Below are 144,179 nucleotides of genomic sequence, written 5' to 3' on the forward strand. Positions count from 1 at the left end.
CCATCTGGAAGCTGGATTGGCAGAGTCAGATAGTCAAATGAATGGGGTCCTGCCAATTTTCAGGGAACAGAACAGAAAGAAACAGAAATTTTCCTTGTCCAAAACGAAGTTTTATTCTTTAAATGAAAGCTGGTGTGTCATTTCATAAATTAAAATGCATGTGTATTAAACAATGTTTTAAAAGATCAAAATAGTGCTCCAGGTGGGGTGATGTATCCATGGGTCCAACCCTACTATTTCCCTAAGCATTACTATCATCACCTGACCATGCCAGGTTTTATTTCAGATGGAGTTTCAGCACCCTGGGACACACCAGAAATAAGATGACCTGCTTTGTCCTAGCTGGAACCATTATCCCAATCTGACACAATTCTGACTCATAATCCTAGGAAAAAAAAAACCAAGCCAGCATACAGGCCTGAGATCCTGTTAAGCCACGGACTATATTATCTATGTGGGTAAAACCAGCTTTGTTTCTTCCAATCACTCTGGAAAAAGCTCCAGGTTTACTGACTGGGAAAATTTTATGTTCTCATTTTCTTTATGACCTTTCCTTCTACTTCCTTTAAAAAAGTGACAATAACAAAAACACAGTTCTCACATGGTTTGTTTTAATGATATTTGAAGTTTTGTGTGTGTATGTGGGGGGGAGGGTAGCATTGTTTCCAGCTCAGCAGAGCAAATCATCGCTCTTCCTTTCTGAACTTTCTAAGAGCAGCACGAGATGGCACTTATGGCAAGTCAGTGCACTACAGAACTGAAGATCGAAGGAGGTAGGAGGGGGATGAACCTGTGATTTATATGAGGGTATAAATGTTTTATCATCCATCACATTGCAATGGTGCATTAACCCTGTTACATTTCACATCTCAAGAATGATCTAATAATTAGCTAGAGGTTTCTAATTTAGACATTCAATATATGACCAGGCTGCATCTGGAGGCAGAATTTCGCAGATAATCATCCTTAATATAAGCAACTCCCAAGATATTTTTTTTTCAAACAGAGTCATCATGAATGCATATTCAGAAAGTAATTTCTGAGCAATAAGGGTTTAACTTTTCTTTACAGGCACATAATTGGTACCTTTAAATTACATTATAGCAATTGAGTATAATTATTATAGTGGTGTGATATTTTTCATGGCTTTTCTTTCCTAAACTAGAGGGCACTGATAGGGCATTTATAAGACATCTTCGTTTACAACAAGAGGACACCTGAAAGACATTAAAAGGACAATTTAATGATACTGTTTAGCTTTAGCTATCTATTGTTTTCATCCCAAACAGAATTTTGGATGTAATTCTAATCAGGATTTGTAATTGGTGTTACATGCCAGGTTACTGTAAGGCACGATTTAATATAAAATTGGGACAAGAATGTTACAAACTTTTTTGAAAGTAGAAAAATAATTTGATTTTGATTTGAACATAATTATACATGCAACCTTGACTGTGAAAATAGTAGTGCAAAATAGCAGTTCATAGAAAGAGATACATCATCTTCATCAAATATTCTCATGAATATTCAATCTAATGTGGATTGCAGTTCAACTTTCTGATTCAAGAATGATTTTATTCTGGATTATATGAATATGCAATAAAACTTTTTTTTAGTTCAAAAAACCCCATCACCAGCAGTGCCTATTCTTTTCCAAGCATGGATGACAGCATCATTCCATTATCTGATATTTATCTGTGCAGAGCAGCATGCATGCTATGGGTATAATGCAGTCAAAGTACATTTAAGTATCACTGACTTAAAAGGGAGAAACTAACTCACATATTTAAATTTCCCATTAAAAATGCTTAACTTTGGCTTGCTGGCGCTCAGCTGTTTGTGTCTTCCATCATTATGCACACGAGCGACCCAATCCTATGGGTGGGGGGGATTGTATCATGGAGGTGGCACAGGCCCACACCAGTAAATTTGTCCTCCCCATGACACTTTCCATGGTAGAGGGGCAAACACTCCAGGAGGCAGTTGCTGTGACCCTCTGAACAACTTCCACCATGGGTTTGTGACCAGTTACGCTGTGGTCCAGGGGTTGGACTTATGCCACCCCTTTTGGTAGTATAAGGAATAAGAGGGAAAGTCCTCCTATGGATTAAAAACTGGTTGAGAAACAGAAAGAAAAGGGTAGGTGTAAATGGGAAGTTCTCAGAATGGAGAGATGTAGGGAGTCATGTCCCCCAAGGATCCGTTTTGGCACCAGTGCTCTTTAAACTATTCATAAATGACCTGGAAGTAGGGATAAGTAGCATGGTGATCAAGGTTGCAGATGATACCAAATTATGTAGGGTGGTGAGAACCACAAAGGATTGCAAAGAGCTCCATGCGGATCTTTATAAATTAGGTGAGTGGGCTAAGAAATGGCCATTGCTTTCACATCCTGCATGTGAGCTCCCAAAGGCATCTGGTGGGCCACTGTGAATAGCAGAGTGCTGGACTAGATGGACTCTGTTCTGATCCAGCAGGCTTTTTCTTATGTTCTTAGTATAAGTCCATTAAGTCCTATGGAGGGCTTTTTGATGCGGGGTGGTGTTTGATTTTCTGCCTTCCCGTGCTGCCAGAAAATTTGGTGAGGTTGTGAATTAGGCTGTATGTTACCAACAGTGTGCCAATTGAATGTAAACACTGTTTCCATATTGTAACTAGAAAACCATAGTAACTATATTCCAGTTCTTATTGATTCTAACGAAACTGACAGCTTAAAATGGTAAAGATACTTAAATGAAAGAATTTACTTAAAGCATTTTTCTCTGGCTTATCCATTCCTTTAATGAAAGAACAGCAATTATCACTTGGAAGTTCTGCTTATCAGATGGTTATTCAAAGAGAGATGTTTTGTACCTTGCAAATTCAAGACTGATTCTATGATAGTACACTGATTAAAGTTTTCATTTTTTGTGTTATGCCTTATGGTTTACACTGTAATCTGTAAACAAGTGTAGAAATGAATTGGAGAGAAATGTCTACCATTCTGGAAAACATCCTTTCTACTTTGCTTGCTTTTGTGAAGTTTATCCATCTGATTCCAAGACAGCAGATTGTATACTTTCTTTTGTCAGCTGTGCAGAGTATCAGTGTGGAGGCTCGGGTTATATATTCTCCACTTTCCTGTTGTTGTGGCTTATTTTTAGATGCTTCATATCACTCCATACCACACTGTTGCCTCATCATAGCATCTGACTTGTCTGCAGCTCTGAGTAAAATCCTTGTTAACCTTTATAAACACCTAAAGTGAGTAATTCTATCTCATCACTGCACACATTAGTGGGAGGAAGCATAATTTCAAATGACAACCTGATTTTACAGAGCCAGTTTTTAAAACACTACATTAAATGCTGAAGACTCAAGGGGGGTGGGGAGTGGGGTCTTCTGCTGTGCTCAGAAATAATATTGAAAATAAAATGAAAAAGAGAATACCTTCTAAGGTCTGTGAACAAACAGAATCCAAGGATATACATTTTGGATTCTGAAATTGTGTATTTTATAAATATTTCTGAATCCAGATTTTATAATCCCAGATATGCAGAGTAGTTCTGGATATCTGGAATCTCATTGGTTCTTAAAAAGAGCAGCGTGAAGTGCCCGGGAGATGAAAGTGAAACATCTTTTCCAGGCAGCCTATGACAAAGAGTGCCAGGGCAAGTAACTGAGTGTCACCTCTGATATTGCTTGCTTTGGCTATGGAAGGGGAAAATGAGGTGAGAGCAAAGTCTGAAATTGATGCATGTCTGCTCTTAAGTTATCTCATAACAAACACAGATATCAGAAAGCACTTTTATATTGGTCCATTCAAACTGAAAAGCTTTGTGACCCCCTGCTGTCCCTTGATCATTTGCAGGCAATCAATGGTATGTATGTATGTGTATGGGTGGACGGTATGGAACAATCCTCCATGTGCTCCTTTCCAAGTCCCTCCTACATTTGATCTCCACACCATCCTTTAGTGTACAGTTTTACTAAATATTTCAAAATAAGACTTATGATCTTACTAATCCTAGATGAATTATATTTTAGAGGAAATTTATCTTTAGTTTAGGTCCCTTTGGCAGAAGGATAAGGTTTACTAGATAGATGGACAACTCTTGATGTGCCCTTGACAAATCTGTTGGCTTTTTGGGGTTGCCTCAGGCACTGAGAAAAGGTCAGGGGATGTGGGAAACCTTTTAATGTAACTTGCCTTGTATTTACTATAAAACTGGTGTTTTGTATGTACTCTAATGGAATGCCTAATGTTTGGTAAATCTAATGTTTGGTAAATCTAACTTTTTAGAATACCTAAACAGTGTGGTCTAGTGTTTAAGATGTCTGACTAGGACCTGCTAAACCCAGGTTCAAATCCCCACTCACACCATGGATGACCTTGGGTGGGTGACCTTGGGACAGTCACACACTGTCTAGCCCTGGCTAGTATTTAGATGTAAGACCTTCAAGTATTTAGATGTAAGACACCTCTTGCCATTGTCGCCATTCCCAAGGGGAAGGCCTAGCTCCCTAGCTCCCTTTACCTTGCCCTTCCAGATCAATACCCATATGCCAAACTGCCAATGAATCAGGCTATGACAAAAGAAGCATGCATTAACACATAAGAAAAAATTAGGGAGGGTGGACGGGCAAATCCTCAGCTGGTGAGCAGATGGCTGAGACAAAAGAGGACGAGCTCTTTTAAAACCTTGCTTCGCCCCTCCTTTCCTCCGGTGATGCTAGCCCTCGCCAGGCATGGCTCCCCTTGGGTGGCATCTGCTGGTTTTGCCTTCCCCCACCCCGAGCAGCAACCGCGGCCCAGGTTAATTCCCAGCCGTCTTTCAGTACCACAAACATTTCATTGTTGCTGAGTTAAGAAACATGGTCATGTAGAACCTTATTGCAAAGTATAGCAGTATTGTTTGAGTCCATTTACATTTATCTGTCTAAGGGTGGAATGTATTTAGTGGACTGGGAACTTAATGGGGCTGACTTAATTTCACTAATATATATTTTTGTCAGATTTCTCATTAAAGAATCACTTATCAATGAGCAAAAATAAAAGCCAGTGTATTCAAAATTAACAAACCAGTGCCTGAAACTGTTCATCTACCTGAAGGATTAATCAATGAGTGATTTAATTTTAGTTAGACAGAAGATCAATATTTTAGAATTCTCACGAGAAAGTCCTAGTATTATCTTTGCAATATAGAAATTTAATCTGAAGGAGTGAGAAACTTCCTAATAATAAAGGGAGATAAGGATGATTTAATACTTGAAATGGCAATGTGGTTCTGTTGTCGTTTAGTTATATGGTCATATGGCAGGTAGGATAGAAGAACCTGTTCCAACTAGTCGTTTGAATCTATCAGAATTTTGGATCTACCAGCAGTAAGCACTAGGGTCTTTGTGCAAGGTGAAATGTGAAAAACGTATATTAGTACCTTACACTAAGTTAAACAGTATATCTTGAAGAGATTTTTCACATATGTAACATGCTGTGCAAGCAATTTCTGGGCAGTGTGAAATATAGGGAGGAAAGCACTAGGTATTGCAAAACAATGTATCCAAATGGAACTGAACTGATTATATTTGTATTTCTGCATGTGCATTGTTTATTCCAAGCCACCATGTTTAATAAGATCAAAATCAAAATTTTGCTCAAACATTTAAATGGACAAACATGCCCACAGGATTGACTTCAAAGCAGCATACCCTGCTCCCTCCTTCCCTTTTTGCCCTTCCTTTCCCTGTTCCCCAATTTCCCCCCTTTCCCCTCTCTTTTCTATTTGTTTTTGACTCCTCTGCTAAAGTACTGCCCAATCTAAACATTAAATACATTGTCAAAAGCTTTCACAGCTGGAACCACTAGGATGTTGTGGGTTTTCCAGGTATTATGATCGTGTTCCAGTAGCATTTTCTCCTGACATTTCACCTGCATCTGTGGCTGGCATCTTCAGAGGATCCCATTCTGGGTATTTCACAGGTATATATACTCCACTTGTTTTACCACCACCAGATTCTCTGACGATGCCAGCCACAGATGCAGGCATACAACTCAGATAACTCACAACATCCTAGTAAATACTAAATGTTACAATGGAAAGAGGGACTTATGTATGAATTGATTGATGGTCTGCAGAAATCTCATGCTGTTATATTTTTGATTTTTAAATTGTATTTTTAAAGTGTAAGTTTTAGATTATTTATAATATTGTATACATTGTTGTATTGGAAGTATAGGCTGTCCTGAGCTTGGTAGGGAAGGACTGTATAAAAATCAATCGATCGATCAATCGATCAATCAATCAATAGTGGTAAAACACATAGGCAACTCAGTTTTTGTATATGTTCACACTGCAAATACTCCCCAAGGTATCTATTCCTTAGGAAATATCTAAAGGATTCCACACTTAGTGCTTTGAACATCAAACAGAAGCAGCAAAAACCAACCTTAACGTTCATATATGCTGTAAAACAAAGATGAGGAAAAGAATGGCATCAGCAGAGGCATGGAAGTGATATAGTTATAACATTAAAAGTGCTCTAATTTCTGCTTACAAATAAACTCATGCAAAAGTCAGTGTTTATTTGGGAAAATTTCAGCATGACAAAACAGAACAGTACCTCACCATGCATGCTCATCTGACCTGGTTCTTAGTCTTTCAGCACAGAAGATAAATAGTAAAAGGAAGAGACAAGATTTTGCATGGAAAGCTAAAAGTTATCCCAGGCTTGTCCCATTAAGATTCTTCTGAGAATCTAAACAGGCATCAATTTGTCCTCCTTGCTTAATCTTCAGTTACCGTTCTCCTTAACCAAACTGATGGAAAATATACCATGCCCAAAGGCTGCATTTTCTAAGTCAGTGATTTAGAATTCATCTCCCTGCAGTCTTTCAGAGGAACTTTAGCTTTATTATCTGTCCCACAAAAAGGATCAAGGAATCCATTCAAGAAATTAAAGAGGCGATTTCAGACCCGATCCAGCATTTGCTGGGTTCATTGGGTGTAGTGTTGAAATCTAGCCCATATAATTCAGTGGTATATAAACAGTTAAAATAGCTTTCAGTATTTTCTAGTAGCTACTTATCAGAGCCAACATTCAAACTGGCTGTTGCAGATTTCAAAATCCCTATCCATTTTAAATTCAAGATGCTGTTCTGACATTAAGAACTCTTACAACATCTGTGCTTAACCATGGCCCTTGAAGTAAAGGCCAAAGCTGCTATTACATTTTTTTACCACACATACTTTGTATACATGCAGACTCATTTACACTGTGTGTTAGTACAGAGAAAAGTCCTTCTGAGTCTGCTGTCTCTTCAGTCTTTAATTTTTTTCACAATGTAAATAGTACTACAAAGGTTTTAAATGCAACATGATTACTTTCAAAAGTTAGAAAAAATTATTGAAACAGTGCGCCACTGCACCAGCGGATTCACCCTTCCTTGGGTATTTACCCTAGCAAAGGGGCAGTTCTGCTGTTACACAGTTGCTGCGGCCACCCCAGGACTGGAACATGGTGTTGGATGTCGCACCAGCATCCCAGGGCCCCTGCCTCCACTGGCATAGTGGGGGTGGGCAGGGGGCATGGCCAGGGGAGGAGCCAACTTTTGCCAGCGTCATGCCAGTGGCCCATACTTTGGATTTAAGAGTCTATTGAGCCCCATAGAAACTTCTTGGCAGTGGGGAGGCTGTTTGATTTTTCTAGCTAGCCTTTCCACACTGCTGGAAAGTCTCTTTTGGGGTGGTGACTGGGCGCAGTGGCACTGAGGTGTGATGCCTGGGTCTTGAATGGGGCTGCCTGAACATTCAAAGTCTAAGGAAATATTTCAATATCTAAATCATGTTCTGGGTATATTTCAGTTCAGAAATATCGAGCTGATACTTTGTACCATAACAAACCAAATTAAGAATATTATTTATGTTTGGAAACTATTCATATATGCCAGTATTGGTCACATGGATATACTTTGTATTTTTGCATCTAGTTTGTACCTGCCCATATCATTTGTGTCCTGAACTAAAATACATTTAAAAAAAATACGAAATGGCAATTAAGAGTGCATTACCAATTCCTATCACTGACAAGCTTTTTTCCCCTAAGAGGAATAAAGCATAAGTAACATACAAATGTGGTGGGAAAAAATAAAAAAATAAGACCAGAACAATTGATATAAAAATGCAAGGAATAAACAAACAAACAAACAAACAAACAAACACACACACACACACACACACATACATACATACATACATACATACATACATACATACATACATACTTCACTAGTCCTTCCAATGAGCAGCAGTGGCGTAGGAGGTTAAGAGCTCGTGTATCTAATCTGGAGGGTTTGATTCTCCACTCTGCCGCCTGAGCTGTAGAGGCTTATCTGGAGAATTCAGATTAGCCTGTACACTCCCACACACACCAGCTGGGTGACCTTGGGCTAGTCACAGCTTCTCGGAGCTCTCTCAGCCCCACCTACCTCACAGGGTGTTTGTTGTGAGGGGGGAAGGGCAAGGAGGTTGTCAGCCCCTTTGAGTCTCCTACAGGAAAAGGGGGATATAAATCCAAACTCTTCTTCTTCTTCTCAAGTATTCCTTAGTTCTGACATGCAAGACTCTTACTCCGTATATCATAATGTTCTGCCACTGAAGTGTCAAGATAAAAAAATTATAAAATTATAATACATTAAATACAAATCAAAATTACCTAAAACTGGAAGCCTCAGTTTCAGTTTTCAGTTGGACAAGGAAGATTCTTTAAACTCAGGCCTTAGGGTTAGTTCAGGAACTCTTCAAAGCTCACTATCTCTTCAAAGACTGAGGCTTATCTCCAGTGTTTCCCTTTAGGATTTACTAGGGACACACAGGTACTATTTTTTTCAGGAATTGGTATTCGTTTCTCTGAAAGGGTGAGATTAGGCCTCAGAGGGATACTATACTGAAAAGCACTTTCAGTTCAAACTATGGCATTTCCATCCTTGCCCTGATGGAACACTTCTGCAGTATTTACCTCTAAAAGAAGACCTTGTATGTGGAATCAGGTTCAGGAACAGCAGGTCCTCTCTGAAACTAACCAAACATTTTGCATTATGGTCTTATCTGTATTACATTAATGCTACTTTATTCTAATGTGAAATGTAAGGAACTTAGAAGTGTTCAAAGAGTAATTTAAGTCTTCTTGAAAGCCACTTCATAGTGCCAGAGCAACTTCACTAAAATGAAAATTAAACCCTTGGAATAAACAAAGACAAATGTATTCTGGCTACACGAACAGAGGCAGAGGCTATCTGCTCTGGAACATATTTACTTATAAGCTTGTCCCACTGACCCTCTACTGTTTCTGTAATTTCTGTGGTAAGAAACTGAATTCTCTGAAGCCATTTGTCTGCTTTATTCCAAATCCTTAGTTCCACTTCAGAAATGTTTTGGTAACAATTTCTTCTAAGTGTCCTGTCACCATGAACTCATTTTGTATTCACAGCAAAAAAGCACACTAATCTGGCTGAATTAATTTTGCATTTGTGTTGTTCCCACAAGCATTTGTTTAGATGTTCTGCTTTAATCAGGCATTAATTAAGATTTCATAAGTGGCCATTACAATTTTTAATGACACATTATTTCAGGACTTTCAAACATCACTGGGCCAAAATTTATCCTTAAAATCAATGTGCAAAATTCATAGTTATGTAGAACTAACATTTATAAGTGAAGACAAGACTATTTGTAAATAAAGGGATTTTCCATTGCAGGGACTTCGGTGATGGGCGGGTAATAAATATTGTTTGATAAACAAACAAATAAGTGGGTATCACATTCTCAAGTTAATTGAAAAAAATGTAGGTATAGAGTAGTGATGGCGAACCTTTTAGAGACTGAGTGCCAGGGAGGGAGCAAGGGGAAACTCTGTCCGGGGCACGCGTGCACCCTGCGCCCCTGCCACGCCCCTGCCTGTCCCTGCCCTGCCCTGGAACGTCCCCAGAATGCTCCGAAACACCCCGTCACACCCCTGGAATGCCCTTGCCATGCCCCACAGGGGTGCGTGCCCAGTGCATCATGCACCCTTCACCCCTTTGCCACTATGCCACTGCTGAGTGGCCAAACTGAGGCAACGGCGGGCGTGCCCACAAAGAGGATTCTGAGTGCCACCTCTGGCATGCGTGCCATAGGTTCACCACCACTGGTATAGAGTGTATGGAGCTCCACGTATGCATCACTGCTGCAAGATCGAGGCCATAAGTAACAGCATGCACACAGGGAAGCATACATAGAGGTCCCTTGCATACAATGAATTATTTGATTTGTAAAACACTGAGAACTCCTTGCATGCATTTTGCACATGGAATCGAAGCCAACTTCTGAGAAATCAAAAAACATACAAGGTGTTCAAATAGACTGGACATGTTTTTATTGACCAGCTAAACAAAACTTTTCAGGAAATGGAAAACTAACATGTCACAAAGAAGACTAGAATAGCACATTTCCTTTTTCTTTTGCTGATTTTCCACATACAGTGAATTTTTGACCTATAGGATGAGGAAATCATGTATTAATTTTATCCCATCTACATTCTGAAACCCCAAGAGAACGTTTTCAAAATGCTTGACTTGTATCTGGCATTGCATGTCTGTGTATGTGAGAACCCCAGTGTATATATGAAAATATCCATAGCTCCATGAGTTGGACTAATTGTATTTGAAGGGGAGGGAGGGGTGGGCCATGTCCAGATGCCAGGGCCCCTCCCCTCCCCTCCCCTTTCCTTGCATGCCACCCCTCCCTCTCTCCCTCCCCTTCAAATACAGTGAATAAAGTTTTCTTTTTACAGTGTCTCATCATCACCTCTCACAAATTGAAGTACAATGAGATGGAGAAGATTAAACACAAAGTGTCTTGTAAAACTTTTGTGTAAACAACAGTGTATGTATTTTTAAACTATTTACATGTTATTTTATCCATACAGCTGGTCACTTTCAAAAGCAACAGCTTTCTCCATTCAAACCATCCTCAGAATCCAAATATAAAATATTGAAATATTGAATCATCTGGCTAGTTGTTGTAGTTGTTACTAACAGTCCAACATGGGAAATTAGTCAAGGCTCAATTATGTAATGTGAAGGTAGCAGGTAGCTCACTGTTAACTGATGGATGATTTTATTTTTACATTTATTATATTTGTAACCTTTTTAATTTTTAATTTGATTTTTCATTAGAAGTTAATACAATATAAAAACAGATATAAAGAAAAACATATCCTATCACTGAATTCTAAATATTAAATACTAAGGCCCCTTCCATACATGCAAAATAATGCAGTTTCAATCCACTTTCAATGCACTTTGCAAAATTCACTTGCAGTCATTTATCTTGGAATTCTTTAATTGGTATTTTATTCACATAGTTGGTTAAATATGCCACTGTCACATATTCCATAAGTTTATTTTCGGCGTTTCCTTTTTCCCCTGCATGATCATCTTTTTGAATTTTGTCAGTCCCCTTATTAAGCCTCTTGCTGACAATTTCCTTTCTTAATCTAGAGGCAAGTTGAAAATATAATCGTTACTGTATTTTTTTACCTTCATCTTTTATTTTTTCCAGGACTTAGTTTCCCTTGGGTATCTATTTAATCACCTTATGTTATAAAATATAGGTTTTTTCACATTCTTGTCACAATAAGCTATAGGAGGCATTAGTGCATCCTGTTCTCCATTTGAGGAGACTTGCGGCCCCACACAAAGAGGGGGAGTGGAATCCACCTGTGGGAGCAGTGCATGGCTATTCTGGTGGATTTGCCCTCTCCAGATCACTTACCCCAATGGAGCGGTGAAACCACTAGCACGTGGCTGCTGCTGTCCTCCCTGGTGGTGGGACATGGCACAGGATGCAGCAACAGCATCCCTGCACCTCTGTCGCCACCACTGGTACAGTAGGGACAGTCTCGGGACATGGCTGGGGGAGGAATTGACTTTAGTCAGTTCCCTCCTGGCTGCTGCCTTATGCTGGCAGTGGTTTGTTTTGACTTAAGCCACCAAAAAGGCAATGTAAGTCTATCCAGCCCCATAGAGGCTTCTTAGCACTAGAGAGGCTTTTTGTCTTTGCAAACCTCTGGGAGCAACAAGAAGGGAGTGACAAGAAGGTGGAGCCATGGTGGCGAGGCCAGCCACCAGGCTATTTGGATGGGGCTGTGAGACATTATACTTCAGTGTCCATCTTTACCCATGGCTATTAGCCATGGTGACTATGGAGAGCCTACAGGTAGAGAGGCAGAAAACCTCTGAAATCCAGCGCCAGAAGGCAACACTGGGTGGAGGCCCTGGTCTGTTGTTGGACAACTACAGTAAATGACTGGCTACTGGGTGAGACAGGATCCTGGATTAGATGAAACACTGGTCCAATCTAGCAGAGCTCTTCTTATGTTCATACAATGTTCTGCTTGTATCCCCAGACCACACAGGAATCAAAGACTAGATGTAGGTCTCCCAGTCTAGCATTCCATCTACTACCACTACAAGTTCTAGAAGGGACTTTGACAGGCAAGACAGTCACCCACAGTAGCCTACATAGCAGATGCACATGCACTCATTTCCAAGAAGCAGAGGGAGATGGAAAATGTCTAATTTAAAAGATACATCCCCTTGTTACATAAAATGTTTTAAAAGCAGGTCAGGTTTCCTTTTTAAAATTTCTGTAAAGCTTTTTTGTGGCATACAGGTAAGACAAGATATGAAACAACTGACTAAAGAAAACATTTTTTTAAAAAAATAAAAGAGTCACATAGCAACAATTAACTAACTATTCCTGACTTATATGATCAAAAATCAGATTACTAGTCCAGCATATTCTAATTTTGACCTCTAATAGCACACTACCATTCATGACAGACTATATAGGTCTATATTAGCACACAAAGAAAAATACAAAGAAAAAAGCTTATTCCTGTTTGTTCATTTGGATTTATAGCCTGCCCTATACCACAGGCCGGTCAGACTGGGCTCCATCTATAGTACACAAACAAGACAGATCACTGTCCTCTAAGGGCTTACAGCCAGACCACATCAAACTGTGGAGACTGCTGCAGTGACAGACTTATCTAAGTTGTTCTGTTTATCCCAGTGTTTTTAATCTGCCTCCAAAATACAAATGATAAATACAGACCTGGAAAATGTTGCACCAAGCCTGCATTTTCAAACAGCGTAGAAGCCCAGCCCTCCACACATTTGGGGTGAATGCTGTTTCTGTTTGTATACAATTCTGGCAAACTTCAAAAGCTACTTCACTGCCCAAGTGTTTAGCTGTAAATGGCCAGTGAACTTTTTTTTTCCAAAAGGAACTGGCACACATTATTTTATTATTTATTTATTTATTTGGTTTTATATACCGCCCTATCCCCAAAGGGCTCTGGACATTAGAGACACTCTAGAGAGAATGCTATTTCTCACAAGTAATAAATATTTGTCTTTCTGAGTCTATTTATGCATGCATACATAAAACACACCTGAGGAACATTTATACTAAACAAAAGGAAAGGCTAACTGCAAACAAACAAACAAACAAAAAAGCTAAAGCCACAACACAAGAAAAATATTTGCTGGCGTGAATATACATTGAGTGCTTCTTTAAAAAAAGAAAAGAAAGAATTTGACTCTTCCCTCTGAGCATTCACAGGGATCAAAACTTGTCCTTAGGGGAAGGATATGAATGAGTGCCCTAGAATATTCTAAAGATGCTTTTGCACAGGTATAGAAGCCATTGCCCACAGAACGTTAAGGAAGGAACAGAAAGATTTTAATAGCTCCTAATTTTCTGGTAAGATGTCAACTAGTGAGCTAATTAGAAAAAAGGAAAGGGAAATCACACCAGTTAATGAAATTATCATTGTGATGCACTGCAGAAAAAAGTGGGAATTTTGCCTGTCAGGAGTCATTGTTTATACTCAGAATGAGGCACAGAGACCTAGGAACAGGGAAACCAGATGATTGGCTAAGACAATCCTGCACTCTAATTGGGAAAAAGATCTGATGACACTGAGATGGAAGGGGATTTCTCCCTGTGGAGAACAATCTAAAAGGCTGGTTGTGGTGGGTTTTCCGGGCTGTGTGGCTGTGGCTGTGTCAGTCACAGTGACACAGCATGTAACAGACTTCCCTCTGTGATACACCTCTGAAGATGCCAGCCACAGATGCAGGTGAAATGTTAGGAACAAGATCCACAAGACAATGGCCACACAGCCTGGAAAACCCATCACAACCAGTTGAATCCGGCCCTGAAAGTCTTCGACAAATCTGAAAGGTTTTTGGAGTTTGAAGTTCCTGAAGTAAAGAGCTATCTACCCTTGCTGTGACAAAACAAAACAATTCATAGGAAAGTAGTGGCAGTCAGCATGTGATTCTGCATTGCCTACTGTGGTGGCAGCTCTGGGTGCTGTGGCTGAAATTAGCCTGTACACTCCCACACACGCCAGCTGGGTGACCTTGGGCTAGTCACAGCTTCTCAGAGCTCTCTCAGCCCCACCCACCTCACAGGGTGTTTGTTGTGAGGGGGGAAGGGCAAGGAGATTGTAAGCCCCTTTGAGTCTCCTGCAGGAGAGAAAGGGGGGATATAAATCCAAACTCTTCTTCTTCTTCTACCAGATCATGTTCAAAGTTTTGGTTCTGACCTTCAAGGCTGTGAATGGTCTTGGACCTTCATACCTATAGGACTGCCTCTCCCAGTATTGCCCCTTAAGATCCCTCCACTCATTGGAGGGAAATCGGCTTGTGGTCCCTGGCCCAAAAGATGTCTGACTGACCACTTCGAGGGCCAGGACCTTTATGGTCTTGACCCCTACCTGGTGGAACAAGCTCCTCAGTGAGATCAGGGCCCTGCAAAGTTTGAATAGTTTCTGCAGGGCCTGCAAAAAAAGGCTTTTACATCTGGCCTGCAAAAAAAGGCTTTTACATCTGAATCAACTTGTTCTTTGTGGCCTCCCAGGGAAGTATTAAGGATATGGGATAGCAACATCTATTATTATTGGTTTTTTAAACTGTTCTATGTTTTTATGATTATTCTGTTTTGTATTGCTTTATTATTATTGTTGTTGACTGCCTTAAGCCCTGCGGGGAAGGGTGGGTTTATAAATATCGTAATATAAAATAAAATAAAGCAGGGATATATCTTCCAGGCAGAGGGAAGAAGAATCCTAAAGATCTGTTTATATCCTGTATGGGAGTTTGCTTTATTTTCCTCTAAAGAGAGTGCTTTTTGCTTATTTTGGGGTTTTCTATCTGTAACAGAGGCATATCTGGGCCAAACTGCACCTGGTGCGCATTCCACATTTTCTGCCCCCCATGCCCCCTGTGGCACCCCGCCCCCGGGGCATCCCTCCTTCCCCCTTCCCCCCTTCCCACACTTACCTTAGCTCTTTTTCAGAACTTTTTCAGGCCTCAAAAGGCCTTGTTCTCAGTAAAAAAAGGCTTGATGGGAGCTATACTTCCCAGGAGACCTTGTGAGCCCCAATGTCACCTGGGAACTGTAGTTCCTCAGGCCGTTTTACTGAGAACAAGGCCTTTTGAAGCCTGAAAAAGTTCTGAAAAAGGAACTAAGGTAGTGTGGGAAGGGGGATGGGGGGTTCCACGGGGGGCGCGGGGGGCATAGGGGGTGCTGTGGGGGGAAGGGGTAGGGGCCTGGGGTGATTTTTGCACTCCCTAGGCATGCGCTCGGTGCACGACGCACCCCACCCCCCCATCCCCTTGTGGCTTCGCCACTGATCTGTAAGGGCTGAGTGAGAGTACTGAAGTGAATGTACCCAGCATGATAGAACCCAGGGTGGAGATCCATTAGTCAGAGTATCATCTCAAGTATAAAGTAACTGTACCATTTTAGGAAACAACTTATCACCATTTAAGCTTACTGAAACTGAGCAAATGTATTTAAGCTTGTTCCTGGGAACAAATACTACTTATCTGCTAAAGATATTTGTTGTAAATATACATTTCTGTTTTCTCCTTCATTCCTTCCATCAAGTTATTGATCTCCCATTTCCATCTATTTTCTGTTAACATGTCTTGTATTCGGTTTAAGTTATTTCTGCCACAGTATTATTATTATTATTTGTGCTTTGAAAAGGGGCTTGCCAAAAACAGTTTTAATATAACAGTCATCCTTCACCTTCTGGGAGTATAGCAGGGCTGAAGGGAAGCACTTCTTATCATCAAATGCTACCATATTAGAATCAGCTCAGTCCCTGAAGCGAAAAAGGTGGGAAAATCTGACAAGCCTGGTCAGTGAGAGGTTTCCCTGCCTTGGTGTGTGGAGTCTGTTGAAACCATCCATGCTTCTTGGGGCAAAATAGCTCTTGCATTTTTGGAGTATACATTTTTCAATACCTGATCAATGCAGGGTTTTATTCTTTGCTTTTAGTCATAGACCTTAGCAACTGCTGGACACAGATAGAAATACTTGTTTACTAAAATAGTTCTTTACTAATCATAAAGCAACAGATTTATTATAACAAGTGTAATTGCTGAAGTTATAATCTGATTTGCACTGCACACGTTCTTCAAGTAGCTCAAAGAGGTGAACGTAGGATTATTATGTTTTTTCTGCATCAGAAATTAGGTTGAGATGAAGGAATTTAGTAGAGGTAATTTAAGGAGATCTGTGCTTGAGTGGGGATTACAAATCCAGATCTTCCTGTTCAAAGTACAACATTATATTAACTGCTACATCTTCTATCACTAAATTGTTTGTGCCTTTTCAGCATCCAGATCTCCTAATAAGTGAACGATTCCCCCTCCCCTTGAATAGATTTAAAATATTCTTTTAAGAGCATTGGTTGAACACACATTTTATTTATTTACTTAAAATGTTTACTAGCTGTTTTCTTCCTTGAGAGAGCTCAAGGTGGCGTAAAGATAAAATAAATAAAATAAAATACATTAAAACATAAAAAACAAAATTTAAAATCATAACGTAGGACTGTTAGTAAACTTCACCAAATGTTAGGACTGTTAGTAAACTTAGTGCTGGTTCCATAATTAATACTGAAAAAGCCATCCCTTGCATATCCACCAGACAATCTTCTTTGATTGATGGCACAGTCAGGAGAGCTTCTCCTGTGATCTTAATTCCCAGGCAGCCGGGCTGAGTCTAGGGTGATGAGGGAGAGAGGTGTCTGGCAGAGAGGGGATGGCAGCAAAATGTGTGTGTGTGTGTATAGAGTTAGCTGTCCTGAAGACATGATTGTTCTGCAGTGTGCATGCTTCAATCTCCCAGTTAGGCTGCTGCTAAAAGGTGGGCGTGCTCAGCTGCATGGAAGAAATGGTTCGGTCCTTGTGTGTGTGGCTGGTTCCCCTGATTAGGCTGCTGCTAGAAGGTGGGGAGGCTCAGCTGCATGGAAGAGATGGCTCATTCTGCAACATGTGCAACCCCTTCCCAAATTACGCTGCTGCTTGGAGGTGGGGAAGGATCAATTGAGCACCAGAAATAGCTCGTTCTGCAGTCCGCACAACCCATTCCCCCAATTAGCCAGTTGCTAGGATTTGAGGAAGGCTCAATTGCACAGAAGAGATGGCTTCTTCTGTGCATGCCCCGTTCCCCTGTTAGGTTGCTGGTAGGAGATGGGTGAGACTGACTTGCCCAACAGATGTGGCTCATTCTGCAGTGTGTGGGCTGCAGCATGTGGGGCCCATTTGCCCAATTAGGCTGCTGCAATGAGGTAGAGGGAAAGGGAAACCCCAGGGCTCAGAGGGGAGTCATGCCCTTGGTAAGACAAAAACTGCAGCTGTTAGTCAGGTGAGAATATGGCAAGGGAAGAGGAGGGGGAGTTAATGGTTCCTGAGGAGATGTTCAAAAATGTCAAGTTTATTGCAGTAGGAGACAGAGAATCCCAGGTAGCCTTCCTTGACCTTGCTAATCTCCCCCGACCCTGCTTCTGCTGGCCAAGGCACTCTCCACTCTTCCATCTGAAGGACCTTCCAATTCCTTGCCTTCCTGTCTTCTCTCTTTCAAGAACCACATGTTGACAGTGGCCATTGGAGGCTTTGAGCATGTGAGACTTCTGGGAGGGGGGCTTACGGCTCATTCTAAACACTAACGGAGTGGGGAAAGAATTCTGGGTACTGGTAAATGTCAACAGTTGGTAAAAGCAAGTTGGCAGGAGCTTTGCTGCAGCATGTTCAAATGTTAACAGTTTAGAACACCTGATGACCCTCCTTTTTTGCCCCCTGCTTTGGGGGAATGGGGCATGCATGCTACAGAATAAGCCATATCTTCTGTACCTCCCTCACCTCCTATCAGCTGCCAAATTGGCGGAATAGGGCCTTCACACTACAGATTGATCCTTCCCCACCCCCTAGCAGCAATCTAATTGTGGGAGGTGGTCCATGCAACTGTGCCTACCCACTTTCTGGCAGTAGCCTAAACAGGAAAACCAGCCAAACACGCTGTGGAATGAGTCATCTCTTCCATGCAATTCAGCACCTCCACCTTCCAGGAGCCTAATTGGGGTATCAGAGAATGCACACTGCAAGCCCTGGAGCAGCCTGGAGTTGCATGGGATGGAAGGGAAGAGACCAGGCTGTTTTCTCCTCCCACAAACACTTTAAAATGGGGAGCTGTATTATTCTTGGCTTTGCCAAAGGTAACAAGTAGACCTGACTTCATTTGATAGGCTTGGCTTTCCCCGTAGAACCTAATTTTACACCTTGGAAAAAGGCGAGGGACAAGAATGGACCTGTTCACATGCATTATATGCCACCAAATCACTTGTGACTTATTAATCAATAATCTTCAAAATGCCCTCCTGTTAACAGCCTTGCTCATGTCACACAAACTGAGGGCTATGCTTTCCTTTATTGAGTCAATCCATCTTGGGGGGGGGGTGTCTTCCTCTTTTCCATTCTTCAACATATCCTGGCATTATTGTCTTTTCCGCATGGTCTTTTCCAGTGATTAAAGTACAGTAGTTTCTGTGGAAATCTGAAAAACCAATTGAAAATAAATATTTAGAAATTTATTCTGTATGGAATTTAGCCATTTGAATATATAACTTTTAATTATGGTTGAAGTGTATTTGGTTTTCCATGACCTAAATCTATTGGTGCAGAGTGGCTATTGGCAGCATCTTCTGGTGCTCCTGCCCCCTTTCTTATTAATATGGTAACCTCCACCTGGATAGCAAGTGTAACACTATTATGGTTGTCTCCCGCTGAAGCTTGTTCTATGAAAGAAATTAATGTGCAGGAAAAATGGCTTATGTATAGAGAACTGCTGAACGTTAGGAATAATAAATAGAAACTTAACCCTGTGGATGAGATAAAGGATATCATTAAAAATTGGTTCCACTATTATCAACTATTGGGCCATTTCATGCAGGTGGACGAATGAGACCATTCGCACGGTCTCGTGCGGGCAGCGCCAAGGCTGCTGCGACCCACAGAGGTGGCTCAACACAGAGCCGCTCTGGGTCATCCTGCGCAACTCTGGACGGCTGGAGGGATACTCCCATGCTGCCTTTCAACCTCCGTGGGTCAGAGGGCAGTGTGGGCGTGTCCCTCCAGCCATCCAGAGCTGTGTAGGGAGAAGAGGTAGGTGAACAGGAAACCAGAGGGGCCAAAAGTGGCGCCCTCACACTAGTGCACTTCGCACCATGCCGACGCAAAAACACTGCTTTTGGAAAAACTTGCTCAGGGTTTTTTTTACCATCCCTAGGGTCCTGTTTTTCAGCTGTGCTGAAACAGCCTGGGAGAACTGACCAAAATAATACAGGTTTTGATACACAAATGGCAGAGTTTGAAAGTAAGGTATGTACAAATGATGAGAAGCTGATTACTAAAATGAATAAGATGTTATTGAAATGGGAAACAGTAAATAAAGTTGTAAAGTCTGTAATGATTAAATTGGCCAGAAATGTTGGCAGGATTATATGAATAGACCAGTGAGGCAGACTATAGAAGAATGATTTGAAGTTCCAGCATGCTATAATCTGAAAGAAAATGATTATAAAATGATGTATATATGGTATCTGACACTAAAAAAAAACCTGGCAAAAATGTATAAAGGTACATCAAATAGTTGGAAATGTCAAAAACATCAGGAATCTTTCTTCATATGTGGTGGTTGAGTACAGAGGTGAAATCCTTTTGGGATATGATACTTAAATACAAAAGATTTTGAACATAACAATTGTAAAAAAAACCTGAGGTTTTTTACTGGGACTATTGGGAGATGATATCCCAAATCAATTCAAACTGCTTTTCATGTATCTGTCTACTGCTGCAAGGACATTGTATGAGCAGAAATGGAGATATAAAATACCAAAATTGCAGAATACTCAGAAATAGCAAAATTAACAACTTTATTAAGAGACAATAATACAAAGAAGTTCTCAGAAAACTGGAAATCTTTTACAGACTATCTATTGAAAACATAAAGTAGTAGAGAAATAATGACAGGATTTGTGATCTAAAGAAAACAGTGGAATGAATTGGAATATTAGCAATGATATAGTGCCGTGATGGCGAACCTATGGCACAGGTGCTCAAGGCGGCACTCAAAGCCCTCTCTGTGGGCACGCGTGCCATCATCTCCCCCTTCCCCTTCGCCCAGCCAGAGGTGGCTGCCAGCAAACGCATTGAGAGTCACGCTGCACAGGCTGGCTGTGCACAAGGCACCCTGCCAGCTGGGGCTGAGCTTCAGGGAGGTCCTCTTGAGTCGACCTGATTTGCTGTAAGTACTATCTACCACCCCACAACTACCCCCCTCCCCCACAAAGCTTGGGAGACTGGAGGATGGTTCGCTTTTCTTGGCGTGTAACTTTTGGGACCAAACTAAAACTTTGGGGGTAGGATTAAAAAGCAGCAGTCTGGATGAGGGGCTTCCATTGGGAGGAGTGTGTATGCGAAGAGCAGGGCATGTGTAGTGGTGGGATTCAGGCGCTCACCCCCGATTGGAGAGAGTAATGGGGCTTTTAGTGCCTGGGAGCCCAGGGCAGGGAGGAGAGATCTTGCAAGGTCCCTAGGATCGCGATGCCAATCCCGTTCCCACAGGATCAAAGCAAAAGTACAAAAGACAAAAGGCATTTCACACCGATAAACCACTGACCAACTGACAGGAAAGGGAGAGGAGCATCCCTTATCGCCCTGAGCATCCCTTCCCCACCCCCCTTGTCAGAATTAGGGCCATTCTGACAGAGGCAAATGTGGGACAGAGAGGTCCATTTCAAAATATTCTCCATGCTTTTATTTTTCTGTTCCTGTTGCATTTTTGTGGGAAGTCAAGTGCTGTGATGACATGTGAAGGAAAAACCACTGATCAGATGACTGCTCCACAAATTTAGCTTTCCTGAAGTTATCCCACCCCTCGCACAGCACTCTTGCTTAGGATTGCCTTCCTTGACTGCCTTTTTACTTCTATTTTGTGGTGGTGGGGTTATTGAGTTGCAGAAAGTGAAAGTTTTATTTCCCTCTCCCCTTGCACCCCTCCCCCTCCCCCTGCCAGGCCCCCAGTGTGATAATAGTGTAATTATTTCAGGGAGATTATTAGCATTAAACTTCAGACCTACTTTTGGGGAAACAGTGTAGGTAACTCTGTTAAGTGCTGTTAAACCCCACTGATTTTCATGGGAAGAACTAAAGCGCGATCCTTTACCTGGGAGTAAGCTCGGTTGCTGGCAACGGGGCTTGCTTCTGAGTAAACCCTCCTAGGGTCGTGATTCACCCATTCGAAGCATTGCATGGTTGCTTCAAAGCAAAGCCACCGACTACCACCAAGCTTACTCCCAAGTAACGCATGCCTCGGATCCAACCGTTTTTTCTAAACTAAAACCTCAGTATTCAAGTTAAATTGCCGTGTTGGCACTTTGCGATAAATAAGTGAGTTTTGGGTTGCAATTTGGGCACTCGGTCTCGAAAAGGTTCGCCATCACTGATATAGTGTTTATTTAGTAAAAGTCCTAAATGAGAATGCTGGGAATATACAACACCCCCCCCCTCCCACACAAACACATACAAAAAGGTCTGATCTACCACTTCAGTTCAGAGCTTGATTCAAGGTACTAGTTATAACCTTTAAAGCATTTAATGTACTGGTGCCTGCATGTCCGTACAATTGCCTCTCCCTGTGTGTATCGCACAGCCTCACCTTGCCACTTGTTATCAGCATCAGGTACTTCACTATTTTTATCACTGCATGAGGTCAAGTCATATCCAGCAAGCCTTTTTCTGTGGCAATCTCTGGGTTGTGGAAAGATCTCCTGGAGGTCTGACAAAGCAAAACCCCAACAGCTTCAGAAAGGCTTTCAAATTGTTATCATTTCCCTGGAACAAACAAGACTATTATCTTTCTCCAGCCATATTCACCATCAAATTGACTCCATTCATTTAAGTCAGTGGCCTAAGAAAACAAATACACATGACTGATGTATTGGTTTCAGTTGTTGTCTATCTTAGACTTCTACATGGTTTAAAATCTAAGTATATGGTTCTTAGCAACCAAGGTCAAATCAGATAAGTAACTAATTTGTAAGAACTTTTTACAGAACATTTAAGGTGAGATGAGGGAGCAGCCTCTAAGTACTGCTGTGAAGTATTCCTTGCATGCTGCACACAATCAGATCTTGGCAATAAACAACGCTCTGTGTATCAGATCCAACTATGAAATCTGATTTGTTGAAATTAGAGTACTATCCTTGACTCTCTGTAAAGATTAAGTAGTCTAGATATAGTTCTAAGTGTTCAAACACAAACTACCACAATGATAAAATCAAGGAATCTTTTAATGGTGACACAATGCATTTATGAAAGGGTGAAGCCTGGAGTCTGATGTTGGATGGGTAGGGAAGAACACATGGAAACAGATTCCAGACATAACAGAGATGCAGGGGTGGGGGCAGTTGGGGGGTGGGGGCGGGGTGCTGATGTTCTGAGAGGCCAAACCTACCTATAGTTGTCAGAGTATGTTACCCTATCTAATTCAGTTACGATCTCAGTATACCCCTAGAGCAAAGTCTACATTTTGAGAAGCAGGTTGCTACAGCCAAGAGTAATCATCGAGTGGAGAATGTAACCATCCACCTTTTGTCAGTTGTGTCATGACTGTCTACCTTTTGCTTCTGAGTTTAATTCAAGGAGATACCAATAATTTTTAAAGGTCATCGTAGTTTATGACCCTTATATGTGGACTGTTTCTGTGTCTACAAGCCCACGTTTCTGCATGATCTGAACTAGCAGACCTACTGTGCATCAAAAAAGACTTATGGCTGCTAAGTGAAGGACTTTAGCAGTTATGGTCTTCAGCACTCTAGAATCCAGTTCCAGTTCCTTGCCCCTAATTGCTAAAACTATAAAAATATTTCTATGTCCCCAGAGCAGTTATGTGTTTAAATGGAACTATCAGCTCTAATCTAACCCTTAGTTAACATATTTCATCAACACATCTCTTAATTGTCAAATTTAAAGCAGAAGTCAATACTCTAAACGGTAGTCTTAGCAACTGATGGCAAATGGTTGCTAGATGCTGGCTATGGTACAAGCAGGTTTCTATAATCTGCTAAGCACACATTTCAAGATGAGTGCTCTGCACACAGATTGCAACAGAAATTAACCAGATGTACGAGCCTAATTTTTCTTAAATAGTTGCTTTCAGTACCACAATCACCACACAATTGTAATCCCCTACCATCTCAGGGCTAGGCTAGAATGATCTCAGAAGCTAAGCAGGGTGGGTCCTGGTTAGTACTTGGATGGGAGACCACACAGTAATACCAGGGTTAATATTAAAAGGAAGGCACTAGCAAGCCATATCTTGTAATCTCTTGCCTTGAAAAGTCCATCACGTAAACATAGACTTAGCAGCAAGCCCCCCCCCCCCCCGCCACCATATGACATACTGGGGCATGGCTGTCCCAACTGAATATCTACATACATCTAAACTTTGGTCGAAATTTTCTTAATGTGCATCTTGTTTGTATAATCACATTTTTAGAATTCTGTAATCTTTGAGAAAGGTGGATTATAAAGTACCATATATACTCGTATATAAGTCGAGTTTTTCAGCACATTTTTGTGCTGAAAAAGCCCCCCTCGACTTATACACGAGTCAGCTGTATTTTAAAAAAATATTTTAGGGTTTTTACTTTGTCTGCCACTAGTTTTTAGGCTAGTGGCACCAAAATTTCAGGATATCATCAGGTGACACTCCTGATGATGCCACCCAAGTTTGGTAAAGATTGGTTCAAGGGGTCCAAAGTTATGGACCCCCAAAGAGGGTGCCCCCATCCCCCATTGTTTCCAAAGATAAAGAGCCATCTAGAGGGAAAGTGTTCTTACCGTACATCAAGGGAACCACTGACCGCATAGGAAAACTGATGAAGAAGCACAACCTACAAACAATCTATAGACCCACCAAGAAAATTCAACAAATGCTACATTCAGCAAAGGATAAGAGGGATCCTCTAGCTCAGGGGTAGGGAACCTACGGCTCTCCAGATGTTCAGGAACTACAATTCCCATCAGCCCCTACCAGCATGGCCAATTGGCCATGCTGATAGAGGCTGATGGGAATTGTAGTGAGCCTCCTGGAGATTTATCTGAGCGCAAATTCTCTCTAACTGCAGGACTCTACCTCAAACCATGTAGCTGTGGACAAGTCTACATAGGGACCACCAAACGCAGCGCTCAGACACGAATCAAAGAACACGAAAGGCACTGCAGACTATTTCAGCCAGAAAAATCAGCAATAGCAGAACACATGATAAACCAACCTGGACACAAAATATTATTTGAAAACACAGAAATTCTGGACCTTTCTGACAACCACTACGTCAGACTACACAAAGAAGCCATTGAAATTCACAAGCACATGGATAATTTCAACAGGAAGGAAGGAATCATGAAAATGAACAAAATTTGGCTGCCAGTGTTGAAAAACTATAGAATCAAGACAGTGACTAATCAGCTCCACACAAACACAGGACAACTATAGACAATAGCAATCAAAGGGAACAAAGAGCAGGATACTTCTATTCAGATGCACTCACCTATTGACCTTGCTACCTTCATTGTTACTCACATGCTACAGACTTCTTTGTGACTCACATGCCAGGCTACTCTATTCAGATGGCCTCACCTTTTGACCTCACAGTATATATATTCTACTTGCTTTCCATTCCTACTATTAGATCCTCTGAAGATGCCAGCCACAGATGCAGGTGAAACGTCAGGAGAGAATGCTGCTAGAACACGGCCATACAGCCCGGAAACCACACAGCACCCCAGTGATTCCGGCCGTGAAAGCCTTCGACAATACAATAAACATTCCTCCCCTGACCCAAAATCCAGTTTTGAAGGATTTTAAGTCTTGTGTTTTAGCTTGGTTGCTGGTTGAGCTAAGGTTTTTGTACTTTTAAAATGTTATTGTTGAGACCATATTGTTTTTGTTGACTCCCCTTTCCACTTACAGAGCTAGTTTACTGTTTTTCTTTGAAATAAATATTCAAAAACATTTAACCTACTGATGCCTCAATTAATGTAATTTTATTGATATCTATTTTTATTTTTGAAATTTACCAGTAGCTGCTGCATTTCCCACCCTTGACTTATATGTGAGTCAATAAGTTTTTCCAGTTTTTTTGTGGTAAAATTAGGTGCTTCGACTTATATGTGGGTCAACTTATACACGAGTATATACGGTAAATATATTTTAAAAACCTTTGAAGATCTATCATTGTTCCATTTATTTGTCTTAGCATATCTATCTAATAACCATCAGGTTTCCTTCGGGACCAATTCTAAGCAAGTTTAGTTGGAACAAAGCCCCATTTTATTCAGTGGATGTTACATCCAGGAAAGTGTCCTCAGGATTGCAATCACTAATCTGTTTAGCTGCAGCCTCACTGCATGTACAAAGAAATAAATATTATTACAGTCAGTGGACTTATTCCTGATTAAACATGCAAGCAATTGGGCAGCTGGATTACTATTCTGACAAATGTCTTCACATTTTCATCAGCACAATGGCTTTCAATTCCCTCCATCTTTAAAGTTGACAGAACAATGGGCCATTGGCAGAATGCCCACGGGGTTTGCACAGTTATCATTTTCTGTTACCTGTAGCAGCAAACAGCTGCTTAAAAATATTTTACTCATCCCTCAAAAACAACTGGAAATTTACATCTCAAAATTACACAGGATGCTCCTCTTCTTTGCTCTAGAATGAGTTACTGTCCAATATTGTAATTATTATTTCAGCATTTTCTCGAAACTTCTAAAGAAGTCAAATTAATAGCATGAGCAAATGAAATTATTTCTGCAATTCATCACATCTGCAAAATGTAACATTAAAGAATAATGGATGTCACTGAACACACTCCATTCCCGACACTATTAAATATAGATTCAGGTAAAAGACTCCTGCTTTTTTTTTTCACTTGTTGACCACAGGGGCATGAGGAATCTGACATACGTTCGTTGCGGTAACTCTAACACTTCTATGTTTATTTATTTATATGATTATAAAATGTCTTCTCTCTATTAGAAGTTACCGAAGCAATAACTTTTTGGTGTTCTCCTTATTATTTGGTTCCAGAATAACTTGTTGAGCCAGAGGCAAAGGTGATGGGAGTTGTTCCCAATCACAACCCCAAATTTGAACTTATGGATGCTGGAGGCACTTTGCACCCAGTCTCCTTTCTTGAAAGAAAAATAACTTTATTCACTATGGCACAGCTTTACAATTTAGAGCACAGCACACACAGAAAATGGATTTCATAATGCAGAGGACTTTTGCAGAACTAAGAAAAGAAAGAAAAACACTTTCGTTAGTCTAACTTCGTCCCAGCTGCTACTTCAGCATCCAAAAATTTTAGTAACAGTTTCCCATGGTGGTGGGATTCAAACTGTGGCATAGCGCCAATGGGGATGGACCAGGCATTCTCGGGGCGGGGCATTCCTGGGTGGGACTGTGGCAAGGATGCAGCTGCTGCGCTGGTCCTTGGGCGGGAAACAAATGCACGCAGGCGCAGGCTGCCACGCACGCCGGTGCACCTCCTGCTAGACTGCTTCAAGTTCTGCGCACTACTGCTGAGAGGAGGGGCGTAACTAAGGCAAAAATCAGGTGGCAAAATCACCAATTAGTAACCCCCTCTTGGCACACACAAATAATTAGTAACCTACTCTCGGGAACCTGTGAGAACCTGCTGGATCCCACCTCTGTCAAGGGTAAGGGCTATAGGCTGCTGGAACTTTGGAACTAAAGGTTGATATCCCTCTATTCCCTCCCTCACTCCTGGTGCAACTTAAATGCCTAGCTGAAACCACATAGTTTGAACTTTGTTAGCTAAATGTTCAGATCTTTTCACCCTTCCTGCCCCAATTGTCTGGAGGTCCCTTACCTACTCCTGAAGTTGGGGAACTGATGTCCTCATGAGCAACTCATGACTCTCCTGCTTGGGAAAGAACATTGTTTTTAAAGATTCTGGGACTCCTGGTGAGGGTCAAAGCATCTTACATCTCTTGACTGTGACATACATGCACGCACCCCTGCCCCATGCAAATCCTTGCAGGTTCCCACTTGCTTATCTTTAAAATGGAATCCGAGCCCACCAGCACCCTCCCCATTGCTTCACCACCCTCCCCAACTCCCCATCCCCCTGCCCACCATCTTCCACCCCCAAAGATGAAGCTGAGCCCTGTGGGGCATCAGCAGTAAGCCTGGCAGAAGCCCCCCATTCCTCCACCCACTGCTCCCTACACCCAGAGATGAAGCCTCCCCCACCTGCCCTCTCCCAACTTCCAAAGACCCACACTAACTGCCAGCCAGCTAATCAGCTGGCTGGGCCACTGTGCAGCACCTGCAGCTGCCCCAAACCTCCCCTGTTCACTCTCTCCCAACCCCTGAAGATCCACACTCACCGCTAGCCAGCTAATCAGCTGACTGGATTACTCTGATATGCCTGCAGCTGCCCCAGGCCTCTCTCACCCACCCCAAAGATTCACACCCACCTTGCCGCATTTGCAGCTGCTCTAAGCTTCACCTGACTGCCCTCTCCCACTCCCAAAGATCCTTGTAGTTGCCCCAAACTATCCCCACCTACCCTCCCAGCTCCCAAAGACCCAATGTCACTGTCCTGCCATGCCTCCAGCTCCTCCAAGCCTCCCCTTCCCACTCCAAAGAGCCAAACTCACTGCCAGCCAGCTGATTAGATGGCTGGGTTGCCCCAATACTCCCCAGCCTGCCATCTCCAAACCCTCAAAGACCCACACTCACTATGGCTTTGGGGAGCTATGGGGAGCTGCCTGCAGCTGCCCCACTGCAGTGGCAGGAACCGGTGACAGAGGAGGTGGTGGAGAGGAGCATGGGGTGGGGGTGGTAGTGATGCTCGCCCAGAAGAAGACACCAACTGCTCCAGCTAGGAAGCAAGCTGGCGGGTGGGGGGGGGGGAGGCAGGGAGTGGGTAAAACATCAATAGAGCCCACTGCAGGGGAAAATGCTTGCTCTGCCCTTCTAGTATTTAATTATATGTATATATATAATTAGACATATCATTATAAGTGACGTATAGTATTGCTTTAATGATGCACAAATAAGTTTGTACACATCACAGATAAACTTGTACACATCAACAACTGAATTGGGATGGGGTGTTGTGTGGTTTCCGGGCTGTATGGCCATGTTCTAGTAGCATTTTCTCCTGACGTTTTGCTTTCATCTGAGGCTGGCATCTTCAGAGGGTCTGAAGATTCAGTTCCCAGAATTGGGATGCTTAACCAGTAAGCTAGCAAAATTTCATTGCTTTCCTACAGATAGTATAGAATGCACGTGCTACCTTTTAGTGACCTGCTTGAGACACAACACAAGTAAATCAATATAATCAAATCATCAAAAACATAAAACATCAATGTTCAGAACAAGCCAGGTGGAGCATAAAAACAGCATGAAACTTCTGAGCTACATTACAAGCAGACCATAGAGCAGCTAACAGAAAGGGTAAGATCCTTAGTTAAGAGCCTTGGTAACAAGAAATATTTTGGCCTGGTGTCTACAAGGGAGTAAGACTGGAACCAGAAAAGCCTCAAGAGGAAGAGCATTTCAAAGACAAGCTAACTCCACTTTAGTAACATCTGCTTCACTTCTGTAGGAGGGGCTCAGAGTGCAGGCCTTGAGATATAGGCCTTAACTGGTAGACAGGGCTGTAAGAAGCAGCTTTTCAGGCACCAAGGCATCAAGCCATTGATGGCTTCACAGGTAAAAACCAGTACTTTGATTGGCACTGACATGTAGACAAGGAAGATCTTTCAGTTCCAAGGTGAAACAATCCCCATATTCAGCTCCCAACAATAACTTGGCAGCAGCATTTTGAACCAAACAAAATTTCTGGGCAATTTTCAAAGGCAACTCCACATATTTTCATTTGAATCTATACAAATTTCAGAGCAAAGTCCATCTTTGCCCATGCTTTTCAAAACAAATCTCACCTTTCCTGCAGAGTCCAGTATCCTCAGTTCCTCTCTATTCAATGCCAATACAACGATGATGGCAATTTTATTAACAACAATATGCACAAAAAGCTGCTACAGCAGCTAAAATGAAATATAATTTGGCATCTTCCCTGATGCACATTTGCCAAGAAAACAAAGGTGTTGAGGTACAGGATAGGTAGCTTAATCCTTTCTGTGCCCTCTTATTTACCCTGCATATGCCTGCCATAGCCTTTTCCTTGCACTTATATCAAATCCCAGTTTTTAAGCCCAGCTGAAGGAAAAGGGTTGACAATGCAACATGACACACAACATTTGGAAGATTGTCTGAGCAAGAGCCTTTTTGCTCTGGAATGCATACTTTTGATCATTATTGAACTTATGAATGAACTCATTTATGAATGAACTTATGTGAATTAATTTATGGCTTCTGGCCATTATGCTCCAGGGACGGAGTAATTTTTTATGTTATACCAGCTATTCAAGCTGCTATTGGTATTATTTGATTGTGTATTTCTCATTACCATTGCATATTAATGCCTTATAAGTGCTTTTGCACTAAACTTTATGGAGTGATTATTTCATTTACATGTTTATAAATATTGAGTTGCCAGAGCCCAGTGTGTGTCACGTTGCATTGTCCTCCTGGTCTTTGCCGAAACACACCATCTTTTTGTTCTTGGGAAAAGGGTTAACACCAGCTGGAGAGGGGGCATTCTGCTGATTCTTCCTTGCAAAATTGCATACAGTGATGATTAAACAAAGAGCACACAATATTAATTTTATAGCGTGTTTACCTTGGAAGTTACCTTGATAATGTGGGACCCACTGAAATGCTACCCCTTCTCACACTGCTGAGTATTGTGAGATGCCCCAGACAACACTTAAACCAGGTAACGTCTTTTCTTTTTGTATTCCTGAGTTCATGACATGATGTTTGAATGCTTTGGTTTTTTAAAAAAAAATCGCTGAAGAAAGAAGGGGGAGGAGAAGAAGCCTGTCCATTTAGTTGTAGCTTTCTCAGGAGAAATCTGAAATGAAGTCATCATTTTCCTTCTGAATACAGGCAAAGTTTTGCTGCCCTAGGAGGAGAGGAAGCTGGCTGAGGGTACAGAGACACAGGAAAACCACTGGCCACAGCCATTCTATTGGAGTGCTGGCAAAAGGAAGCAGAGGCGCAGTGTACTGGACAGATCCAGCACTGGGCAGCATGTCTGCTGTCCCCCAGTGACCACTGGGCAGCACCACTGGGCAGCACCCATGGAGGGGCATGAGGAAACACGCCAACCTGCCCCATGGGGTGCAGAGGTGGCTCCTGCTGCAAGGCCCTCGCCAGGATAGGTGTGAGGGTTTGAACCCTTCCTGGCTGCTTGTCCCCTTCCAGTTGGCATGCAAGCTATGGTGTGCCAAGCATGGGCTGGCCCAGGCACGCTGACTCATCAATCTGTCCCATGTTACCAGGGGGCCCAAAGCCCATCCCCAGTGGGTGCTTGGGGTGGGGCCTGTTGCTCCCGTTCCCTCCAGATGCTACTGGAAAGGTCCCCAACTGCTAGTTTGGTTGCTGGGGGCTGCCCCTATAACTGGATACCAGGCACCTGGGGCCCAAGCATCTTGAAACAGACTGATGGTTGCCGACTGATCCCATCCCCCAAGATCTCTGACCCAGGTGCACATGTCCCTGGGTGCATGCCATCCTGTTATCTGGGGGGCGCAAAATCACCCCTCACAACCCTTCTCCCCTGCGCTGACTCGGCTCCTGGGGCAGCATGGGGCTGGAGGGGTGTGCTGTGTGGGGGGTGATTTTGTGGGGTTCCCCATGCATCCCCCAGGCTGACTCAGCTCATCTGAGTTGGTGCAGGAGAGGAGGGGATTGTGCCCATGGGGGTGCAAAATCACCCCACACTCCTCCCCCTTCTCCCCTCAGCTGAATCCAGCACCACCAGGCCACTCCTTCAGCCAGTGGAGCCGCCGCAGAGTGCCCCTTGGCTTGGCCTCCCCCTGCCAAGCCCGGCGGAGGCCGCAGATGAGCGCCTGTCAGCCCTGCCCACCAGGCTGCCCAGGACTGCTGCCAGCCTAGGTAAGTGGGGTGCAGGGAACGTAGCTACCATGGGGCCTGGTGGGCATGAGGACCTAGCTACACAGGGTGCAGGGGTTGTGGGGGTGCCATTTTACCCCAGGCACAATTTCACCCTGCTACGCTCTGCTCTGAGCGGTAGCCACTTGCAGGGGTGCTCTGGGGCCTGGACACCCTGGAAACCTTGGTTGGTGCCCCCCTCCACCTTACCTGGTGAGGCCCTCTTCTTCCCGCCAGCAAAGCCCTTGCTGGGTTAGTTGTGCTTCTGCCGTCCTTGGTGCCACTGCTTGCCCCTGCTCTCAAGACGCCTGGAGCTGCCTGCAGCTTGGAGGGGCACTCTATCACCCATGCTATTCCCTCCTGCCATTGATGCTCCTTCCCCACGCTGAGGCTTCTTTGCTCTTTTCCATGGCATCTCCTGCCTGAGCTCCAAAAAGAAAAAAAGTCTGTTACTGCTGGGCCTACTACAGCAGGCCCCTTGTTGTCCTACCTCATGTGCTGCTCGAGGTTGCACCGTGATCCACCAAGCACAATTCACCATTTCCAAGTCATCCGTTGCTACAAGTCTGCTGCTGCTATCTTGGCCCCTGCTGCTGCTATCTTGGCCCCTTCCATTGCCAAGAGGCACTAAGCTAAGAAGCTGTATTCCCGCTGCTCCACGTGGCCTGATAAACAGCTGCCAGGTGACACAAGGGAGAGAGAAGAGAGGCCATCGGTGCTCGAGTAAGAAGAAGCACAGGATGGCCTAGCCTGCCCATATTAGGTTGAGGCCTCCCCTCCTTCAGGCACGTCACTCCCTTGCACCAGCAGCTGGATGATGGCACTGAGCCTGCCCCTCTCTCTTCCCCACCCCCAGGTCAGCAACGGAGGCCAAGGTAAATCTCAGCTATTCTTTCCCAGTGGTGGAAAGACTCATTTCCCTCACCGTAGAAACCTAGTTTCCATGACTTTGCCCTCTCGTGCATCCTAATGATGAGCTCTGACAGGATGAGAGTTTTTATTTGCATCTCTCAACACATCTGCAGCACTCTTGCCACAGGAGGAATTGGAAACCTGAACTAATATTAATGAAATAATTTAGGACCTCAGCTGCTTGTAAGTGAGCTAACTTTCTGCTGCCTGGGCAATAATATTACTTCTCATTAAAACACTGTGGAGGTTCATCTCACATTCAATTACATATGCCTAACAACTGTTTTCCAGGCAACATACACATCTGAGACAAGGCAGAGAGATGTGGGAAAAATGAATTTTCCCTCTAGTATTCACTTTTGCCCTCTCTGCGTATAATAGTGCCAACTAGCTGAGAGACTGTTTTAAGTAATTCGTTGGTCAGCGGGATGTCATAGCACTGCTTTGAGAAGATGATGAATGATTTGGAGCTCTTGATGCAAGATGTAGCTGAAATAAAGGACACAGCTCCCTATGGCATATTGGAAGAAGTATCTGTGAAAGCTTTGAAACAGCAGCAGAGGTTTCTGTAATAAACTCAGTATCAATAAAGATCTCTGGATCTTCTGAGGGTGTTGCATTAATCTTACTCATAGCCAGTCTGGAATACAAAATTAAAGTTGCCTTTCTTCGCTATCCTTCCCCAGCTATTGGGGGAAAATATGGTTTTTACAGGAAGAGGGCAGCAGCCAGATGGTTTGTTGCTTGTTATTCTGGCTACCGTTTCACATGTTCTCATTCTTCTCATGTGTTTTATCACTAAGTTTTTTCAAGTCAATAAAATAAATAGCTAATGCATGTAGGGACTTTACATAACACCGCACGATGAGACAGTCTGCATGAGGCACATAAAAAACACAAACGTAGACACTCAAGCTTTGTTTTAAGCCACATATTTATGCCTGGAGGATGGAGCAGAGTTGTTTTTTTTTGTTGCCTCAGAAGGTCAGAACAAAACCAACAAGTTAATTTATTTTATTTTATTTTATTACATTTATATCCTGACCTTCCCAACCAAGTTGATTTAAATCAAAAGAGTTTGGGCTAATCAAAAGAGTTTATCCTTTTGGCAGAACTTCCTGACAGATCAGTTCCACAGTGGAGCAGGCTTCCTCAGCAGGTGGTGGGCTCTTCTTCTTTGGAGATTTTTAAGCAAAGGCTACATGACCATCCAGCAACCATACCGATTCTGTGGACTTAGGTCGATCATGAGAGGGAGGGCAGGAAGAGAGGGGTCATTGTAGCTGTTTATTAAATGCATAGGGAAATGTTGATTGCCACTTTGGGGTCAGGAAGGAATTTTTCTCCAGGCCAGATTGGCCAGGGATCCTGGATATTTTTTGTTTTCTTCTGGGCATACAGTGCTTTTTTTCCTGGGCAATTAGTGGCTAGGAGGGTGGGGAAGTAGTTGCAAATGTATTGTGTTCTATAGGAGTTGGACTAGATTGTCCTTGAAGTCCCTTCCAGCTCCATGTTTGATTGTTTCTATGCCTAGTGGAGTCTAGAAGAACAGCGTTTAAATGAAGAATTGGATGAAGTAGGTGATGAAGAATTAAAAATGGGGCAAGTACGTTTTTGCATCAGCTTTGTTTGAATATGACAGATTAGCCTACAACAAAAACATTAAAGTGTGTCATTTTATGCTCTGGGCAATATCAGTGAACAAGATACAATCTTTCAAATGCTTCTAAAATTCTCAGCCTTAGGAACTCACAGGATCATAGGTAAATTACACAATTCTCCCACTGTCATTGATTTTATGAGCAGAATGGCCATTTCATGTGTGACTCAAGGCCTGCAAGCTACACTCACATAACAATATGAATGAGACACAATTTAAATGACATAGCCAGGCAGTTGTTTCACAATCATCAAGAGGAAGTGAGGGTCATATGTGTACTGGTGTGTGTTAGGGAATCAGATTGACAGCACAGACCCCTCCATCTTATTCCTGTACTGTATCCTCAGAAGGCCAACACAGGGCAGTGATGCCATTGGTTCATGCCTCAACTGGTCTTTGCTGCCACCTATTGCTCTTTGTTGACCAATCTAGTGTCCAATATGCCAACAGAATCTAGGTGCCCAATATCAGGAGAATGTTCTTGTATTGTGAAAGGCTTGCAAGGCTAGAATCAACTGGCTTTTGTGGGGTTTCTGGACTATGTGGCTGTGGCCTGATAGTTTTTGCTTCTAATGTTTCACCTAACGTTTCACCCATATCTATGGCTGACGTCCTCAGAGGCATGTCATGGTGAGATGTGTCTCTCTCCATGACACACTGTAGATTGATTGTGTGGCATGCCATACACAGAAACACATCTCACCATGACATGCCTCTGAAGATACCAGCCACAAATATGGGTGATTAGGAGCAAAAGCTACCATGCAACAGCCACACAACCTGGAAAAACCACAATAGCCAGCATGTATCTGATTGGGTAAGTTTCATATGGTATATTTTTGTTGTATAGTAGTGCCTCTATGGATTATAGGTGGTGAGCTCTTTCTGCTTTAGATCCCAGGTTGAGTATGCAGCATATGCTCCATTCTCAGTATTTTAGCAATTTTCAAGTGAGATGTTTCATGCAGCTTGTCAGTGGTTATGCACTAAAGTTATATGCCATAAAGTGGATTAGGTTAGGTAGATTATATTTTTATTTCACTAACACTCTTGTTCTCAACATACCAGCCTCCAGAACACAGGAGAAGCACCAGAGACGGACAGATAGCTCATCATTCATGGACGTGTTTCCTTTTTCCTCTGCTTTCATTCCGTTGCCCGTACAATCTCTATAATCTTTCCATTTCTCATAGGGTCAGTCATAATGTTTGTCAGTGTGGTGTGCAAAAAGAATGGACTGACAGCCATATTCAAAGTATGGTATAGAAATATTCATGTAAAGGAAGTCATCAAGAAGCAAACCATTCTTATCTAACATTATGGCGTTCTCCTTATGCTCTGGCTCTTCAGAAATGTCATGAATGCCCTCTAAGTCTTCCAGTTCATTCACATCCCATCATCCCTCTTTCCCAGTGTTCTTACTCTTCTAATGTCCTCATTCTCATCCACTAGTAGCTTTTCCTGTCCTCTTATCAATTTTATTTATTTATTTAGCAAAAAATGTATGCCACCTCTCCCGGAAACCTACCCAAGTTTGTTCATCTGCTTTCCATAAAATATTGGACCTCACTTATTGTCACACAAATGACCAAGTCATGTTCTTTTTGTGTGAGAAAAGACAAACATGAGATTGAACTTTAACAACAATATGCCAAATACATGCAACTAGCAATTTCCTTACAGTCAGGATTTTAAACACACAGGCTTAGCACAGTTTCAGTAGCTGGACTGAAATTACAAACTATAATAGTTCCAGAGGAACCGTTACAATCTAACTAGTCAATGATCCATAAACTAAGAAGGCTTTGCTCATTCCAGAGCTGGTTGTTTTTGACATTTTTTTTCAAAAAATATCTGTCCGTTTTCTCAACTGCTACTTCGTTCATATGACAAGTTTGTTTCTCATATGCAGATTATTTTTTCAACTCATGGGGAATCGGCATGATTGACAGCCTTACAATTTCATTTGGAAAGAAATGCACTCTCTCGCGCATGCATATGCCTACATTTTGCCCCATATTATGTTTTTATAGTGATGGTTTCAATTTTAATCAGTACCTATGCATATCTATAAATATTTTAATACAAAAAATAAATATGGTTATACACTGACTTGGATTAGTTGATTAGTTAACCTAATGCAACATATACTGATGGAATAGTTTTGGTATATATTCTGTATTATCTGTAGTGATAGTTAAACTTTTCTCAGTAACTGCATAGCTAATTGCAAGTATTCTAAAATTTCTAGTGTGAGCCAGATCACATAAAGCCACAAATGTGGCCTCATTATGTGTGATGTACAGTAACTATTTCATAAATCTCACTTGCATTGAATAATCAGTGGGTTTTCTCATCTATGTGTTTACATAAATCCCACTTCATACCTACCTTAATAAACATTTGGATGTAATACATATATTTCTCTGATATATTGTACAGGTATATGCAGGGACAAGAAACACACCAAAATGAGTTATGTGAAAAATAAAATCAATGATACTTCAGTTGTGAAGCTGAACAGAGCTTTAAAAATCCTTCTAAGCACTCAACAGATGTTACTAAGTGTTAAGAAAGAGACTTGTAAACATTATAACAGCATGAAGTACAGTCTGTTCCTCAGTATCACAAAGCAAACCAAGTCCTTGGAATTTAAATGACTTTGCCATTCTGACTTCCTTCTTGTTTTAGGTAAAATTTATGTAATATGAAACTATAAAGACCTCCATTTAGAATGTAAATTGTTGTACAGTGTTCACAATGCAGGGAAATCTACCACTTTTGCTTGTCAATGAATCAAGGACACAGAGTGTATGTACTCCTGTATTATGAAGAGAAACCAACCAAGATTAATAGGAGTGAGGAAAAATAATTGATGTTACTGCTGAAAAATGTTGACCAGGCTAGTATCAGGATAACATTCCTAATGCAGAACTTCCTAATGGTTCACCATTGTAACTTCCACTGAAATGTTCAAACAGGACATAGCTGCCCTGTTTTCTATGTGGTTACACATTAAAGCAGCTGGGCTTGTAAAGGAAAATTTTTGACCCATGTGATCAGATGTTTCAGTCATGGCATAAGATAATGGTTACACAGACACAAAATCAGCTCATTTCTCTTTCTTTTCTAACAAGAATACATTCAGTATGCATTCAGTAGTTTTATCCATGAATGACCATGATTTAATAATTGAAACCCAAATGTATGTTACTTTAAGATATTAAAAACAACAGTTAAGCCATTTTTACTAAAACATTATGTTAAAATATCCCAAAGTATGCATAGAAAACACATAAATTCTAATGTGATAGCTATGATAGTATGTTGCTACCAACGTACTTGTGGCAATTTAAAGATGAAAATTAGACTTTAATTAAACTTCAGATTTATTGTAGCATAAGTTTTCATGGACTAGAGCCCATTTGATCTGATATTTACCCTTGGGAAAGAATTCTTGGGATTGAAGCCATAGTTGCTAAAGTGTCATTTCTGTTTACACTTTAGTTGATATAATTGAATCTAATTGATAAATTATAATGGAACAAATACATGTCGAGGTTTTTGAAGTTCCTTTGTTGAAGAAGGGGGACCTCCTAGTTAACAATAGAATGAACTGGTGGGTTGACACATTTTTCCACAGGTTTCTAAATATTTTTATTTTTATATTAAATTCGTTTTCATTTTTGCTTTGGTATACGAATTGATTTGTTTGTCCTGTGCATTTAATTCATTTACCTACCTTGCTTTTCTCCCTAGTGAGAACCCAAAGCAACTTAAAATAGCATCCCTGACTTAGGGAGTCTGGAATTGAGCAAGAGACTTCCGTGGGGTGCAGGAGAGACCAGCAGGTATTGTGGTGATGTCACTTCTGGTGCAATCCAGGGATTATGCTGTACCAATAGGTGATTCATTTGTTGCTGGTGAATGACTGTTATGGATTAAGAATTTGCATAGGAATCTCATTTTCCCCTTCCCCAAAAGTTCTTCTCTCCCTTCCCTGAAAATGATCAAAGCACCCCCTCTCTTTTTGCTTCTTTCTCTCTCCAGCAAATCTATCTTTGTCTCAAGCTTTCCCTTCTTCCCTTCCCCTGGAGCCTCTATGCGGGAAAATTATGGCCCAGTTGTGTAGTGCTAACCACTGGGCCAATCCCAGTTGTGCAAATGGAGGCATGCCACCCAAGGCCTGCATGACAGAAGTGTAGTCATATAACTGATGGTACAAGAACAACAACCTTTATTAGGCATTAAGAGGAAAAGGAAGGAAACAAGAAAAAACCAAATGAAAACATTAGCAAACCAAAGTAAATTATTCCAATATATCAAGGAAAAATTTAGCTTCAGCAGTTACAATCAGAGGGGAAGAATTATTTAATAAAAATATAACCTTCCCAGCTAATGAATATTCATTCAACTTTACAGGAAGTAAAGAAAAAAGAATGAACCTAGACACTTTGTATTTAGGGCAGTGAAGCAGAATATGTTCCATAGTTTGAACCTCAGAAATGCAGTGGGGACATTTTTGCTCTTGTTGGATAATCTTAGTGAACCTCCCTCGTAATATTGAAGAGAGGAAAGAATTGCAACGTGCCCTGATAATAATCCACCTCTGGTTAGGGTCAGAAAGTTGGATCAAATAATCTGCCATCTGATTAATTGTAAAGTTAATATTATAATGGAGGGGGGAGCAGTTGCTTTTGGCTTTGCAAAATTTGGAACTCTTGATCTAAAAGCTGTCTTTTCAGTTGAAAACAGATTTAAGACGCAGATAGTATTTGGAGGTAATCCCAGGAAAATTCCAAAGAAAGGATCTTTGTTTCAACTAGGGACCACCACCTAGAGGCCTCTAGCTGTGGAAGAATACTATAAATTAAGCTAGTAGCGTCAGGATTGAAACACAGGTGAACCCAAAATTTAAGAATAACTAGCCATGCCCTAGTAACTAGTAAGCACTATCCCACCTCTAGACAAAGTACTGCATAGGGTACACAATGACAGAGGTGTAGTGCCCCTGGGGACTTGTGGGGTCACATTACCCAGGCATAAGACACAGGGGGTGGAAAATCAAAGCATAAGCCAGGTGGTGGTGGTGGTGGTGGAAAATCAAGGCAAGGTGGGCCAGGTGAAGCAGGAGTGTGGTGGGGGCTGGTGGGCAGAGCCATGTGTGAGGAGGGAAGGCAGTGTGCCAGACCTCTAGCTGTCTCCCTCATCTCCCTCATGGACAGACTGGAGGAGGCCAACTCCTGCCACTCAGACAAGCCACTTGGGCGCATGGGCAAGGGTGTGGAGATGGTGGAGAGGGCCGAGTCGGGCAGCAGGAGTTGGCCTCCATCAGCCTGCCTTTACACTGGCCAGTCTTCCACGCTCCTGCTGTACCAAGGCCTCGGTGCTTCTGAGGCGCTACAGCCACTGCCATGCCAGCCACTTCCCACTGCTGGGTCTTTCTGGCTGAGGGCAGGAGGTTGGCAACAGAGGGGTGTCACTCTTCCTGCTGCTGGGATGGAAAATGAGACCAGCAATAACTGGGCTGACTGCGGTAAGTGGGGTGTGGCGAGGTGTGGGGCATGGGGGGCATGGTATGCCAGGCGGGGAGGGGGTGTTTGGGCAGGTATCGCCCTGGCACGACTTCCAATCCCTGCATCTCTTCATAATGAGGCACTCCAAATATTTTATACAAAAAGGAGGATTGTATCGTCTCCACTTGAGAGTTTCAGGCATTGATCCACAACGGGATCCCATACAAAAGTTGGCAAATAGCTTTCATATTGAAAACTTTCAGGATGGCAGGTGGAAATCTATTGCCTTTTGTAAAGAAGAATTTCTCAACACCAGCCACTGTGAAACTACAGGCTTTTTACAGCAAGATCTCTGTTTAGACCAATGTGCCCTATGATGGAAAACGATTTTCAGATATTTACAAAATTTAACCTGTTCAACAAGTGCACTATCAAGTATCCATCTAGTGGGCTTGAAGTTGTTAGAAAACACAATCACTTTAATTAATGGATAACAGGTTCCAAGTGCAGTACTCACTACACTTAAACAGGAGGCGATTTAGACCGACCCATATTCTGGAGAGTAGCACTGCGTCATCTGCAAATAGAAGGAGTGGGAAAGGCTAATTTCTGCAGCTATGCAAGTTGACAGATCTCAAATCCAGGGAAAGGTCATTAGTGAAAAGATTAAATAAAAGAGGGACCAAAACACAGCCTTGTTTGACAGTGTTGGTAGATGGAATTTTTGGTGTTAATTTTCCCAATGGTGCACATCTGATTTGGCAAGTGGTGTTAGTATACAAGGCTTTGACAGGGGCAAGAAGTCTTATCATCTACACCTAACTTCAAAAGCTTCTCCCAAAGAAGCTCCCTATTCACAGAATCAAGTGCCCCCCTGAGGTCCAAGAAGGCAACATATAGAGTAGATTTGCCAATTATGACATATTTAGACATAGTGGCATTTAGAAGGATGGTGTGGTGTAAGGTAGAGTTCCCTTTTATAAACACAATTTGTTCAAGGCCAGTAATCTTGTTTTCTTTGGCCCAGGAAACTAATTTATTCAAAAGAAATGTAGCATAGAGTTTCCTGGATATTGAGTAATAGGCCTGTAATTAGTAGGGTCACCCTTTTCATAAATGGGAACAAGAATAGCATTGTTCCAGGAAGCAGTGATATTAATTAAGTTGTTTACTGTTGTGAATAGGAAAGCCAAGAGTGGTGCCCACCAGTCAATAAAGCATTTATATATCTTGGGTGGGAGAGCATCTGGACCTGGGGCCTTTCTTAGTTTGAGCTGTTCTATTAAGGATCTGACCTTTGTTTCAGAGACAGGGGCCCAACTGGGAGCATTTATCAAGGACTAGCGGGGCCTGGCCATGCGTTGCTGTGGCTTATTGTGGTGAAATGGAAAAGGAACAGTAGCAGCAAATCAAATGCAGAGGCCAGCAGTACGTACTCATGCAAACACGCAGCCTGATACTGTGCGATGTCATTGATGTGTGTGCCCGCATTCCTTGGGAGGGGGGAATGGAAAGGCACCCCTCGCACGCATCTAGGCTGGCTGGTCATGATCCTTTACCTGGGAGTAAGTTTGGTTGGTGGCAATGAGTGTCGATTCTGAGGAAACCTTCTGAGGGGCGCGATGCAGCCATTCAAAGTATGTCATGGTTGCTGTACTGAGCTTACTCCTGAGTAATGCTTTTCTTAACTGTAACCACAGTGTTCAGGGAATCTAGGGTGCCTGGCCCCTCCCTCCTTCCCCTTGCATGTCGCCCCTCACTCTCTTCCCTCCCTCACTTCTCTTCCCTTGCATGCCACCCTCCCCCTCCCTCCCTTCCCTTTCCCTCTGCTAGGGTGGGTGGGTCATATCAAGATGCTGGGCCCCCTGCCTCCCCTCCCTTGCATGCCACCCCTCACTCTCTCCCCTCTCTCACTTTTCTTCCCTTGCATGCCTCCCCCTCCATCCCTTTCCTCTCCCTCCCTCTCTTCCCTTGCATGCCACCCCTCCCCCTCCCTCCCCTCCCTCTCCCTCGTGTGTATGTGTGTGTGTATATGTTTCACTTCCACTCGAGTTGCTGCTTATGTACTGTTTTCACTGCTCATATCTGGCCATCTGAGTGAACATTCTAAGCAGCATGAACATTCTAAGGGTGACAGTTACACACAGGCAGCTGCATGTCCTTCACCATGGAGTGCCAGGAAAAAGGCGTTTTACCTCGGCCAGGTGTGAAATTTCAGGTATGTGAACATCTCTCACCTGGCTGACTATAGTGGCTGGGAATTTTCAGAAGAATTGGCCCAGCAGTTACTGAGTTATACTATTTATGTATTTTTATTTTATTTATTATCATATTTATATACCACCCTATTCCCTAAGGGCTCTGGGCGGTAAACAACAGGATAATGTTACATAGCAACAATAGCAAAGCAATAATAAATAGTATATCATTAAATAACATCAAACATAAAAACATAAAATCACAGCGTTCTACATAAACTACTTGGCGTCAAACATTAAAACTATCAATAAAACTCTACCAGAGAGGGGGACGGTAAATCTGGATGACATAAGCTCCCAGAATGTTAAAAAGGGAGAGACAAAGGGCGCACACCATCAGCGGCTGGCTTCCCCAAAGGCCCGGTGGAACAACTCGGTCTTACAGGCCCTGCAGAACTCTCCAAGATCCCGCCGGGCCCGGACAGGTGGAGGAAGAGTGTTCCACCAGGCTGGGGCCAGGGCAGTAAAAGCCCTGGCCTGGGTGGAGGCCAGCCGGGTCATTGAGGGGCCAGGAACCACCAGTAAATTGGCCTCTGCCGAACGCAGCCTTGTTTGACAGTACTACCACTAACAAAAACGCTGTTAGCTTTATATATATATAGATGTATGGGAAGGTGTAATGATGGGACCCACATCAGAGGCAAACAGCTCTTTAAAGTAGTTATACCAAGATTGGGGGTCTATGGTTACGGTTGGAGCAACCACACATGAGTGGCCTGCAACTATAGACCAAAAGCCCCAAGTATCATTCATTATGATAGAATGAAGAAGGTCCCAATTAGATTTAACACTAGCCACCCATTTTTCCTGGAGGAGCTGAGCGAGGTTTGTTTTAAGAGCAAAGTAGATATCAGGGAAAGAGTCAATTTCCCCACTTTTGGATTTGTTATAGAGTTGTTGAAGTCATCGCTTTAAGGCACAACACTGATGATACATTTAGGGCAGTTTTGACTGGCAATCATGGAATAAAAAGTGGTGACTTTATTGACTTGAAATATTTATAAGTCCACCATTATCTCAGAAACTTGGGCTTTATCAGCCATTTTTTTCTTTCTGGGTGTGTATTGTAGATTTTAAAATTGATTTTATATTGTAACCTGCCTTGAGCCCTGCAGGGATAGGGCAGGATATAAATCCAATAAAATAAAAATGCCTTCTATAACCGTATATACTGTAGTATAAGCCGACTTTTTCAGCACATTTTTTATGCTGAAAAAGCCCCCCTCGGCTTATACTCGAGTATATACGATAATTCCAAGATGGCAGCCGGAGCTGAGGCTGCTGTGGGGATCTGGTAAGCATGTTGCTGCTTTTTTTCTAACTCATCAGAGAGCCATAAAAACAAGCTGTAAGGACAGCCTGCGTAGCATTACAACCTGCGTAGCATTACAGGTTGTGTGTGTGTGTGTTAAAAGAAACCGAGGCACTTCTCTCCTAAGGGTTAATGGTGCGTTGCATTCTAGATCATTATAATTCTTCATACAGTAGTTTACTGCCAAATACTGATGTTGCTGAAGACAAAGACTTTCTTTGGAGCAAAGTTTAGGCTGGCATGGCTATGAATCCCAGAATTATTCTACATTTGGAGGAAAACAGTGGTTCATTTGTGTTCCTAGAGTGCTGAAAAGCTGCTCATCCCTAATGCAAACTCTGTTAAGCAACTCTATCTCATCTTGCTCCCAAATCTTCTGTTTTTAGCTGCTACTGGGTCAAGTTCAAAGGCTTATACTTGAGTCCATAAGTTTCCCAGTTTTTTTGTGGTAAAATTAGGTGCCTCGGCTTATATTTGGGTTGGCTTATACTCAAGTATATATGGTAATGCATTATCCGCGAGTCCATGTTTGAGAAAAAAGAACAGATATGGTTGTATCACAGGACTTGGCTGAAGACAGCAGATCATATGGTGTTGTCTGGATGGTAACAGGGCAACCGCTGGGAGGAAGCCAACTAGTATCAGCTCCTCCCCCAGCCATACCTCCAGACCACACCTGCTACATCAGTGGTGGCACAAGGATGCTGGCACAGCTTTCAGTGCCATGTCCCATCACTATAGAGGACCATGGTAGCTGCCCCCTTTCACTTTTTCTTCACTTAAACTTTCCTTCACTTCTTTCATTCTTGTTCTGCACTTCTTTTGTAAAATGAAGGAGGTAGTGCATTTGGCACACCTCCTGCAGCAGACAGTTTGGGTCTGGGTCCACTTCCTGTAGCAGCCATTTTGGAATGGTCCTCACCACTCTTCACAAAATTCCAAAAGTGTCCACCGGCTTAAAAAAGGCTGGAGATCCTTGCTCTAGCCTTTTGTAATTTTACAGGAGACTGCTAACCAGTTTCTCCTAGTCTCTATGGTATACAATAAAAAATGGAAGTTCCAGAGCATCTAATCTTGGTACCCCCTCTATAATTTAAATTTCATTCAGTCTGTATGTTTCCTACAGGAGACCTGATTTCTCTAGTCAGGAAATCAGCTCTAATTTGAGGAGCATTGTACATTCCAACTGGAAGTTAGCAGTCCTAGTTGAGTGGAAGTTATTCAAGTCCCAGTGAAAGCTCTTAAAGACTTCTTCCTAAGCCTTTTGATAATAAAAATGTTGTCAACATATCTCTAATGGAGAAGAACAAAAGCTGAGGAACTGCTTCCTACATTAGTCATTAATATATGACCAATGGAGAAAACCCTACTTAAGTTCAAAGTATACACTTAGGATGTTTCTTCATTTGATTACCGAGATTGTGTAAAATATTAACATACAGTAGTTTTGATGAAAATTGTGGTTGGAGCTAAAGCAAGACTCATGCAAAAATTTTCATTATTATTATCATTCCTTTTCATGTTCAGCATGGATCTTGCTCACATAGTGGCAGAGGCTTTGAAAACAGTCTGTACACTGCAGTCTTGCAACACTTCCAGTACTTATCTGTATTAAATGGGGTTTCTATAACCATGTGCTTTCCCTATCTACTAATAGGCCATAGAATGGCAAGCAGACTTGAAATCATTCATCTTTTACCCTTTCAGCTCTACTATTCTCTTGTGCTCTTTCCTTATTCTCTAGATTTTCTTTGTGGCATTTGGTAGAAAAGCAGAACATTTCAAATGAAGAAAGATCAGTCTTTACCCTTTCATAGAAAATCAATATTCTTTGTGGTTTCTTCAGCTTACTTAGACTTTGTCAAATGCAGAATATGCCCCAGAAAGCCCTTCTGGTGTTCATCAATTATTGTTTTACTCCAAGTGCAATGCGAACTAAAATATACTTTTTACTTGACAAATGAAAAAAGAAAACTTAGGCACTTTATTATGGTGCACTTAAGATGAGAATGCTTCAGGGGGTGGGGAGAGAGGGAGGTTTGTCAGCATTTTTGTAAAACATCACATGGGTGCAGATTCAATGTCCATTTGGAAGCAAGCAAGAAAAAAAAGGAGTATTGATTTCACAGCTATGCAATACTGTTTCTAGTGTAAAAGCTTCCACAGTGAGGTGACATTTCATTTAGAGCACCACTTAGTTGGTAAATAATTTCCCATCAGTCTATGGCTGCAGTGCTATATACACATACTAGGAAGTAAGTCACGTTAAATTCTGGAGGATTTAATGTGCAGAGTGATCCTATTAATACAAGATGTTAGTAAAAACGGAGAGGCAAATTAGATGTTATTCAGATTTGTGCAATAGCCTCTCAGTCTTTGTTTGTTTGTTTTAGATTAAAGAGGCCACTGGAGGTTACAATGAGGAAGAATGAGTTAACCCTTTCCTCCCAAGAAATTTCTCAGAAATTTCTCCTCCTCCCTCGCGTCCGCTAGCTCTCGCCCAGCTCAATTGTTTCGTATAGTTCGGTCATTGACCTCCCTGTCGGGGAGTTCATCAAATTCTCAATTGGATATTAGCTGTGAGGCATTCATGAGCTTCTTTGCGGATAAGGTGGCGTCGCTCCGCCATGACCTTCCACCCACGTTGGCTACAATTAGTGAACTGGAGACTCCCTTGCCGTCTTCGGGCCCTTGTTTGGCCCGGTTCTCCCTGCTCTCTGAAGCCGCTGTCGACAGTGCCTTAGCTGCTGTTAGACCTACTACCTGTCCTCTGGATCCGTGCCCGTCCTGGCTTGTTAAAGCTTGCCAGGCGGAGCTACGACCCCATCTGTTGAGTATAATCAATGGCTCCCTCGAGCAAGGAGCCTTCCTGGATGGGTTGAAGGAGGCAGTGGTCCACCCACTCTTAAAAAGACCATCGTTAGATCCGAGAGATCTGGCCAATTACCGCCCCGTCTCGAATCTTTCGTTTCTGGGGAAGGTAATTGAGAGAGTGGTGTTGGAGCAGCTTCAAGGTTTTCTGGATGACGCATCAGCTTTTGACCCCTTCCAGTCTGGCTTCTGTGCTGGGCATGGGACGGAGACTGTTCTCGTCGCCGTCACAGATACGCTTCGCATCCAGCTTGACCGAGGTGGATCGGCACTGCTGGTGTTGTTAGATCTTACCGCAGCGTTTGATATGGTCGACCATGACCTTTTGACCCACAGCCTGGCTGTCTCCGGAGTACGGGGCACTGTCCTTCAGTGGATAGTCTCATTTCTCCGGGGCCGGACTCAGCAAGTGAGGTGCGGAGATCAGGCCTCCCGAAGTGCCCGCTTCAATGCGGTGTACCCCAGGGGGCGCTACTATCCCCACTGTTGTTTAACATCTATATGCGACCCCTTGCTCAGCTGGTGCGGAGTTTTGGGCTGATTTGTCATCAGTATGCAGATGACACTCAGCTCATTCTGTTGATGGAGGGGGGAGCAGCCGCCACCCCTGCGGCTCTACAGCACTGTTTGGAGGCGGTAGCTGGTTGGTTGCGACAGAGCAGGTTACAACTGAACCCATCGAAGACGGAGATCCTCTGGCTTGGCCGTGAGGGAGAGGGGGGACTTTCCAGCCACCGGTGTGGGAGGGGGCCACATTGGCGCCGACCCCCTCCGTCCGCAGCCTGGGGGTCCACCTGGATTTGTCTCTCTCAATGGAGACCCAGGTGGCCCATACAACCCGGGCTGCTTTTTTCCACCTTCGCCAAGCCCGGCGGCTGGCTCCTTTCCTCTCCCAAGCAGACCTAGCCACTGTGATCCACGCAACGGTCACCTCCAGATTGGACTATTGTAACTCGCTCTACGCGGGCCTTCCCTTGCGCTTGATCCGGAGATTAAAACTGGTCCAGCATGCAGCGGCGCGCCTGCTCACAGGTAGCGCCACCTGGGAACACATCCAGCCGGTATTGCGCCAGCTGCACTGGCTTCCAGTAGAGTTCCAGATCATTTTCAAGGTGTTGGTGCTGACCTTTAAGGCCTTACGTGGCCTGGGACCATCGTATCTTCAAGACCGCATCACCCCATATGTCCCTGCACGGCCCCTCCGGTCAGCTGAGGCCAACTTATTGGCGGTCCCTGGCCCCTCAATGATGCGGCTGACCTCCACACGGGCCAGGGCCTTTACGGCTCTGGCCCCGGCCTGGTGGAACGCTCTCCCTCCAGCTATCCGGACCCTGCGGGACCTTGGCGAGTTCCGCAGCGCCTGCAAGGCGGAGCTGTTCCGCCGGGCCTTTGGAGGTACTGGCCGCTGATGTGGTGCTCCCTTCCCTGTTTGGCCCTCGCCCGACCCGGACAATTGGGTCACTGTCATCTAGCGAGACCACCATGCCTCCCCTGGGGGTGGGGGGTGGGGAGGGAATTTTAAAATTAAGATGTTGGGCCCATTTATATTTTTACTCTTCTGATAATTGTGGTTAACTGTTGCTGCTTTTAATGTTTTATTTACCTATACTATTGTTTTTACCTGTTGTACACAGCCCAGAGCCCTTCGGGGATGGGGCGGTATAAAAGTTCCAAAAATAAATAAAAAATAAAATAAATCAATTAATCCTGAAATCAGTGACCGCTCCATGGTTTAAATTATTAAAAATAACTAGCGGGCCCGGCCACACGTTGCTGTGGCTAAGTCTGGTGAAGTGGAAAAGAAAGAAAAGGGGAAGCGAACTGTTCAAACATGTGTCATTGCACAATGCTTACAAGGGCGGGGAGGGGCAAGGGGCCCCTCGTTCCCCTCCCTCTCTCCCGTTCCCTTGCATGGCACCCCGGCCCATCCCTCCCTAATGTTCCCCTTCCTCTGCTAGGGTGGGTGGGCCTGTCCCTTTCACTCCCTTCCCTTGCAGACGAATTACCTAGCTGAAAACACGCTGGGAAGCATGAGCTACATTGTGTTCAAATTTCAGAGTGTTTGGTCCAGCAAACCACCGGACCCTCCCTCACCTTCCCCTTCCTCCGCTAGGGTGGGTGGGCCAACTCCAGATGGCGGGGCCCATGCCTTTCACTGCAGATAGTAGTGGTTTTCAAGGAAGGCATGGGTGTTTCCTTTGTATCAGAGGGTGTTGCTTTAACGGCCAGCAGATGGTGCAGTTGCAGAACAGAACTGTGGTTCCAACTGTGACAGGTATGGCATGTACACAATAACTGGCACAGTTGTTACATATACACAACAGGAGGTGTGGAAACAGTATGGAAACCTGGCTGCACGCGAATGCAATGTTGTGTGAAAATTTCAAAGCAATCGGTCCAGTAGTTTGGGAGATTACCTGTCAGCAGAAAAACGCACTGATAGATTTTTATATATATGGATAATTTAAGTCTCTTTCACACATGCAGAATAATGCACTTTCAATCCACTTTCAATGTACTTTGCAGCTGGATTTTACTGTGCAGAATAGCAAAATCCACTTTCAAACAATTGTGAAAGTGGATTTAAAGTGCATTATTCTGCATGTGTGGAAGGGCCTTAGTGCTTCCTACCTAGTCAATATCTCAAACTGAAATCTTAGAGCATCTTTATGCTTTCAAACAATGGCAGTGGCTGTATTGGCTGGCCACTATTGTCAAGTGCCAAAAGGTCAATGCTTTTGTATCTGTGGATCTCTAATTCTGGAAGACTTGTCCCATTATATATTTGAGTCCACTGTATGCAGAACCTAGGGCTAAATTTCTGGCCAGGATGGTTTCTGGTTTAAAAATCCATTTTTGCAGATTTACTTGGATATCACTCCTATTGCACTCAGTGAACAATTAAATTAGGCTGTTAATGTGTATTCATGAGTGGGTGGGGCTCTAATAGAAGAAGGGATGCCCATTCATTCACTGGCTGAGTTTATTTCTTACTTGCAAGCAGAGATCATAGGAGCTGAATGTTTGATGCTGTTCAGTTGCATCTGAATAGATAGAAAAATGCCTGAATAGGAAGATGACTTGAATAGACAATAATATATTGTTTTGCCACAGCAGTCGCTATATCTGTGACTGAGTCTGCTGTCTCCACTTCTTGTCACAAGAGAGGAGGGGATAGTTTGACATTTTCAGATGAGACTTAATACTAAGATATACCTGTGTGCTTTATGGCAGAATCACTCATTGTTTGACAGTGATACAAAGCTATTCAAACCTGTATCAATTAACACACTATGCATGTTTTCACTGGCCTCCTGGAAATTGTAGTCCCCTTCACTCACAAAAATATAAACAAACCCTTTGATGCTACTGAAAAATCATGCCTCATGGCTCACTGCAGGTCACTATTCCTGGCATGCATTACCTCCATTCTGAAAACTAGAAATAAAGGGATAATAGTGTCATGATCAGGGATAAATTAATGCATAAGAATTCTCACACTGCTTTGCAGAAGCAGGTAATATCTTTACAGCAAGTAATTTACAGGATGTATCAGACTGTGCAGGCATAAAGAAGGAGTGAACCACAAGTAATTCTGTGCTCAATAAGTATGTCACTTTAACAACCCAACCAGGAATTCATGCCTTGTTTTCCAGTGATTGTGAAATTTTAGTTTACAGACTGCAGCTTGCACAAGCTGCAACAGAGAGGATACAAATGACACTTCTTCACCAAAGCATGACCTGGAGTATAAACAGCTGCTGAACAGGTGCTGCTTAGCATTGTGTTCCAAGGCATGACAGCCGAGGGGAACAATATCATTGCAATTCAGCAAGGAATCTTCATTAACCTGTAAGTACAATGTTTGACCAAGTTAAGTTTTCAGCATTCCTGAATGGAAGGTTACCAGGACAAGACTTGGATGTAATGTTGAAGACTTTCACTACTGAAATCAACTTGCTGTTGTGGGTTTTCCAGGCTGTGTGGCCATGGAGAGAAACACATCTTACTATAACATGCCTCTGAAGATGCCAGCCATAGATGCTGGCAAAACATTAGGAACAAAAACTATACTCTGTCCCAACTTAAGATAAAAGGATATTTGGGAATTAATCTGTCATTTCCTGGATTGTCTTTGTTTTAGAATGCTCCGCTTGGGTCCTAGTGCCCTGGGGACAGAACAAGCTAGGCACCCAAGGGGAGCTTTCTAAAACAAAGACAATCCAGGAAATGGCAGATTAATTCTCAAATCTTCTTTTAATTTAAACTAGCGGGGCCCGGCCACGCGTTGCTGTGGCAATTGTCCATCTCATCACAGTCTGCAACCCACACAGATGTCCATGCAGGTCCAATGATCCACAGCATAGCCTTTTGGGGTGGTCAAATGGAATCCCTCTTTCCCTTTTCAATTCACATTGTTATATGGTGGTGTCTTTTTTTTTAGTATAAAGTAACCCTTTCCATTCCACAACGGAACTGTCCAGAGTGCGAATCCCGCTGTCCATGAGACTGGTTGACACGCACAGTCCTGGCTTGGGTAAGGCAGAACTGGGGCAAGAAGGCTATCCCAGTCAGGCAGCAGAGGCAGGGTGGTGAGGCGCTCAGATCGAGGCCAGCTCCCTGGGTTCTTAAAGGGCCATGTGCAAAAGAAGTGGAGCCAGTAGTGTTGGTTCGCCCCCACCCCGCGGATTTTCTTAGAAGAAAAAAGCAAACTCCAGCTCGCTTTTAGTAAAAGAGAGCTGTGGCGAAGGTGAGGAAGTGGGTAAGTGGTGGTTGGATGTGAGGGAAGGCAGAGTGAGGTGTGTGAGGATGAGTTGGATGTGTATGAAAGTATGTGTGTTATGTGGTAGCAGTGGGTGAGGCACAGAGAGTGAAAGTTACCTGTGTGTGAGGGAGGGGGGAACCCCACCTGGTGTCTCACACAGCAAAGTGTGTATGTGTTTCACTTCCAGTCGTATTACCTAACAGTGTTACCTATTTACTGTTTTCACTGCTCATCTCTGCGCATCTGTGCGAACTTTGTAAGCCTTGTAATACCAAGCCCTCAGGCCACAGACAGGCAGGCTGCATGAACATTCTAAGGGTGACAGTTAAACACAAACAGCTTCATGGCCTGGTGCGCCAGGAAAAGACGTTTTACCTGGCTCAGGTATGGACTTTCGGCGATTTGAAGGTCCCATTACCTGCCCGCAACAGGGAGGAATGTCATGTGAAAATTTGGGGGCAATCCGTCCAGCCGTTTCGATGTTAGGGAGTGACTAACAAAGTCACTGTTAACTTTATATATATATATATTGGGATGGATTATTCCAGCCTAGATTAGTATTAGCCAATCCTAATACTTTTCTTGGATAATATGGAACTTACTTCAAAATAGATTTAAGATTATACCTAAACTTTCCTTGAGTGCTAAAACCAAGTTTCTAAATAAACTGCACCTTTTCATGGATGTTTCAACATCCTCACTGCAGCATGCTTCCAGTGAAGACATCTAGTCCTGCCTTGGTTTCCAGAAATGTCACAATCCCCACTACCATGCAATCGGATTGGTGGGTCTATTCTGATTGGCTGTCGTGCCGTGTTGGAGCAGGACCCTTTTTTTCTTCCATGAAAAAATGCGCTCTGTTTGGTTATCGTGCTGTCATGAGAACTGTACTGCAGAGTCTCGCTAGCACGCTGTTTCCTGAATTTGCAAAATAAATAGTGGCCATGCAAAAGTTGCGTTGATGCTACAATTTCTCTCTCTGCCCCCCGGCAACGTACACACAAACGCACAAGGTTCTCTGCTGCCTGTTCTGTTCCTGATATTTTTGAACCTGAAGAAAAGCAGTTCAGAGCTTATTATGTTTGTGGAAGGAAGGAATGATCCAGCACCCGCTGGCTTTGCAAGGCTGCCCGCCAGCTTCTGAAACATTCATGGGACCCCCTCTGCTGCCACCTCTTGGAGGAGGAGGAGGAGAGCAGGGGATGCCAGCAGTTAGGGGTGCCTTCCTCACAGGCAGCCCCTGCTTGCAGGCTGGTTGCTATTCACTACTAGGGGCTAAGGGGCAGTTCTATGGCAGCTGAAGCCCTGGGGTTCCCTGTGGGGCGGCGAGCGGTGGTTGTGGGCCATCTGGGCATGTCCTCCTCCTCCAGCTGCAGATGCTGCAGGCAGAGTGGCATGAGTTTGGTGCAGCTGTGGCGTTGTGGCACGGGCTGGTGGGGGAAGGGTCAGGGCCTCAGCTGGGGGAACGGGGTCTCTGCCAGGCACTGGATCCAGCTGCCTGATATTTTAGAACCTTGAGAAAAGCACTTCAGAGCTTAGTATGTTTGTGGAAGGGCGGAATGAAGGGAGGATTCTCTTTGACCATAAACATGCGGGAATGGGGGGTGGGATTTGTCTGCCACTGGCAAACAAGTTGGTGAATACTCGAGTGCATGCTGAAGCATTCCCTCGTTCCCCATTCTGCAACCAGGGCCATTCTCATCTCCTCGATCACACGTTCATCTAAGCACAAAAAAACACAAGGAAAAAAGAGGCTGCGTGGGCATCGCCCCCGACCCGCCGCCTTCTGGCTGGCCAGAAAGGCAGCGCATCACTTGGAGACAGGCATTTTGGAAGTGCATCAGACCCACGAACCTGCCCACCGATATGGATCTGAGATGTGTTTTCTAAAAAGGTGCACTTGAAAGCAGGTTCAGGGGAAATGCAGGATAAGGGGGGAGTGCTAGAGCCGGGATGTATCTGTGTTTGGTGGTTCAGCTGTGGGAAGTTTTGTGTGAAACCTGGGTATTTCGGGTGAGTATCCTGGGATTAATTGGCAGTGAGGAAATTGCCGATATCATCAATATCACTATTTTCTAGAAACAGAAGAGACAGCTTTTGAAATAGATTAGGAAATAAATATCTATATAAGCAAGCCTGGAAACAGAATAGCTTTTTAACAAGAAAGTGAGGTATTAACAATTTTTCCTACAGATAAAGAGTGTTTAACAACAAAAACATGTGGTCAGCTTTTCCTTTTTCCCTAGGTTCTCACATGTCTGGAGAACTTGTTTTTAAGTGCTTTGTTGAAATAGCTTCAGCTTGTAAATATACTACAAATCACTGCTAGAGTACATGCCATGAATGTGTGTATTATACACATCTCAGTTTCTTAAGTAATAAGAAGGGGGAAGGGGAAGACTTTGTCTTTGTGAATCAGATCATAGAATACTGAGATGGACCAGCAGTCCGACTCAGGAGAAGGCAGCTTCCTAGGTGTTTGAGTCCTGATTCATCAAAAGCATTGTTCCTTGTATCTACAACGTTGAATATTAATCTTTAATGCTGAAATACACTTTAAAAAATTAAGAAAAAGATCTAACCCTGCTCCATGTCACTTTTTGTGAACAGTTATGAAAGAGAGTGTTCCATACAAGTTCGGCATATTCCTGTACTTCAATATGGACTTAGTGATTTGTGAGAGAAAGGAGGTGGAATGTGGCTGATGACTCAGAGCTGTGATATTTTCTCCTGTAACTCAAAATAAATCAGAACTCAGACTCCAGGTTTTTCTCACCCAGTCTACTTTTAATGAGCACATTTCAACTTTATAGAGTTTTAGCCTATTGTACCTCTATGCAAACACTTGGAAGATAATGAATATAGAAGGGAGAAGAAGTTACTTAACAGTGGCAGGGATGTGAAATTTCCTGCGATGATTTTGTCAGAAAGACAGTAAAACATTCACTGTAATTTCATTATAATTTATAAAACAATACTTTACTTTTTTGAAAAAGCACATTAATCAAACATGAAGTCGCAAACCTAAATAAGTTGATCAATGAAAAGAGAGTAAATTTAGAAAGCTATTTTCTGAATCTTTTGAAGAAATCTTCCTTGGGTGTGTTGTATCTCATGACAAAAAGAGAAGAGTTGATTTCCAAAAACATACTTAGGGCAGGAGAGTGAATTATGAAATTCCCTACATGGAAATGGATGTTTCAGGTTGTTACAGTGATTTCTCACAATGGGAATACTAATTTAGGATTCTTGGAAATCATAAACATCTTTCTCCACCGTTCCCGCCCCAAATCTGTTTGTGTGCTTTCTCTCTAAATGTAAGTGCTTACCAGCAATACATCATGTGCTCATGTTTTTCTTTGATGCTACTGATTTCCCAGCAATGGCCTTTTAAACTGGATCCTTCACAAGATGAGCAGCTATTGGTCCCAGACAACTACATTTGGAGAAAAGCTGCAAAGATCTGGTGTTGTCCTTCACCCCCTCTTTTGTGGGGGTGGGGCTGGTTTTTATCAGTCTGGAGGCACTTTGTTCTGGGGATCATAGAATTGAACCATTTGGTCCAATTAATTTGAAATCTCAGAGTTTTTTAGTGGATAGGCAGCATCAACTTCCCTGCAATTTTGATGTCATTTGATTGAAAAACAGGCCTGCAGGTCCCCTGAAATAGTCCTACATATAATTTCAAGATGGAAATTCTTGCTTGCTTCTGTCCTCCCACTTTTGTGGGGTTGCAACCCTTTTTTCTCTTCAAATAGGAAAGCTGAGGCCCCTTGTTCAGGGATCCATAGAACTAGATCCTTTGGTCCAATTTGCTTGAAGCTTTGAGGTTCTTTAGCAGAAACTAGCCACCCTGCATTTTTTGGTATCATTTAGTTAAAAAACAGCTACTTTAGCCCACATGAAAAGTCTCTCCTTCTTCACGGTGAAAGGGAAAAAAGAACAGAGCACAAAAAGGAAGTGTAGCAATTACAGAGTTTTCAGAGTAACGTTTTTTTAAAAGCTATTTTAAGTCAGTTATTGTGAGAGTAGGAAAATTAAAATTAAATGAATGCAGATCTTTTTTTTAAAATTCCAGAGGCCAATGTTATTGCCTCCCTATAGGAATCAGTGGAAAGAAGTGCATCTGCTCCAAGAGATAGCACCTTGGGAAGATATGCACCTTGGTCCAATTCACTGGAAACTTGGTGATCTTTAGATTTGAAGGAGGGCTATGTTCTATGCAAGTTTTTATGCAAGTTTGGTGTTTATCTTTACAAACAGCTACCCCAGACCCTCCAATGGATGCTTCAGGACCATCATGGAATATGATGGTCCTGATGCATCATAACCCAAAAAACCACACTAATTTGAATGCTGAAGCAGCAATGTCCTAAAAGAACATAAGCAAGTATGGGGGGAAAAAATCCCGTGGCCTCTCTTTGGCCAATTAGCCACAGGACAGCTGTTGTGCACTGGCAGCTAGAGTGTGTTGGGGTGAAAAATCTTGTCCCAATGCACTTCTTTCTGTGGCACGTCAGGGCAACTAGTTGCGGGTTTTCCGGGCTGTGTGGCCATGGTCTGGTAGATCTTGTTCCTAATGTTTCACCTGCATCTGTGGCTGGCATCTTCAGAGGTGTATCACTGAGAGAAGTATGTTACACACTGTGTCCAGTGAGAAGGGAAAGTTTAGTGGGGTATATATTGTCCATGTCCCAGGGTGGGGAACCAATCAGTAAGTGTTTGTGTGGAACTTGCTATGCAAAGGTGTGGTTGACTGCATTGTAATGTGGGCGTGATTTTTCAGTCCAGGGAGTGATTCACATTTGCATTCCCTGAAACAGCAACAGTCTTAGTGAATGCAAACCTTCTGTCTGGGTAGAGTCCATTGTCCATGAACCTAGCATGCCCTTGGCCTTTGATTTTGGTGTTTTTCAGTAGTAGTAGCCAAGTTCCATTAATTCTCTTCCTTTGGGTGCTGTGTGGTTTCCGGGCTGTATGGCCGTGTTCTAGCAGCATTCTCTCCTTCCGTGTGTCTTGGAACAATTTCTCCCCGTAGAGATGTTCAATGTATTGTCGAAGGAGAGAATGCTGCTAGAACACGGCCATACAGCCCGGAAACCACACAGCACCCAAGTGATTCCGGCTGTGAAAGCCTTCGACAATTCTCTTCCTTCTTGTAGAAGTTTTCTTGGTGCTTGTGGATTTCAATGGCCTCCCTGCATTGCATTACATGTCAGGCAAGATTTCTTGTCCTGACATGCTTCCTCTTGCCGCACCTGTGCTTCTCATTTTTCCTTCATTTTCCCACTAGAGTGGGGCAAGGGCAGGGCAGAACCAGTCATTGTTTAATTGCCTCCCCTCTCTTTGCTTTAAGCAAAGGTTCTTTAGCAACTGGTTGTTTTCAATGCATGAAAGTTTTAACACTTTCATGTAAAAAATGAAAATGAAGAATTGTCCCCCCCGCCCAACCAGGAAAAGGTGGCAACTCTAATAACTTAGTCCAAAGACCACATAACAAGTACTTTTTTCAAATATTCACTTTACTCACCCACAATGCCTATGAGAGCCTAACTAGATGTTACAAACTATACCAGTTCACCACAGGAACTTGCAAACTGTACTGTAGCTACTAGTAGATGTTCAGCAGAGCCCAGTTCAAATCAGGATCATTATGCAGGAAAAAGAGGAACTCCTTTCTTCTTCTCTTTACTGTTTTCAGTGGCTGAAGAAGTCCAGGGGCCATTTGCAGAATGATCCATTGGAATTCAGCATGTGGAATGAATGATTGCACATGCTGACTTTTCCACAAAGAAAATAACACTCACATGCACACACAGGGCTCTTCCAGTCACCAAACCAACACAGGGGAAAAGGAAGAATTCCTCCTACTTCCATGTAGTGGTACCGATGTGAATTGACTCCTGCTTTGTGATTACTAATGAGCTGTTACTGGGAACTACCTCCTGGAGCAGTGATGGCGAACCTATGACACATGTGTCAAAAGTGACAATGCTGTAATGTTTTGGGGAAGCGTTGGAGAAACATTGGGGAAGCATTCACCAACACCCAGAAACAATATTTTCCCTGTATAAGAGTCATTTTTTGTAATTATTTGACATTTCTTTAGATAATGCACAGCACCACACATGATTTGACTGTTTTTTAAAAGTAAATGAATATGTAAATAATTGTATCTCTTTTGTTTGGGGGAAGGGATGGTATACAAGCAAACTCAATTTAAGCATTTCCCAGTTTTTTGACATGCTGAGCCCAAAAGGTTCGCCATCACTGTGCTAGAGTATAGCTCTCCACAGAGAACTTAAGCATTTTGTAATATCTAATTACAGCATCTGAGTGAGAAAATATAGACAACATTGCCTGCATCTGCGGCAGGATTATTCAGACTTTCCCTCTCAGTATTCCAAAGAATACCCCAAATGTTTTTTTTTTAACTCCCCAAAGTCATTTGTCATTTCTAAGCTCCCTGGAGTTCTAAAAGTAGTTGCAGGTCCTGAAGGCAGCTGCTACAAAGGAAACTCTAGGGAAAATGAATAGCAGACATGTTTCCCTCTGGACTGTATTTTCTTTCATAGCTTTAAGTGACTGCTTTTCACAAGGTCAGTGTGCCCAACTATAAGGTTATTTCCAATGGGATAAAATAATTCCAAATCATGTTGTAGTGGCAAAAGCCTCTTCATATTCAGTATTACCTTTTAAAAGAACTTTGTACTGACTTGTAGGAAAATATTCATATGATTGCTGTTAAAGATTATTAATTCTTTTCCTTGTACAATGGTGCTAATGGAGTATTCCCACTCTTTTCATAATCTAGTTATGTTCCCTTTCAGAAATGTTCTCAGATTACAAATTACATTGCTAAAAATTAATTGCAGGGATTTCATTGTGATACCTTTTTTAAGTAATCTGCAGGATTTATCTACAGAATCACTATTTTAGTTTATTCATAAGTGTTGTGAAATACTTTATGCTGTTCAGCACTCATCTTAAAAGTTAACATCCTATGAAGAAGACGAAGAAGAAGAAGACGAAGAAGAAGAAGACGACGAAGAAGAAGAAGACGAAGAAGAAGAAGAAGAAGAAGAAGAAGAAGAAGAAGAAGAAGAAGAAGAAGAAGAAGAAGAAGAAGAAGAAGAAGAAGAAGAAGAAGAAGAAGAAGAAGAAGAGTTGGATTTATATCCCCCCTTTCTGGTTTCCCAAAGCAGAATTTGATACCCAAAGTAATAGCTTCCAGTTGTGATTTGCAGACAAATTATGACTATATACCCAATACTGATGTAACTGTAGTTTGCGGCAAAAGGAAATTATTGAGGAAAAGTAGGGGTTACTAGTCCCCAGGAGAGGAGGAGGAGGAGGAGGAGGAGTGGATTTATATCCCCCTTTCTCTCCTGTAAGGAGTCTCAAATGGGCTTACAAACTCCTTACCCTTCCCCCCTCACAACAAACATCCTGTGAAGTGGGTGGGGCTGAGAGAGCTCAGAAGAACTGTGACTAGCCCAAGGTCACCCAGCTGGCATATGTTAAACCCAGTTCCTCCAGATTAGAGTACACTTGCTCTTAACCACTATGCCACTGCTTCTTCTGTGGCAAAAAAGGTCTTTTTCTGTCGTAATAAAGGTCTTTTTCGTGTTATTTTGTTTTACCCAAAGCATACCACACATTGTGCTGCAGATTCATATACTGATGCAGTTTCATTTGTCCCAGACCCCACTCCCACAGATGAAGATGCAATTTTATTTAAATGGCTGATCTACATCATTGTTTATTAAAATACATTCATAAATTTTAAGGGACAGGGTGTGCTAAGAAGCCTGCCAATGGTTGCCTTTGTTGAACAAATCTATACTGGCTCCCAACTCTGCCAGCAATTGTGCCAGCCTTATCATCTCCTGCACCTATGTTCCAAGAAACAACAAGCTTCATTGCTCTTTGTTGATGTGCTGTAAATCGCTGCCAGGTTTAGGTAATGCTATTCAGCCCAAAGGTGGCCCACCCCGACCCACCTAAGCACCGGACACATGGGATGTTCAAGATATGACTGTTCATCACAGATACGACTGTTTCAGAGTGTTGGTCAATTGTCCCTACCTATCAGAGCAACTCAACCCTACTGCCACAAAACTAGTTATGGCTTAAATGAACGCCCACTGCTTGTAGAAGAAAAGGTTCCCCTAAGATCTAATTAGGAGAACCCCAAAATTTCTGCTTGGTCCTGAAGAGACTAATTATACCACTATAATCCATGGGGAAATGGTGGGTAGCAGCATTTGGCAAATGCCTGCTTGGAAAGAGGAGATATCTATTTTATTATCTTCAGACCCTCCTATCATAGGCTGAAGAAGGTTAGTCCCAGTCATTCTCTCCCATGCTTCATTATTTGTGTTGTGTAGAAATGGCCACTGTTGTGGTTGCCTAATAATGGCCACATGGGGAAGGACCCCTTCTGAATTCCATAAATAATAGTGATAATAATAATGACAACAAATCCAAACGTCTGTACCCTGATTGAGTTAGATAACACATCGTTTCCAAAGACAACATTTCTTGCTAGATAAGAATCACAGAGTGTGGCTGCAGGTGCATATCTTCACTGTCATGTGTTTTTGGACATGAGACATTCATTAACCCATTTCCCTTGCCCCTTTTATTTACCTGGTGTGAACTGGGACATTCATTTATGTTTGAATTGCACCAAGAGTAGGAATGTGCATACTTAACTTCTACATAACTTTGTGTGTTACTGTATATGGTCTAACATTATAAGAAATAATTTATTTTAAGTATGCTGTAGAGTTCACATGGAAACTATTGCCAGGCAAATGCACCTTGTTCAAACTCTCTTGATTACACATGATGTGTGCTCCTGATCAATTTTCCTTGATTCAGTCACACACTTGGATGCATCCTATGGATTTCTGGCATTGGCTAGACTGCACTGAGCTGGCACAGTCAGTGGTCTCTGTTCAAGAAATAACTGCAAAAACTGATTACAGAATTAGTTGGAATCACAGGCACAGTGTCTCTAAGTAGTAAGTCTAAAAAAATTTAATTGGATTTTTCCTCAGTTTACTACATGCACTTTTGAAAATCCGAAACAGTAGTAGATGAATGGCAGCAACAGTGATGAGAAAGTCTAATTATTTATGACAACAGTGATAATAATTTTAAATGGACACATATGAATTCATCTAAATACCTCTAAACTGGTGGGTTTTGAGTATTTATCAAAAACTGTCCCTTTAAAAGGAAAAAAAAACAATTTCTACCCCTCCTCCAAACCGATAATAAACACAGTTTGTTTATCCTCATTTTATTTGTGTGTTTCTGGAAACATTTAAGGACAACAGATTGTCAGAAAAAAATGCCAATAATAATGAATGCACCAGAAATTTTTGTTTTCATACCTAGGATTTTTTATTTCCTAAGCAAGGCTCTTGATGGCACTTTCTACTACTAATTCCAGAGTGACTGAAGATCTTGTGACAACTGCTCTGTACACCTTCCAGTAAAGGAAGGTAGACACATATCTAAGTCCCTGGTGCTTGTTTCAGAATCTCTAAGAAAGGAACATATACCTATTCAATAGCAGACAGTACTACCAGAAAAGGACAAAGGTAGAAGTTAATTAGGACTAAGTGTGGTTGGGGGAAAGGGAGGTGGCCATGGGAGTCTTCTGCTTGTGTTTCATAGGATCCATTGATTTCAGTGGTCTTGCTTGCAATGAAGTAGATTTGTGATAGGTTGGATGGACATTTATCGTAACATGCTATTTATTATAACTTGTTTTTGAAGTTTTAATGTATATATTTTTATATATTTATTGTGTTATATTGCTTTATTCACTTTATTGTAGGCTGCCCTGAGTCCTCTGGAAGATTTGGAAGGGTAAAAATGTTGCAAAATAAATAAATAAATAAATGAATAAGTCATTATAACAAATAATGTATCTAATATCTTAAATGTATCTTTAAAATATAGTATTAATTAAAGTTTGTACATTATATTTCAGAAGTATATTCCAACATTTTAGTTATATTTGATAAATAAGTTCCAAGTTTTATTAATTTTTTCTGGATTGTTTTTCAGTTTCCATGTTAATTTGTCAGTTGACATTATAGATGTTATTTTATTTTCCCGATTTTCCAATGTTGGTATTTCTTTTGTTTTCCATACTTTTGCAATCTATATCTTGGCAATCATTATTAAATAAAGGAATAAATTGATGTTTTTATTCACCACTTTGTTGACATTCCTAGAAGAATAGTTTCTGGATGTCTCTCAATTTTTGTTTTGAATATTTATCCATAACAATAAGTATATAATTCCAAAAGGATTGCATTTTGTGCCTAGATGTGCAGAGGTTTCATTTTGGTGAATAACCACAGGTCACTCCTTGGAATTAAAATGGGTTGCATCCCTTTTTATTATTATTAACACAGAAGCTGGGCAGCAAAAGGAGCACATCATTCAGCAGCCAGTCAGCACCCCTGGCTGACCCCGGCAACAACCCCAATCCCTATTGGGAAGGACAGAGAGGTACTGGACCACTGGGGTGCCCGCCCTTTGTGGCCCCCTAAATGCTGGGGTATCAGGCTAGAATTGCAGAGGCCTCCGCAGCATGCGCCATGAGTCTTCCCTGCCCCAAGCCTCTTACGGAAGCCCCCAACCGCAGGGAGGTCTGGCGCACAAGCTTGGCCTCCCCACCAGGATGTGCTCCTCTGCTCAAACTGCCAGGGCTGCGACAAGTAGAGCAGCCACCCAACCCTTTAAAACAGGGAGGGTGGGCAGGCCAGTTTACTCCAGGCTTTGAAGAAGGCCGGAGCAACCGTGTGCTGCCTAATATATAGGAAGCGTGCTGCACCCTTAAAACTCGTGTGCATCATGCAATCAGGCTGGGTGTGGCTCGGCCACCCAGCTGACCCAGGGCACGCAATCTCACTGCTCCTGAGCTTACCATGTGCCCTGTCCCCTGTCGCAAGTATGGCCTAGTTGAATCTAGTGACGTTATTTGTGACATTCCCACCACATGTTAATGAAAGAGCCTACTTTCTTTTTGCATTTCCAGAATTTATTTTCCTCTGTTTTATTAAATTTAGCTAATTTTACTGGAGTGTAATATCATCTATGAAACGTTTTTATGAAATTTTATTTTAAGTTAATTGCTTAAGTAAATTTATTGGGTCTTTTCCAACATGTGTCCCATTCTTCTAATAGTATAGGTCATCCTATATCAGTGGTGGCGTACCTTTGGCACTCCAGATGTTATGGACTACAATTCCCATCAGCCCCTACAATTGGCCATGCTAACAGGGACTGATGGGAATTGTAGTCCATAACATCTGGAGTGCCAAAGGTTCGCCACCACAGTCCTATATCCTTGGCCCATTTAATCATTACCTTTTTTACCATTTCATGTTCCATTTTATATCTTAATTGTAGTTTGTATGGTTTATTTATTAATTTTGTGTCATCTTTGCATAATATTTCTTCAAATTCATTGGATTGAAAATCTTGTTGCATTAAATCCCTTTTGAGTTCCCCTCTTAATTTTGTATATGTATTTCAGTTAACTATACCAAATGTTTGTAATTCTGTTTTAATCTTCATTATAGTTTTGCCATTTAAGTGCTGGAGTAAGTCTTTATATTTAGGCCACTCTTCTGCTTTTTTGAAAATCTCTTAATTTTAATGATTCAGCCCTGGATAGCCACAGTGGTATTTTATTATAAAATCTGTCTTCATATTTCATCCACGTCTTCTTGTATAATGTTTTTCTAATTATATGTCTATTTAGAACTTTCATTTTTGTCATATGTTCATTTGGCCATAGGTAGGCATGCCAACCTCTTTTGAGATCAAATTCTTATAAATTTAACAAGTTTATGTCTCTCAATGTTATCCATTCTTTCAACCAAATCAGTGTATTTGCTTCATAGTAATATTGAAGGTCTGGAAATCCTAAACCTCCTCTTATTTTACTATTAATTAAGCTTGTCTAATTTATTCTTGCCTTCTTATTATCCCATAGAAATTTTAGTAGATCCTTTTTCAAATATTTATTGAGTTGGCAGACAAAATTATTGGTAAGTTCTTAAAAAATATACATTAATTTTGGTAAGATAACTATTTTGATAATATTAATTTTTCCCATAAAAGACAATTGCAAATAGCACCATTTTTCAAAATCCTTTTTAATGTCACGCCAGAGTTTTTCATAATTATTGTGAAATAAGGACACAGTCTTATTTTATTGGGTACCTAAGTATTTTACTTTTTTAACTACATCAAATCCTGATAATTCTTTTAAATGTTCTTGTTTGTGATCATTCATGTTAAATATTTTGGTTTTATCTGTTTATTTTAAAACCTGTGGCTTCTCCAATTTTTTTTGCAATTTCTGTTTAACTAATTCTATTTTGTTAATTGGGTCATCTAAAAAAGTACTATGTCATCAAAATAGGCTTTGTATTTAAAGTTGTAATTTTTTATTTTAATTCCTATCCAGTTCTCATCATCTGTTATTTCTCTAAGGAGAACTTCTAATTGTATATTGAAAAGTGAAGGTGATGAAGGGCAGCCTTGTCTCATTCCTTTATATATTCTGAAACTTTTCATTTCTGTATTGTTTATTACAATTGAGATCTGTTGTTGTGTATATATTGCCTCAACTGCATTTCTAAATTCTCCTCTGATCCCCATTGTTTTCAGGTAGATTTGATGAATAACCAGTTGACATTGTCAAAGGCTTTTTCTGTGTCTATGAAGATCATTGCTGCTTTTGTTCTTTTTCTGTTTCTTAATAGTTCCAGAATATCAATGACCATTCTAATGTTATTTTTTGTTTGTTGTTCAGGTAAAAAATCTGCTTGATCTTGTCCTATAAAGTCTTTTAAGTATTCTTTAATTCTATTTCCTAAAAAGCTTGTGAATATTTTATAATCAATGTTTAAAAGTGAAATTGTCCAAAATTTCCCTATATCTGGTGCTTCTGTCTTTTCTTTTGGAATTAATGAAATTCTGGCTTCTTGCCATAAATCAGGTATTCTGCACAAATTGGATGGGAGTTTCTTGAAAGTGAGATCTTGAAAGCAAAATTTTAAATAGTTCCAAAGAAGAGGAAAGATAGGAGGTGACTAAGGAAACCATGATGGATGTCTAAAGAACTTTCAACTGAGTGAAGATTTAAAAGGGACATATACAAAAAATGGTAAAAAGGGGAATTCACCAAACATGAATTCAGATAAATAGCCAGGATATATAGGGAGAAAGTCAGAAAAGCTAAAGTTCAGAATGAGCTCAGGCTTGGTAGAAAGGTTAAAAACAATAAAAAGGGCTTTTTAAGTTAAGCTCATAGCAAAGAGGGGAAAAAAGGATATGATAGGGTCACTGAGTGGAGAAGATAACAAAATGCTGAGGTACTGAGAAGAGGCAGAATTACTCAACACCTTCTTTGCCTCAATCTTCTCCCAAAAGGAAAACTGTGCTCAACCAGGAGGAAATGGAACATAAAATGCAGTGGGGGAATTTCAGCACAGAATAATCACAGAGGTAGTACAGTAATACCTGACTACTTTAAATGAATTCAAATCTCCAGGGCCCGTTGAACTACATTCCCTGGTATTAAAAGAACTGGCAGAAGTAATTTCAGAACCACTTGCAGTAATCTTTGAGAACTCCTGGAGAACAGGAGAAGTCCTGGCAGACTGGAGGAGGGCTAATGTTGTCCCCATCTTCAGAAAGGGGGAAAAGAGGACCAAACAATTATTGCTCAGTCAGCCTAACATCTATACCAGGAAAGAATCTAGAGCAGATCATTAAACATACATTCTGTAAGAACTTAGAAGGCAATACTGCGATCACTAAAAGTCAACATGGGTTTCTCAAAAAGAAGTCATGCCAAACTATTTTATATCTTTTTTTTTGATAGAATGGCAATCTTGGTAGATGAAGGGAATGTTGTGGACATAGCATACCTTGATTTTAGTAAGACCTTTGGCAAGGTGCTTTATTATATTCTTGCAAGCAAGCAAGTAAAAAGTGGGCTAGATAATACTACTGTTAGATGGATTTGTAATTGGTTGACTGCTCATCAATGGCTCATCTTCATCCCGGAGAGAAATGACCCCAGAGTTCAGTCCTGGGCCCAATGATATTCAATATTTTTTAAAAAATAAATGACATGGATGATGGAATAGAGGGAAATGGGCATGCTAATCAAATTTGCAGATGACACAAAATTAGGAGGGGTAGCTAATACAGCCGAGAACAGGATCAGAATTCAAAATGACCTGGACAGATTAGAGAACTGATCCAAAACTAACAAAATGAATTTCAACAGAGATAATATAAACTACTATACTTAGGCAGAAAAAATGAAATGCACAGATATAGGATGGGTGACACCTGGCTTGACCACTGTGTATGTGAAAGGGATCTGGGAGTCTTAGTAGACCACAAATTGAACATGAGTCAGCAGTGTGATGCAGCAGCCAAGAAAACGAACGTGATTCTGGGCTGCATTAATAGGAGTATAGCATGTAGATCAAGGGATGTAATAGTACCTCTCTAATCTGCATTGGTCAGACCTTATCTGGAATACTGTGTCCAATTCTGGACACCACAATTCAAAAAGGATACTGACAAGCAGGAATGGATTCAGAGGAGGATGACCAAAATGGTTAAAGGTCCGGAATCCATGCCATATGATGAGAGACTTAGGGAGCTAGGTATGTTTAGTCTGGAGAAGGGAAGGTTAAGGGGTCACATGATAGCCATGTTTAAATATTTGAAGAGATGTCATGTTGAAGAGGGAGAAATCTTTTTTCTGCTCGTCCAGAAGCTAGGACTAGGAGTAATGTATTCAAGGCACAGGAAAAGAGATTCCACCTAAACATTAGGAAGAACTTCCTGAAAGTAAGGGCTGTTTGACAGTGAAAGTGGTGGAGTTTCCTTCTTTTGAGGTTTTTAAACAGGCTGGATGGACATCTGCCAGGAGTAATTTGACTGTGTGTTCTTGATAGGTAGGGGATTGGACTTGATGGCTCCTGTGGCCTCTTCTAACTCTATGATTCCACTATCCTGCCCCAATTTTGTAGGTGCTGCTTTAACAGACAGTCACTTTTACATTAAAAATGTAAAATCTGGGCCATTTGGGAAGTACTTTTTAACTACACATACACATATCTTGCATTAACATCAGTTTCACATTATGGAAAAAGTGCAAGAGATGCTCAAATGGGTTACTTAGTGAAATGCATGAAAACAGCTCAAAAACCTCCAAATAGCTTCCTTGGATTATGCCCATTTTAACCAACAGTTCACACATCAAAATGATATATTTGAAACAATCAGTGCTGAACCAGAGGTTGCCTACATGCATTTTACAAACACTGTTGCTTCGGTGGACACTGTCACCTCTCTTTTCAGCATTTTTTCATACTTTTTCATGACAGTGACTTCAGTGGAGGAGAATAAATGTGTCCTTCCTTCTGAGGCAACTGTGCTGATATCGCTCCTTGATTTTATCCAGAGGTTTAGAGTTCAGTAGCTGGGGTAGAACGTGGATTGCTATACACATTAAGATAACATGTTTTATATTCTCAAGTAACCTTGTTTCAAACCCAACAAGTAATTCCCCCAATTGTACATTTTATTGAGAATGTACTATATTACTTTCATTGGGAGATACATTATAAAAAGGCATGCAAACCTCAACCACAGGAACATTACTGCTAAGTAGTGCTGGAAGTCAGTCATACGGCCAACTAAGCATCTGAAGCTGCTTGGAACAGTTTTGTGGAGAAATAACCTAAACAATAATGTAAAATACATAAAGCAAAAGTGGATCCTTTTGCTTTAAAATACCAAAACCTGAACCTCATAAAATTTTGGCACAGTGCTAGAAATGATCAGTTTCTAAGTGAATGGTTCTGAAGATGGGGGAAATTATTTGTTGGGCCTGAAATAAGGTTACTTGAGAAGATAAAATGCCACAGTTCAGATAGAAAAGACTTAAATAAGGCAGTGAAAAATGATCTTCCTGAAAGCAATTTTCAGATCTAGCATGAACATAGTGTGATATGAAAAGAAGAACATGCTATTAGTGTGTGGGATTTTCTGTGTAGTGATGTAAATCCAAGGGAGATGTTGAAATTTTTGCTCTCATTCTGAACCTAAATGGTAATTGATCATTTGTGACTTGGACAAAGGGTGACTTAAGGGATGCATGTGGCTTTAAAGAAGTGGTAAATGTTGCTTTCCTACATTGGTAAAAATACTAAGGATTTATCTTTCTCTGATCAGTTGAGGGTGCATTCAAGGTTACTCTGGAATGCCACTCTTCCACAAGTTTTTGTTTTGATTAATTTCAGATAGCAGTTTTCAGCAATTTCCCTCATTTTTTTACACAATAATATGTATGCTCCCCCCACCCCAAAATATAGCCTAGGATGACATTCATGTGCAGAGTATTGAGAGCCTGAATGTCACAAACAGCCAAGGGCAAATGAAAGGCCTGTTAGAAGAACCAGCAGAAGCTCGGTGCCTTTTAGGTAGGAGAAAGAAGCACTGTGACAATAGTGGAGATGAAATTATAAAGCTGTCGTGTCAATCAGCTGTCTAAGTGAGATCAAGAAGCCACACATCAATGATAAGACTTCTTCAAGTTATCAAGATGTTTTAAATGTTCTTCTGGCAGAATTATTTATTCAGCTACCGGAAAGGGCCAAGGAAAGTTAGCAGATTAGGGGTGTGTCTGTGTGTGCAGGGACGTAGCTATAGATTTTTTATGGGGTGGCCACGCCCCCACCCACCCCTGGGGGTATGGTCACGCCTCCCCAAGCTCCGTCCCCGGCCTCAGTGCTTATAAAAGCAGCTCTCCAAGGCCAGGGATGGCAGTCTCCCCTGCCTCACCTTCCCCTGCCCTGCCCCCAGCCACCTGCCCACCCTTCCCTACCAGCTGGCCTCCCAGCTGGCAGCCAGTAGTCCCTTCTTCCCTCACCTCTGGGGAGAATAGACTGCCATCCCAGGCCTCGGAGAGCTGCTTTTATAAGCACTGAGGCTTCCTTTATAGAGTCAATCCATCTCTTTTCCTGCTGCCTTCAAATTTTCCTGCCATTATTGTCTTTTCCAGTGATTCTTGTCTTCTCATAAAGGAGCGGCCATGGCAAGTCACAAGGGCGTGGATCGATTCACGCTTCAAACCCTGGCCGATCACTGGGAGGAGAGAGGGGGCCAGTATTGTGTGGCCTATATTAGGCCTGGCCTGGCCTAATTCTTCCCCATTTGCCAGAGCATGCAAGTTTCCCACCCACCTCTCCCTGTGTTTTGATCTTATGTTAAAGAGCAGCCGTGACTTACCATGGTGGCCATTGCTGGTGGGGAAGGGACAGCCTCTGTAAGCTGTCTCCTTCCCACAGCCTCACAAGCTCCTCTGGGCTCGCGAGGCTTCTGGCTCTGCCAGCTTGGCAGGCCTACAGCAGAGCCTCAGAGGCGTAAGCAGTGATGCTGGAAGCCCTGGGCGTCCTGGGGGAGGTGGGGCCAGGTGACCTATTTAGGCCAGGGCCTGGCCTTCCCACCTCCCCATTTGCCAGAGCAAGGTAAACACTTTTGTTTACCTTGAACCAATTTTGTTAATAAAATGTTTTTTACCACACACAAATGTTTGTTGTATTTACAATTTCTCTCAAAAGGTGGGAGGGTATTAGCTACTTCCCTCAGGCAGCAATGAATGTTTGATATGTTAGAGGGTTGGCGGGTTGCACATGGGGGACTGATCTGTAGCTTGGGGACAGCGGGCGAAATACCCGCTTTATTGGAACCTCAGCCCCACCCACCTCACAGGGTGTTTGTTGTGAGGGGGGGAAAGGGCAAGGAGATTCTCTCCTACAGGAGAGATAGGGGGATATAAATCCAAACTCTTCTTCTCTTCTTCTTATGAGGGTTGGGGTGGAGCAAGCTGAGGGGTAACCTGCCCAGACGTGAGCTTCTATGGCTTGCGCCCCTGGCAGCAAGGAGTCTTCAGGAAGTGGCAACTGCCCATCTGGAATCTCACAGCTGCTCCAGCATGTGATAATATTTGATCAGCAGGCGGGCTGTAGAAAAATTTTGGTGTCTGGGGAACAGCACTTGGGCTGTCCAGTACACAGATCAGACCCCCATGCTGCGCCTTATACTTTGTTTACCTTGAACCAATATGTTAATAAAAATGGCTATGACCAGAGGTGGGATCCAGCAGGTTCTCACAGGTTCCAGAGAGTAGGTTACTAATTATTTGTGTGTGCCGAGAGGGGGCTACTAATTGGTGATTTTGCCACGTGATTTTTGCCCCTCCTCTCAGCAGTAGCGCACAGAACTTGAAGCAGTCTAGCACGAGCTGCAGTCTAGCACGAGTGTGCGTGGCAGCCTGCACCTGCGTGCATTCATTTCCCGCCCAAGAACCGACGCAGCAGCTGCATCCTTGCCACAGCCCCGCCCAGGAATGCCCCACCCCCAGAATGCCCGGCCACGCCCCCGTCGTGCCCCGCCCAGCCTCATTGGCGCTACGCCACAGTTTGAATCCCACCACCATGGGAACCTGTTACTAAAATTTTTGGATCCCACCACTGGCTATGGCCAACTTTTTTACCACACACAAAATGGTGTTGTAGTCACATTAATTCATGGAAAAGTTCGGAGGGTTATTAGTTACTTCTCTCAAGCAGCAATGTGACAAAGTATGATAGCTTTAGTTTAACCATTTTTCGCTTCAGGCTTGATTTAATCTAAAAACCACTGAGTTGCCTTTTTGGCAGTCCATGGTACATGTAAAACTCTCATCCAATGCCATATTTCACTTGAATCAACTTTCTTCCTGTAGGCTTTCTTCATTGCCCAACTTTTATACCCATTCATAGCAAAGGGGAACACTATGTAGGAATTAAGTTGAACTTGGTGGCCAGCAACACATCTTTACCCTTAGTAATTTTTTCTAGCTCCTTCATGGCTGCTCTTCCCAGTCTTGATCTGCTTCTGATTTCTTGGCTGCAGTCCACCTTTAGATTAATGATGGAGCGAAAGAACAGAAAATCTCCATCGTCAACTTTAAAGTTGTATTATTCCCCTGTTGCCATTACCTTTGTATCCTTGATATTCAGCTGCAGTCCTGCTTTGACACTTTCTGCTTTAAACTTTGTCAGGAGTTGTTTCAAGTCTTTGCTATTTCATGCTAGTAATGTGGTGTCATCAACATATCTCAGGTTGCTAATGTTCCTTACCACTTTATAGCTAGGGCCCAGCCACATGTCTATCACTACTAACAATTCCAAAGTGACATAGTCAAACATTGATTGGTTTAGTTTAATTGAAAGTATACTATGAACAGTCTCAGGTAAACAAACAAAATGCAACAGCCGACAATACAAGATGAAAGTACTGATGTAAATAACCTTGCTTTATCTGAGTTCTTTCATCCTAAAGGTATTTTGCTAGTTTAGCTAGTATAACAGCCCAAACCACAGGCCAAGGTGGCCAGGGATGGCACCACTGCTGCGCTGTCACCTCCAAAGGACTTTCCAGTGGCATGGGGATGCAAGGAACCCCCCTCCTGCTGCTGGAGAGCCCTCCATAGGGTTTAGTGGACTTCCACCAGCTAAAAGGTTGGTTCCACCCCCAGCACGCATCTGGCCGGTGGTGGTGCAGGAGGGCTGATGTGGTACCAGGTTGTCCCTCTGCTAAGGTAAGTGACCCGGGGAGGACAAATCCACCAGTGTGGGGCTGTGCCGCTTCCATGATGTCATTCACACACACACATACACACCCTTATAGAATTTGGCCATAAGGTAAATGTTGGTGAAGAGCCTATGCAGCAGTCAGGACACTGAACTGATTAAAAGCAACAAAAGCTTTCTTTGTGGAACTAACAAACTGGATAGGAAAGAGAAGATATAAACCTAACTGCCTTGCTTGCTGAGAGACAGCCAGTTATAGAATGTTCTAGAAGAAAAGTCTCAGAATAGCATTCTGCAGATAGAAAATGAGAAGCCCTTTTGGAAAGAATCTGGAGAATCCAATCTAGAGCTTGCTGTCCCCTGCAGGATCTTTCTTCTTCTTCTTTGTAAACTGTTATATCCCAACAATAACTTCCCCTGTAGCAGCAGCCGAAAGTTCATTTGCTAAACCAATAGCAAGTTCTGCCTCAAGGCACATAAACATATAGACGGAGGAGTAGGTGCAGAATATGTTATTCAACTGCTTTTACAATGAAACTGTCAGGATTTCATACTCACCTCAGTGCCTGTAATGTGTTTCATTATTTTCACCCAGGAAGACAGTAGAGCTGGCAGGAGTGGGCAGTAAATGGCAATGTTAGCAAGCTAGCAGCAGGAGGAAAAACAGAACTCAACAACAGTTACACTGTAAAGATGAGCTTGCAGAACAGATGAAGATCACCCTTGTGACTGGAAGCCCCTCTTTATCGTGATTACAGATTACCATCGTCACAGATTATGCTTCTACGTAGAAAGAAGAAATAGATGGGAAAACCTTGTCACATCGCTGCAGTCATAAAACAGTACAGTACAGAAACAGGTTCACTTTCTTATCTGCTACTTATGACAATGATGGCCTTCAAAGGAATACAAAGTAAGAAAGGTTGCCAACTCTATGGTGGGAAATTGCTAGAGATTTAGGGGCAGAATCTGGGACAGTAGAGGTTGGGGGCAGGACCATTAAGCTCTGTAAAGATGCAATTCCATAAAGTCCACTCTTCAAGGTTGCTAGTTTTTTTCCAGAAAAATTGATCTCTTTAGTCTGGAAATCAGTTGCAACTCTGTGATATCTCCAGACCTGCACTGGATGTTGACACTGGATGTAGAACACCAAATGTTAAGCACCGGCTGCATGGTATAAATATACTGGGTCTAGGATGTGAGATAATCATCAGGTGCTAAAAAAAAATCTTGGGTACCTAATAGGAGACAATCATGGGGTCAGGGATGGAGGGAGAGGGAACTGTGCCCAGGGCATGACTTGCCCATGTTTCCCCTGCCCCACTCCACCTTGCCCACGCCCTGCCACGTGGGGGCAATTTTCCATCCCCACGTGACACCAATGGAGTGCACCTGAGGCTTGGCATCCCCCCCATTGCAGCTTTGCCACTGCATGGGGTACACCAGGAGATAATCCACCTCTTTCATTCTCATAGAATCACCTACATACGGAGCTACTTCTAAAACTGGTGGAGAGGCTTTGCCTTTTGTTGTACAGGACTGCAGAGAGACTCATGAAAAAACAGAGTAGGAAGGAAGGGCAATTGTTTAGTCATTAAAATCTATGCACCATTAAAATTATTGATTGTGTAGCAGGCTACAGACAAATACAACATACATTCCTTCTTAATGAATTATGAAAGTAGGTAATAGATGATTACTGGAAGGGGGAGATTGGGATGCAAAAATGGCCCCGAAAAGAGATCCAATGGAGAGGGGGAAAGGAAGCCCCCTGCCTTCAGCATGGTGTGGGCTGCTAACTTTTGTTGGCAGATGCTCCTGTTCAACTTGCAAGGGAATTTCAACTTGCTTGTGGGTGGGGGGCCTTGAGGGGACCCCTGGGCCATCTACTCAATAGGACTTCCCCCAGTGTTTATTGGCAACAGGTGTGGCTGAACTAATTTTAATTTATGAAGAGGCAAACAAAGATAAATTTTGTTGTGGCAACTATTCCTTCCTCTTTCTCAAAGAATCCTAACGTTATAGAAATATGTGTAATCACTGAATGATCTCTTTATCATTTCTCCTTCCACAAGAGAAAGTGGAAATACTGAACTGCAGAAGGATGAGAGCCTTCATCAGTAATGCTAATCTAGTCCAGTATTCTAGCTCATCAAGCACAGAAGCAAAACAGCAAAGTGATTACCCCACCTGTTTTCCTCAGCATCCAGCATTCAGAGTTGTACTGAACATGACAGTTTCAGTGGGTCATGAGAAAATGGCACACAGGGGGCAGACTGGGATTAGGGGTGTGCATTCAGATATGCCAAAAGGGTTTTTTTTTTTTAAAAAAAAGATGTTTCACCCTTTTCAGCTTTTGTTTTGGTCAGAAAAGAAGCACTATTTCAGTTGCTTCTTCTGATTTTTTTTACAGATTGTTCAGGGTCATTTTACTCTAAAGGAATTTTTGCAGGGTTCTGGAGGCTATGGCTGATTTTGCATGCTAAAATTGCCCCTCTGTTGGCATGGGGAATACCCTGGGGCAATCAGTTTTGCACACCTCCTGGTGCTGCAGCATGGCTGCCATATTTCTGCCCCAGAGCTGCCCCGCAGCAATGGCTTTGCTTCGCAAATTTCCTGAACCACAAAGGTTGAGGTCCTTTTGAAATGCCCCTTTGTTGATCCGGAGGCTTCCACCAGTGTGCAAAACTCCTCTGTAGCATAAATGGGGCCAGTTTTCCTGCCCTACCAATGCATGCATGAACAGGCGCTGAGAAGCAGTACCCTTCCCCCCATTGCAGTGAAAAAAACCGGAGGGAAAAACCTTGGTTTTTATAAAGGAGGGAGAAACCTTGGGCAGAAAAGTGATGTGTCCAGGTGCCGTGAGCAGGAGGGCAGTGATTCACTCGCACACGCAAGGATTTTAGATTTACATTTTAGACAAAGGGGGGTGGAGGATGGCGATCCTGTTGCACACATAAGGATTTTGGATTTACATTTTAGACGGAGGGGAAGTGGAGGATGGCGATCCCATCATACATGCAAAGATTTTAGATGGGGGGGGGGAGAGCACTGATTCTCAGCACCTGTTTTGTGTTAAGGGCACCAAATTTTCAATGCTGCTTCAGGTGAGTCCTTAAAAGAACCCCACAAAAGGATGTCCCATCCATTCCCCATTGTTTCCTATAAAGAAAATCGGGGGCCCATTTTTTCTGCATTTGGAAGCCCATAAAATAGAACTATCTGACTCAACCTGACGTCAGCAGCTATTCCACAAATTTGGTTCCTGTATCTTGAAAAACAGTCCCTTCAGAGCCCTGCAAAGACCCCCATTGGTATAACACTGAAAACTATTAAAGCAGAGAATCACAGAGAGACAATTTTCTCAGCATAAGGAAACTATTGGAAAATATTTGTGGGGGGCTCTCTCTCTCTTGCTCTCTCTCTCGCTGTGTGTGTGTGTGTTTGTGTGTGTGTGTGTGTGTGTGTGTGTGTGGTTTTTAAAGGTAGAGGTTCCAAATTTGGGGTATAGATGCTGCTGAACCTCCTTACAAGAACACCCAAGTTTGGTGAGATCCAATTTTATGGAGTCAAACTTTTTAAACTGGAAACAATAGAGCATAGGTGAGGGCACCCTCTTTGAGAGCCAATAAAATTGTACTCCCTGCCTCAATCTTTACCAGACTTGTAGGTTCTTCTAAGGAGTGTCACCCGAAGCTCTGTTTTCACTGGTAGCTCTATTTTCAGAAAATGCCCCTCTAGATTTCCCAAAGGGTTTTATAGACCCCCTAATTTTTCAGATATTAAAAAAATCAGCAAAAAACCCCCAATATGGATTTGTTTTTTCCAGTTTTTCTGAAAATTTTCAGGTCTATTAAACCCAAATCCAACCCCCCTCCCCCAAATTTGATGCACACTCCTACCTGGGATGTTAAAATGAGTCATAGGTTCACCTCCTTCTGCACTCAAATGGCCCAGCCAAGCATTCCCTGCTGTTCAGTCATCACTACTGGAAGCTGGCTTGCTCCTGGTGACTCCTAGGCCCACTCCTCCTGGGCCAAAAACAGCACTCCAGGCACAATAAAAACACCATTCCTGGGCGCACGTCACATGGTTGCTGCTTCCAAAATGAGGCAGCACCGTGCTTCCCCCTCCCCACAACCAGTGTGGAAATGCTGTTTTTGAAACTCGCTCAATGAGCGAGGTTTTTCAAAAACATCGTTTAGCACCTGGTACTGAGCGAATGGCACCAGGTTGGAGGCGCAGCTTTTAGGCATGTCCTGTTTTTTTAAAAAAACTTACCTTCTCGCCCTGTGCAGCTCCACAGGGACAAGGAGACACACACACACTGCCCTCTGACCCCTGAGGCATCACATGGAAGCTTGCAAACAGCCCAGGGGCTCCACGGGTATCATGTATACTAGAGTGCAGCCGCTTCCCTGGCCCGTGTGGAAAGGGCCCTAGAGAGGTATAGCATCACTTCCAGGATTTTTCTGGAAAGTGATGTTACATTTTTGGTCTGATGGCAATTTAAAATGTTTTTTTTTCTCCTACCACCACTCAGATTGCCAGCTGGAAAATGAGGCAGGGATGGAGGCAGTGACTAGTGGTTAAGAGCAGGTGTACTCTAATCTGGAGGAACCAGGTTTGATTCCCCACTCTGCTGCTTAAGCTGTGGAGGCTTGTCTGTGGAATTCAGATTAGCCTGTGCCTTCCAACACATGCCAGCTGGATGACCTTGAATCTCCTTACAAAAACACCCAGTTAAAGGGCTAGTTACAGTTCTTCTGAGTTCTCTCAGCCCCACCTACCTCTCAGGGTATTTGTTGAGAGGGGGTAAGGGAAAGGAGTTTGTAAGCCCCTTTGAGTCTCCTTACAGGAGAGAAAGGGGGGATATAAATCCACTACTACGACGACGATTACGACTACGACTATGACTACTCCTCTCCTGGGGACTAGTAACCCCCTTCTTTTCCACACTCTAATAATTTCCTTCTGCAGCAAACCACAGTTACATCCGTACTGGGTATATAGTCATAATTTGTCTGCAAATCACAACTGGAAGCTATTATTTTGGGAAACCAGTTTTTCCAGTTCAAATGTAATGACAAATTATAGGTTACTTTTAAGCAGGAAGTACTGGAGTGCAAGAGAAGAAGAAGAAGAGTTTGGATTTATATCCCCCTCTTTCTCTCCTGCAGGAGACTCAAAGGGGCGTACAATCTCCTTGCCCTTCCCCTTCACAACAAACACCCTGTGAGGTGGGTGGGGCTGAGAGAGCTCCAAAAAGCTGTGACTAGCCCAAGGTCACCCAGCTGGTGTGTGTGGGAGTGCACAGGCTAATCTGAATCCCCCAGATAAGCCTCCACAGCTCAAGCGGTAGAGCGGGGAATGACACCCGGTTCCTCCAGAAAAGGGAGTTATTGAACTTTCAGTTAATGAACAAAAATACTGAACAGTGACTTGGTGTTAAATCTGTACCAAGCTACTGTTTTGTTTACAATCCTAAACAACTACAGCCTTCTCAGCCTGAAAAGAAGCCTGTGCTATAGCTGTTCAAGTTCTACTATGGACCTTGCTCCCAAGTAAGGATGCACAGGACTGAAGCTGAAGAATGCTCTTGCCATGATTCTTGCAGGCTGAAGTTGAAACTGCAAATAGATATAAATGAAAGATTACTGTGATTAATTTCAAACTATTTCATGCTTGTCTCAAAGCAGATTGTACTGAAAATGCTGCAAACATTTTAAAATTTACACTGGTATTTTGTGGTTGATGGGCCAGTTTATTTTTGATTGTTTTGTAATAATATATTTCTGAAATGTAATAATATAAGTTCAGGCAATGTTTTAAATTTAGTTCCAAGTGCATCCATGTGTTTGCTTGAGCCATTATGCACAGAGTAGGCTAAATGTATACAAACAAATACATGTAACAAAATGTTCTCATTGTATTAGACAGACCACAATCTGAATTTGCTTATTCACCATGCCCAGTGATTTTTAGATTACACAGCACTGAGCTAGAAGTTTTCAAATCTGATACAGAGTACTTCAAGATGCTGCTGGTTTAATTATCCATTTTCTTTTGTTTCTTCAACCCAGAAATGTCTCCTTCCTTCATCCCAGCTTCTTTCAGAGTTTTTAAAGATCACTGATATGCATATCTACATAGCATTCATATGCAAAAGTATGCCTTTGGATCTATTTTAGGATGTGCACCACCAATACCCATCTGCGTAACGTTTAACTGCCTGTTATTTAAATTGAGGGATATGATAAACAGGAGCAAGAGAAAAGTATAAAGTCAGATAACACTATCACGTACCACTGTAATAAAGGGTTTTGTGACTAGGTCATTTTTGGGGTATTGTGCTACCAATCTGTCATGAGTAGCATACTTTTTTGCTAGCTTCAAAAAGAATTCCGTTTGGTAAACACAAACAGAATAGTTCTAGAGAAGCACACTGTTCCCAAAAACCTTGCTACAGATATTGCATCACAGTAGATTTGGGTCTTCCCTTCTCTCAGGTACAAGTACAGAAGTTAAGATGGTGTTTGCATTATGAATGGAAAATTACAGATGTTATATGATTTTTTCATATTTCATATTTTGGCCTTGCTTATCTCTAGGCTTCAATTGGGTAATTAGGAAAGGAGGCAGAAAATGTTTTATTTAATAAATAAACTGTAAGACTGGAATTAAGCAATGGTAAATAGTAGTCATCATGATACCCCCATTACTGTTCCCTATGTCATGTGAGTTTGGAGGAAAGAAAGAGGGTTGGCAGAATCCTGGGTAGGATGTCCATTGGAATGTGGATTCCACTGAAAGTGCACAGAAATGGAGTTTACAAGGATTATTTAGTCAATGATATGCAATTTGATTGAGTCAAGGAAGCATCATCTGTGTTGACTGAGTCTCTGAGATGTGTCCTGCTGCCTTCCCATCTACGAACAGTATCCTTTTGGGGGAAAAAAGTTGTGAAGGTGGGATATGTTTCATAGAAAGTGAAAAAAGAGAGTGGCCATAGCTTTGAAATAGCCATGGCTTAACATGAGAGCACCTGTTCTACATGTCCCAAGTTCAGTCTACAGGATCTCCAGTTAGAAAGAATAAGGTAGTAGGTGATGTGAAGGATCTCTAGTCAAAACCCTGGATAACCACTGCTAGTCTGAATAATTACTGACCTTGATGGACCAATAGTTTGATAAAGCAGCTCATGTGTTCTTGTGATGAATGTGACTTGCCTGCCTACTCCATACTATTCAACCACATGTGAAGCTTTTTAAGGGGAGAGTGAAATGCATTGGACATGCTCGCAAAAGTAACAAGAAGAATCCCAATACTAACATCAATTCTCCCTTGTCCCTTCCTCCATGCCTTCCACATATAAACTAGCGAATCTATTTTCTAGACCGGAGAGGTGAGCAATCACAATAACAGAACATTTAGCAATGAATGGATCCAGCTTTTCCAGAAAGAGCTACTCAAATACAAGAAAACGGCTTCAAAGAGTCACAATAGTATATTTTTGCTTCTTTGACAACAAACATTGCAGCATGCCTGAAATGGGAACTGTAATCACATCTTGTTGTTAGGGTACCAGGTTTGTGTTTCTGCATTTGGGGAGGAAAAGGGTTGACATTACCAAAATCCCCAGATTGTGCCCTGATGCAAATAAGCTGATTATATGGGGTAGTGTATAATGAATGGGAGCTGTTAATGCATCAGGTTATTGTGTGGCTGTGACTAATTAGAGAACTATCACATACCCAGTTTCTGACAGTCTTCAAATTTAACCGTTCCCTGTGAGTTATAATAGAATTGGAAGGTGCTATAATTTATGTTTTGGAAGGTGCTACAATTTATGCCACAGTCTCCTTAGCTGTCATTATTGTCTTATGAAAACATGGCAGGAGTATACAGAGCACTTGGTTGTTGATTCTGTAATGCCAAAGGCATACTATACATGGGGGGGGGGGAGGAGTTTGACCTAGGACAGCAAAACACTTACTCTATGAGCTGCGTGGAAGGTCATGGTAGAAATTAAAGCAATCTGTGACTGACCACCCACACAGGAAAAGTAACAGATGAGGCCTTCCTTATGATTCACAAGACATTATAGAAAATGTGTTCGTTCCACTTCACACCCACATCAGCTCTCTCTGACAGACACATTAAAGCAAAAATAAATCAAATAAAAGTGGTGTAGAATGAGCTGTGACAAGACTCTCTCCCCATCCCCCGTTTCAGACATGAGAGAAATTATTCTCAACAATGGTATTTGGGAGATCTGGAATTAAATTTATCACTTCTCTTTTTAGATGCTTTAGACAATACCCATGGTTCAGTGTGAAGAATTGGCACATGAAGTTGATGAGACTCTACAACTAGAGAGGTGCTATAGAGTTGGTAGGAAGAAAAGAAAACAGAACAGAACAGAACAAAACAGAAAACTGCCGTTGTCATGAATTCATCCTTGTAAAAATCACTAAGCATAGGATTAGCAACTGTGGTGAATTATACTGAATTTAGGAACAGACAATGAAAGCCAGGAACTGGATCTGATTTTATTAACCTTAAATCTAATAATAAAAATGTGAAAAAATAGATACCTATAGGCCATTAACAGCGCTTTCCTTCCCCCCCCCCCGCACTCCCCTGTGTTCTGTCTTAATTAGCTTGAGTTGTATAAACGATGCTGACTTTTAAGGGAAAAAGGGCACAGAGCTATATACAATAAAGTTTTCCTTATTCATTTTGGAAACATTCTTTGGGGTGTTGTATAAAACTTACTGCAGTCTGTCTTAAGATACCTCAGAGAATGCTTATTTGCTCGCTGGAAATAAACAAAACATGTTCATACAGTCTTCCACTTAAATTTTATTCTGTTTAAGATGTAGGTTATTTGTCTTTTATGGCAAGTGCTGTTATCTGGAAGTGTTATTTCAGCAGCTGAAAGAAAATGGAGAGAGGTGGAGAAGTTAGGATGCAAAGCAAGTTTCTCATTGTCAGGTTTTCCACCAGGTGTCACGCGAATCTTCATCAGCATGTAGAGAAAACTCAGGCTGTTTTCTAGTTCATAGATCTTTTCTGAAGTAAAATTTTGCATTAGTGTTTCAGTATCACTCTTTTCGCATGTCTTCAGGCATAAGTACAGCTATCAAAAGTTCATCTGGCAATTATGAAGGTGGAAAAGATGTTTATCTGCCATGTACTGAACTTGGTGCGAAAAAAGTAGAGAAGATGACTCCCCCCCCCCCCACAATATATTACTTTAGAAGAAACCAATGAGAATGATGAGCAGTTTGATTTAGAATAAACAAGGAAATTATTTCCTGCAACATATCTGCCCTTTGTATCATGTCTAATAAGCTGTGTTCATTCAGATTTCTGCAATCCTAGTCCCAGTACACGGCTTATTAGATAATCCTTCACATTGACTATAACTACTTAAACAGTGTTATCTGCTTCGACTCTCAGTGAGAAAGGCAATAAATAAATCTATATATCTAATCTCCAATAGTACCCCTATCTAGGGATACTTATATCCTCTGATAGGAGACATTCTTATATCAGATATTTTTTCAAACTTAGAGTACTCCTCAAGTTTGCAGCCTCCTTCCAAATCAACCACTTTCTCCAGGAAGACAGACCTCTGTCAACTTAAATTAAGTTATAATTCTGGGAGATCTCCAGGTCAAACTCTATCCTAGAAGTAACTTCTTGGTGACTCAATACCATCCCAGGATTCAACTAGCTTAGCAACTTCCCCACCCTGTGACATGGACAATATATACCCCACTAAAACATTCCCTTCTCACTGGATACAGTGTGTAACAGACTTCCCTCTGTGATATACCTCTGAAGATGCCAGCCACAGATTCAGGCGAAAAGTTAGGAACAAGATCCACCAGACCACGGCCACACAGCCCAGAAAACCCACCACAGCCAGTTGAATCCGGCTGTGAAAACCTTTGACAATACAGAGAAAAGGTTATTTGAATGGCTGAGGAATTAATCCAGGACATAGAAACAACATGCCTTCCACAATAAGATGCATCCTTGTGGTTTCCCATTTGTAATAACTTTCTTCATTCAACACACAATTATCTTATGAAATTCACTGCCACGGGAAGTAGTCAGATCCAGTAGGTCATTTAGCTGGAGATGTAGATGTAGACAAATCAACAGAGAACAGTTTTAGCTGTAACTACTAGCTATGATGTAAAAAAGAATTATGTTACTCAAAGCCATACAAGTGCATCAAAATGAATAAATGGTTGAATGAAACCAATAATGGTTAATGAAAACATTGTGCTTAAAGACAATGGGCCTCTGAATCCTAGTTGCTGAGAAGCAATATTGAGAGAAGTCTGAAGTCTTCATACCCTGCTTCATGCCTGCCTCCCGAGGCATTCTGTAATACAGGTGCTATTGAAGGAAGACCTAGTTTCTGGTAGTGACACACCTTACCTCTGAAGGTGATCTAGAGAAGGGCCTTTGCAGACTTTAGCATATTAATTTTTGGGGTGTGTGGGGAGAGCACGAAAACTGTGTGGCATCTCTTTCTTCATCATGATAATTATCAGGGAATAAGGTGTAAAATGAGCTCTGTCCATGGTTTGATCCCTTCAAAACGTCTCTCCGATATCATCGTCTTATAGGAATTGCATGATTTTCAGATGAAACACACATTTTTATTCCTGAGGTGTTACTCGAAGTGGTGGGAAGTCTTTCCCTTTTAGTGTGGAGAAATTAGCTGGAGCAGACTCTTTGCATTTTAAAAGGCCGAGCCTTGGCTGCCTATTTATACGAGAGTCAGCATTTATACAGAAACATGCAATAGAGTGGATCAAAGTTTAATTTTTTTAAATTAACAGATAAAAATGGGGGTACGTAAGCACACAATAATACAGCAGAACACACACACACAGTCTATAGACAGTTGTGAGGGGATGGATCTGGAATAGATAAGGAATATAGGGAGGGGCAACAAAAGTTATAGTCTCTTGACCTAAGAGTAGAATGGTCCAAGGAACAGAATATAGACTCATGCTTAGCTCTGGAAGAAACAGCTCTGTGGAACAGTATCACTGATAGAGAGTTGTCCAGAGATACTGAACACTGTTTATTGGGACAGTGAGCTTCTTTATAGGGAGAAATGGACCCTCAGGGTTATGCAGAGTGATACTAAACCTCCCTAGACAAAGGGATTTCCTGCCATTCTTGGGAAGGACAACAGACAGAAAGCAACCTAAATGGTGCAGCATCAGTCTAATGAATTGAGACATTAGTCTGATGTACCCAGGGAAGTTAGCTGGAGAAACAGTAAGGTGGTCGTTAAAAGTGTTATTCAAAGGAAGAAAATTAGCCAGTACAATGCAGGGCAGGTGAGTACATTAATACATACTTTATCTTCTCTAGGGTGTATGGGAACTCTCTCCACACAAGATCTTTTGTGTAGACTTAATCCTGTCAGGAAGCATGTGAGAGGACATTGTACAAGTTTTGCTTTTGAGGGAGACAAGTCCAGACAAAGTTCTTTTTCCTTGTAGGCTGTCCCCCCCAAAAGGCTCTATTTTGGCACAGCCACTGGGCATTCCAAGGTTGGCTGAGGTGATAGAAGTGCCACTGTATTAAAACAGGGGCCTTGGTCCACCATAGGTCAGTCTGGCAACAGTGGTACAAGGACAATGTTGCATTTCAATGAATTAGCAGAGATGTAAATGGTTTTGTAGTACTTTACTAGATAACAAATGAATTTACACTCAATATAGGAACAGCAAACTCTATCTATGCAAGTGCTCAGTCTGGGTGTCTGTGCAGTCTATACGGGCTGTGAATCTATCTCTACTCTTTTGCTGGACGAAGAAGGAGGAGAGATCCTTCGAAAAGCTCATGTGGTTCCTAGTAGGGTTCAGCAGTACCTAAAATATTTGGTAAAATTCGTATTTGGGCTTATTTGGGCATAAAATTATCTGTATGACCAAATAAGATGAATACCATATTCGGTATACCCAAATATATTCAGATATCCAAATATATTTGGGTCTGTCTGATTTTGTTGTATTTTTGGGACTGTGTTTTGACCTGCAGGGGTACATTTTAAAGCTAGTGGCACCATAATTCCAAAGTGTCATTCAGAGACAATTCGGATATCACCTGAGTTTGGTGAAGTTTGGTTCAGGGGGTCCCCTGAACCATGGACCCTCATCCATGTTTTGGACCCCTAAAGGGGGTGCCCCCATCCCCATTGTTTCCCTTTGTTTCCAATGGAGTCTAACAGGAGATGGGGCTACCCCTTTGACTGTCCATACCTTTTGACTCCCTGAAACAAACTTCACCAAACTTGGGTAATATCATCAGTCACCTCAAGAAATGTCCCCAGATTCTCTGCTCTGAAGTGCCTTGGCTCCATTGCAGCCAATAGGGAATTTCTGGGTGTGTAAGCAGGCTGCACATTTTTCAAGTAGGGGCACAACAATTTCAGAGTATCTGTACTCGCTTGATGACACCATCCAGGTTTGGTGACCTGTTCTTCTGGGGGTTCAATTTTATGGGCCACTCTTCCACCACTCCCTGCAGCAAAGTTCACCAAACCTGGGTAGTGACATCAAGAGAGTCTCCTGAAGATACCCTGAAAGTTTGGTGTCATTAGCTTTAAAAATGTGCACCCCGCAGACCCCTCCCCCGAAATTTCCTATTAGCTGAATGGAGCCACTTCAGAGCACAGAATCCGCCAGGCTCTTCAACAAGTTCTGTGGTGGGAAAAATTAATTTTTCCCCCACCATAGACTTCAATGGGTTTTGCTGTTATGCAGGCTCTGTGCTGGAGATTTTATTGGGGGCTCGGGGGGGTGTCTTGCTCTGGGTAGGGGCACCTATTTCCTGCAGGGCTGGTGAAGTCTCTCCTGAAAAGAACCAGCCAACTTTGCTGAAATTTAGATGGCTGGGCATTCGTTCTGTGGGCATCAGGTTCACCTTCAGTTGGGTGCCCCTCCCACGCAAAGTTCAGCAAAGTTGGCTGGTTCCTTTCAGGAGACTCACCAGAAGCCCTGTGGGAAATAAGTGCCCCCATCCAGAGCAATACCCCCCAGCAAAGGGCCTCACCCCCATCCCACGCCTCCTACTGCTTTTTTGTGCCACTGTGGCACCACACAGCATGGGATACATGATTGTCGTTTTCAGACATGTGGCCAGGGGCATGAGTTGTGTTGTGATGGTGATTTTGGGGTGACCAAGTGGAAAAATCCAAGAGGATCCATTAGGATCTGTGCTTCTTTGCGACATTTTTGTGCCACTGTGGTGCCATGGGGTGTAGGATGTGTGATTGTTGTGGGGGGTGGCAAGCAGGGGCACTGGGATGGGAAAATGCAGGTGGTAGGGGCAAGGGGGGTAGACTCTCTTCAGTTTGACAGATAGTCCACTCCTTCCCCCTTCCCCAGGCCAGTACCTGCAAGCCAGGAATTTTTAAAGGGATTCTTGCTTGCAGGCACTGGCTGGGGGAAGGGGGAGGGCTGGACTCTTTGTCAAACTGCAGAGAGCCCACCCCTCCCCCTTTCCTTGGCCAGCATCTGCCATCTGGAGTCCCTTTAAAGATTCCCAGTTTGCAGGCACTCGCTGGAGGAAGCTGGTGTGGACTCTCTTCAGTTTGACAGAGAATCCACCCCTCCATCTTCCCCTGGCCAGCGCCTGCAAGCCGGGAATCTTTAAAGGGACTCTGGCTTGCAAGTGCTGGCTGGTGGAAGGGGGAGTGGTGGACATTCTGTCAAACTGGAGAGAGTCCACACATCTTTAAAGAGATGCCGGCTGTCAGGCACTTGCCGAGGGAAGGGGGGAAGCAGTGCCATTTGAGGATCATTTAAACTGTCCCCAAATGCCACTGAATACATACAAGCCAATCTGAATACTTTCTATTTGGATCAGCCTGTATTTGGGCTGAATATGCCCAAATAGGCAGCAGTTCAGCTATTTTTGGTGATTTGGATATCCAAATCACCAACCCTAATTCCAAGCATGTGACTATCTACATACTCATCTTGCTTATCTGAATGACATGGGGACTAGTAAAATCCTAACAGAAGATTAATTTAGATGTCATTGTTGAATTATCACCACTAGTATTATTTACACAGAACTTTTAAAATATGTATGTTCATAGTTTCTCTGTCAAGCTTGTTACTTTGATTCACATTTCACAAATAGAAAAGTAAGGGTTGGAGACATTGGTATACCTGAAGCTTTATTAAAAATCCATGAAAAAGATAAGACATGAACCCAAGGTCTCTCAAGCATTTTCTAGCATTGTCATCCTAACTAGACTTACACCCTGATGAATCTCCTAAAGTTAATGGGTTTCAAAGGGTGTAACTCTGCTAACAATGACACTATACACTTTTTAAACTTGCTCATGAAATGTTTAATTCCTGTAATGTCTGATGGTCAGCTGTCTCTAATTACAGATTAATGTGTTGAAATGTGTAGGTTATGACCTTAAAAATATGTTTGTATGGATGTGTGTGCATGCTGCACATGTTTGCGCTTCTTTCTGAATGTAAAACAATTTCTAAAGCCTAATTTTCAGCTACAAGAACCATTTACAGACAATGGAAAAATTAAGAAAGCAAAATTTCAATCACATGCACATTTACTGGGGAGTAAGTCCTATTAAAAGCAAAGGTTTACTTCCATTTAAAACACAGGCTCATCCTATTGGAGTATAATGCAGCTAAGTTGTAAAGTATGTTAAACTTGTTGTCACTGTGTGCATTTCTGATTATAGAAGATATCAAGACTGAGGGCAATGGTTGAATTTCACATATCGTTTTTATAGACTTTAATAAGTGAGAAATGACTGAAGGTATAATGAACAGTTTATGCTTCAGTGTACAAAGGACCCCAGGCATTTTTGTAAGTGACAGGTCTGCAGAGTATCTATGAATGGAAATGACCCCAGGTAACTGAACATTACTTGTGCTGCAGGTATATAAACAGCCAAATAATGAAATGAAACTCACAACTGACATTCAACATACTTGATACAAGGGATTTTATGATAGAAGTGACAAGTACAGTTCTTGCAGATTCATGTTATAGGGAACAGTACCCCATCCAAAACTAAACAACACAGATATTTTTATGGTGCATCCTTCCAAATATTTGCTGAATACATCAGATCTTTTTGCAAAGCACTGGCAATATTTGATTCTGTACAAAACTTATAGATAAATGCAGTGGTGGGATCCAAAAAATTCAGTAACAGGTTCCCATGGTGGTGGGATTCAAACTGTGGCATAGCGCCAATGGGGCTGGGTGGGACACGACAGGGGCTTGGCCAGGCATTCCAGGAGTGTGGCATTCTTGGGCGGGGCTGTGGCAAGGACACAGCCTCTGCGCCAGTCCTTGGGCGGGAAATGAATGCACGCTAGTGCACCTCCTGCTAGACTGCTTCAAGTTCTGCGTGCTACTGCTGAGAGGAGGGGCGTAACTAAAGCAAAAATCACGTGGCAAAATCACCAATTAGTAACCCCCTCTCGGCACACACAAATAATTAGTAACCTACTCTCAGGAACCTGTGAGAACCTGCTGGATCCCACCTCTGGATAAATCTGATCTTCAACTTTGCTCTTAGATTAGTTGTTTTTCTTCCTCTTAGGCCCACATTTAAGGGTCACACTGCATCATCCAGGAGAACCAGCTTGATCCCTCCTAATGTTTTTCTTTAACATTAAAACACAGCCATAAAAAACATTACTTGGGATCAGGGCTGTGGTTACTATTCATTGGTAAGTATTCTGCATATGGTTAGTTTTACTGTATATATTTGAGGGCCTTCCATAAACTGAAAGGCAGTTCTTCTAATGAGAAGCTCTGGCTGCAATTGCATAATTATTTTTGTGCATAAAGCATAAATAAATAATTCTTTCAGCGTTAGAGAGAGAAATGGTTTGGTTTTTTGGAGGTTGAATGGTTTTCTAAAAAAAGGTCTGCAACCAGATGCAAGTGTTCTCTGACATTTTAAAAGCTTTGATGTATTTGTTTGTTTTGGGTTTTTTGGCAACAGGTTTATACTTGTTCCACTAAATAAACACATAAATTCAGGAACTTTGTCAGATGGCATGACTTTATTCTAAATGAGAGGAGCTAGGCCTCAGCCTTATCTATAAACCATGCTTCTACCCTCTCACACGGAAGCCATTTCCCTTATTCAAGTGTGTATTTGGCATAAATGGTGTTTCTTAGTGAAGGAAATCATAATATTCTGCATCTGTTTAAAAATAGATTAAGAATACCAGCCTGTGCAGAATTACGCGAATCTGGGAAAGGGGACCAATATTTGAATGCTATAGATTCTTCCACTGAGAAAGGTACCAGACATCCCAGAGTTGATCTATCCAACATCAACTTGATTAATTGCTCCATATTATTGTGCATGCACCCAGATAGGCTCAATTTTACCAGGTAAACAAAACTCCTAGAAAGTTAAATTGCATAACATCATGCTACAATCCTGGTCACAAGTAAAACATTTCCACTTATCTGTTCTCAACACAACACTTTCTTCTATCTGAAGTCCAATATAACACAAACATAGTTTTTACAGGCTAAAAAGCCCCTCAGTTCTGAACCTGTTTGTTCAGAAGTATATTATACTGCTTTGAAAAGGTAGTTAAATCCTGCTAATAGCATACAGGTTACTACCTCTGTAAGCTTAAACAAGGGTTTTTTTTAAATTAAAGATAGAAAATCTCTTTTACAGTCTCCATGAACAACTAATAATAGCTCCTTGCTGAGCCCATACCATACCTATGATTCTCAAGCCTTTCACAGACGAGGTGGTCTCTCTCTTTAGAACATCTTTCCCTCCCTATCCTTGTCTCTTCCTATTCTTGACCTTCTTGATCTCATTCTTAGTTTTGTCCTGTGCTGGAGACCCTGTAACATGCTAATTTTTCTTTCTTTTGGGTAATATAATGTACAACATAAGAACATAAGAAACAACCTGGCCAAGCATGAGTAGCACTATGTATAATCTGTTTGAGTTCTTATTTGTGCAGATAAAAACATAGGAACACAAGAAAACCATGCTGGATCAGACCAGTTAAGCATTCTGTTCATACTGCTGCTAACCACCTGCTTTTAGTGAGCCCATGATCAGGATAAATGCAACAACATCCTCCTGTCTGTGCTACCCAGAAACTCCCAGATGTTGTGGTGAATGCATGGGAAGAACTAGAAAGTGGGATCCTATGCTTCTCTTTACCTACATGCAGTTGTGGGATTCAAATAATTTAACAACTGGTTGTTCACAAGCACCATTTTAACAACCAGTTCTGCCGAGGTGGTATACATATGTATACATATGTCACGTCAACAGGCTAGTGTAACTGATCTTTTAAGATATACACTAAAGAAGCTCCTTCCATGCTTATCTTTGGGGTACAAGGCTACTATCACGCAGAAAATCGATTTGTCTTATCAGTTTCCATGAAATAAATGTTTTCTCTCTCTGTGTGTAGCAAAGACTGAACTTTTGGGATGTTCACAATTGTGACCACAGACCTGGCAGCATACCAAGGTCAGCCACTTGTTCCTATTCAATCATGACAAATAATTTAGGAAAATGCTGCATAGCATGCAAAACCCTATCCACATTTCAAATGTAGCAATCAACTTTTACGGAATTGCTTATTTAGTATATGCTTGCAAATATACAAAAAGAAGCTAATCGTACATTTATGACCTGTGTTAAAACAAGTTGTTCATATCAAATAAAAAAGAATAATGGAAAACCTGGAAGGCAATGAAAAATAAACAAACTAACATACAGTGCATTCCACAAGTGCGGCCGGGGTTGGTGGTGGTGGTGTGGAGGTGGCATAACCCAATCACTGGTGTAAATGTCATATGCAGTGGTACAAGGGGCATTTGCTGGTGATGGAGCACTAATAGCAGTGCTGAGGTGCAGTATGGGAGGGTGGCACAATGTCACTGGTACAGTCATGGCAGAGTGCAGCTCTGGCAAAATCCATTGGATCAGCACAGCAGAGGACAGACCCAGGGGACTGGACATAGGAATGGCACATCTGATCTTGGGCTAGTCACTGTTCTTTCAGAACACTCTCAGCCCCACCCATTTCATTAGGTGTCTGTTGTAGGGAGAGGAAGGGAAGGAGTTTGTAAACCACCTTGAGTTTCCTTACAGTTGAGAAAAGCAGGGTAAAAATACAAATTATTCCTTCTCTTCTTTTTCTTAGGTCTGGGCACCTGGGTATCGGGTTCCCCTTGGGGACCTCTGCCTCTAGTGAAAGACACACACCACACACACACTGCTGGCAGCACTGACAAAGGGAACTTGGGAACCAGGAGAAGGAGAATTGGCACCAGCACTTTCCAGTCTGGTCAACCACTGAGCACAACCACCAACTAGTTGTCAGCCGTGGGAAAGGAGCAGTCTGGGCAATGCCAACTTGAAGTGCTCAAGGAATAGCCTTACATCAGGTTGTCTGGTGGCCAGGTAATATACTAGCTCATTGGTCAGAGCATGTGGACAAGCTCCTGAGGCCCCTAACCCGCAGAGGTTCCTGCATAGAGGCATTGCTACTTTCAGAAGAGCTGTGATGGGCATGGGAATTCCAGGTGTACTCAGGACAACATGTGGGCACTCAGTGACACCTGGCTTTGCTGCTCAGCGGGGGGATGGGTTGAGGAGGGTCACAGTATCCAAGGGGGTTGTCAGATTCCCTGAGGAGGGCACAGCCACTGTGGGGCTCAGCATGTTCCTAGCTTGGAAACCCAACCATTCAGAGATCAAAGCCTGGGGTTTGTACAGACACAGGAACAGCAACCTGATCAGATGTGCTGTTCCCATGTCCAGATCCTATGGCTGGTCCCTTTGAAAAAAATGTTTGTTTGGCATAGTTGCACATGGGGGACTGCACAGCTCTACACAAACATGGGAGTTCCAAACTAAGAGGATGTTGTTGCAACCTTCCCTTTTCAGGGGAGGCCACATCCACTGGTCTCTCTCCATGCTGGTGCTCCTGCAGTGCTGTCCCCTACTTTTTTCACTGCCATCCTGGGGTAAGTTGTGGCACAGCTACCCGCTTAGGGAGCAGTTCAGCTGTGTTGTGATGGCACCTTCCCTGGCCCCAGCGCATCTTCCCACCCCATCCATGGATTGCATTGCCCTTTACTAAAAGTTCATGAAATTAGACTAATAATAAGTTTAACTTTTAGAAGTCATTTGTTCAGATGTCATTCCAAATCATTCATTGGAAAAAAATTCTACTGAGAACGAACCTTATAGAATTAGTTGTTGGATGAGGCTTCAGCTCAGTGGTAGATCACCCCCCCCATACGTCTGCCTCTCTAGGTAAAAGAATTAGGTCACTGATGATGTGAAAGACCTCCACATGATGCCCTGCAGAATTACCATCAATCAGGACAGACAGTACCGGACTTGATAGATCAACATTCTGATTCAGTACTGCTGCTTCACAAGTTCACAGTTTGCCTGAATTGGATGCTGGGATTACAAGAAAAGAAAGGGAATCCATATGCAAGAAGGAGGGCAGAAGCAAGGGAACCAATTGCACATTTCTGACCCAACAAAATATTGCTTGAAGGATCAGGACAGTGTAAGTCTATATTGATCCTGTGAGTCTCTCTCTTCCAAATTCCCCAGACTAAGCAGCGTGTGTCTTAATGCAATATCTTCATGCTTCCATCATTCCAGCTGAGGAAATAAGCAATTTAAAAAGTAGTGATCTCAAAGAATTCCTAATGAGTGATATTTTAGTGAAATTAACAAAGAGTGACTTCACAATGAGGGCTATATCCACAAGCAGCTTAGATCACAAATGGAAAGCCAGAAGCATGGAAAGAGACCAAAAATTCTTCAGAGAAAAGTGGATATAAAGGAACACCATGTTTCGGAATAACACCTCTTTTGATCTTACACTGCTAACACTTTAAAAGATGTTTGAAGTGCAGCAACAATGTAAGATAGTCCAAAGTTTAGCAGTTGCATTGCCTGTTCATCAGGGGACCAGCATTACCAAAAAACATATTTCCAGAAGTTATTCATTGCTTCAGTGGTTAAAGTAGCTCACAGACAGCCCAATCCAGATGGGGAACACTCAGAGGGAACAGCAGAGGGCAACGCTGACATGTTTGTTTCCTCCGCCAATGCAAGAAACCCCTTTGGAGGTAGCATGGTACTGCCTTCACCATGTCATTTCTGGCGGCCACTGCACTCTCCCCACAACAGGATCGCACTGTGAATTAGAGAAGAAAAATCTTGGCTATTTCTTTTATGAAGAAATACTAAGTACAGGCTGAGCAGATTTATAAAGAAAATAAACGAACAGTGCAATCTTGTGTGTGTGTGGGAATGCAGCAGTGACCAGAGGCAGTGCAGCAAAGACCACCACACACCACCTTCAAAGGGGCTTCAGGTGACACAGAAGGGAGGGAAACTCAAAATTTCTCCTGCTGCCTCAATTGCACCATTGCTGCCAATGGCTTATGCTGCACTTTTGTGTGCCATAAGTGTGAAGGGTGGGGGCTGGCCAGTAGAAGCCAATGAACACTGGCTCCACCCCTGGAAATGCTCTGTCCCCCCCACCCCCATGCCAGTGTCTGAACAGATGCTGGCATTACTCCACAGCAACCCAGACTTCTGGGTTTCAATGTTTTTGAGATCAGAGTGGCTAGCTTCTGGCGCATCTGCTACCTCAGCTGGCGGGAGTACCCCTTGTGCTAGCAGAGGGGGAAAATGCATTAGTGAGGCCCTCTGCCACTCCCTATGAGCATTTGGCCTTCCCATCTGGATTGGGCTGCTCACCTGCTGCTAGCAGCTAGAAAGGAATAAATACGTAAGAAATTTCTCTTATCTCTAGCAGCAGCTGTAAGATTCTCTTTGACATTGATTTGACACTGTTTGGATTCTCTTTGACACTGATTGGACATGGCACAATGTTACAATTGTTAGGTCTTCACTAAATTAAAAAAAAAGAATCCAGCCCAAGCTTTTCTCTAGTGAAAAGAGTCTCAAAGAAACTTACACACTTCTTCCCTTCCTCTCCCCACAACAGGTACCTTGTGAGGCAGATGATGTTGAGAGAATTCTGGAAGAACTGTGACTTATCAAAGGTCACCCTGCAGGCTGAACGTGGAGGAGTGGGGAATCTAATCTGGTTCTTCATCTTTGAGTCTGTGGCTCACATGGATGAGGAGGGAATGAAACCTGGTTCTCCAGATTAGAATTTGCCATTCTTAGCTACTACATCATCCTGGTTCTCATTTTGCAGGCAATTCTGGGTGAGGCTGATTGTAATGAACCAGTAAAGTCCAGTCAAAAGTAACTGTATGAAGTTCTTTATTGAGCTGGCATTCTTAGTCAAAGACAGGCAATGCAGGAACTAGCTCCCCCCCCCCCACTCAAGCGGCTGCTTTTACGGGCTTCGGAGAGGTTCCCGCCATGAACAAGAAAACATTAAACCACTAGGTTCTCACACAGAAAGTCACACGGTTAGTTTCACACAGACAGGAAAGCATCAACTGATAACCATTCCGGGTGCCCTGCCAGAAACTGCAGCAGGAGCCTCAAGGTTGAACCTCAACCTTACACTGATCCACCACAATAACCATTTTGTGGGGTTGACTTACCTCATCAATAATTGAAGGTTTCAAATGAAGAAGCAGCAAGAGTATGGAGCAAGGAGTAGAATCGATACAAGATAGTAACATATCAGTTCCTTTCCTAGTCTGTCAATGAATACAGCAACTGAGGTATGAAACCTTTCTAAAATGTAGTATTACACATAACACATCCAGGCTAATAGCTCTACAATGTTTAGTCACACAACTGTGATCTCTGTATACATATGTTAGTTTCAGTAAGGGACAGGATTATGCAAAGCCATCTACTACTACCCCGCTTCCTGGACTTGATTTGGTTTAGTTTGGTTTTACACCCATAAGCTCATTGAAAGAACAGACACTTCAGTTAGGGGACACTAAGGAAGGGAACAAGGGCAGGAAAAAAAGCTCAATTTCAGTTTGAGAAAAAGTACTGCGGAGGCATCATACATATCCCATTATGGCAGGTGAAAATTTAACTACCATATAGCTGGTGACATTACTTGTTACAAAGGATGCACTTGGGATATGTAGGCTAAGATCTTGGAGGCTAAGCAGGGACAGCCAAGGAAGACATTGCAGAGGAAGACAATGGTAAACCACCTCTGCTTTGCACTTGCTTGCAAAGCCCCTTACTGAGGTCGCCATAAGTTGGCTGCAACATGACAGAACTTTACACACCCACATGCCCACTGCTGCAGCAAGTTGATTAAGTGGTTATTCAATATTTAAAAAATCCCCAAACAAAGCTTAAACTAAAAGGTCCCCCACCATTAATGAGACAATAAGCGATTTACATCGATTTATTTAATGGAGTAATTCTTACTGCAGAAAAGGCTGTCTTTGAAAAGGCACCTTCCTTTGAATGAAGATGAAAATGAAAAACCTCTTCAATGATGATGAAAAACCTCTTCTAAGATGGTGCACCCTGTCATATACATTTATTTTTTAAAAATTTTATTTTTCAAACTTATATACCGCCCAACCCCCGAAAGAAAAGTTGGTTTTCTTTAGAGCTTGTGTTTGTTAGCAGATTTAATCAAGTAAAACAAATATGATTCATTTACTATCACTTCCTTCATCAGATGATAACTCTAGTTGCAGCCAAAACCAGACAGATCATACACCTCTGATAAAAGCTCATGCCATTTGAAATTTCATGTGCCACCGGATTTGTTTTGCTTTCACAAGTGTCAGTGTTGATCAGATTTGGAAATACACTAACAGGGTTTTATAAGAAAAATTTCCCCTAAGGAATTCCACCTTGGTTTCTATTTAGCTCCTTAACCCTACATCGTTTGAACACTCAACAAGTGCTACTCCATCATAAAGTGCATGATGCTTTAGGCCTCTCTCTCTCTCTCGCTTTCTCTCATAGTATTAATTTCCTCAGGACAGCATGCTTCTTATGCACAGATCCAAGGCATTTTTAAAGTTCTTCCCATCATAAAACCTTGCATATTACACTGGAAGGCCCTCACTTGACTCACATACTGGAGTTTGGAGCTGCACAACTTTTCAGATCCTTACTTCTCCCAACGGTGTTTGGAAATCTTACCCTCTTTTCACCTTATAAGTGCCTGGAGTTTTCTCAAACTGCTGAGTCTGAAGTACCCCTTAACAAGACTGCTATCAGGTGAGTCATCATAGCCATGGTCACCAGAACCTTTTGAACTCAGGACTATGTGAAAACTATTACGCTGAAGGCTTTATATTCCACAGTTGTGCCATCCACTGAATTACTAATGAGTTATACTATGAAAATGGAAATTCCAGATTTTATTTAGTTCAAAAACATTGATATCCAGTGGCCAAGGCCATTTCCAACAGAACACCTCCAAAAATAAATATAAACAGAATTAACAAACCAGCACACAGGACCACAGTGCCCTTTAAGTGGCCTTTTGGAGGAAGGGGAAGTTTCACTGTCTCAGAGCAGTTATCCTCCAGAGCACATTAAACTTTGCCTGGAAACATTTGAGTACCCAGAGTAGTTGCAACAGAATGCAGAGCCTATGTCCTGACTTCCCAGCATTTTGTAAGAGATGGCAGCAGCAGTCTGTCCAAGTTGAAGCTTCTGAGTCATTTTCAAGGGCATTCCCCAGGCAAAGCACACAGCAGTCAACAGTAGAGGATACAAAACTATGAATCAGCATGACAAGATCTTTCTTCTCCAGAAAGAAATATAGCCTACATAGAAGACAACGTTGATAAAAGGTTCTACAGGTTACAGTTCCTGATGGTATCTGATCAGAAACTGAAAACAGCATTCCATTTATCGCAGGAAGAGAACCCTCCATAGCATTGGATTATGTAACAGCATCTCCTCCATTTTGGATTCAGTTTCAGTCAGTTTAAATACTTTCACTAGACCCAGTCCCTGAATACTGATTTATAAGTGGAATAGCCACTCCTGAGCACTTAGTTAATAAAATATAGATCTGGGCATTACCAGCAAATCCAAAAACCTTGGGTGATCTCTCCCAGTGGCTAACGGAGTGATAAAACAGAAACACATGGTACACCATAAACCAATCTCAAGGCAGTTTCATCCATTATGGCAATGTTGACTTTAAGTCATTTTACCTCATCTTAACATATTCTGTATCCTCAGTTTTTTTATGCCCTGTATTTTGTATGTACCATTGTTATAGAAAAATTTAAAAATGGATGAATCAAAGAATACACTAAATGTCCAATAGGGACTGTTCTTCATACAACATAACATATATTTTTATTCCTTGCTTCTCTTGGTATCAGGGCATTCCAGGACAACCTATTAAAGATCATTTATCTTGGGAGAGTGTTATAGAGACATGATGTTGCTGTTAGTGCATTAGATGGAGCCAGCTATTTTTCCACTCAGCATCATTACCATCATCAAATCCATCATGCTATGTAGCATACTGGGCAACAAGTGCTGTCCAGCAATTCCAATCTTGGGTGAGTATTTCAGCCTCTTCCCATGCAATATTCAGTGCCTTGAGGTCTTGCTCAAATGGTCTCCTCCAGGTGTTTTGGGGCATCCTCGCTGTCGTTTGGTTTTTTCACTCAGTCTCATTAAATTCCTCTGTTTACTCCATCCTCCATCCAATACACCATTTGTCCATGCAGGTCCAATGGCCCTGTTGTTGTGTACAAGTGCTTCTCTTTCAGTACTGTAAAAGCTGGTTGGATACAACCCACTATGGCTGTTTCCGAATGGGCCGAAATCAACTACTTCGGTTTAGTAAAACGCCGTTTTGGGGGAGAAGCCTTCGCACAGGCGCCACTGCCAAATCAATGCTGCAGCACTCCCCCCGCCCCCAGTCGAAATGGAGTTTTGAACCTTGCTCAGGGAGCGAGATTTTTGGAAAATGCTGGCTTCCTTTGGTGCTGAGCGAATGGCACTGGGAGGCAGCTGGCGTTTTTCTTGTGGCCCTCCCAAGCAGCTCTTACCTTCTGCTGCCTTCTGTCACTTTGTAGAGGTCAGGGGGCACACCTCCTGGCCTCCAACCCCAGAATCATTGCTCTGGCCATGGGGACATGTCCCCTGGCCTCCACAATGTGACAGAAGGCAGAAGAAGGTAAGAGCAGTTTGGGAGCGGCGCAGCCTGTGTGAGGGCTGTGCTGCTGGCTGCGTGGCTAGCAGGACCGTCCATGCGAATGGTCCTGGATGGTGCATCGGCATAAATTCCAAGGCCCAGCCTGAGACTTCTTCCAACAGCATCAGCAAGGTATCCACTAGAGCTTTAGGTGATTGGTACACTAGCTAGATAGCCCAATTCTCCTTGATGTTTCACACCAGACTAACACAACCGATGCCTGGGATCTTTGGGCTGGGGAGTGCCCTGAAGGAGAAGCCTCCTATATTAGCATCTTCATGACTTGATCCTTTGTCTGGGACTGACGAAGGACCAAGAACCCAGGGTGTGTGGGGGAGTTCTTTCAGGGCAACTGTTGTACCCATTACTATACTTTGCACTTTAAAATTTGTGTTTTAAACCATTTTGAGTTATGGGGAAAGCAGAGTATAAATATTATAATAGAATTTTGTAACAAAATAATATAAATAACATAATTACGAAATCAAAGGAAATTTCAAAAAATAAAGACAAGACTACTTTAGCTTGGCTCAGAAGCTGTGCTATATGCTGATGAACCATGAATCTTGGGCCTGGTGTAAGCAAGCATGCTGGCAGCGAGGGCAAACTGGGTGGTGGACAGGCATTGCACAGCTCGATGGCACCTAATTTGGAAAAGCTTGCCTCCCCAAAAGTCATGCCGGCTTCAAGTTGGATGCTGATGCAGCTGGAGGGCAGGCTAGAGGGCACTCATGGGGATGGAGTTGACTTTAGTTGACTTCTACGGAGATTTAGATCCAGGAACATCCCCAGTGTAGCCCTTAGACTTACAGTGCCCAAAAGGGTGGTGCATGTCTATTTTGGGGTATGGAGGACTTTCAGGCAGTCGCAGTTTTCCTGATCTTCACTGACTCTCTGCACCTCCTGAAAGCCCTCTGGGGGCGGTGCAGTGGTGCAGCGGCAATGCTGTACGTGGCCATTGTAGCCACAGGCTTGAGCTGTTAAAGGTGGAAAGTCTACAAATTCAATCCATGGCAAGCCCTTTCTGCCAGGTTACAAAAGTTGCTGACAGACATGTTAAAAAGTTGAGGGTTTTTAAATCCCAGATCTCTTATCAGAGAAAATCTCACAAGAGAATGAGGAACCAGTGATATCAGAATATAATGTCTGCTGATTAGAGATCGGTAATTATTTCTGACTGGATGGGTAATCATTCTGAGAGGCCTTAATCCACTGTCATATTACACACTGTCTAGGGGATGGCTTTGTCTGCAGAGTGGCCATGTAGTTTTCGCTCACTGATTAGTTGCTAGGGCCTCGGGGTGGGGTGTTATTACTGTACTCCCACATTATGAAAGAATATTTCTAATCAAACTGTGGCCTTATTTATTATGCTATTAACCCACTTAAAATAGATGAATTCATAAATTTACTTCTCACATTTGCTTGTAATTTTTTCACTGGAAAATGACACATCTTTTGTCTCTGCTTTGAAAAAAATGTTTTCAATAAGTTTTAAAAATAATTAGGTATGAACAGTGTGGCAGGAGGCAATGTTCCTGTCTATTTAGTAACTACGTCTATGTTTTTCCAAAGTAGAGCTTCACCTGCTAAAATCCCCTAAATTACTGATGGTACAAGAAATGTATACTTACCAGTGAGACCCTTTTATAAAATGTGGATTGTGAAATTAGATGCAGTATGCATCTCTCTTATATTTTCAAGATTTCACAATTCATTTCAAGACTTCACAATTAATTAAAACAGTCAATACCCCCCTATCAAGTCTCTCTCTGTCCACCGTGGTATAGTGGTTAAGAGCAGCAGACTCTAATTTGGGGAAAATTTTTTGATTCCCCACTCCTTCTTATGAGCAACCGACTCTAATCTGGCGAACCAGGTTTGTTTCCCCACTCCTACACATGAAGCCTGCTGGGTGATCTTGGGCCAATTCCAGTTCTCCCACCTACCTCACAAGGTGCCTCTTGTGAGGGGAGGGAATGGAGGGGAGGTGATTGCAAGCCACTCTGAGACTCCTTCATGTGGAAGAAAGTGGAATATAAAAACTAATTCATCTTCTCTTAAGAGCTGCCTGATATGTGCACATTAAGTGCATTGCTCCCTCTGTGACTTTCCAAGGGCCCTTACCAGTGGTGGGATTCTAATAATTTAACAACTGGTTCACCCCTCCCTGTGCCCCCCATGGGCTGCCACTGCTGAGTGCCCCTCCTGCCACGTGCTCCCCCTGCCGCCCAATTACCTGCTGCAGAGGAACTTCTTGTAGGGGTGGAAGGGGGCAACAAGGTCTTGCTGCCACTACTCTGAAAGCCCCCTTGCTTCCCTGGGAGAAGGGGCTCTCAAAAACCCTTCGCTTTCCCTCCCCTCGAAGAGGGGGCGGCGGGGCTTTTAGCTCCTCCGAGCAGGTTGGGCGGCAAGGTGCTCAGCTGCTCTGGGTCTCTGAAAGCCCCCTTGCTCCCCCTTCATTTCTGGGGAAAATGGCACCCAGGACAACAACTGCCCTGGGCACCCCCCTCAGCTTGACGGTGAGGTAAGTGGGGCATGGGGGAGCTGGTGTGGTGCATAGCTCAGGAGCTTGCGGTTCAGCGCTGAGTCAGTGTGGAGGAGATGTGGGTGGGATGCAAAATCACACCACCCCCTCCCATGTGCCGTGTTGACCCAGCTTGGAAGAGACGTGGGGTTTCGCAAAATCACACCATCTCCTGCTCCCCCACACCAACCCATCTTGGACGAGCCAGAACAGCATGGGGGAGGCATGGGGGTCAAAAATACAGTTAAAATTACTAATTTCCAGTATAAAATTTGCAACAGTTTCACAAAAGAGCACATCAGAGCTGTTCAGGAGATTGGGTATCTTATAACACTCTTGCCACTGAGAACATTGCAAGAAAATGGAATTCATGTATTTCATGCGTATGTTATTGTATTTAGGGCACACAAACAGAGAATGGTCAAGTGTTTCAACCGTAATCAGATCACATGAACAAACTCTATTAGAACGTTCCATAATATTGCAGTTTCAATCCACTTTCAATGCACTTTGTAGCTGGATTTTACCGTGCAGAATAGCAAAATCCACTTTCAAACAATTGTGAAAGTGGATTGAAACGGCATTATTCTGCATTTGTGGAAGGGGCCTAAATCACCCAAAGTTTCACCTGCTACATTACCAGTGGTACTAAAAGTGGTTTCCCAGTCACTGAAAAATGTACAAGGCATTACAATATTACCCTGTTTCCCTGAAAATAAGACATCCCCTGAAAATAAGACGTAGTAGAGGTTTTGCTGAAGTGCTAAATATAAAGCAACCCTCGAAAGTAAGACATAGCAAAGTTTTTGTTTGGAAGCATGCCCGTTGAACAGAACAGAGCCCCTCGGGGATTGGGCGGTTTATAAATCCAAATAATAAATAAATAAATAAACATGAGAGCATGCAGCTGTGAGGTGGAAAAATAAGACATCACCTGAAAGTAAGACATAGCACATCTTTGGGAGCAAAAATTAATATAAGACACTGTCCTATTTTCGGGGAAATATGGTATCATTGGAAGGTAAAAACTTTGGGCGCCTTTCAGAGTTATGAACTCCTGAAATTGCTTAGGAGGTTTTGTTCAGCGGGAAGGTAAGATTATAGCCTTTCCAGTATTTAGAACTTTACTTATACCTACTGCTGTAAAGTATAAGTTGGCTGTGACTTGATAGCACCGATCATCATGAAACTTAGCTACAATTCAACTCCTACAGAATATTGAGTGGGGTGAAGAGGTGGAATTGAGAGGAACCTGTACACACACACGCACACACACACACACACACGAACTGACATTTAATGGAGTTGATCAAGCTAATCAATATATTTCTGCTCAAATAGCTAAGCAAATCAAGTGACAATAGATAATTTGACTAGCAGGAGGGTAAAACAAAACCACTCAGTCACTTGATTATTTAAAGCATGTCCTCTTTTCCAGAAAGATCAGGAAACAGCATACATGAATTCAAAAACCATAGTATAAAAGCCACCAATGAACAGAGTAATTCACCCAACAAAGGCAAAAACTTACAATGAGATCTGTTTTCTGTGGATTTAATAACTGAATTTGTGCTAAGATCTCACTTCAGAATGCCCAGGACACTGGGCATGCTCAGACATGCTTCTGAAGTAAATACAGAAGTCCAGCTCATGCAGAGCAAACTGGAGTATAACTAACTTTGCTCCTGGGCAGAAGCAGGGAGTCGTGCGTAGGCAGAAACGGGGATAAAATAACCCCTGTATATATGATCCCGGTTCAACTCCAGTGTAATTGTGCCATGCAAAAACAGCCAAAGCCACTGGCCAAACGTGCAAAAACATGCAGAAACATGCAAATACGGCCAAACTTCAGGCAGTATGTGGGTATGGGTTTATAGCCTTATTTTCACCCCCAACCCCCAAATTTTAGATTTTGAATTTTAGAAAATCTGAGATGTGTTAATAAAAACCTGTTAAATCATGAAAGGAAAAAAATTCAGAGAGACCAGGAATAATACATTAAATGTCGGCAGCCCAGCATAATATATTATCAATGCTTGATAGCTTGAAAATATTTTAACCTGGAACCTCTTTATTATTTGTTTGTGCTAGAAATTATGTCTTATGTGTATCATTCCTTACTGGAGTTTCTTAGACAGGAGTAATATGTTCTGCTGAGAAAAAAAAATGTTATGAACTGCAACACATTAATATGGAGATAGAAAGTGACTCAGTACCTGGGTGTCAATTTAAATCTAATTTTACTTGCACTGCAATTTAGATTCACTTCCTATGGTCCACTAAATAATCTGGTAAAATAAGCAACAGGATGCTATTTTATTTCTACCATGCCTAATTGCTTGCTATGAAGCCAATAAAATGGGATCATTGTTGATCTGACGGTATAATGGACACCTACTTGGAAGTAAGCCCCCTTGAAATCAATAGACTATAGAGGTAGATTCAGGCAGTAACTGTTGGAGTCTACTTAATCTGAGTCTAGAGATGGTTTTTCTTAGTTTACTACAGCTTGATTATAGAGTTCTTTCTTGAGTTAGCCTTAGGGAGCATAAAGCATGCTGGGTATTATTATTTTTTCTTCAGGGCATGACAAAATGAGTTTTACTTGCAAAATGAAAGGTGCATATTCACCAAGAAATTCCAAGGTTGCTCTGTAGAGGTGGAAGGGGCAAATCACTTCATTCCTTGACTTAAAAATGCTACAGGGTTGCCATTAGCTGCAGCTTGATGGCATTTTCCCCATATGTAGCAGAACTTTTGCTGTAGAGATGGGAACAGAGCAAAGGATGATTTTGATCAGAAATATACCCCATTAGACATATGTATCTGTATGGAAGACTCATTTTTAGACATGCCTGTTACTCTTAAGATGGATGGACTCTGGTTAAAATTGTAAGTTATGTCAGTAGTTCAGGCTTTCCAAAAGAATGGTTTCAGCTGCTGCTAATTTAACATCTGTAAAGCACCCTTGTTTCAATCATGGGAGTGAATTCTTGGGAGGTTGGTGCTTGCTTCCCTAGTCATTGCCACACCTAAAATGTGTTCCTGGGTTGCCTAGTGAGCTGGTGAGGTCCTAAAATAGTTTTGCCCCAACCAGGGACTTTTAAACAACTATCTTCTTATTTTCAAAGGATTGCCTCTTTCGACAGGTGGCTGTAGCATCACTCTGGAAAAACATGGCATGCTTTGTTTATTTTTAAATGTCAGCAGATATCTGAGACTGGATATTGGAAACTATGTGCCTTGGAAATTAATTAGAAATTAGTTAGATAGAATATCAGTTTAGACAGTTAGGGAATAGGAAGTTTCATAGCTATTAAAAATCACTTTTTCTTTGTAGTAATTTGAGAGTATTTTTGTTTCATTTTAAGTTTAACTCTTTCTTATTAAACGTTCATAAGCCTATTTATGCATAGCTGTTCAGCGAGCAATGGGCTTGCAGAGTGATCTATTTCTGTCTTTCTGTTTACACACTGGGAGGCACTTCCTCCTGTGCATGTAGTTTTTCTGCAGAGAGCTCTCCAGCTCTGGTTCTCTTAATTTAGCCCATCAAGTGATTCTAAAAAGGCAGAAATCTGAAAGGCACTTATTATAATTCTTAAAGGCAGAGATCTCACTACACCTGGTTGTCAAAACTGCTGGATTAGCCTTTAAACTGCACTTTTATTCATATTACTGTTCCAAAAATAATTCTCCCCCCTCCCCAATGAAAAAGTAAACAACCTGGACCACTTGCTGCCAAAGAAGGGAACACTGTGCTAGAGCCAATATTCTCTCTCCCCCCTTCCTCCACCCATTTCCTGCTGCTGTTGCTGGAGAAGAGAGACTTGTTATTTCAAGCACTCTCTGTTCTTACTATGTCAAGATATTGATCTATCAACATGAAATACAGAGGTCGGTGTGTTTTGACTAAGCCCATGTAAGTGAACTTTTCTTTGACTTAAGCAGCTGTCAACATGGAAGGGGACAAGGGGTAAGACATGGATGGCAATGCAAGAGAGAGGGAAAGCTGATTGTGGGTGGAAGGAAGATCTCTGGGACAAGGCTGTGTTCACTGCCAAATCTTCCTGCTCTGACGGCAAAGCAAATTAAAAGTTGTGCTAAAAGTGTCTCACTTGTCGCTGAGAGAATGAAAAGTGGGGCTCCAGGAAATAGGTCCTTATAAGAAATCTTGCTGTGATGGACATTTGTCCCCATCATACAGCAAGCACATTGTGCATAATCAGCCATATATTTTTTGAAGCTGATGTGTGGAACAGTGTTTGTGATTACATCTTCCAGACACAAACTGGAGGCTAGAGAGCCAGGTCTTGGAGAAAGGGCCTGTCATGCGCTTAGAGACACCCTCACCATTTTCTTTATTTAAGCCTTAGCTATACCCTTAGATAGAATGGCCTTAATTGCTTTTGTACAGTATTCTGTGGGAGGGAACCTTAGTTAGATGCTGTCCCTTTAAGAAGCCCTCTATAGGAAACAGCACTATATTATTCTTATTAATTAGCAGTCCCTTTTTTTCAAGTTTGTTTTTGTTTCAAGTGTCTGGATGGCTGGGCACAGCAATATCCCAGACATCTAAGATGTTACATATAAAGTGTTAGAGTTCCATAGAACTCAGAGTAAGTAATGTATAGTTGAAGGCTTTTACGGCCAGATTCAACTGGTTGTTGTGGGTTTTCTGGGTTGTGTGGCTGTGGTCTGGTAGATCTTGTTTTTAATATTTCACCTGCATCTGTGGCTGGCATCTTCAGAGGTATATCACAGAGAGAAATCTGTTACACACTGTGTCCCAGTGTGTAACACACACTGTCTAACACAGTGTGTACCACGTCCTATCCAGTATCTGCACTGTGATATTTCAGACTGCACATGGAATGGCTCACATGACTGAATGATCCTCCAGAAGAGAAATAAATCTCTCCACATTATTATCTAGAATTTGTTTTCTCTGAGATGGAATTCTGTCTAGTGAGTAATCCCTCGGTCATCTGAACCCCCAACTGCCATTCAAAGTGGGTACACTCCAAAAACTGGTTTACCAGTAGTGAGAGGTAGCCCTAGCTGCTCTGCCATTGGCAGAACAGAAACTATGGCTGTGATTTGAGTGTAATTCCTAATAAATCCTTGCCTGGTGCTGGAAATGTAGGTGTTAGAGCAACTCTGTGTACACCAGGCAGAAACCTGATATATTTACTCCCGAGAATGACATTTCAGCACCATTCCCAGGCTTTTTTTAATTATAAGGAAATGCTGCCAGACAGGTAGAAATATGTCTATCCATGACAGAGTGAAACCAGTGTTTTGGAACATCATTGGTACTAATAAAACCAGTAGAGTGTTGTTGTTTTTTTAAAAATCATTGTCATAGCAATTAGACTTTCATTTAATCCAAGATATTTAAGCGTAGATTGTTACCTAATCAAGCTGGGAAATTGAAGTAGTGAGTAGAAAAATTATGTATGACAAATATTGTAAACAAACAATGTGAATACTACTGTACCTCCTTTAGTACCATAATTTTTTTTTAAAAAAAGCTGTGAAATAAGGATTGGATTCATTTAGGTGTAATTGTGCAAATTGCCAACTAATCAGACTGAGAAAATGGAACCAGAATTTGAGAGAACAATGCTGCATGTGCCATTAGCTTTGTGAACTTAGCTCAATATTTAACGAAATTTTGTGATGACACCATGGAATGGATTTATTTTTTTCACAAGAAAGGGTGGATTTGAGCCTTCCATTAAAATGAAGAACCCACTTGTAGCTCACCAGCATAAGCCAAGAGTAAAGCAGATAACTTCCACAGAATCTCCAGCAATGTAAAATTGGTCTATACCCTGGATGAAAGAAGATAGTTGCTTTTGCTGCTGTCCACTGGGCTAAGCCACAGGCACTTCATTAAAAATGTAAAACTGGACTAATATATAAAATTCACTGAAATAAATAGCTCAGTTTATCAAGCTGGCTCTAGTCAGCAGCTCAATGTATTTTGACATCCTCAACACAGCAGGGACTTAACTAGAGCTGTGGAAGTCTGGCTCAAAGGCTTGTGAACTTTTCAAGAAGTTCAAAACAAAATAGCTTGAAAATTCATAAGACGGGGGGGATTGACTGGCTGCTTCTTTTCTGCAAATTCTGTTTTATTGAGGTTTTACATGCTGTGGTGCAGAGCATTCGTGTGTGAACTACTGAGCCCTTTGGATATAAGCCTGATGGATTTGGGCATTTTCAAGAAAGTACGGTACAAAGCAAAGTTTTCCCACAAGAAACAGTTAGGGTGGCCAGTTGCAAGACAGATGTCGGTTCCTAAGCCTTCGGTAGATATGGAAGAAAGGGAATTGGGGCAGCTTGTCATAGCAGATTGCTTCAGAGGTGAGAAGATCTGTACTGAAGGGCTGAAGGTGCAGGAATATCACACTTTTATTCAATTTAAAAGTGCTACAATAGCTGAGAGTATAACAGGGTAGTTAATAGGGACTAGGGATAATTCATTCAGATAATTTCTGTGAACCTTTAAAATATGTAGTTTGAGAGTACATGGGTTTAAACAGGGGAACAAACTTGAATGAGTTAGATCTATAGCCCTTTTGCCCTGACTGGATGACTGAAGCTACCCTGATCTCGTCAGATCTCAGAAACTAACCAGGATTGCCCCTGGTTAGTACTTGGACAGGAGACCATCAAGGAACAGCAGGATTGTTATGCAGAAAAAGGCAATGGCAACCCACCTCTGTAAAGCTTTTGTCTTGGAAACCCTACTGCGTTGCCATAAGTTGACTGTGATTTGTTAGCACTTTGCATGCGTGCATGCATGCATGTACACACACAGAGCCCATTTGCACTATTTAAAACCCTAATTTTGGGGGGCTCTGGTTCACATATACTGTAGCTGAAAATCCACATGTTGCCTCTTTCAAATAATAATAATAATAATAAGAGTTTGGATTTATATCCCCCCTTTCTCTCCTGCAGGAGACTCAAAGGGGCTTACAATCTCCTTGCCCATCCCCCCTCACAACAAACACCCTGTGAGGTAGGTGGGGCTGAGAGAGCTCCGAGAAGCTGTGACTCGCCCAAGGTCACCCAGCTGGCGTGTTTGGGAGTGCACAGGCTAATCTGAATTCCCCAGATAAGCCTCCACAGCTCAGGCAGCAGAGCGGGGAATCAAACCCGGTTCCTCCAGATTAGATACACAAGCTCTTAACCTCCTACGCCACTGCTGCTCTCTTTTCCCACAAGAAACAGTTATAACATATAAGCAGTGGCGTAGCTGCCACAGGATGGGGGGTGCTGTGCCCTGGACACGTGCCATTAGGGTCACATTGGGGTGGAAAACCGCCCCCACACCCCTACTCTTACCCCAACCCTGCCAGGCCCAGCAGAAGACCAGAGCAGCCTGGAGTTCAGTTGGCTGTTCTTTGCAACCTGGAGTTCAGTCAGCTGCAAAGAGCAGCCAGCTGAACTAAGGTAAGGGGAGGGGTGAAGGGGGTGCAGAATGCAGGGCCCCATGGGGGCAGCCCGGAAGCCATTTTGCAAAGAGAAGCCAGCTGAACTAAAGTAAGTGGGGTGGGGTTCCAATGGGGGGCAGGGCTTGGAAGCCATTTTGCGCCAGGTTCCATTCCCCGGCCACACCACTGCACATAAGAGGTGTCCATGCACAGTTGCCAGCTTCCTGCTATAAATGGATAGAATTTCTGAACCTGTAATATCTGAAATACCTGAGATAGTGTTTGAAAGTTTTTTTTTAAAAAATGGAATCTAACCTGAATGAGGAGAAAGAGGTTGGAAGGAAAAAGATGTGAAGCAGTGAAGAGCATCAGAACAAAGCTGAAGAATAATTTTTATTGTTATGAAGAAGAAGAAGAAGAAGAAGAAGAAGAAGAAGAAGAAGAAGAAGAAGAAGAAGAAGAAGAAGAAGAAGAAGAAGAAGAAGAAGAAGAAGAAGAAGAGGAGTTTGGATTTAAATCCCCCATTTCTCTCCTGTAGGAGACTCAAAGGGGCTTACAATCTCCTTTCCCTTCCACTGTCACAACAAACACCCTGTGAGGTGGGTAGGGCTGAGAGAGCTCCGAAAAGCTGTGACTAGCCCAAGTCACCCAGCTGGCATGTGTGGGAGTTTACAGGCTAATCTGAATTCCCCAGATAAGCCTCCACAGTTCAAGCGGTAGAGCGGGGAATCAAACCCAGTTCCTCCAGATTAGAATGCACCTGCTCTTAACCACTACTCCACTGCTTGGGAAAGATGCAGAACTTGTCCTCAAGAATCCTCAGCATTTGTTGAGAGCTGAATGGGAGAAGAAATGATTTAAATGTGGAATAAGAACTTCTGCTAGTTTGCATACAGAAGATTCTAGAGACTATTAAAGAAAAACAGAAGCAGAGGCAAGGAAGAGGCCTTCTGTCTTTCTCTCTTCCAAACTGACTTCATGCTTCAGCTTTTTGGTCCATTTTTTCCCATTCCATATGGAGCTCATTAATCCTAGAGGTTGAGTGACTCCATCAACTAGACTCAGTAACTCACTAATAGCCACCCTACTAATAGCTAAGAATGAAGTTAATTATGGATGGGAAGCTACAGTCCTAAGCACGCTTCCTGAGAAATAAATTAATTGAGCAATGGGAACATAATTGAGCCCTGTGGAATACTATAGCAGAACCTGCACCAGAAAAAAGCTGTCTGGGTTCCTACAAAATAAAAAGTGCAATTAATGAGGATATTTTCCTGGGAATGAGTACATTTGTTCAATGTTTCCACTTCCAATGGATCTCTAGAATGTTTCACAGCTTTGCTACTATGGATATGTTTGGTTTATGGGTGTTCCCAAACCCTGATACTTTTAGATAATATCATATTTTTAAGAAGTATTGGTAAGTTATCCATATTATATATTGTATTCTGCCACCCACTAGGCAATGTCCTTTTGAAAGCCAACCACAGGTGTCAAACTCGCAGCCCTCCAGATGTTATGGACTACAGTTCCCATCATCCCCTGCCAACATCTGGAGGGCTGCGAGTTTGACAGCTAGACTGTCCTAACGGAGAGCAAGATCTGAAGGAAAGTCACCTTCTAATTTAGTACTCATTAGCATTTGGACTTGCCCCAGCTATTGTACAAGATAATTGAATTGTTTAATTTGCAAGCCAGGTTGTTGTAGCTGTTGTTTCCATCTCCCAGTATTGAATGATACTTAACTCCCATAAGAGTAATTTAAACTGAAAGTTTATCTTTCCTCTGCAAAGTGCGTGAGCCCAGTTGCCTTCTAATGAGTAAATAAACCATTCAACACTTTAATCATTGTTGTTGTACACCTTGAAGCTGCTATATAAACTACATAAACACCTCTATGCTCGGCTACATATGTCACTTTCATTTTCTACAGTAGCTACTTAGTTAGATTGGCATCCGAGGAGCTAAACTAAAAAAAAAATCCATTTCTTTTCCGCCGATGCGAGCAAACCATTAACGTGAGGTCTCTCTGAATGCTAAAAAGCTTGCACAATTAAGATGAGCCCTAATAAAAAGCAATGGGAAAGTGAGACTCCAATACAGACTTGATTATCATGGGAAAAGTTGCTAGTGGAATCCATACTGCAAGCTGCATTTGTGGCATTGTCAATCAAAGGACTATATAGCTTTTGCTTTTTATCCGAGGCATTTTATTACTTCTGTTTAGCTGCCATATGGGATTTTATTTCTGCATTCTCAAGCCAAAGCAGATTAATGGTTTTCTAAAGGTGTATTATTAAGCGAAGAGCAGAGATAAAACACCCAGTAAAATACCACTAATTAGTCCTCATTAAGAAGCAACAATGACGGACTGAACACATAATAGCTAAGGGGGGAAAAATTACAAGGTGTCACTCTTTGATTAACAGGAACTCTGTCAAAGGTTAAGCTATTACATGTTTATTTTACAATTTTCTTTACTTTTACCTTGATCATATTTCTGTGAAAATCTGGCACCTTGTAAATTAGCTACCCTTATTCCACACCTTTAGAACACAATTCACATCACTGTAACTTTAGCACTTGTCAAGAGTCTTGCATGCTGCTGGGAGAAAGCTGAAATGATAATAACATATCTGAGGTGCAATTAAATGAAGCGTAGTATATCATGACAGATTAGGAGATCATCTATCTTATCTGAACAGCTACCAAACTCTTTTAACTTTAAAAATCTGTTTTTTCTCAAATAATTAGATCCCTATTCAAGGTTTTTACATGGCTACTGGCTCAGAAGTATAAGAATAATGAGTTATCTGGGGGACACAGGGAATATTGTACCATAAAACCTGGAGATCTTGTGTGCTTTAATATAAAAGAATATTGAAACATGCCTGGGGGTAAAGCTGTCTTTCTCTCTTGATCTGGTCCTTGGTTTTGCATTAGCTCATATACCATGAAGCTCTTACTTTTAGAAGACCAGAAGAACTACAACAAGGATATTTCAGTAGTTGACTGAAATCTAGTTACAAGGCTGTGGCTACAAACAGTAACCATACATTTTATATCCAAAAGAAACAGCAGAGATCTGTTTCTGTGAGCCTTCTGTCCTCTGCCTTTCCCTGTCGGCCCATCCTCAGTGTTTTGGTCAGTTTGTCTTAATCAAGGGGGTAGAGTAGAGTTAGTCAGATGTGAGTTTTCCTTGGTTAATGAATATTGTTTAGAGCTAGTGGTGAAATTGCATATTGCAGGTTGACAGTGTTAGTACTAGATTTGGATTTTATTTGGCTTAGCTTTGTAAGGTTAAGAGGGTGGGTTAGTGTTAGTGGCTAGGCTGGGTTTTTATTTCTTTTGTACCAGTGCTATTGTTAACCTGTTAAGTGTGGAGGAAATTAGTTTGGAAGAAGAAAGTTGTTCGCCATCTGCAAGTGCTTCTGGTATTTGATTTTTGTGTTTTCAGTTTCAGATTTATAGAGTTGTATGTATTCTATTGTATTTTAATAATGTTTAAAATTATTATGTATTTTACTGATATTTAATTGTTTAATATACCTGGCTATTTTGTATGTTATATTGCTTGATACTGTAATTCTTATATTTTGATTTATGATTGTTGCTGTTTGCTATTCTATACTGTTACTGCTTTTTGTTTTTGCTCTTGTTGTTCGCTGCCTCTGAGCTCCGCGGGGGAGGGCGGGATATAAATTAAATATGAAATTTAAAAAATGAAATGAAAATACATGACACTGAAGAAGAAAAAATATTATTTTCTCCTCCCCCAATTTCTTTTCATTTTTATGCACAGTTGGCATTTTCATCTGGTCTACTTCCTTCAGCAAATTTCCTATTTTAATTTGTTTTCTGCTATTTGCCTTTATACACCCCATTTTTATACTATTTATATTCATTTAACTGTAATAGTTCTATTGAATTTTTTTCATGTGATTTGGGAAACTATTGTTGGAATCTAATCGTCAATGGAAAGGAATAATAAAATACACCCGAATTTTAAACTGAAATAATATGTTCATGAAATTTGGTTACATCCCTGGACAGGAGTTATGTGACTGGAACTCCTAAACTGTAATTTGTTCCTACAATGGTAGCTGGGGTATGGGAAGAACCTGGCTGGAATATGGCAATGGGGAATAATTTGCATACCCCATATTGAACTGCTACCTAATGGGGTAGCATTTTCCCCTATCGGCACTTGAAATAGCCCTAAGTCCATTTCTGACTAGGGAAAATGCCATGAGGGGAAGAATTACCCTTTCCATTCTCCAGCACCATGACTGTGATCCATATAATGCTCATTCAGTACTTTTCGGAAGCCAATTGAGCATCTGGAGTTTCTTTTATGAAACTTCAATATCACACAAACTTGAACTTTTGTAGCATGGAAGACCAGTTTCTGTATCTCTGGGGGACATTCTGGCTGATATGAGGACTATAGCTTTGCCAGGAGTCATTAAAAATTCATGTCATCTAATAGTAAGGACTTCCCAGGCAGTATTACATATACTTGAAAACATTAACAGCCTCTCCTAGGGTGGGGGATGCAAATCGACTGGTTATAATGGTGCATAGCTACACTAGCAGATTGCCCTTCTCAGGGCATTTGCCCTGGGGGAGGGGCAAAGTCACCATTATGCGGCTCCCACTGTCCTCCTCAGCAGTGGAACATAGTTCAGGACACCATGCCAGTGACCCTGCATCACAGAAACATTGCACTGGGGGCAGGCCAGGGGCACAACCAGGAGAGGTTCCCTCCTGGCCATTATCCAGTTCTGCTGGCGACCGGATCTGCAGACTTAAGCCAACACAATGGTGGTGTAAGTCTATTTGGCCCAATGGGTGATTCTTAGTGCCAGGGAGGCTTTTTGGAATTTTGAACTTCCTCATGCCACCGGGAAGCCTCCCTGGAGGTGGTGGGGCAGCATGGTGCCCATCCCCTTGAATGGGTCAGTAAACATTACATACAATCAAATATTACATGTTAAACTCAGTTTGTTTTTAAAAAATACATATAAGAATGGAATATGTCTCACAAAATGTTGGAAAATAATTGCCTTCCTTACCAGTGAAACTGTGAATACATTACTTTTTATCATTCTTTGGCTAGTGTTTCCAAGGGCTAGCCAAAATTTCCTCAGGATCTAAGTATGGCCATTGTTGGGTTATTCCTATCCTAAAAGAATGAGCTGGCACCTCAATGTTTCCCTTCATTTTATCATGTCCCATTTTCTCTGTCCCAGGATCTTGCTGATCATCAGCTACCTGTTAGTGAAAACTGAGAACTCTACATGCAATTATAAGCATAGTTATTCTAGTCTAAACCTACTCATTTCAGTTGTCTTAGATTGGATAAACTCTGCATGGGATTGCATTGTAAACACCTTCAGATGTGAAATGAGTTGGCACAATCAGTTATTTTTTTTAAAAAAGGCATTTACTGAGTTTCTTAGTGCATAGTTTTGCCAAAAGAAATAGCTGCTTGGGTGACAGAAGAACTGAGTAAAATCTTGTTAATGTTATTGACCTGCCATGTCCTCCTATTCCTGCTTTTTCTACTAGGAAAGTGTTCCCAGCTTTGGAAAAGCAACATCCAAGTGGCAGCAATGTACTGGCTTATTTTGGAGCTAAAGTCATTTTTCTTGTGGTTGATGTAGCTTTAGTGAAGCATCAAGCCACACCTGAGGAGAAGGTTCTGATCTTATAAGGGGTCTTGTTATGTGCCTTGTGTGCAAATCACCAAAGGGTGAGGTGTAAATGTTTAAATAAAGATGTTCATCAATTTCTCTATTCAGCTTAATGGAACCTCACTGGGCTTAACTTTGTACCTGTTCTTTGCATTTTCTTCGATAATCTGTCATGATGGATTTGAATCTTGAGTTCTGATTATTGTGATGATAGATAGATAGATAGATAGATAGATAGATAGATAGATAGATAGATAGATAGATAGATAGATAGATAGATAGATAGATAGATAGATAGATAGATAGATCACAAATTGCAGCTGAGATATGAAGGCTTTGGAGCACTATGCTAATAGCTGCTGAGCACCAAACAGTGGCATGAAAGACTGCATCTGAAATGGGGCGGGGACATTTCTGGATCACAACACAGCTGAAAATTTAAACTTGCAAATTCATGTCATTCTATAATGTCTTTCCTCTGTGCCTATATTGTTGCAGTTATAATGGTGTTTACAGGTGTTTATTGCTGTAGCAGGCTTCGTTATGACAGTAAAGGCACACATGTTTTCATGCCTTCAAAGTTAATTTCAACAGAAATCCTGTCATAGATGTGACACAAGTTTTTCTCTCTCCCTAAAACAGAAAGCTTCCAGCTGTATTCAATGGAGGAAGCTGCAACAGCAGCTATTATGCTTGGCCGAATCCCTCCTGCATGAAGGTCATTTGGACAACAGCAATGAGTTGTGAGGTTTGGTAGGTACTGCCTGCAGGGAGCAACAAAAGGATGAAGTGCTCATGCTTGAATTCTTCACACCTACAGTGCATAGAGCCTTAGTGACTAGGCGATTAATAATTTTGAGGTGGAACTGCATGCAATTATTGTGTAAAGGAGAAGCTACTGAGTCTGAGGACTCTGTTCCATTAATATTAGCATCCTGCAACTAGCTCTGAACTGTTAACCATTGCCCATTTATCATATTCAGCAAAGGGAAAGAGGAGTATAAAAATAAATAACGTAGATCCCTGCAACTTTTTGATTTCTGATTATTTGTAAAATCGGCGTAGCCATTCTTTTGGTCTTTTGTCAAGTTGTCTTTTGAAGCTCTCTAAGGCAATGAGCACATTGTGAACCAGTTTGGACATGCAGAGTGTACAAGACAGGCTGCTCAGCAGAGGCGCATGGGGGCCATATGGCGCCCAGAGACAAAAACCCCTCTGGGCTCCCCCCATGCAGCACAGTGTGGCGTGGCACCCCATGAGCCATGGAGCCTGAACCCCACTCCTTCACCCCCCACTTACCTGAGCCAGCGGGGGATTCTCTCCTCCAGGGAAGCTGTGTGGGGAAGAAAAGCTGTCTGTGCTGCAGCCAGCCCCTCTTTTCTGCCCAGCAGCACTTTCCCTCTGTCCCTTGTACCCGCGGCATGAGTTCTCGCACTACTGGTGCAGGGATGGCAAGAGAAGCTGGCAGGCTCCCCATCCCTGGCCTGGTGGCATAAGAGGGGCGGGGAGGGAAGCCAGCTGGCCTTTGCTGCTTCCCCTTCCTCTGAGTGGGCAGCCTGCTCAGAGAAGAAGGGAAGCAGCTGGAGGGATGCCTTTGCTACTTCCCTTCCCTCTGAGTGGGCAGCCTGCTCAGAGAAGAAGGGAAGCCTGTGGACGGGCGCCTTCATCGCATCTCTTCCCTCTGAGTGGGCAGCCTGCTCAGAGAAGAAGGGAAGCGGGTGGAGGGGCGCCTTTGCCACTTCCCTACCCTCTGAGTGGGCAGTATTACTAATGGGGACATGGGGTAACCGCTAATGGGGACTTGGGGTAACCCATATCCCTGGGTGCCCCCCACGTGACCAAACAGCATGCACCTGGGGACATGGGTTACCCCATGTTCCCATTAGCGGTACGCCAGTGCTGCTCAGTCTGACATAACTCGATATAATCCAAAATATAAAAATCTACTGCTCAGCAGTGAAGAGTGCAGGAAATCCATGCATCTCCAGCAGTGAAATCTCTTTCCAGCAACTAAAACTAACCTAATTCAAATCAGAGCATGAATTGCTCCCCTGTGTTGTTTGAGTAATATCTGCAATGAAAAGGACATGAGAGAATATCAGGACAAGTTCATTTCCTACATATATTTCCTTATGTCAGGCACAATATGCATTTTTCTATAGTACCTATAATTTTATTTATTTATTTAGTCCCATTTATATGCCACCCTCCCCAAAAGCAGATTTTATAAAATTAGTGGTGGAATGAGAGCATGTGCAATTTGCCTCAGCTTTCTGTTTCTTCTGTTCCACTGAATCTCTCTTCTACTCTGTGTTACAAATGCACAAAAGCATGATAAAACTGCAACTGCACCCCATTCCACTTGAAGTAGCTCCCATCTCTCACCTCTGCTCCATACCAATTTAACATTTAGTGACAATAAAACTTACTATGCTCATTCAGTAGAAGTCTTTGTTACCAGGAATGAATTTCTGTAGCCAGTCTACTTGTGTTGCTTTTAAATAACCCCAGGGAACCAGCACATCCTCTTTTGTATTAACTCATTCTTGGGGTATGGCGTATGGACTGTTAAACCTGAATAAAGTGAAAGTATTAACTCATTGTAAAAAACCCCCACATTTTATTTAAAGCATTATGTTTTAATCATAAAAAATATGTCATGGGATGAATGGACAATTACAGGCTGTTCTAAAAATCTAATATGGGTGATTTTAGGTCAGTTTGGTACCGGTTTAATGATAGGTGTCCCTCCGTCTTTGGTAACCTTACAAACAGTTCAGATTTTCAATCTTTCCTGAAGTATCCTACATTGTGTAGTAACAACTCACTTAGGAAACAATACTAGGAAAGTGTTGGTAGCCTTACAGCCCCAACCAAAGCCCTCAGCAGTAGGAAATAGCACTGCTGAGGCACTGTCCTGTCACCTCCAAGAGGGCTTGCTGGTTTGAGGAGCAAAAAATGCAAAGACCCTTGCCCTCTGCTGGAAAGCACTTCACAGGGTTTATAGGACTTACGCCACCCAAAGGGTGACTAACATTGGCTCTGCTCCTAAGAATTTCCTGGTCCAATCAGGGAAACCATCGCAGCCCTGCTGAAGCCCAAATCTCTGGGTTTTGCAGTGGCCGAGCTGAGGGATGGGTGGCTGCCAGTGTGTTTGGCTCCTCTACCAGGGAGGGAAAATGTCTGCATTTCTCCTCCAAGCCCTTTCACCCCTTCCCCAGATGGGGCTGTTAATCTGTTACTAGTTTAGTATTAGGCAGAGTTCTCACTGAGAAAGTAACTCTGTGACTGGGTAATACCATCTCTGACTGGCAGTTTTTCACACACACATAAAAAATGAACTTCTTACCGGAAATAGGGCTGGAGTTTGCCTAAATACCAGAGGGTCTCCCCTGCAATTGTGTGATGTCACTTTTGGAAGTGATGGTATCATGCCAGTGATGTCAAGGTCTAGGCCTCATTTTAATCCCAGTAAGACCCCTGCTGGCCAGCGGGATGGCATCGGGAGAGGGGGCCCAAAGCAGAGAATCCCCATTTCCAACTGGGGTCTGGCAACCCTAATAGAAAATGAGATGCCAGGTGAACACTATGTTAGAACCCTTGTCTTTGATATCTTGTTTTCTATGTGGAGGAATTCTGTTCAGACTTGGATTTGATCAGTTTGGCCCCCTCTTGTAGTCTGAAATCGTACAGCCCAATATAGTCTGCTCACTTCAATAAGGCCTTACTGAAGGACATGTGTATTGCAGTCACAGACATTTATCAAATTGTCTATAGGTAAACACCATGATATTCAAACAGAAATTAAAACTGTTGTAGAAGATTTAATAGGCAAACCCCCAATTTATTCAACATACACAGACTTCTAATGAAGGTAGGGAACTCAGTATTTGAATTACATTAAGGGTAATATACTCTACAATCATTTTTTTATTCAAAAAAGGAAATTAGAAAATTTGGATAGCCAATTTAATAAAAAAAATACAGCATTATGGTTTAAAGAGTGGCTGGCAGAAAGACAGGCCGACTGTTGGTGAAGAATATAAACAGCAGAGTAAATAATCACAAACACTGTTGGTTAGCTTAAATAAATTTTACGAAGAAAAATAGAAAAGTAACATGGTAGAAAACAGTAAAACAGCCCTATCTAAATTGCAACATTCTGCTGCTATATTGTGAGAAGGTGTAACTCCAACTGGCCTATTAGAACAAAGAAGTTTACAACTTCCTCTCAAGTGCTCACATGCTTGGAAACACATCATCTATTCAAATCCAAATCCAAAACCTTTATTAGGCATAAAACCAGTGCCAAGAATTTCAAATACAATAAAAGATCATTATTGCTCAACTTGCAGTACACAGAGTAAAAATCTAGCAACAGCTTCTGAGATTTCAACATTAGAATTATTTAGAAGCTTAGCCATTTTTATTTTATCAGAAAGGAGCATAAATCCTGTTGGTAACACAGTTCTCAAATCGGTTCTGATGTTGTTGTATTTTGAACAATGAAGCAGAACATGAGAAAGTGTATCAGTTGTATCAGGACAAAATCGACAGCAACGCTCATTTTGTGGAATACCAGAGAAGCGACCTTGAAGATGTACTGATGGAAAAGAGTTACACCTTGCTCTAGTCATGACCCATCTGCAATTGTAATTAATAAGTTGTTGCAGGCATATAGCAGGGCTAGATTTCTGAGGGATAATCCCAAAGAATATTGGAGAGCAAGAGCTTTGCGCTTTGCTCAGGAGAAATTGGTACTCTTGATCAAATAATCTAGTCTTTAAGCGATGGTAAATCTCCGGAGCGGTGAGCATTTGTAGGGCCTCCCAAGAGAAGCCCAAGGAAAAGATCTTTTTTTCAATATGTAGCCACCATTTTGAAAGCTGAAGCTCTCTCATTTCTAACTGGGACAAACTGTTAGGGTCAGTGCAGAAACAAAGACGCAGCCAAAACTTAAAAGTTACAACCCATGCCCTTGTTTCTAATAAATGTTGCCCTGATTCCAAACAAAGAACACCATAGGGGACACAATGTGGGGTGCCAAAGATCTTATATAGGAAATTGGATTGGATGCGTTCCAATTTCTGGTGCCATGCTTGGATCCAGATGGGGATTCCATACAAAAGGTGCTGGGCCACCTTAGCGTTAAACACCTTCAACGCTGCTGGTATGAATCTACCACCATTGATATTAAAGAATTTCAGTACTGCAGTGCTGCATCTATTGAATATATTGATTAGCCAATGACAGTCAGCTCATCACTTCATTAATGCAGGTAACTAGTTATTCAGCAAACCGACTAGCTATGCTAATCTAGCTAACTTTTACTAACAAACAGCATTATTAACTCTTTCATGACTGAAGAGCTGACACTTGCATATGCCAACTCCTATTTAAGTGTCAATGCCAAATCCCCCACCCCCCCAAATCAAATAGGGTCAGACTAGGCCTGGATGCACTGTCTATAGAAACTGGGATTAGGTATGGGGTGTAACAAAAGTGGCTTCTATCTGGATGAGTTTCCAAGCTACCCTTTTCTTCCCAAATGAAAAACAATATTGGGAACAGTTAGTCACTGTGGATAGATTTTCAGAAGGTTTCAGCGCTTTTTTTTTTCTTTTCAAAAAATGCTCTTCTACAAATTCCACTGTGTCTTTTCTGGGAAGAACAGCAGACTACATCAGCACTATGGGTGTTGAAGAAGTTGAATTTTTATTCCATGGAGTAGATCTGTGATACAGGACCAACAATGCATATGAATGAACAGTTTTCCGTTAAATACAGCAAAATGTGTAAGTTCAACTGTCTAACACTTCTACAATGAAGTTTGTGGCATCTTATATATGACAAGTAAATAATATTGCACTATTGTTGAAATACTTTTTATAGAATAATGAGCTGAAACAATACATTATGAAGAGAAGATCCTTGTTTATGCTGAATTTAACCAGTACTCCTGGTTTTGGGGACCCTGGGCAGCCTGTGCCCTATTCTGCCCTCCACCAGCTCACTCTCATGCTTTCTCTCCACCCATTCGCCTGCATGTCCTCTCCGTCTGATTGTATATCTTTACCCTTCTCACAAGCTTTTTCATTGGTTGTGTTTATAGCCACCTGCACCACATTCTTCTTCTTCTTCTTCTTCTTCTTCTTCTTCTTCTTCTTCTTCTTCTTCTTCTTCTTCTTCTTCTTCTTCTTCTTCTTCTTCTTCTTCTTCTTCTTCTTCTTCTTCTTCTTCTTCTTCTTCTTCATCATCATCATCATCATCATCATCATCATCATCATCATCATCATCTTCAGTTTAATTTGTACCCTGCCCTACTTCAGGAAAGATTGAAAATAATACCAAATAGTAACATATCAATACATTCACAAGAAACGTTTCCAGTGTATCAATACATACTACGTAACGTTATTATCAATACATAATTCCATAACATTAAAAGTAATACTTAACTCTATGACATTAACAATAAAACAAAAGCTACAACCTTGATAAATAGTAAGACTACTCTACAATAAACTATAACTGCTGTACAAAACAACCTAATAGTACTACCTGGTTACTCCAAAGGGGTTGGCTTTGTCCATCTAACTTACAGTCCTAACAATAAAGAGGAAAAAGATAACTGCATTCCCTAACTATATGCATATATAAGGGGAAAGCTAACTAGCTAACAAAATACAAAAGGATCAACTGCTCCTAGTAGCCCACACTCCTAACTAACTATATTAAGCAGCGGCAAAAAAGAGCAGTGGTGCAAAAGATCAGGATTGAATAACGCCAATGTCCCTCGACCAGTCTACTGCCACCAACGCCCATTGCTTAGTCCATAGCCGCTGGTCTGTTGGAGGTTGCAATGATAATCAGTGCAAAGACTCAAAGCCAGTTCTTGCCCACAGGCAGCACAGGCCAGTTCAGCAGGATCCATGTCTGCTCTTATGAAAAGTCTTAGTCTGCCGCTCACTCTGCCACCAATTCCCCACCATTTGACTCCTAGCTACTCGGTGTAGTAAGATAGTTCTACCACCCACTTGTACCTGTCTTCACCATTGTAGTGAGCCTCACCCTTTTTGCTGCGTGCGTGTGTGTGTGTCTGCCATGACTCTCCCCTGTCCAACTTGCCAAGAAAACCGCGCAATCCGATACTTGTACCCGGCATCGTGGGGAAGCCCCTGTCACTTGCTCCCCACCATTCAGTCCACTGGGGGGCTCCTGCTACCAGCCTCCCCTCAGCTGGTTCCCCGATCAAAATTGGGGCTTTTTACCAGTCTTTGTCTCTAGGCATCTCTCAGCAACAGCACAGTGGCACAGCAGCTTGACAAAACTTGACAAAACGACCCAAAACGGAAGTCGGAAACATGTTGATTCCACAGCACTGCATTCCAAGCTCTGCACTCCCACACTCACTTGCCGCTGTACAGCACTGCCACAAAAGGTAGTTCACTAACAAGAAATTCCTATCTAATTTGCAGAAAAGGTTTTCCATCTAAATTAACTAACTTTAAAAGTTTGAAAAAGAAAAATAACTGGAACTTTTCCTTAATGAACTGCTCCGGAGGCCATCTTCTGGGCACACTTCCCAGCATTGGCTGGTGCATGTGGCTCATAGTGCTGGTTCTGTGGCTTCCAGAAGTGCAGCAACCATGCTCGAGATATATATATGTGTATGTATGTGTGTATGTGTGTGTATTATTGTCAATTCCGAGAAACCAAGAATGGTAATGCCCCTGCAACCCTACAGCTGATGGGACCCTCATTTTTTGTAAAATTTGATCCCCATTTGTACATGTGTAAATCTCAGCATGGCCTAAAAATGATAGATGGAGTCTGTCTCAAACTAATATTAAATGTCAATTAATCACTTTTAGGGCATAAGGAATGTACAGCAGGCAATCCAGCAATCATGCAAAATCTATTCTAAGAGAGAGTTAGTCCGGGGATCATTTCCCCAAGGACCCTGGCCCCAAGACTATTCAGTTGTCCTCAACCAGGGCCAGATCCTCTGCAGAATTTAGTTTAATTCCACAGGGCTTGTAAGGTGGAGATGTCCCAATGGTTTTCTGGTGGTTTTCTGAAAACCATCATACAGTAGTTGGCCTCCTTGCTGGACTCTCCCTTTGACTCCTGCATTTCTCCTGAAAATTCTTCTAGTCATCTTGCTATCATCAGACCTACTGCATGTTAAGATTTTTATTGAGTCCCACTGGAAAATGTTAATTTTAATGTAATATTCCAGATGAATTTTATATAGGGCCACTATTTACTCAGGTTTACAAAATATGAATATTGAGATTGATTGGTATTTATTTTTATTTTTATTCAAATTTATCTTATATTTATTTTATTATTAATTGTTGTAAGCCTCTTTGAGTCCAGCCCAGGCTAGGAGAGATACAAATCTAATAAAATAAAATAATAAAAATAATACTGAGTTATCTGTCAGCCCTAATTTTTTATGCTGGTTTGGACTTCATTTTCATGATTAGCTTTATGCTCTTTCTATTGCTCCACAAACCTGCCTTGCTCACCTTCTTCTCTCTTGGTCAATTTCAAGACTCTGAAGCCACTTCATAGCTGCTGAGAACAGTGGTGTAATGCCCAGGGGGACATGTGGGCAGCAGTCATTTCGTCCCAGGGCAGCAGACATTTAGTCATGTGGGGGGTCCCAGAAAATTGCCTCCCAGACCCCTCCTCCTTCCCCCCAGGTAACTGTCCCAGGTGAGGGCTGGCCGATGTGAGAGGTGGCAGACAAGGCAGAACTAGGACAAGGCAGAACTGGGACAAAGAGGCTTAGAGACAGCTTCTACTCTAGAGCTGTGGCTATGCTAAACTCTGCAGCTTCGTGTTGATGTGTTTGGGGCTGTGTAGGGATGGGTGGAGGAAGGGGAAAGTGAGGATGGGCTATGAGTCTGAAATTGTGTGCATCGAGGAATGCTGCTGTAAATTTCGTTGTGCATGCACAATGACAATAAATGCTTATGCTTATGCTTATGTGGCTTGCTTTCCAAAGGCAGCACTCCCCAAAGCCCATGTCCATGCAAGAAAGCCTGGGTGCCCCAATGTACGCATAGACAGGTGGCACAAGGAGTGGAGAGCTCCAGGGCCGTTTTCTCTGGAAGATGCGCACTGTGCGCTTGCCTGGGCTGCTGTGCTCTCCCTCCCCCTGACTTTTTGCATGGGTGCTGCAAGCTGCACAGGTGAACAAGTTGCACCTACTGCCGTGCTCAAAGCTGGAGCTAGCCTGGCTGCTGTTGTTGATGGAGCGCTGTCCCGGGATGGACTAACATGGGTCTGGATGCAGGGGATGCTGAGCATGTGGTGATTGCTGCGAGTGTGGCTGAGCAGACGATGCCCGACTGCCTTGCTGCTGCTCCTGGGGGCTCTGGGCTGGACTGCAGGGGTTGTCTTCATCATCTTCTTGGCATATGTAAGCGGTGTGTTCTTCTTGGGGCACTGCATGGTTGAGCAGAGCCATCAGAACTTGGCTCGGCTAGTAGTTGGAGCCCACTGCAAAAAAGGAACCATGTCCAAAGTGAAGCGAATGGGGATGATGCATCCCTACTTGCAGGCAGCAGCAAGGGGAGGCCTCATAGACTCCAGGGATTCTGTGTCAACTTTGCGCCCATGGTGCTCTTCTGTCTGTTCAGGGTTTTTCCTGACTGCAGGGTCTTATCACTTTTGCTGTTTATAAAGCAAGGGTGTCGAAAAGACCCATTTAAAGTTTGACTCATATTAGCTTTTTCAGAGCAGCCTGGTCCCCTATGGACATTTACTAGGAGGAAGGTGTGAGAAATTAGCAAGTTTTTGGGGTCTGGGCAGGACTCACCTTTGAGCAAACTGTGCAGGACTTGGTTGCAGTTTAATGCATATTCATTCAATTGAGCAGAGATTACTTTTGAGTAAACAAAGGTTCACAGGAGCTGGTTCCAGGTATGGTGTTGACTAAGAAAGAAGAATAACATGAACTGACCAAAAATATTTATTATTATTTTATTTAAATTTGTTACTCCTCTCTTCCTAGCCAAAGGCCAGGCTCAGAGCAGTTTACAGACGATATTAGAATGCAAAATAATATAATATTTTTATTGTGGGGGCCATTGAAGAATTTTGCAAAGGGCTTGCAGAGAGCCGGTGTGGCGATAAGAACAGTGAACTCTAATTTGGAGAACCGGATTTGATTCTAAACTCCTCCATGTGAGTGGTGGACTCTTATCTGGTGAACTGGATTTGTTTCTGGCTCCTACACATGAAGCCTACTTGCAGGGCTGCAGCCATTTAGTCATGCCCCCACACCCCTCCTCCTTCCCCCCAGGTACATACAATGACTTCAAGACATGAGATGTCCTGATGCAAAAAAACATTGTTTGGTCGTGGTGGGGGAGGGCGGCCACCTATAGGGGGGTGCGGGCCAGAAAACTCAGATTTTGCACCGGGCTACATTTTCCCTAGATACCCCTCTGGCTGAGGAATTTTCCCTCCCTTTTGACCAGACTTGTATGTTTCAGCTTCCCCCTTTTAGTTTCCCTTCTATAAGCATGTAGCTTATTAAAGACAGCCATTAGTGTTTTGCTACTGCATTTTCTTTTTCAGTAGTAGATCCCCATTTGAGGTAGCAAACTGCTTAACCCTTTTAACTTATTTCTTTTCTGTTAATAAAATAAAAACCTCTTAAGAAAGCTCATTCGCCCTCATTCTTTTGGGTGTTGGTCTGAATCTGGACCTTGCTATACAAAGGGTTATGATTTTGAATATGTATTTAATAACCCAAATACATGAATATGTATTTAATAACCCAAATACATGTACTGAAAAGGGGACATGTTTGGACATTATGGGACCTCCATGTGTATAGCAATTTGGGTAACAGTGGTGAAGTGCTTGCAATGAATGGATAGAGAAGGGCATATGGGCAAGTGGTAGTGGGAAGTGAGAGCGTTTGTGGGAGGGGTAAAGATGTACCTTTAGAGGGGGACATGTAGATAGATGGGTAGAAAGGACAATGACAGTTGGCCTCTGGAAATCCCTGAACCCTGGCAGCTTGCCCACATCAGCATATGCCAGCCCCAACCTCAACCAGTTCTGATTGTCCTTCAGACTAAAGGCATGAGGCACGGAAAATTGGCATAAATAAGGACTGTATTAATATTACAGTCTTACAGTCTGTATTAAGGACTGTATTAAGGACTGTATTAAGGACTGCTCAATGCAGGTCTTCTATCTGGAAACTGATCAGACCATTACCTTAGGCAGGTTTGTGTCTTTCAAGCTTAGCTACTCTTCTCCCTTATCCAGATTGTACCTGCGGTGCTCAGTATTTCTCACTACATTCTATGGTATCGTAATGCTGCTTCTGTTTCTCCTTCCCTTTTATCCATCCTTTCCTGTCAACAGATGTACTTGCTTGCGGGGATCAATCTTAAGTTCGCACAGTGATGATGGACACTCTGGCTAAATTAATAGGCAAGATACCAATTCATTCACAGCTAGAAAGCACAAAATACAGTTTTACGTCAGGAGTGAACTGAATGCAAACACTTCCTGTACTTTTAATAGCTGGTGTAGATTAAACAGTTTCTACAGATGATATAGCTCATCATGAAGAGATAAGAAAACCTGCAATATTTTCTTCCGTAACTGTTAAAGGTACACCAGCTACCCAGCTTGTATTAAAGAAAGCAATATAAATTCCATGGATTTAGAAGGTTGACTAGGTTCTCTGGGGATAGATTTATATTTTAAATGTCATCCATTTCTGAGTTTATATGGACCATAGAATCAGTCAACATTCTGGATTCTATGTAAACTAGCATGTGGGCCTGGGGGCCTGTACACCATTTCAAATATACAGAGTCAGTACACTATTTTCATATTACAGTACTAGTTGCAATTTGAACCAATACATATGGCTTCAACTTTTTAATACACAGCTATATAAAATACATACTAAAATAAAAATTGCAAACCTATGCACACTTACTGAAGAGTAGCTCGGTTGAATTCTGTGGGGCTGACTTTTGAGCGATATGCACAGATTCCGGCTGCATATATGCATGAAAGAGCCAAAATGAATTATCTAAATCCTGCCAGATCTCTAAAATTGGGAGACTGCTGGAGCCTTAGAAGGCTAGATCAACTCAAATTGACAGGTTTGATGTTTCCTCCTTTGTTTGAGCCAATTTTTGAAACCTAGCAACAGGCAGTATTAAATGAAGGAGTGAAACATACATAAATATTCCATGATAGGCCCTGACAAGTCTTACTATTTATAGATGCTGGGTCGTAGGGGATTTTTTAAAATGTCTGATCGTGGGGTGATTTCAGCCACAAAATAAATTAGCCTCAAATCTAAACTTTTTCTTTAATCTAGCAGAAATAGTGCATGTTGATCACTGATCAATGAAAACAACAGCGTTTTTGTACAGACCAAAGCAAAGATAGCATGCAGTTTCATCGTTGGTTGAAAGGCACAATATGCCACACAATTCAAGAACAAAGCAGGGGAAATGGGATTTCCTGCTGCCTCTAGTTAAGTGTTGTTCCCATGACTAATGGAAAAGATGGGAGTTGGGTGTGCAGTTTTTACCATCTCATAGCTACAAACAAATGACTGGATTTTGATAAAGGAAGGAGACATACATGATTAAAGTGCAAGTGTTAGAGTATAGTTAGCTTCTTTCTTCACAAAGTATATTTGAATTTTGAAACAAATCATATTTTAAAGTTCTGTAAAGAATCTACTGTGCAACTGGGAGGCAACAGGAATATTGTTAATGACTCAATGTGGGGACCATAATTTATCCCGCAACAGCTGTCATTAAGGATGCTTGACTGATAGGTTTTTTACAACCAGTAGATTTGAGTACCACAAAAGAAGAGAATTTTCAGATGGCATTTTAATATTTATCAACAATCCAAACCCTGAGCAGCATAGTATCCATGTTCCAAATCAAAGCTCTTTGTATGTGAAGCTGTACACAGATTGACTTCCATGTGAGCGGGCTTCTGTATGAGGTCTGTGAGAAGAGATAGGATTGAGGCCTCATTCTTCAATCTTTTTATAAACGACATTATAAGCTTGGGGGTCCTGAGTTCATGGCACCATCCGTTGGTGAAACTAAGAGGTCATTTCTGCTTTATGTGGAGAACATGGTGGTTTTTTAATTGACCAAAATTGGTCTGAAAAGACTTTTAGATAAGATGGGCCTTTGTTGTAAGGAGGAAGGGTTACATATATATTATGCTAAATCAAAAGTGATGGTTTTTAGGAGATGACTGAAAAGATCAGTTTGGAGAATTTGGGAATGCCCGCTGACTAATGTAGAGTCTATAACTATTTGAGAATAACATTTGTTGAGAGGCTTTCCTGGAAAGCACATTTAACTTCATTGAAAGAGTCGATTTCGATTTCGAATACCTTTAATGGCATATAAATAGTTTAAGATTAACTTAGCAAGATAATAACAGCCTTTACAACTTTACAACTTCTGACGAGTTAAAATAACACCATTTAAATATTTAGCCACTGCTTCCAACAGCTCGTAGTTGTGGCTGTTTAAAAGATATATAACCTTCTGTTTATCTGTAATGCCTTCACTTCCATGCAGGAAGGGGATTATGTGCTTCTTCCTACCTATCTCATAAAAAGGACAATTCAACAGCATATGAGATACTGTTTCCACAGAACCCATGCCACACGGGCATTTCCTTTCTTTATGTGGGATTCCAAGGTGGCGTCCAAGGCTAAAGGAAGAAGGCAGGGCATTACACCTAGCTAAGGTGATTGCTCTACGCCACCGGGCCTCAACCAGGAGATAAAGGTACTGGGCTACAATTAATCTATCCACAGGTATTCCCAGAGAGATCGGGGAACAGGTTTTATTAGCTTCCTCTAGCATCTGTTGAAACTCTCTGTCAAAAAGTCTCTTCTTGATAGCCCCATAGACCTCCTGCTCTGTTAGCATTAGCAGGTCCTCCAAGGAAATGCCTAACTCATTAAGTTTGGCTTCGATTTTAACCCACCACTGGGTTATGTGGAGGATGGAGTGTCCCTGGGATGTATAGTCCAGTTCATCTCGATTAAAACAAATCCTGGCCCAAAACTTGAATGTACGGCACCAGGCCAGAGTTTCCAGCCGATGCTGGCCTGTTTCTAAGCACAAGGCCGCATAGGGAATAGAATGGGGCAAGCCAAGGATTTTATACAGAAAGTACGACTGGACCCTTTCAACCTCTCTGCTCCATGCCCCTATCCAGATGGGGATCCCATAAAGGATTGTTGACTCACTTTGGCATTAAATGCTCTCAATGCTGCAGGGATGTATCCTCGGCCTTTCCCATAGAGGAAGCGTATAATGGCTGAGGTACTTAATTTAGCGGCGGAGATGGCCTGATTCCTATGTAGTGTTCAGGAGGCCCTATGATGGTAGGTAAGCCCTAGGTATTTGTATGACTGCACCTGCTCGAAACTACTGTGGCCTATCCGCCAATTGGTGGCTTTCCATTTATGGGTAAATACCACAATTTTGGATTTATCGAAGTTAAGTTGCAAATCGTTGAGTGTGCAGTATTCTATACAACACTCTAAAGCTCTCCTTAGTCCGACTCGTGAGCGCGAAAGTACAACTGCGTCATCAGCAAACAGAAGCAGGGGTATGGAAGTTGAGCCCAGAGTTGGACTATGTATGGAAGCCTCACTTAGTGTGGAAGCTAGATCGTTAATAAAGAGCTTAAAAAGTGTAGGAGCCAATACGCAACCTTGTTTCACCCCTTTAGTAACTTGAATTTTTGGGGTTAACAATCCCTCCATGTTACATCTCACGTGGCAATAGGTGTTTGTGTGCAGGATCTTAATTAATTCAAGCAACCTTGGCTCTACACCTTGGCTGCTGAGTTTCTTCCAGAGAATCTCTCTATTAACAGAATCAAATGCGCCCTGGAGATCAATAAAGGCTGCATACAAGGGGCTCTTTTTCCTCTTATATTTGGTTATCAAGCAACTTAACACCAGGCAGTGGTCGAGGGTTGACTTACCCCTTTGGAATCCAATTTGTTCCTTCCCTATGACATTTTTATCAACAATCCAATCAGTTAATTTCCCAAGGAGGTATTTGGCATAAAGTTTTCCCAAGACCGAGAGAAGACTGATTGGTCTATAATTAGATGGACTGTTCTATAATTAGAAAGAGTCAATAATGAAGAACATGGGGGCTTTAGTAAAGTTCTGTTTCATGAAAGAGGTCAGTTTGGTCGATCCAGTTATCAAACTGTTTAGGAATAAGTTGACATTTGAGGATGGAGACAACAAACACTGGCTAATCTGGAAAAAAGTCAAAATCTGTTTAAGTCGCTGTTCTAACTCTCCCTAGGGGGACTCCGGTAGCCCTTATGAGGGCTAAGCTAGAACAGCCCTCTATGATAACTATAATTTTGAGGTATTGGTTGAAAATGGTGCAAAGCGGCTAAGATACAATGGGTCATCAAAGCCTGTTGTTGCTCATGGACCATGTGAAAGTTTTTGGGACCATTTGGGTTTGATTCAGTCTAAATATGCAATCCCTGATGATCTGTTAAGATCTAGAGACACAGGATATGGTCTGTGGGACTGGATCTACCAAGCATGGAGTACTGGAAAGAGGTTCAATCTCTTAATCAAAATTTCCCCCCTTTTTCAAATATTTCAGAAGAGGCGATCATATAACTCTATACTTTGTGAATTTTGACAACCATAAAGTTAAGGATGGCTTTCACTTACCTGAGGCTCCAAGCTATTCCAACTGTGCTACATAATGAGCAGTTTTCCAGTGTCCCCACCTCTCAGAGCCTCTGTACTTGTGACAAGGTGACAATAGAAGATCTTACCCACTACATTTTGGCAAGTCTATTTTATGCGGAAACTAGAAATAAATGCATTAGAACAGGGGTAGGGAACCTGCGGCTCTCCAGATGTTCAGGAACTACAATTCCCATCAGCCCCTACCAGCATGGCCAATTGGCCTTGCTGACAGAGGCTGATGGGAATTGCAGTTCCTGAACATCTGGAGAGCCGCTGGTTCCCTACCCCTGCATTAGAAGAATACAACATTTGGCTAATCAATCCACTGATTGTGGAAAACTGATTTTTTTAAATGTCAGACAAGGACCCTTATGTGTCTCAGAGTTGTGCTCTTTGAACTTGCAGCCAGAAAGATGAGGGCCAGACATGCCAAGCAAATCTGTTCAGCAGTAGACCTCTTGCAGTATACTGTATTTAATAGAAATTAATTGGATTTTTTTTTAAAAAAACTGTAAATTTAGTTCTAATCCTCTAAAACCTTTGCCCTTTTTTGTTTCAAACAATTGTAATTTAGAAAATTTCTATCTTTTAAATTTTTTTAGTCTAGATATGTTTTTTTCATTTAATGTATATGTTTTGTACTGTTTGTGATGGTATGTGGTTAATGTAATAAAACTTTCTTCATCATACAGTTGAACTCAAGGGGTAATTTTTGTTTCCTACCAGCTGAGTGTAAATGCTACCATTCTGCTTAGCACAGGTCGCACATTAATGCATACTGATCAGCCGTGGATGTTTAAGAATAATGGTGACCAACTGGAAAGGATTATGACAAGGTCTATGAGGCAGCTGGGAAGATTCCTGCTCTGAAGCAAGTCCAGTCCATTCTAGATGCAGTGTATTTGCCTTTGAAAACTAGTTCACACATTAGAAAAAAGGGATGCAAGCAGACGCACAAGTGTGTTGTCTTTCTGCTTTTCCCATTTCTATCATAGTGCTTGAACTGGGAGGATTCACACAGTTCTCATCACTGGGGAAAATGAAAAGACTTGCAAGGTTCTGTGACCAAATCACAAAAGAGGTAGGAAAACCAGACAGACAGGTCACTCACATATCTTTTTCCCTTGCTTCTTTCTAAAGTTTGGAACAGCTACCAGGTATTTCAGTGTATTGATTTTCATAGAGTAATCAATAAGAGGCAGAGTTTTGCTGGACCAAGAAATACAGTGGTATTTCTATGATTTCTAGACTGTACCTGTCAGGCTATATAATGAAGTTTTGATCAATGTTGTAGCTATACTGTTCCCCCATTATCCCCATTCCCCAAAATGAAGCATGTGACAAGAAAATCCATTGAAGCATACTGTGCTCTACACTCATTTATTATATTTCTTAATTATTTCTTACATTTATGTCCCACATTTTCAACCTATAAAAATGCCTTCGTACTAGAGCTGCGAATTCTGGGTTGGGAAATTCCTATAGATTTGGAGGAGGAGCCAGGGAAGGACAGGATTTGGGGAAGAGAGGAACCTCAGTGTGATACAATGCCACAAAATCCACCCTCCAAACCAGCCATTTCCCCAGGGGAACTAAACTCTGTAGTGTGGAGAGAGTCTGGCTTTGTTGGGAATCATAGAACACGCCCGGCCAAAATCCAGGTGGGACTGGGGCTACAATAAAGAAGGAAATTGTGTGAGACTGGAGCTAGCTGGATCCAATCGTATACTTGTGATCTTATCTGTACTTTGAGACTAAATTATTGGATTAGATGCCTAGGAAGGTATGCACAGGAATATTTTAATGTTATATCAAATGCATAATGACAGGAGAGTATGATCTCACAGTGAGAGATTTGGCAAACAAGTGAAAGAACTTTCAGTATTCCAAGCTGAACAGGTCAACATTGCAATGCTGTGGAGACCATTCAGGGGGAAGGTCTTTGAGTTCAGTAGGCTTTTTTCCTTCAGTGCGCACTGGTTTACAAGCCCAATACAAATCACTCAAGCAGAATGTGAACCCATAAACTTTGTTGCCAAACTATTGCTAAACTTCTAGAACTTCTAGATCATTATGCAAGAAAACAAAATGGCAATTTATGGACTAAGAAAATGGTACATAGCACCATCTATGAGCAGCAGAGGCATAATGGTTAAAAACAGGTGTAACTGGAGGAACCAGGTTTGATTCCCTGCTCTGCCACTTGAGTTATGGAGGCTTATCTGGGGAATTCAGATTAGCCTGTGCACTCCAAACCAAGCTAGCTGGGTGACCTTGGGCTAGTCACAGTTCTTCTGAGCTCTCTCAACCCCAGCTACCTCACAGAGTGTTTGTTTTGAGGGGGGAAGGGAAAGGAGTTTGTAAGCCCCTTTGAGTCTCCTTACAGGAGAGAAAGGGGGATATAAATCAAACTCTTCTTGTTGTTTGGAGAAGAATAAGAGTTGGGCTTTTTACCCTTCTTTTCTCTGCCTTTCAGGTGTCTCAAAGCAGTTTAACATCACCTTCCCTTCTCCTACCCCCAACAGTCATCTTGGGAGGTAGGTGGGACTGCAAGAGCTCTGAGAGAACTGTGAGCAGCTCAAGGTTACCCAACAGGCATCATGTGGAGGAGTGGGGAATCAAACCTCATTCTCCAGATTAGAGTGCATCACTCTAACACCATGCTGGCTCTTGGAGATACATTTGACTGAAGGTTCAAGTGTCCTCGGGTTTTTCAAAATCTAAGTTAACATTCAGAACCTTCAAAGATTTCTTAAAGTTCAACTCAATAACCTTTATTGGCATAATGATTTCTTAAATTAAGAATTAGGTCAGAGTGGCTGTCCAGACAGCATTACTTGTGCAACTTCTTGATTCTTGAAAGCATATTTAAACATCCCTTTATGCGCCTTCTTGTGTGATCACCAATGAGAAAATTGCTCAGTGAATTGCTCCACTAGAAATTTTTAAGTGATGATATGCTGGAAAAGTCTGTAGCATAGTTTGAAATCTTATTTCAGAATCACAGTTTTCACTTAGGGATTTGTTTGCATGGGAGCTGAAGAGAACTTAAGTGAGACTGTAGACAACAATTGCATAAATGTCCCCTTTCTAAAATTCACCACAGATCTAAAAGCCTTTGGTTGTTCTTTCTTATGCTTTTCCTCTCTGGGAAAACATGAGAGCATCCAGATCTATAAGGCCTAGTGGGTTATATTTGAAGTATTATTCTTTTTAACAAAGTGTAGCCACCTCTAATTTTTGTATTCCAAATGCTGGGGGAAGATGATACCAACCAGGAACTGTCGAGGTAACCAAAATATTCAAGGAATGGTTAGATACAAATATACAATTGTCAATTTTCTTTTGGAAATATCTGGTCAATATATGAAGGACAAATATCCTGGAGTCTACATTTGTATGATACATGGTTTCCTTTGCTCCCTTCCTTCATCTGCCAAATAAATTATCTTCATTCAAGATAAATGTAAATATAAGAACAAGCTGTAACATTAGTTGGTAATTTAATTCTCCTTCACAGTGTCCTTGAAACTTCTCACAAAGCAAGGCAATCGTTTAGAGTGACTTAATGCATAAAGTATCAAAGCACCAAGAGATCTCACTAGTTTCTCAAAATTAGATAGGCATTGATTTTAACTGTTTTCTTTCCTTCATTTATTAACATCTTGCTCTGCATACAAAAGGCATTCTGATGTAAGACAGATGTCTGATTGAGATATTTGTTGTTAAATAGTTAGCATTGTTTTTTTTGTTGTATACTTGCAGTGCATAGAACTATTACATGCGGTTACACAGAAAATTAAGAATGCATTGAGCTAATTTAGTTCCCATTAGGATGGAGAAAACAAGTTTCACTTTCTGACCCTGCTGAAATATGTGCCCCAAACTGCTCACTATGGAAATAATTCAGATGAAACTGTTTGAAATGTATTGGAAGATATTAGTCAAGAGGATTTGTTGTAATGGGCTTTTCCTTCTGAAGAAGTTCCTTCACATTCAATAGGGCTGATCCTATAATGATTATGAGACAAAGAATTTTTTTTTTAAAATGAGGCTCATGTGTAACAATTGAAAGGTCAGACCCGCATATGATGTAACATTTATGTGCAGGTGTCCTTTTCATAGAGACCGTGAATGCAGAATGCATGTAATGGCAATGTTGCATTTCTATGGAGAAGATCACAAAGACCAAAGATCAAAAACAAATGTCATACATTATATATTTATGGTCTTATTCAGTTTGTACAGCACTTTGTATCTGTTACATCACTGGTGATACTTGAAAATAATGCTTCTTCTTTCCAGGAACTGCTGGAGTTAGCTGCTGCAGGTTTATCTCCTTCCCTGTTTACCTGCCCTTCTTACATGTGCTGTAGCAACAGCAGCAGCACAGTAAAAAGCAGTAAAAACAAAACCCAATATAATAGCTATGATATAGATATCCAAAGCTATACAATCTGCAGCTACACCATACAAACACAGCCCTTTCTTTTTTCAAATATTCCTTTATTAGTGACAGTAGGTAGAAATTAATTGTAAAAGGCCTGCACGGGCAGAATACAGCAACCCAGGGACGCTAAAAACAGCATCCCTGGGGAGGGGTTTGCACAGCCGCCTCCGCATCGCAGCAGCGGCATCCTCGCAACCCCCAAGCGGCGCGAAGCTGCTGTTTCCGAACCTCACTCCCTGAGCAAGGTATTTCGGAAACAGTGGCTTCCAACCACTGCCGTGCGAATGGCAGGGGCTGGAAGGCGCCATTCCCCCCCTTTCCCGAACACCTACCTTGTCTCCTGGCTTCCGGCTTGTTGCAGAGGCCAGGGGACACGCCCCCCTGGCCTACGACTCCAGAGCCATAGCTCCAGGCTGCGGGGTATGTGTGTGTGTGTGTGTCCCCTGGCTTTTGCGATGAGCTGGAAGCCAGGAGACAAGGTAGGCGTTCGGCGATGGCGCAGCCTGTGTGAAGACTGTGCCGCCGCCTGCCATGCTCCTGGGACCATCCATGCGAACGGTCCCAGGGGGGTGCGTCGGCATTATTTATACCGCCGCACCGTTGTGGTGTGGAAAGGGCCTTTCTGAAGAACAAAAAATAAAGCAAATATTAAAGATAACCATGGGTCTCCAGTGTCATTTAAAGAATGCTACTGATGCCCCTGGAGTAATACTTTAAAGTTACAGATTTAAGGTGTCATGACTTGCTTATTACCTTAGAAGCAAGTATGTCAGGTCACTCTGAACCTAAGCAAATTATTAATTATGTCAGTAGCTGGAGATCTGTGTTGTGGTTAAGCTTCTGTGATGTCATGGAATCATCAGATACATTTTTAACTACTGACAAAAATAAAACAAATAAAACTGTCAACAACAGAATGTGCAGAATCTGGCTTTCTGGCAAAGGAAAATCTTTAAAATAATTGTGTCAAAGAAGAAGAGGTGGTTTTTATGCCCCTCTTTCCTTCACCATTAAGGACTCTCAAACTGGCTTACAATCACCTTCCCTTCCACTCCCCATAACAGTCACCTTGTGAGGCTGGTGGTACTGAGAGAGTTTTGCAAAAACTGTGACTAACCCAAGATCACCCAGCAGACTTCATGTGTAGAAATGAAGAATCAAACCTGATTCACCACATTAAAAACTGCCACTCATGTGGAGAAACAGGGACTCAAACCCAATTCTCCAGATTAGAGTTCACCTCTCTTAACTGCTACACCATGGTAGTTCTCTGTAGAGAAAGCAGTTCCCTTCAGGTTGGATAGGGGAAAAAGGACTGGAAGGGGTCCCCAAGAAGTAAGGAAGCAAATCAAGAATGCAGTAATGGGTTAGAATAGGCAGTGAGCTGAGAAATGATGCCATGGGGAAGATACACCAAATAATGCAACCATTCCCCTATGGAACATGCAACAACCATATTAATACCCCTTCAGTAAGAGTAAAAACCATGTGAAGCTGCTTCATAATGTGAGCTCCAAAGCATCAGTTCTGTTTATATCAATGACCATTTAAGAATGAGAGAATGTGTTGTTGTATTGGGGATGTTCTCGTCAGTGCTGACCCCATCTACCATTTCTCAAGCACAGTTTTAACACTGATTTCTCATAGGGAGCATGATCTGATCACCACAAGCAACGCTTCCTTTGAAATAGCTTGCTGGGATTCTGTATTTCATGTTCAGCTTTGCTGCAATTTGTCATGAAATCCTGGTTTTAATATATTTTTTCCTCCAGTAATTGGGGATACTCAGAACATGCATAGTGAAAAAGCAACATGTACCAGACCAGTTATTGGCAGGTGAGAGGTTGTTTCAAGTCTATGGGGAAAAACAAACAGGCATCTGATATCACTCAGGAGAACATTGCATCCCACGTATGACTATAAATGTTAATCTCAAATGGCAAAGAAACCGAGAACAGGTTTATTGGCAGGCGTTTTTTTGAAGTGGCACAGAAATCTGCTCTTAACGCTCTCCGCAGACGCAGAGATCCTTTTTATATATAACAAGGTTCCACTTTTAATGTCTTATATAATTCCTGATTGTTTTTCTATCCCATTGCTGATGCCACAGCAATATCAGCAAGCCATATACAGATGCGTACAGTGTCATTGTGATGTTGGTGGTACAGTTCATTGATTAAGATGATAAAGACCATTTTATTGGCATTCAAGATCATTGTTCTTTTGTAGGGATGTAATGTCTGCCTCTTTTCCCCTCACTCAGGACTGGCATGTCTGCACTCAATAGGCCTGGGCAAATGTTAAATGCATGCAAACTCAGAGTTTGCCATCTGCAGATATTAGTTGCTGCAATGCACCCATGACTATAATCATGGTTCTGGTTCCCATGTTTGGAGGCGATACAAGCAGAGGTGGATCCAACCAGTTCTCACCACTTCTCTAGAAGTGGTTACTAATTTTTTCTGAGTGCCGAGAAGGGGTTACTAAAGCAACCTCCCTGCCCAATAGGAACTGGAGGTGCGTGTGTGCGGCGGCGCCATTGTTTGAATCCCACCACCATCGGAACCTGTTATTAAAATTTTTGGATCCCACCACTGGATACAAGCATGAGAAATGTGCATATTGCCCAGTTCACAAGGTTTGGTGATCATGATTAATAGGTGCATTGTGGGTACTGAGTTCCTGATAGTTGTAGTTGATGTGCTCCCAGTTTGTGTGCAAATGTTTAAAAGGGCTAGAAAGAAGAACAACGTTTGTCCCTGAGACTAGCAGGCATGTAGCTGCAGCAGCAGTATAGTAGTCAAACAAGACTTCTGCCAATATAGATTCAGGAAGGTTTTTCCCACGCTACTGAGACAGTGTAAGAATTAATAGAAAGCATTAATAGAAAGAATTAATAGAAAGAATTAATAGCATTAATAGAAAGGAATAGCATTAATAGAAAGAATTAATAGAAAACACAATGCACCGAAATGCACAATGCACCTGTCAGGATGATGACGTTTGAAAGAAAAATCTATAAATGTTCTTGATTGGTGAATGGTTTGGGCAGATTATTTGTTGGAGCAGAGTCAGAAGTATAAAGATGGAAGTGGTTGGACAGTATTGAGTGATCAATACTGGCCTCAGCCTGGCTGAGTCAAGGTTTAAGCTTGACCCAGCCAGGCTGAGTCCAGCCAAACTGAACCCTGGCTCTGACTGGCTCCAGCTTTATACTGCTGGCTGTGCCCCAGCTCCACCTTTGAAGGTTAGGTGGAGCTTGCAGGTGGGGGGGGGGGCGACCCAGCAGTATAAAGCTGGAGTTGGTCAGACTGAGTGTTCAGTTTGATACTGGGCTCAGCCTGGCTGGGTCAAGCTTTAAATGGCAAATTCTGAGTCTGCATTGTCGAAGGCTTTCACGTCCGGATTCAACTGGTTGTGGTGGGTTTTCCGAGCCGTGTGGCCGTGTTAGGAACAAGATCTACCAGTCCACGGCCACACAGCCTGGAAAACCCACCACAATCAGGCCCTGCAGTTTAAACCTTTACCCAACTGAACCCATCATCAAACAGGCCCAACAGTCCTAAATTACATATGGAGTATGCAAATGTACCTAGCCGCAGTGCTTGCCCTAGGTGCTATTGTCAACAGATACACCCTGGCTTTTGAGTCCACTTTTACTTCAGCCTTTTTCAGAATGCTGATTTTGAGTCAGTTTCTTTTTCTTGTTTGTAATGTTTCTCTTGGATTTTTTTGTCCCATCAACTCTCAACCACATCCAGTTCACTTTCTGATTATTAGAGCGTGGTCATTGCCGAACCACTCCCTTTCTTTCCCTCTGAAAATGGATGGTTTCATTTTTTAATTTTTTTTCAAAAAGGCAGTAGAATATCTGTGTATCAACCTAGAGATCAACATAGAGATAGCTCAAATGGGTCTCTAAATTGTTGGGGGGGGGGGTTGGAAAAAACCAAAAACTGGGAATTCAAAGAACCTGCTTAAACTATAACTTTAACACTATGTCAATATAAATATGCACAAAAAGGAGGGAGTTCTGTGACACCACTGATGGCAACAGTATTTTCCTGTGAAAATTCTCATTATGTAAGGCATGCGCAGAAGAAGCTCCTACCATCAAACTCTTAATTAACAATGAGGCACCAGGAAAAAAATATATGGATGAATGTGAAAGTGAGTCCACTGAGGTGTTCAAGGATAGGACTCTTTTGTGACTTTCTCATTTATTCAGTGTTATATAGTTTGAGATGGTAATATTAAGATGTTATTTTATTCCAGAGTGCCATAATATGTAAGATATTTGTAACAGAAAATGTGTTTTAGTAAACATGTTTTTCTTCATACATATTTTCCAAACAATTTTTTTTGATCCGCAGTATAAGGCTGTGGAGCTGCAGTATAAGGCTGAAAAATCCGCATGCAGCTCCAAAACCGCAGGTTGCAGTCTTTAAACAAAGCACAAACACAAGCAACAAACTTTTTAGCAAAGAACTTGATGGCCATTGCAAGCCACAAGGTGGCTTGGGGCTTGACACTTGGTGGTCCTACCCATGACTAATGGTGATAAATAGAATCAGATTTCTGTGTATTGATTAGGCTTCCTAAAAGCCAACTGTGAGGTCAAGATCACACCCAACAACATTTTGCACAAACCTGGAAGATCCTTATAGTATCAAGCATCTGTTAAGTAGGTTGAAAGCCAGCATACCATTTCAGTGTGTAATTTATTTCATATGTTGATTTTATATGCTTCCTTTCCAGACATAATGCCAACCCAAGGAGGCCCAAAGACAAAACAACAAAGTACAACATCTTTATAAAATCTAAAACCATAAAATCAATAAAACAGGCAAATTGAGAACCAGCAAAAAAACAACACAGTGCACCTAAAACCCAGGGATATAGCTTAGGCTGTTTCTGCACGAGCAAGTGAGTGGGGGTGCACCAACATAGTTGCAGTTGGTGGACCCCCCGGGGCCGTTCGCACGCTGCTCTGTGAATGGTCCGGATGTCCCAGCGGCACACAGGGCTGCCTTTTCATGGGGCATGCTGCTTTTTCCTCCTCTTACCTCCTCTTGGCTGCCGTAGCTGTAGAGAGGCATGGGGCACACCCTCGTGGCCATGGCAACCCCTCCAGGGACAGAGGGCAGGAGGCATGTCTCCTGGCTCTCTACAGAGACGGCAGCTGAGAGAAGGTAAGAGGGGGGGAAGCGGCGCAGGGAAAATGCTGCCTTCCACCTGATGCTGTTCGCTCGGCATTGGGTGGAAGACACTGCTTTTCAAAAAACTCGCTCATTGAATGACTTTTGAAAGCAGCATTTTCACTCCGCTTGAGGGGGGCGAGCATGGTGCTGCTGTGCTGCAGCAGTGGCAGCTGTACGAACAGCGCCCCAGGGACGGTGTTTTTACTGTCCCTAGGGCGCTGTTTTCTGCCCATGCAGAAACAGCCTTAGCTTTCCTAAACAGTAGTCTTGTGGAACGATACATAATTGTTTCTGGAAGACCTGGAGTGAGTGGGATTCATATGTTCCCTCACCTATTAAATTGTATTGGTGGATCAAGGAAGAAACAGGTGCTTTAGGAGTGACTGCAAGGGGCAATGTGAGCTTGCACAGTCCTTTATACTGGCTTGTGCTCCATGATTCAGCTAATTGGGGTAAGACGGTTCTGCTCTGTGACAAAGTGAGAACTTCTGTTTGGTCAATCTTGAGTCAGTCTGAAGTGATTCCTCATTATGATTTTTCAGTGATACAAACCATGGCACCCAAACCTACTGCTAGTGAAAATGCTCAGAAAGATCCATTAAATAGAAGACCCATTCCATAGGTGTTTATTATTCTCTACCAGTCTGCAACATGCACAGTTTTGCTTATGCTTTCTTCCAAAGCAGCACATGAAAAACATGCCAAAGCTTCATCTTTCAGTTACCTACATATTTAAATCTTTATGTAAGATCAATGTCTGTCATGCTGCCAACATAATATCATTTTTATATGCATGTAATCTCCCTCTTCCTTCCCCTCATTTTCTGTGAGGATATTACAGCAGCCCTTCTGAACTTTTAAAAACATTTAGGATTTGATAGTGAAATACTACTTGTACAGGTACAGCAAGAAATACTTAATGATTTTGGAAACAAAAGGTTGTAGCAGTCAACAGTCATGGTAGTTTGCCAAATACGCATTTAGATTATAGTTGTACAGACCTATAGTTAAAGACACTCAGAAGGGGTCATAAAAGAATGAATTATTATTAATAGTAATAACATGCGTATCTGTTCCATTTACTTCAAATAGACTTGAAGAAGATGTAATTATGTTTCAGGAGGGAAGTCTTGAAGATTTACAAAAACATAATGGAACAGATAAGCTAGGAAGTCTAGTAAAACTGTCTTCAGGGTACATTTCACTTTAATATGTCTTAGTAGTGGTCCGGTGAGTTGAAGTTTTAATTTACTGTTCTACTATCCAGCAAAAATGGCAATTGTAATATATAATTGTAATATATATTAACATCTTTAAATACAGGAATCAGATCAATAAAACCCAATGCTGCCAAAATTGTAATCTGAACAAAACAATCAACACAAAAGCCCTTTTGGAGGCTTCCATACTATTACTTACTGTAATTCATTACAATAATTATTTCTTATTAGTTTCACTTTCTTAACTCTGAAGTCATGAAATACTCTGTGCTAATAATATATTTCATATAGCTCAGTGGTGCCATATTCATTTGCAAGCTCTCTCAAAGGATACAGTTCAACTTCATTTAGAGTCAAGTGTCTACTGGATCACTGACAAGAATGACAAATTAGGCTGGGTTTCTTTTATCCAAAAGGGAACAATTCATGAATTGGGATACCCATTCCTTATCCTGGACCTCTCATATCCACCAGACTCTCAATACAAGTAAAACCAAAGTGTTGGCAATATCCAGATTTTTTCACACCAGAGGCGGTCAATTTTTTCCTGCCGCAATGGAAGTTTTTCAGTTAAAACTACTGCCACAATTACTTTACGGAGCTCCAATCTGGGGAGTAAAAACCGCTGAGAAATTAGAGAGTGTTCAATCTTTGTTTTTTCGTCGTTTATTGGGTCTTCCAAACTCAGTCACGTATCAAGTTCTTTGTTTTAGGAAACCCAGAGCCAAGACGATTTTTTTCAGGTTTGGCTTTCTTTGTTTAAATACAACCTTCGCCTTCATTTTAGAGCCCTCCGGAGCAGTCTGACATATCTCCTGTTAAGCGACCACTTCCACTCCACCTGGCACACCAGAATTATCAATCAGATAAACAACATGGAAGTGTATCTTTTGACCAGCTCCTACTGATGGACGAAAGACAGGCTTTCGGAGTTTTGAAACAGCATTACTCTTGACATTTGAAGGGCAGCTTCTCACAGCTGGAGCCCTGCAGAACTTGTTCTCCCACATTTTATGGCATTTCACCACCATTGCCGGGTTTCATGGCTAAATATCTAGGTAATTTAATCAATCCACATCTCCATTGATCATTTATGCTTACTTTCGGCTTAATATGCTACCGACTACCCAAACAAAGGGCAGATATCCTTGTAGCATCCCACAGGAGGAACTAGGACTTACATTCCTGCATGGCAGACCTACCCGAAATAACTGAAGACTTTGTGCTCCCTTCATTGCTTAAAGATTTGGCAGTTTATCCGGTTTGCTTTTTTCTCGAGGCCATCTTGAAGAAATTTTCAAGGTGAGATCAGACAAGGGAAATAGATTTCCATACTTGCTTAGTGACCATCATGTCCCCACACTGCTGGATCAGTTGCCAGGTTTTTAACAAAGGCACTTGGATCAAGGGTGAAACCTTTGTGTAAATTTTAGTCAATTGGTTTTAACATAATTTGTATTTTACCACTTTTTATATGCCATTAAAGGTATTGTATTTGTATTTGTATTTGAATTGGGATACACTGGCTGCACTTCTAGGTACAATTAAGTGTGTTGAGTATTACTGTTAAAGCCCTACGTATCCTGAGACTAGGACACTTAAAGGACATCTCCACACAAACCAGCCTAATTGTTCTGATCATATTTGAAGTCCCCTACTCCATGTCCAGTGTAAGATGGGTGACCATGGCAGACATATTATTTTCTTTGCCTAGCCTGCAGAACACTCCTTCGTAAAATTGTCGTGTAGGCAGCTGGACCCCTCCTCCTGCTAAGGGGTGCCATAAAGCATAGGGAGCAAAGACTGGCATAAGAGCAAGACACTGCTCCACATAAAACAGGTTACTCTCAGAGAATCTGTCTGGTCAGTAAGATGGTTGGTAATTGAACTTTTCCCCTGACCCTAAGGTATGCTTAACTGAACAATGGAATGTGCTAATCTCTACTGGGTCACCCAAAGGTGAGCTAATCAGTACTCTGAGCAGATCATTAATTATCCTATCTGACCCATCCCAGCAATACATTGATATTAAAAATAATAGTCCAGGCATTCTCTGGAATCTCTGCTGGAATCTCAGGAAAGCAGTTGATTCTTTTTCTCTGGCTTGGCTCATACTGCTTTAGGGTTCATTTTGGGGTATAAATGTTGGTTCTTTGGCCATTCATAGTGATGAAGTTCCACAGGGTCTGTAAGATGGAAAGGTTCCACCAGGCCTTTGGTTCAGAACATCAGTGGTTTCATCAATATGACTTCCCTTGCCTCTCTTCCCTCCTGCTTACCTTCCATTTCCCCACTTTTCCTTTCCCCTTACCCTTTCTGTATTTATTATTAAATCCTTATTTCCTAGCCATATGGTCCCTGGAAACGATTTACTTGTTGTCCCTCTGTCCTCTCAAATTGGCACCCCAATTTCATTTATTAAGGACACCACTGAGTTTTTATTGGTGAATGTTTTCATTAGATCATATGAAGGTTAAACTGTAATATTTTGTTGTAAGCTACCCTGAACCCAACTTGGTCAGAAAAGGGCAGGGTATAAACAAACAAACAAACAAACAAATAAAAAGTAAGTAAGGCCGTTTCCCGCTTGCGGCTGGCCCGGAAAGCGGCTGGAATTCAGCGCTACCGGCGCCCGACCCGAAAACGCTAAGGACCGTTAAGCACGAGACCCGGTTCCGGGAAGAAGAGCAGGCAGCCCGAGCGTATGACGCCGGTGCTCCTTGCATACTGACCCGGCTTGTCTCTGGACCTCCAGGTAGCGTCACCGAGGCCTGGGGACACGCCCCCCTGGCCCTGTGCGCCTGCTCGAGCGGCGCAGGGCAGGGGGCGAATATCTCCAGGCCTCGGCGACGGTAACGCAGGAACAAAGGATAAAGGTGAGAATGCCAGGTGGGGGAGGCCAGTGGAAAGCTGCTGCCGTTCGCTCGGCGAGTGATGGCTTCCGCCAGCGGCGTAACCTGAAAAGAGATGCTTCCCTGGCGTTCTGGGAATGCACACTGGCCCTGCTTGAGCCAGCCCGAGGCGGTCACCCGGTGAGCGCCGGTACGCAGCTGCGCTGCAGCTGCGCCCCCCGTGCGAATGGCGGCCTGGAGACGGTGTTTTTACTGTCTCCAGGCCGTCATTTTCTGCCCATGCGGAAACGGCCTAAGTAAATAAATAAATAAATAAACAAACAAACAAACAAATACATAAATAAAATAAAAGTGTATTAGAGATCCTATTGCAAATCTGCATTGGTTACAGGATATGAGATGTATTTCAGAAGAAAATCAGCATGTGTTTCATAGATTACAGCAAAGCTTTTGATGTGTGGGTCATGGAAAGCTACGGCTGGTTTTAAAAGAGATGGGTGTGCCACATCATCAGATTGTTTGGATGCACAATGTGTACTCTGGACAAGAGGCTATTGTTAGAAAAGAATATGGAATAACAGAATGGTGTCCAGTTGGCAAAAGTATTTTATCTTCCTATCTGTTCCATCTATATGCAGAACGTATCATAAGGAAAGCTGGATTAGATTCAGATGAAGTGAAAACTGGTAGAAGGAACATTAACAATTTGAGATATGCAGATGACTCCACATTACTGGCAGAAAATAGTGAAGACCTGAGACAATTAAGGGTGAAAGTTAAAGCAGGATGTGCCAAAGCAGGGTTACAGCTGAATATCAAGGAGACAAAAGTAATGACTACAGAGGAATTACACGTAAAGTTGACTGTGAAGTTACTGAATTTGTTAAAGATTTTGTATTCCTGGGTCATTCATAGCCATAAATCAGAAGTGACTTGACAGCACTTAACATGCACATTGTTACCTATTTTGAATTTCCATAGAAGTTCTGGAATTTAAGAGAATATATACTACCTGGAATATCTTGTTCTAAGCTGAGGTTTTTTTTTTCAAATCAAGAACAAGAAATATGGAGGCCATTATGCTTGGGTATGCTCAGGTTCCAGTTCTGGCTGCCACAAATTGAATGTTATGGATTCCTTGCAGTGTCACTTTTCTTAGCTTTTCCTCACACATTCTCAGGAAATGTTCACCACACATTTCTATACTTCTTTTAAAGACAAATTGAGATACAAGCTAGGATATGGCATCACAAATACAACATGTTAATTATGGGGAGAACCTATGAATTATTTATTTTGAAAGCAAGCAGTAGGTGGTTAGTATTGCTATGAAAACCTGAAAGTAAACAGTGCTTATAATGAATAGCTAGCAGTCATTAGTTATGGTACATGAACAGTAATTATACCTTAAGTAAAGCATTCTCTGCAGGCTTATGGAACCAGACAGATTACTTGGGTGCTATTCTCACCCACACTTTTTTTTTAACACTGTAAAATTTACAAATACTTTTTTCTTATCAGGGTCCAGTAATTTAGTGGAAATTATAGTATCCGCCGTGAAATCAAAAGATATAAAATGGCAGAGGTGTTTTTTTTAGTTTTCTGTCATATACCTTATTTCTGTCATATACCTCCAGCTGTCATATACCTCCAGCTGTCAGACCCTCTCAAGGGACAGGAGTTCACTTGGGGCCTGTAAAGGGCTGAGGCTGTTCCGCCCGAGGCCTTTGGAGGAACCAGCCGCCAATAGTGCCCCTCCCGTGGCCCTTAACATCTGGGCCACCAAACATCTAATGAGACTCGCCACGCCTCCCTCTACTGTGGGGAGGGAGGGATTTTATATTATTAGAATGCTGGACGCCACCTATATCTTGATCTTAACTCTAAATTTAAACCTTGAGTTTTATATTCGGTAAATGCATTGGGAATTTTATCGCTGCTTTTAAATGTTTATTTATTTATATTGTGTTTTAATTGTTGTACACTGCCCAGAGCCCTTCGGGGATGGGGCGGTATAAAAATCAAATAAATAAATAAATAAATAAATAAATTTGCTTGTGTGTACAAAACTCTACTCACTTTGTATCTAATCCAATCTAGCTTTTCTAGAATACAAACTATGTAATTTATGTGTTTTTGAAAATGAATTACTGATTCTGAAGACCATCAAGCCCATTTTATGTAAAAACAAAATTGCCAGCTGTTTTAGGAACTTGACAGAGCATAATCTATTATCTGAAAGTGAACTTCTGATAGTAACCTTTAATTAACTATTTACTTCTAGCACTTCCACTGCAAGATTGGACAAAAACTTCATTTGGCATTGGTGCCCACCATAGTTTAAGCTGTTAGTTTTGAAAATAATATATGACATGAAATGCTATAAATCTTGGATAACTGAGAAACGATTTCTCTGCCTTAGAGTGACATTAAAGAGGACAGGAGCAGCTGAAGTTTCTGATTTAGTGGCTGAACTCTCCTGGCAGAAGATTATTTAAAATGCGATCACCATTTCTGGAATTTATTTTTCAATGAGATCTACTTTCTAAGTGTGATTCTTATTGATTTGCATCGCAAAGTACAGGCGAGCTATTTGTTACATTCAAATTGCTATAGGACTTTTGATGTATCTTTTCCGGAAAGTTTTAAGTCCACAGTTGGTAGTCACTTTTCTCATATGCACTAAGAATGTTTTTATTAGATCTTTGAGTGGAACAAACTGGAAGCTGCATTATTCTGCATGTGCGGAAAGTGTCTCAGAGGAAACTACCAGTTGGATCTTTGCATAGGCCAGGTTTGCTTTCACTCTGCTGTTTTTGGCCATGTTCTTTTTACATACTTAAGAATAAACGTTTTCAGATGTAAGAGCGAAGCATGCCATTCCCAAACAAACAACAAACAAACAAACAGACAAAACAAACAAACAACCCTTGAACTGAAACCTTGCCTTGCAGCATAACAGCAACTTTTTAACCATTCGGATAAGATTTTCTGCAGGGAGGACTATGAGAGTATATTCATCCGTACAGGCCTATCTAGCATTCCTTTGATAATCTGGCCATTGACTGGTAGGAAAACTGATAAACTATAGAAGAAGAACATAGTATAACAAATGCTATGAATCATGTTGCAACCATCTTGTTAAAGACCTTAAAGTGAACAGACATTCCTATCTTCCAGATAAGAATTTCTTCTTCTAAAATGGTTTCAGTGCTGACAGTGAGGCACAGAGGTTCTTACCCTCATATAGTCTTTTTTTTGCTACACTGCAATCTCTATATATGGAAGACA

This window comes from Sphaerodactylus townsendi, linkage group LG01 (assembly GCF_021028975.2).
Source record: "Sphaerodactylus townsendi isolate TG3544 linkage group LG01, MPM_Stown_v2.3, whole genome shotgun sequence".
NCBI lineage: Eukaryota > Metazoa > Chordata > Lepidosauria > Squamata > Sphaerodactylidae > Sphaerodactylus > Sphaerodactylus townsendi.